The 140,561-nt window shown below is 45.5% G+C and overlaps 3 protein-coding genes and 3 pseudogenes across 19 annotated transcripts; 2 read left to right on the top strand and 4 right to left on the bottom strand.

The window, feature by feature from the left end:
* Positions 1-6,869: 6,869 nt before the first annotated feature.
* LOC148773248 (melanoma-associated antigen B3-like) lies at positions 6,870-7,911 on the bottom strand (annotated as a pseudogene).
* A 21,869-nt stretch (positions 7,912-29,780) lies between these two features.
* On the bottom strand, positions 29,781-73,701 carry LOC129564348 (melanoma-associated antigen B17-like). Of its 4 annotated transcripts, XM_088833553.1 has the most exons (5): positions 73,572-73,701; positions 59,289-59,624; positions 46,807-46,968; positions 32,118-32,174; positions 29,781-31,465 (listed from the first exon to the last, which is right to left on the bottom strand). In XM_088833553.1, exon 5 carries the CDS (start codon positions 31,403-31,405, stop codon positions 30,146-30,148), a length of 1,260 nt encoding a protein of 419 aa, XP_088689679.1. In that variant the 5' UTR covers positions 31,406-31,465; positions 32,118-32,174; positions 46,807-46,968; positions 59,289-59,624; positions 73,572-73,701; the 3' UTR covers positions 29,781-30,145. The 4 variants fall into 4 exon arrangements, with proteins under 4 accessions (XP_088689679.1, XP_088689680.1, XP_088689681.1 ...); XM_088833554.1 differs by lacking the exon at positions 46,807-46,968; XM_088833555.1 differs by lacking the exon at positions 59,289-59,624 and having other exon boundaries at positions 73,572-73,699.
* Positions 73,096-76,993, top strand: LOC129564347 (protein Jumonji pseudogene; annotated as a pseudogene).
* A 15,361-nt stretch (positions 76,994-92,354) lies between these two features.
* Positions 92,355-93,872, bottom strand: LOC129535198 (melanoma-associated antigen B4-like). 8 transcript variants are annotated; one of them, XM_088833861.1, is made up of 4 exons: positions 93,629-93,872; positions 92,879-93,598; positions 92,639-92,737; positions 92,355-92,401 (listed from the first exon to the last, which is right to left on the bottom strand). In XM_088833861.1, the coding sequence occupies exons 1-4, from the start codon at positions 93,870-93,872 to the stop codon at positions 92,355-92,357; spliced, it is 1,110 nt and encodes a 369-aa protein (XP_088689987.1). The 8 variants fall into 8 exon arrangements, with proteins under 8 accessions (XP_088689987.1, XP_088689986.1, XP_088689988.1 ...); XM_088833860.1 differs by having other exon boundaries at positions 92,879-93,872; XM_088833862.1 differs by lacking the exon at positions 92,639-92,737 and having other exon boundaries at positions 92,355-92,428; positions 92,885-93,598.
* Positions 93,873-108,700: 14,828 nt separating this feature from the next.
* On the bottom strand, positions 108,701-109,738 carry LOC148773247 (melanoma-associated antigen B3-like; annotated as a pseudogene).
* A 20,498-nt stretch (positions 109,739-130,236) lies between these two features.
* Positions 130,237-132,720, top strand: LOC129535048 (melanoma-associated antigen B4-like). Of its 7 annotated transcripts, XM_088833900.1 has the most exons (4): positions 130,237-130,510; positions 130,541-131,333; positions 131,382-131,629; positions 132,662-132,720. In XM_088833900.1, exons 1-4 carry the CDS (start codon positions 130,237-130,239, stop codon positions 132,718-132,720), a joined length of 1,374 nt encoding a protein of 457 aa, XP_088690026.1. The 7 variants fall into 7 exon arrangements, with proteins under 7 accessions (XP_088690026.1, XP_088690032.1, XP_088690031.1 ...); XM_088833906.1 differs by lacking the exon at positions 131,382-131,629 and having other exon boundaries at positions 130,237-130,480; positions 130,541-131,249; positions 132,642-132,720; XM_088833905.1 differs by lacking the exon at positions 131,382-131,629 and having other exon boundaries at positions 130,237-130,480; positions 130,541-131,356; positions 132,674-132,720.
* The last annotated feature ends 7,841 nt before the right edge of the window (positions 132,721-140,561 follow it).

Raw genomic sequence — 140,561 nt, 5'->3', positions numbered from 1 at the left:
TCTGCTGACCTGGGCAGGCAGACCTGAAACCAAGGCCCTCATCTCCCTCGGACCCCACAGGCAGAAGTCAGGGGCACCACAGCCGGCCAGCTCTGCCCGGGATCCCCCGGGGCTGACAGCAGAGGCGGCATCAGATGTGGCTCTCTTTACCATGTATGGATCTTCCCCTCGACTCCGCATCCTTCCTGGGACTCTGCCTTCTGCCGACCTGAGCCCAAGACCCTGGGAAAAGGTCCTCACCTTTCCCGGACCCAAGCTGACAGAGTGAGCCATATCCTGCCAAAACTGATTTGGGGCTGTGCCGCTAACCACAAGGATGTGACTCTCGACTCCCCCATTTCTGGAGTCAGGGGCTCCCTCAGTCCTCACTCAGGGTTCTGGCCTCCAGTCTGGGTAGGTTTTGGGAGTCTTCCCTCTGCTGACCCGAGTCTACATGCACCAGAGCAAAGCTCTCACCTCCCTGAGTGGCTAGGTAGATGCTGGGGGCTCCATATCCAGCTACCTTGTGTGGGGATGCCCAGATCTGAGAGTGGGGCTGCTCCTTAGTGCAGCAATCTGCTTGGATGCCAGGTCTGCTGACTAGCACTGAAGGTCCTAGCTTGACTCCTTCTAAGGCTGAGACTCCTCCCTATGCCTATTGGGGCTATCTTATCTATCATTCTCTCTCTTTATTTACCTTTCCCACCCACTGCTTTTATTATGTAACTGGTAGTTTGTACACCTTAATCTTCCTCATCTATTTCTCTCCTCCCCCACACTCCCAAGCCTAACTCCCATCAATGACCACCTCTTTTTCCTCTCTGCGTCTACAACGGTTTCTGTTTTGCAGATTACTCATAGAAGTGAAATCACAGAGTTTCTTTTTCTCTAACTTATTTCACTTAGCATACATAATACTCTCTAGGTCCATACCCTTTTATATAAACGCCTTTCTCTACCTGAACGTCCCTTACGCCCAATGCCCGCCACCACCCCCACCACAAAAATGATGGGTTCTCTCAGCCTGAATTACTCTATGGTAATTTGGACCCCTAAGGTAGGAGTCCAATCCTTCCCGATCTAAAGCCTAATGATCTAAACTGGAGTTGATGCAATAAAAACGGAAATAAAGTAACAATGTAACGCGTGCTGTGATTCATGGGGTCGTGGGGAGTCGGACACGACTGAGCGACTGAACTGAATGCACTTGAAACATCCTGAAACCATCCCTTTACTCTAACCCATCCTACCCCCATGCCACCCCACCCTCCCTCGTCCACCCCATCGTACCCCATCCCACCAGTGCACCCCACGCCATGCAAAAACTGTCTTCCAAGAAACCGGTCCCCGGTGCCAAAAAGTTTGGGGGCCGCTACTCCAGGTCCCTGAAGCAGTGGTGGCAGGAGGGGCCTCTGTGCAGTCACCTCTTTGGAAGGAGATGCCCCTGTGAGCTCTGAAGGTCCCGTCTTTTCAACTTTTGAGAACAAGGCTACTCCCTTCACCTAAAGAGGCCGCCCTCTTTAAACAAAGCCGCCCGACCTGCTGCGGCCCTCCATGTGGCAACTACAAGATGGCTCCTCGGCCCTGCAATTCAGGACAGGGCCAGTGAAACTGCGGATTGCAGGGGTGGGATGCGGCTGGGTCACTTTTATTACTGGGAGAGGTTGGGAAATTCCCTTCAGCTACATTCAGGTCCTCACCTTGGCTCCGGACGAGTCCTGGACAATCAATCTCCGCACAACAGACGCCACAGCAGGCGGTGGAGCGCCTCGCTTCAGAAGCGGAAGTGGAGAGGCGGGGCATAAGGTCCTACGTGGGGTCTCCCAGGGATGACAGCAGGGGCAAGGACCTACGGAAACCCTGGTAGCTCAATATTCATCTGTACCCGCATCCTCTCTCACAGTCGACCCTGTGCAGCCTATCAGAACTCGGGACGCCTCCATCTATGAATTCAAGTCCTCTAGCCTCCAAACCCCACTCCAGTACACTTGCCTGGAAAATCCCATGGACGGAGGGGCCTGGTAGGCTGCAGTCCATGGGGTCGCTAAGAGTCGGACACGACTGAGCGACTTCACTTTCACTTTTCACTTTCATACATTGGAGCAGGAAATGGCAACCCACTCCAGTGTTCTTGCCTGGAGAATCCCAGGGTTGGGGGAGCCTGGTGGGCTGCCATCTATGGGGTTGCACAGAGTCGGACACGACTGAAGCGGCTTAGCAGCAGCAGCAGCCGCCTCCAAACAAAGCCCTTGCTTCCCGCATTCCCTAGTGGCGGGAGTCAGGGCACTGCTCTGAGCATCTCTGCTTGTCAGGAGGGGGCGCCACTCTGTGAGCCTCCCTCTTTTGGGGGAGGCCCTCTCACTAGTACCGAAGGTCCTCACTTTAAGTCCGGTTATGGTCAAGATGCCTCCTTCTGCATATCTGGGGTCCAATTCCGCTAGAGGAGGCCCTGCCCTCCCTGAGATCACACAGGTGGAATGAGGGGACCACTCAGAAAGAGCTCTTCTGGGTCTCTTAGGGCTAAGAATTTACAGAATTCTGTTTGGCACCCTCGCCAGAGGTCCCCTCTAACAGCATTATTACGTGATGTCCTCCTTGGATTCAGGTCCCTCCCTCTGCGAAAATGAGGCTGATCATATTAGACAGAGTTCTCACCTCGCTGAGCCTTTCCAGACTGAAATCAACCTGACATCTGTGCCCAGAGCTTCCTGGGGACCACAGCGTCAGAGGTTTTCCAGGGTCGCCTTTTATAGCGTGTGCCACTGTGAGTCCACTTTCAGGTCCTCACATCGACACGTGACGAATCCTGTAACTCCACTCTCTGCTTTATGAAGCTGCTTGTCTTACATCAAGGTCCTAGTCTCCTGAGAATTCCAAGTGGGAAGTCAGGGTGATCCTCGTTCCTTCATAGTCTACCGGAGCCTCGGAGAACAGAGAGTGAGGATGCAACTCGAGTCCTTCTGGACTCCTCTTACTCAGCATCATCCTCACTCTATCTACCACAGCCTGGGACTGCTCTTTCTACTGATCTGAGATTCCTTCTTAGTCTTTGGGTGACCCTTATATTCAGGGGTGACTGTCTCCTCAGTCCTCCTTCATGGAAGTTCCTATATTAGCTTCTGTCGCTTGATTAAAAGCCTTCCTCGGAAATACATGTTCCTAAAAACATTTGAGCAGCTACCCTCTAGCAAATCTTGGGGAAAATGGGTCTTGGACCCCAAAATAAAGGAAAATGCAGCACAAATCAAGGAATTCAAGATATACGTTTTGCTGTCAGAGAAAAAGAGTTGATATATTCCTTCTCTTCAGTCAGATTTAGGGTGTGTGTTTAGTCGCTCAGTCATGTCCAGCTCTTTACAACTCCATGTGCCAGGCTCCTCTGTCCGTGTGGGTTCTTCATGCAAGAATCCTGGAGTGGGTTGCCTCCTCCAGGAGATGTTCCCAACCCAGGGATCGAATCCAGGTCTCCTGCATTGCAGGTGCATTCTTTACCATCTGAGCCATCAGATTTAGGTTAGTTCTAAAATATTTATTTTGGGACCGCCCTGTTGATCCAGTGGTTAAGACTCTGTGCTCCCCGCCTGGGTTTGATCCCTGGTCAGGTACCTGGATCCCATATGCCACAACTATGTGTTCATGTGCTACAACTAAAAATCTCACCTGCCACAACTAAAGAGCCTGTCCATGGCAACAAAGACTCTGAGTGTCACAACTGAGACCCAGAGCAGTCAAAAAATAAGTAAAAATAAATATTTACTTTCTACAGAGAGGGATAGTGGCAGATAATCTTGTAAGCCTGGATAACTTGAGGGTGTTTAATTGTGCACAAGCAGATGATCATATTGTTACTGAGCATTATTTCTTTGTCTCCTTTATTTATCACTCTTAATTATTTTCGTTATGTGTTATGCGGCAGTATTGATGAGACAGGAGTTTGGGAGCGAATGGATACATATATATGGATGGCTGAGTCCCTTCACCGTTCACCTGAACCTGTCACAATATTGTTAATTTGCTATACCCCAACACAAAATAAAAAGTTAAAATTAAAGAAAAACGGTGCTTCCAGTGCAAGCAGTGTGAGTTCAAACCCTGGTTGGGGAACTAAGACCCCATGTGCCACACATGATTCAATGAATCAATAAAAGATCATCATAGAAAAAAGTGATGGGGATCCATGAAAGAAATAACTGGTAAGCCAGATTTCATTCCCTTTAAACTTCTGCTCTATAAAAATACACCAAGAGAACAAGAAGATGTGCCACAGTCTGGGAGAAAATATTTGCAGAAGACATATCTGATGAGGGCTCTAATCTAAAATATACAAAAAACTTTTAAAAATTAATAAGAAGAAAACTAACATCTAATAAAAGTAGACAAAACATATGATTAGATACCTCACCAAAAAGATATACACATGGCAAACAAGCATATGAAAAGATGCTCAGCTTCATATACCATTCAGTTCAGTCGCTCAGTCGTGTCCGACTCTCCGCGACCCCATGAATCACAGCACGCCAGGCCTCCCTGTCCATCACCAACTCCCGGAGTTCACTCAAACCCATGTCCATCAAGTCGGTGATGCCATCCAGCCATCTCATTCTCTGTCGTCCCCTTCTGCTCCTGCCCCCAACCTTTCCATTAGGGAACTGCAAAATAAAATAAACAAGCAGATACCACACATGCCTTTCAGAATGGCCAGCATCCAAAGGACTGACAACACCAAATGCCGGTAAGGATGTGAATCAACCGGAACGCTTATTCCTTGGTAGTTGTGATGCAAAATGGTAGAGCCACTTTGGAAGACAGTTTGCAATGTTCTTAGTAAACTATACATATTCAACACTGCTGGTAGGAATGTAAATTGGTACAGCCACTATGGAAAGCAGTATCCAGGTTCCTCAAAAAGGAAAAATAACACATAATATTCTCTGCAGTTCCACTACTATCCAAAGGAATTGAAAGCAGGACCTTGAAGAGAGTTCTGCACTCCCATGTTCATTGCAGCACTACTCACAATAGCCAAGAGAGGGAAGCAGCCTAGGTGTCCAGGGACAGATGAATGGATAAAGAAGATGCAAAATATACATACAATGGAAATCATTCAGCCTTAAAAAGAAGCTAACCTCTCCAGTTATGACAGCGTGGATAAAGCCAGAGAACCTTCTGCTACAGGGAAATAAGCCAGACACAGAAGGACAAATACTGCATGTCATTTATATGAGGAATTTAAAATGGTCAAAGTCAAAAACACAGAGAGTAGAGTGGTGGTTGCAGTGGTCTATGGGAGGGTGAATGAGAATGAACTGAAGACTTACAAAAATATTCAGAACCTAAAAGTTGACAGTTATGCCCAGAGAGCACAGAGTGCTCCAGTCTAGCGGCTTCTGGGCATCGTCCCAGGTCAGGGGAGTGCCACCCTGATTTCTCAGAAACTCTGTGGAGAGAAGGTAACGTGAATAAAACATCTAACCTGCACCGTGTTTACATGCACCCAAACAAGAGCACAGGACACATTCCATGCCAGCTTCACGTGATTTCTCTCTGATTTACTCACAATCCCAAAGCACAGACAGACTCAGAAAATACTGCAGGTTTGGGTCTCAACCCCCAGAGGAAAGTCCATATCACAATTCAGTCGCAAGAATTTTTTGGTTTCCCAGTGCTTCCATGAAATTTATGATTATACTATATTAGAGGCTATTAAATGAACAATAGCATTATGCCTCAGAACAATATAGATATCTTAATTAAAAACACCTCTTTGCTAAAACAAATGCTAACCATTATCTGAGCCTTCACTGAGTCCATCATTTTTGCTGCTGAGGGTGTGAACATTGCTAGAGTTATCAAAATGTGACACACAGACATGAAGTGAGCAAACGGTGTTGGAAATATGGAACCGAAAGACTTGGTGGGTGGAAGCAAGGTTGACCAGCACAAACTTTCAATTTATTAAAGGAAAAGAACAAAGAAAAGAAAAGCAGTACCTGTGAAATACAATAAAGCAAAGTGCAATAGAGTGACGTGTGCCTATACCTGTTAAGGGCAGTTTCCCATCCCAGGCTTTGTCTTTAAACTATGGGGCCCACCATGTGAGAACCTGGTCCCTGGTCAGGATTGCCACAGCCTCATCCAGCCCACCATGCACTCAACTTATAATTACTTCCCACTGAAGGACTTATATTTTCCCAAGGCCCACCACTACCCTGCATCAGGGAATTCACACTGGACTGCTGTCACGTCACCATTTTCTTTACATGACAGCTGCTTCTCGACTCTACAATTTTATGGTCAGTGGCTAGATCTTTTGCTCAGTTTTCTAACTACAAGGATGGAGCCTTCTGTGAGCAGAGGCTCAGTTCATGTTTGGGGAATAAATGAGCCTGCGAGCATGAGGTTGAAATTATTAGTATTTCAACATTTTGAATTAACCAGGCATACACTGTTGTTTATAATTCTGTAAAACACAAGAGTACAAGGGATGAGGAAACCAGATACAAACCATCTTCCTTTCCCTATGTTTCTTGATCCCACATATTTTACTGCTTAACTTTTTCATATTTTCTAGGAAATAACATATTGCAATGCCATGGTATCTTGAACCACCTTACTAATTAAGATGGAAGCTTCCCCATTTGCTTTACACAATATAAAAATCTCTTATCCTTAAGACTGATAAACAACAGTAAGTGTGACTGATGTATTCGTACACTTAGATCATATGCTAGATAAACTGTCATTTAGTAACAACATTTGAAAAGCAGCAAGAACATAAAAACACAGGTTTATCTCTCAATTCCCTACACAGAACAGGAACACCAAGGTATTTTACTGTGAACCCTCGGTAACATCCAGTCCTATACTACTTGGAACACTGAATACTCTCTTCAGCCACAAAGTGCAGAATTTGCCTCAGCTTCACTAGGTGTGGAAGGAATTGCTGGAGGAACACTGGGACATCCGCTGGCTTGGGCCCTCTCTTCCTCATCTTTCAAAGCCTCTTCATACCAAAAGTGGAAGGCACTGGGCTCCAAACGGTTAATCCTGGCCAGGAACTCCAGGACTCTCATCTTGCTCTTTTCAGCCTGTGCTCTCTGACCCCACAGGAACTCATAGCATGCTGGATCGCTGCCGGCCACTTGCCAATATTCCAAATACTTCAGCTGCACCAAATCTCGGGTGATGAGCTTCTTGGGCTCCCCAAATATGAAGTGCCTCTTCGCAGCATAGATATTCACCTTACTCAGGAAATCCCAGATGTCTTCCTCTGGGGCACGGTTGCCCTTCATGAAGATCACACCCAGGGGATTCATCAGGAGACCCGTCTTGGGAAAACCCCTGCCACGGTGCACGATCCCGTTGCGGGGGACATTCATCTTGCTGACAAGGACATAAGAATGCTGGGCAGTGTTGTCTTTCTTCACGTCAATACCAAATACCACCTCCATGCTGTCAGAAGCTCTTTCGAGGATCCTGAGGAATCGATTTTGGTACTTTGTGTCGATAATCTTCAGCATATGCACTTTCTTAACGGGCTTTTTCGTCTTATATACGCATTAACAGGAACTGCACCAACACACTCATCGGCCTGGTTAGTGAGTGTTTTCCAGACTGCACCTTGGAGAGAGGGGCCTGAGAGGAATTATGTCTTTTCCCAATTTTCCCAACGGCTCTTTTGGATGATCTTGTGGGAGAAACACCTGCAGGCACAGTGGTGGTGGCCAGGGCCCCCCGAGGATGCTTGAGATGATTACAAGACCTAGCACCGGGCTTTCCCTTAGCATCAACCCCAGGACTAGGATTGGAGGAAGAGGAGAGTGCTTCCATCGTGGTGGCAGTGACCTGAGCGCCCCTCAGATCCTGGGTGCCATGCTGAGCCTGGCGGCGTTTCTCACAGGTGTGGAGCTTACTCTTCTGACCCCGAGGCATGGTGACTGTGGTCAGCGACAACAGGCAGGAGTGCAGGTAGAACAGCGTGTGATCTGGGCAGAGAGGAGAGAGGTGAGAGGGTGTGAGTGCCTGCGGCAGGGAGGCACCACTCGGCCTTTAAGAAGGCCCACTCTGCAGGTTTCCATGTGGGCACTGCTCTAGGAACCCAGAGGACTCCTGATCTGATCACCCTGTCCTCTGAAAACTCTCGAAATAATTGAGACTCAGGCTTCAGCCTGCCAGCCCTGCCAGCTGCCTCCTGAGGCTGAGGAGCAATGGGCCAGTCCAGTCCTTGTGGACAACCCCCTCCATTCTGGAGGGTGGGGGTCCTCTCGGTTCATATTCAGACAATCATAGCAACTTTTGGCATGGCCTGATTCCTATCCTCTCTGCGGCTCTAAGCTTATACCCCAAAGCCCGGTCTTCATCTTCCTATGATACCTTGAGAAGCGAAGGGGCATTTCAGCCCAGTGTCCCTGGAAGGAGGCACCCACAGCAATCAGCTCCAGGGAACTCTGTCCTGGGCTCACTGGGGTTCTCAGTCCTCTTCCAGGGTCTTTCCTTGGCTCTACGTAGAGCCTGGGACACCTGTGTCTGCTGCCCTGGTGTACCTCCTCTCAGACAAAGGCTCTCACCAGTCCCATACCATCAGAAAGAACGGTTCACATACACCTGACTTCCATGCCTGGGCTTCTCAGTGCTGCGTGCCAGGTGGGGGTGGTGCGGAGCGTACTCTCTGTTGACTCCCCTGTGGGTGGGTGAGTGCAATCATCAGGGCTTTCAGGGTCCTCACCCTGAGTCCTCTGAAGCCCTGGGCCTCCTCCTTTGGAACAATTGAGGCCATTCACTTGATTCAACTGGAGTTATTTCTCCACTGATCTCTAGCAGCATACTGGGCACCTATCGACCTGGGGAATTCCTCATCAGTATCCTAACATTTTGCCTTTTGATACTGACAAGAGTGAACATAGACATTCTAGGAATCAGTGAACTAAAATGGACTGGAATGGGTGAATTTAACTCAGATGACCATTATATCTACTATTGTGGGCAGGAATCCCTTAGAAGAAATGGAGTAGCCATCATGGTCAACAAAAGAGTCCGAAATGCAGTACTTGGATGCAATCTTAAAAATGACAGAATGATTTCTGTTCATTTCCAAGGCAAACCATTCAACATTAGAGTAATCCAAGTCTATGCCCCAACGAGTAATGCTGAAGAAGCCGAAGTTGAACGGTTCTATGAAGACCTACAAGACCTTTTAGAATGAACACCCAAAAAAGATGTCCTTTTCATTATAGGGGACTGGAATGCAAAAGCAGGATGTCAAGAAACACCTGGAGTAACAGACAAATTTGGCCTTGGAGCACGAAATGAAGCAGGGCAAAGGCTAATAGAGTTTTGCCAAGAGAACGCACTGGTCATAGCAAACACCCTCTTCCAAGAGAAGACTCTACACATGGACATCACCAGATGGTCAACACCGAAATCAGATTGAGTATATTCTTTGCAGCCAAAGATGGAGAAGCTCTATACAGTTAGCAAAAACAAGACGAGGAGCTGATTATGGCTCAGATCATGAACTCCTTATCGCCAAATTCAGACTTAAACTGAAGAAAGTAGGGCAAACCACTAGACCATTCAGATATGACCTAAATCAAATCCCTTATGATTATACAGTGGAAGCGAGAAATAGATTTAAGGGACTAGAACTGATTGATAGAGTGCCTGATGAACTCTGGATGGAGGTTCGTGACATTGTACAGGAGACAGGGACCAAGATCATCCCCATGGAAAAGAAATGCAAAAAAGCAAAATGGTGTCTGAGGAGGCCTTACAAATGGCTGTGAAAAGAAGAGAAGTGAAAAGCAAGGGAGAAAAGGAAAGATATAAGCATCTGAATGCAGAGTTCCAAAGAATAGCAAGGAGAGATAAGAAAGCCTTCCTCAGCGATCAATGCAAAGAAATAGAGGAAAACAACAGAATAGGAAAAACAAGAGATCTTTTCAAGAAAATTAGAGATATCAAGGGAACATTTCGTGCAAAGATGGGCTCGATAAAGGACAGAAATGGTATGGACCTAACAGAAGCAGAAGATATTAAGAAGAGGTGGCAAGAATACACAGAAGAACTGTACAAAAAAGATCTTCACGACGAAGATAATCACGAAGGCGTGATCACTCACCTGGAACCAGTCATCTTGGAATGTGAAGTCAAGTGGGCCTTAGAGAGCATCACTACGAACAAAGCTAGTGGAGCTGATGGAATTCTAATTGAGCTATTTCAAATCCTGAAAGATGATGCTGTGAAAGTGCTGCACTCAATATGCCAGCAAATTTGGAAATCTCAGCAATGGCCACAGGAATGGAAAAGGTGAGTCTTCATTCCAATCCCAAAGAAAGGCAATGCCAAAGAATGCTCAAACTACCGCACAATTGCACTCATCTCACACGCTAGTAAAGTCATGCTCAAAATTCTCCAAGCCAGGCTTCAGCAATATGTGAACCGTCAACTTCCAGATGTTCAAGCAGGTTTTAGAAAAGGCAGAGGCACCAGAGATCAAATTGCCAACATCCGCTGGATCATGGAGAAAGCAAGAGAGTTCCAGAAGAGCATCTATTTCTGCTTCATTGACTATGCCAAAGCCTTTGACTGTGTGGATCACAATAAACTGTGGGACATTCTGAAAGAGATGGACATATCAGACCACCTGACCTGCCTCTTGAGAAACCTGTATGCAGGTCAGGAAACAACAGTTAGAACTGAACATGGAACAACAGACTGGTTCCAAATAGGGAAAGGAGAACGTCAAGGCTGTATATTGTCACCCTGCTTATTTAACTTATATGCAGAGTACATCATGAGGAATGCTGGGCTGGAAGAAGCACAAGCTGGAATCAAGATTGCTGGGAGAAATATCAACTTCAGATATGCAGATGACACCACCCTTATGGCAGAAAGTGAAGAGGAACTCACAGGCCTCTTGAAAGTGAAAGAGGAGAGTGAAAAGGTTGGCTTGAAGCTCAACATTCAGAAAACAAAGATCACGGCATCTGGTCCCATCACTTCATGGGAAATAGATAGGGAAACAGTGGAAACAGTGTCAGACTTTATTCTTTTTGGGCTCCAAAATCACTGCAGATGCTGATTGTAGCCAGGAAATTAAAAGACGCTTACTCCTTGGAAGGAAAGTGATGACCAACCTAGATAGCATATTGAAAAGCAGAGACCTTACTTTGCCAACCAAGGTCCGTCTAGTCAAAGCTACGGTTTTTCCCGTGGTATTGTATGGATGTGAGAGTTGGACTGTGAAGAGAGCCGATCGCCGAAGAATTGATGCTTTTGAACTGTGGTGCTGGAGAAGACTCTTGAGAGTCCCTTGGACTGCAAGGATTTCCAACCAGTCCATTCTAAAGGAGATCAATCCTGGGTTTTCATTGGAAGGACTGATGCTAAAGCTGAAACTCCAATACTTTGGCCACCTCATGCAACGAGTTGACTCACTGGAAAAGAGTCTGATGCTGGGAAGAATTGGGGGCAGGAGGAGACGGGGACGACAGAGAATGAGATGGCTGGATGGCATCACCGACTCTGTGGACATGAGTGTGAGTGAACTCCGGGAGTTGGTGATGGACAGGGAGGCCTGGCGTGCTGTGATTCATGGGGTCGCAAAGAGTCGGACACGACTGAGCGACTGAACTGAACTGCACTTAATTCAACGCCCTCACTTCTCTGAACTGTCCACAGAGAAGTGAGAAGACTGCTCATCTTCACAGACACTCTACGTTTCTACATGGAAAAGGGATGGAATTTTGAGAACTTAAATTTAGAGTCAATGTTCGCCTTAATCCTTGCTCAGGTCTGGGTAGAACTCAGGACTCCTCCCACCAATAACCTGGGTAGTTCAGTCTTAGAGCAAAATCCTCAATTCCCCGAATCCCTGGAGGGTCATAGTCAGGGTACTACGTACGTGACTACCCCCTTGCCGGAGCCTCCCAGATACATAGGCGCTCTGCTTTGTTTTACCACCCCTAAATGGGGAGGGGACCCCAATCAGTATTTAGGGCGCTGAATTCACTGCAGTCAGGACCAAGGTATTCTCCATCTGCAAGCACAGGCTACTCCTGAGACCAAAGCCCTCCTATCCCTGAGACTTCCCGGGCCGAATGCATTTTGATGGCTCTGCCGGGGCTTCCCAGGGCGTATGGCAGCAGTGAGACTTGGTGTGGCCCCCTTCGTTATGGGCTGAGTGGCCCCTGCCTCAGGCCGAGCTCAGTCTTCACCTCGACTCTGGACCAGCACTGGGAATCCACCCTTCTCGGCCTGAAGTCTGTACTTCCTGAAAACTGTAGAACAGAAGTCAGGGTGACTCATTTCCAGTCATGATGCTCAGGGTCTCCGATAGTACAGAAGGGGTGGGGGAGGATGCGGGTGGGGGTGGTTGTTCTACGGTAATCATTCGGCATCCCCATCTTCCTGGAGAATAACACACCTCCCTTTACTGAACCGTGTCCACAAGTGTTCAAAGCTTCACCTCGCAGAGTTCGGCAGGGGAGAAGTCAGGGAATTGAGCGCATGGGTGCTGCTTTGTGTCGCCATTATACTGCCAGTGCTGCGCTACCACTCGGGGCTCTCCCTGTGACTGGAGTTAGGGGCTAGGTTTCCTTCATTTCCAGAATCAAGTAATCTCTTAGATCTTAAAGAATCTCTTTGATCAAGATTTACCGATAATTCAGCCTAACGGTGTTGTAGGAACCGTCCCCTGCCGACCATAGAGGCGAGACTTTGTGGGGTTCTCTCTGTTACAGGAGGGGCAGGGTCCCGTGAGTCCACACTCACGTCCTCACCTTGCCTTCAGGTCAGTCCTGGGAGTCCACTCTTAGCCCCACGAACGCACTGAACAGCAGTCCCAGCTCTCCGCCAGCGCCCGGAAGTTTTGCGGAGTCACTTCCGGCTGTGGCTTCCCTGCGCCCGATCTCTGAGGGATGACGGCAGGGGCAGGGCTCGGTGGGGACCCCGTCGTTCGGTGTTCAGCGGTCCCTGGGGCCTCCCTTAGGGTCCTCACCATGCCGGCTGTCAGAGCCCGGGACCCTTCGCCCTACGGACTTGAGTCCTCCTGCCCCCAAACCAAGCCCTTGCCTCCCCGAGTCCCTAGTGGGGGGTCAGGGCGCTTCTCTGAGCATCTCTCCTCGACAGGGGAGCGCCACTCTGTGAGCCCTCCTCCTTGGAGGGAGCGACCCTCTCATTAGCACTCGTGGTCCTCAGCTTCCCGGTGGTGATGGCCAAGACGCCCCCCTCCTAAGAACTGGGGTTCCATCCTGATAGGAAAAGCCCTTCCCTCGCTGAGGCCAGACAGAAATAAGAGGCTTCTCATCCCGGTATCTCTGCCTGGAGCCTCTGGAATAGGGCAGGGGTCTGTAAAGCCTCCTCATTTGTGGGTCTAGTGATACTTCGTTCTTCACTCAGGGACCTCACCATGGTCCTGTCCAGTCCTGGGACCTGACCCTCCAACCCGAGATTCTCCCTCTACTGAACTGAGGCCACTCTTAGACTGAGACCGTGACCTCACAGAGACTACAAGGCTTATAAGAGGGAATCTCCTGTCTGGGCGTTCTGGGCCTGAGAGCAAGCTTGGGCAGGTCTCTGAATGACCTGTATTTTAGGGTGGTTTTCTCTCCAGTCCTAAATCACGGGGGCCCAAATTTTGTCCATCTCTTGGATTAAAAGATTCCTGGGGAACACCACATCCCGGCAAACTCTTGAGCAGTGTCCCTAGTGCAAACCTTACAGTTTCTTGTCCCAGACTGGACCTGAGATGGGGAAAATAACACAGAAGCCTGGGGGCAGAATGGGGTGCGCTCCCAGAGAGAAATGCTGATCCATCCTTTTCAAAAGCCAGAGTCAGTCTCTTCATGACTTGTTTTCATTGATTTACAGGCATACTTTTAAAACATTGTGCTGCATGTAATCATGCTTCAGAAATACTGTTTCGTTACAAAGTGAAAGTTTATGGTAACCATGCACTGAACGTGTCTATGGCACCATTTTCCCAACATTATGTATTCACTTGGGGTCCCCGTTCCACATACTGTTAATTCTTTAAATATTTTAAACTCTTTCCTTATTTTATATCTTATGGTGCTCTGATCACTTGTCTTTGTAAGTGTCTTACATTTGTAAATTAAGTTTTGTGCATTGTTTAGACATCTTCTAGTAAGTGCACAATAGGATTAACAACTTTTATTAGCACTGGGAATCCCCCAAATTCCTAATGATTTACTTTATGGCAATTTTCACTTTATTGCAGTGACTTAGAACCCAAGTCACCATATCTGAGATATGAGTACAATTCGAAAGGAAAAAAAGCCATCTAAGATGGCTTTGTGCTATTCTGACTGAGGTTATCTGACACTGCATAAAGAGACGATCTTACTGTCCCTATCATCTTTTTCTCTTCCTTATTCCTGTCATTTATTGATGTAGCCTTCAGGGCTTTGTGTCTAAAGAAGTGTATTGGAATATATCCAGAGTCCTTACTTTTATCGCAAGATACATTTGAGTGTTAAGGAACACAAGATCTGCTTGAGGGCAAGAGGAGTCTAACAGCGTAGGATCTAGAGGAATTCAGAGAGGAATCTAATTCCAAGCCTATCAGTCACTAGTGTTCACCAGCAAGGGCTCACTGCCTGATGCACATAGAAGCCAATACTATGAAACGGGCTTTTGAGAGAAAAACTTTAATCCAAGGTGGAGTGGCAAGAAGACACGAGGCAGGGCTCTCAAACTGGTCTTCTCAATCCAGGGTATGAGGTAAAATTAAAGGGTTTAGGGGAACTGCAAACTTGGAAGCTAATTGGCTAGTCTTGAATTAGTTCATGTAAGCTATTCACGCTGCTAGAAGCCAGACTTTCCGTATTGAAGGACTTCACACAGTTCTCCCATGGCAACATTCCTACTCTGAGAGTTCCACAGAATGATCCCTCTTGGTTGTGTGGTCATCCTGGAAACATAGGCTCCTTTTTCGCACATGCATAGTGCTGCCTCTAAACAGACTCACACAGTTTGAAAACAGATTTATGGTTACCAAAGGTGAACTTTGTGGGGAGGGATACATTAGAAGCTTGAGACGAACATACACACACAACCAATATAGAAAATAGATAACCGAACAGGACCTCCTATATAACAAAGGGAATTCTACTCAATATTCTGTAATAGCCTCTATGAGAAAAGAATCTGGAAAAGATTGAATATATGTGTAACTGAATCACTTTGCTGTACACCTGAAACTAACACAAGATTTTAAATCAACAAATCTCCAATAGGTTTATTTTTAAAAAAAAAAAAAAAGGAAAATCCATCTCTAACAATACCTCTGTGCTGTCACCTTAGGCAAGGGGGAAAACCCCATCACACCCATAAAGCAAAGCTTCCAGTCCAGGAGCACGGTGTTTTATCTCCCGAGTCAGAGGACCCTCATTAATTACAGGTTTAATAAAGTTTCGCCACATTCATCCCATAGCCAACTCCTATTAGCCAATCCCAACACATAAAACAGTCAGACACAAATATAATCAATTAAATCCAAAGGCCTGGAACCTTAACCCAGTGTTCAGAGCTCTAACCCAATCATTTGAGCACCTCAGTAGCTCTAACCTCTGGCATTGTCCTCTTAGGGTGGGTCTCTCACCTACGACTGTAGCCTTAGGATTCTAATCAGACAGAAGAAACTCTCCTAGGTGGGACTCTAACCCACAGTGTTGTGGTTCTTCAATCCATCTGCCATGTCTGACCCTGTGCAACCCAATGGACTGCAGATACCAGGCGTCCCTGTCCTTCACTTTCTCCTCGGGTTTGCTCAAACTCGTATCCATTGAGTCAGTGATGCCATCCAACCGTCTCATCCTCTCTAACACACAGTCCTGATGAGATTTTTAGACTACAGGCACATTCTAACTTGATAGAGCACATTTAGTTACAGGCATATTTTAAGGAGTTTACTCACGCCAAAGATGTCTGATCCAGGAGCTGTTACCGTCCTTAAAAAAGAAAGGCGCCCGAGAAGCCATAGGAGCCCAGAGTGCCATGGCTAGGAAACAGGAAGCCGAGAGCCAACTCTCTATACAAACTCAGTATAGGTAGCCACTCAGGGTTGGTGTTGAGGGCCCACCAGGGGCTACAGTGCATCAAGCAGATGGTCACAAGTCCTAAATCTCAACTATGCTACCTAAACTCACTGAACATGGGCTCACTGCCTGATGCTCAGAGAAGTCAATACTTATGGCAAGAGCTTTAGAGAAAACAGCTTTACTGCAAGAGCAACCAATGCAGGAGGCAAGATACCAAATCTCTCTTCAATCCAGTAGCCTGGGTGCTAAGGGGTCACGGGAATTTCTAACTTGGAAGCTAATGGGCTGGTCTTAAATTAGTCCCTCTCAGCTACTCAGGTTACTGGAAGCCAGGTTTTCCTTATTGAAGGACTTCTCACTTTGTAAATGGCCCTCGGGGCAACATTTCTCTTCTCTGAGTTTCTCAGACTGAAGAGCTTGGCTCTGGGGTCATCCTGAGGTCATGTATTCCTTCTTGGACACATGCTGTTCTTTCTTTGTAAAATGGCTCAAGGTGTGATTAATCAACAGTCTATTTGAGAAGGTAGAACCAGTTTAAGCTGGTCAATTGTGTCACATGCTGTTTCACTAGGCCCCTGAACTCCAGCACATTACCCAAACTCCAAGACAAAGAAAATCACAGTGAACTAAAATGTTGCCTAGCAAGGACAATCATGTAACATTCACACCAGAGGATGTAACATAGAATGTGCTTGAGGTAGAATCTTTCCCAGCTGGAAACAACTCAAAGTTCTTAGAATTTGACCAGTGTCTTCCCTCCCAGCTACCCTTTCATCTAAAAAACCAATATTTCCACATATTTAAGTACCAACAAAAAATCTAGAACTTGCCTAGAATTTGCCCAAATACACAACATAAGATAATCAAGTACCTCCTTAAGGAGAGGCCTCTTGCTCCCTCAAGCTAGGGTAAAATTCACCAGTCCAGGAGACTGGATTCTCTGAGGCCCTCCATCTAAGAATCTGCCCGTGCTCACCACTCCCACTGTCTCTCTAGCCCATCAGGTAACTTCACTTGAAATGACCTCTCACTGAAGGCTCTGCGTTTTCCTAAGGCTCCAAACCTAGACAATGTATTAAAAAACGGAGACATCAGTTTGCTGACAAAGGTCCCTGTAGTCAAAGCTTCGGTTTTTCTAGCAGTCATGTATGGATATGATAGTTGGACCATAAAGAAGACTGAGTGCTGAAGAACTGATGCTTTCCAACTGTGGTCTTGGTGAAGACTCTTGAGAGTCTCTTGGACAGCAAGGAGATCAAGCCAGTCCATCCTAAAGGAAATCAACCATGCATGTTTATTGGAAGGACTGATGATGAATCTGACTCAAATACTTTGGCCACCTGATGTGAAGAGCCGACTCACTGGAAAAGACCCTGGTGCTAGGAATGAAAGATTGAGGGCAGGTGGAGAAGGGGGTGGCAAAGGACGAAATGGTTGGATGGCATCACTGACTCAATGGACATGAGTTTGAGAAAACTCTAGGAGAGAGTGAAGGGCAGGGAGGCCTGGTAAGCTGCAGTCACGGGGTCTCAAAGAGTCAGACACAACTGAGTGACTGAGGATACACACACACACGACACTCCGTGATATGTATATATCATATATTTATCCATTGATACAACAAAGGACGTTTAGGCTGCTTCCCTGTTTTGGTTATTGTGAATGATGCTACAACAAATATGGGAATGAAAATATCTCTTGGAGAGTGTAATTTTAACACCTTTGGATTAAAACCCAGAAGTGGGCTTGCTGAATCATATGGTAATTCATTTTTTAATTTTTTGAGACACCTCAATACTGTTTTCCACAATGGTTGCACCCATTGACATTCTTGCTAACATTATAAAAGACTTCTCTAAATGCTTGCACTTAATCATCTTAATCTGTCCTGGAGAGGGAGCAAGACAATCAACTTTTCAAATTATTGTGTGGTAAAAACACTTAACATCAGATCTACTCACTTAAATATTTAGGCACACAGTACAGTAATGTTAAATATAGGCACAATGTTGCACAGCAGATCTCTGGAATTTATCCATCTTAAACAACTGAAATATTATACCAAGAGAAAAGCAACTGCCCTTTCTCCTTGTCCTGGGCCCTCTGTGTTTCTATGTTTATAAAGACTTTCGATACCTCATATGAGTGGAACCATGCAGCATTTGTCCTTCTGAGACTGGCTTATTTCACTTAGAATAATGTCCCTGTGGTTTCTCCATGTTGTCCCATATAACAAGATTTCTTTCATTTTTAAGGTGAAATGATATCCCATTGTCTGTGTCTCCCATATTTTCTTTATACATTTATCTGTTGGTAGACACTTAGGTTCTGGAGAAGGCAATGGCAAGCCACTCCAGTACTCTTGCCTAGAAAATCCCATGGATGGAGGAGCCTGGTAGGCTGTAGTCCGTGGGTCGCTAAGGGTCAGACACGACTGAGCGACTTCACTTTCACTTTTCACTTTTCACTTTCACATATTGGAGAAGGAAATGGCAACCCACTCCAGTGTTCTTGCCTGGAGAGTCCCAGGGACGGGGGAGCCTGGTGGGCTTCCGTCTATGGGGTCACACAGAGTCGGACACGACTGAAGTGACTTAGCAGTAGCAGCAGACACTTAGGTTGCTACCATATCTTGGCTATTGTAAATAATGGTGCACAGGAGTGAAGATGTCTCTTCGAGATCCTGATTTCACTTCAATTGACCCTTGAACCATGTGGAGGTTAGAGGCACCAACCCCACACCCCTCATGGAGTCATAAATCCCTGTATACTTTTGACTCTGCCCAATCTTAACTAATAATAACCTACTGTTAACTGGAAGCCTTACTGATAAACAGTCAATGCATATTTTGTAGAAGTACTTAGTTCGGTCACTCAGTTGTGTCCAACCGTTTGCGACCCCAAGACTGCAGCACACCAGGCTTCCCTGTCCATCACCAACTCCTGACCTTGCTCAAATTCCAGTCCATCGAGTCAGTGATGCCATCCACCATCTCATCCTTTGTAGTCCCCTTCTCCTCCCGCCTTCAGTCTTTCTCGGCAGCAGGGGCTTTTCCAGTGAGTCAGTGCTTCGCATCAGGTGGCCAAAGTATTGGAGCTTCAACTTCAGCATCAGTCCTTCCGATGAATATACAGGACTGATTTCCTTGAGGATGGGCTGGTTGGATCTCCTTGCAGTCCAGTGGACTCTCAAGATTCTTCTCCAATACCACAGTTCAAAAGCATCAGTTCTTCAGTGCTCAGCTTTCTTTATGGTCCAACACTCATCTCCATACATGACTTTTGGAAAAACCATAACTTTGACTAGACAGACCTTTGTCAGCAAAGTAACGTCTCTTCCTTTTAATATGCTGTATGGGTAGGTCAAAGCTTCTATTCCAATGAGCAAGCGTCTTTTAGTTTCATGACTGCAGTCACCATGTGCAGTGATTTTGGAGCCCCTGAAAATAAAAGTCTCTCACCGTTTCCAATGTTTTTCCATCTATTTGCCATGAAGTGATGGGACCGGATGCCATGATCTTTGTTTTTTGAATGTTGAGTTTTAAGCCAACTTTTTCTCTCCTCTTTCACTTTCATCAAGAGGCTCTTTAGTTCTCACTTGCTTTCTGCCATAAGGATGGTATCATCTGCGAATCTGAGGTTATTGATATTTCTCCCTGCAGTCTTGGTTCCAGCTTGTGCTTCATCCAGCCCAGCATTTTGCAAGATGTACTCTGCATATAAGTTAAATAAGCAGGGTGACAATATACAACCTTGATGTATTCCTTTCTTTCTAGTTGACGTAGCTATAAGTATTAGCTACTATATTCTTACAATAATGTAAGCTAGAGAAAACTAAATGTTATTAAGAAAATCTTAAAATATATTCACAGTACTGTATTTATCAATATTGTAAGTTAACAGCATTCATTTGCAAGAATTGTCTGTCAGTACATACATCTATATTGCCTTATATGACACAAAAGACTATAGATACAAAACACTAAATATCAAAAATGAAAAAATAATGTGAAAAGCAATTCATATTTAGTTACAGGTATAATGATTCAAGTATCGATAATGAAGAAGCAGCAACATGATTGCTTTACAGTAGCCTAGTGTAATTGATAGGATTGCTTCATGGTAGCCAAGCATATATAGTAATGAATGGATCATTAAAAAGTTTTATATCCCAAACTATTTCAGTCATATTTATAATGAAGTACTGAAAACATTGTTACTTTAAGAGAAAACACTTACCTGTGATGACAGGCTGATGTGCAGTTTATCCATTCACAAGAGATTGATGGGACCGTGTATAGTAATATAATTCTTTGAAAGCAAAATTATAAAACAGAGAGTATAAACATTATTAATTTTATATTAAATGTCACTCACCTTCTGCCTATGTAATGGAAGGCTATCCACTTCAATACAAGTCTTGCACGCTATTTTCTACAGGAGGATTACTTAGCTGGTGGTGAGGATGACACAGAAACATCTCATACAGTCCTTGCCTACAGTTATTAGCACTTAGCACAAAGACACTCACACACATACTCAACAGATAAGATTATTACCTGTATGGCACAATGATTATTTACTACTCGTTGAGTGGAAGTGGATCATCAGGAAGGTCACCATTCCCATCACCTTCATGCTGAGTAGGCTGAGGAGGAGGAGGAAGAGGAGGGCCTGACCTTGATGAGTGGCAGAGATGGAAGAACAGAGGAGGTGGAAGGGGAGGCAGGGGAAGCAGGCACACTCAGTGTACCGTATGGAAATACATTGTCATTTCTTTCTGAAGATTTTGCTTTTACATTTCTCTAAAAATGTTTGTGTGTTATCAGTCAGTCCTCCTTCCACCACTTGCTTTTGTTTCAGTGCCCTTATCACAGAAGGGTCCATGACATACAAGAGTCAAAGCAGTCTTGAGGACTCAGAAAGCTTCTGCCAGATTGTCTAAGGTCAACTTCCGGCACTGCTTCTTTTATGTCTTCTTCCTCATCATCCAGCTCTGGTTCAGACCACTCATCTCCATCAAGTCGTATTCTGTTAATTCCTCTGCTGTAGGGTCTGCTAGCTCTTGGATATTTCCAAGATCCATATTTTGGGACTCTTCACCTGCTCCCACCTTTTCATGCTCGATCCACAGTCTCTTTAATGATTTTCTTAACTGACACTGTCACAAATCCTCTGAAGGCATGCACAACACCTAGACAGTTTTCTTTAGCAGGAATTTATTGTTTGGGACATTCATAGGTTTTCTTTTTTTTTTTTAACAACAATTGCATCTTCAGTCGGTAATCCTTCCAGACTTCATGGTGTTCTATCAGGGGTCTCTTGCACAGCATTGACAATCATTTCCATAGAGTACCATGTGTAATCAGCTTTAAATGTCCTTTTGAATCTCTGATCTATACGCTGACTTGGAGATGTTGTGTTTAGGGGAAAGGAAGCACTTTGACGCCTTCATTGTTGAACTCACGGGGTTCTGGGTGGCCAAGGCACTGTCCAGTATCAAAAGAATTTTAAGGGCAGTCCCTTACTGGCAAGGTACTTTCTGCATCCAGGGTCGAAGCACTGATGAAACCAATCCGCCCAAAGGGTTCCTGCTGCCCAGCGTTCTTGCTGTACAACTGAAACACTGACAGATGGTGTTTATCGTTTCCCTTAAAGGCTCAGGGTTAGCAGCTCTATAGGTAAGGGGAGTCCTGATCATTTGCACAAAAACCTGACGACATTTGCTCAAAATCATAGAATCAGCCTCTCTCTTTCTGTCTCAAATCCTGGAGCTCATTTCCCTTCCTTACCAATGCATGTACTTTGTGGCATTTCGTCCAGAATAGGGCGCGTTCATCTGTCCAGACAGATCTCCTTTCTTCTCAGTGATTTTCTTTTTTAAATTTTATTGTAGTATATTTGATTTACAGTGTTGTGTTAGTTTCAGGTGTACTGCAGTGATTCAGTTATTCATATACATATATGCATCCTTTTAGAGAATCTTTCCTCATATAAGTTATCACAGAACATTGACTTTCCTGTTCTATACAATAGATCCTTCTGGCTATCTATCTTAAATACAGTACTGTTTCTGTGTTCATCCCAAGCTCCTGATTTAACCCTCCCTGCCATGTTTACTTGTTGGTAACCATAGGTTCATTTCTGATATCTGTTCATTCTTTTTCTATTTTGTAAATAAGTTTATTTCTATCACTTTTTAAAATTATATGTCCACATTTGAGTGATGTGATATTTGTCTTTGTCTGACTTCACTTAATATGAAAATTTCAAAGATGTCCACTGTCTCCACTTTTACTCAACATGATTTCAGAAGTCCTAGCCGTGGCAATCAGAGAACAGAAGAAATAAAAGGAATCCAAGTTGGAAAAGAAGTAAAACTGGCACTGTTCGCAGATGACATGATACTAGACATAGAAAAGCCTAAAGCTGCTTCAAGAAAACTACTAGAGCTCATCGATGAATTGGTAAAGTTGCAGGATACAAAATTAATACCCCGTGAGTTTCTTAATGACATATGGGAAACCACCTGTTGCCTCTTGTTTGCTAAAGATGCTTCCCCGATTATTTTGATATTTTTAAGTCAAACCTCTTTCTGAAATTATCAGATCATCCTTTGCTGGCATTAAATTTTCCAATTTTAGGTCCTTCACCCACTTTTGCTTTCAGTTCAGTTCAGTTCAGTCGCTCAGTTGTGTCCGACTCTTTGCGACCCCATGAATCACAGCACGCCCGGCCTCCCTGTCCATCACCAACTCCCGGAGTTCACTCAAACTCATGTCCATCGAGTCAGTGATGCCATCCAGCCATCTCATTCTCTGTCGTCCCCGTCTCCTCCCACCCCCAATCCTTCCTTCAATCATATTAGAGTCTATAGATATGCCTTGCTTATAGCAACCATGCACCCACACACAAACTGTATTTTTAATACAAGATAAGAACGCATTTCACAAAAAGCACAAGATTTTCACACCTGCTGGTGTAGCTGCAGTGATGGCTTCATAAATTTCCTTTTCTTCTTCTTACAGTAGTCCTTATGGTGGATTCATTCATCTTGAAATGGTGGCAACCACGACTGCACATCCAAAGTGGTATACAACAAGCAATGCAACTGTTTTGTATAATGTCATGACTTCTCTCAGCTTCTTGAGAGCACTTCCAGCACCACTAGCGGCACTTCATATGAGTCCTATTGTGTTACTCAAAGTTCACGGTATCGTACTAAACAGAGGAAGAAATAGCTGTGAACCATTGGTGATCACATTTTTTGAGATAACTTTTTAGTATAGAAAGTGTTCCTCAGAGATGAATAGTGCTATTCATGGTCCATAAGTGTGTGTGTGTGTGTGTGTGTGTGTGTGTGCGCGTTGTGCTTACCCATTTCAAGTGCAGCTGATCTAAGTTTTATGCTTTCCTGTGGTACTGCAATTTCTTAATTGGATTCTGGACTTTCTATAAAGGTTATTTGGCTACTTATATAATTTTAAAATCTGGGTTGCTGAGGGGAAACAGGGGCTGGGAATTCCTGTTCCACCGTATTGCAGATGCCACACAGACAAGACCCTTTTTTAAATTTCCTGATATGAACAATTTCACTCACTGTCCCTTATCATTGGCAAGAAACTCCCAATTCTCTTGACCTGTCATCTTGTTCTGAACCACAAAAGGAGATTCAAGGATTTCTGACTCATTATAAAATGGCAAGCCACTCCAGTACTCTTGCCTAGAAAATCCCATGGACGGAGGAGCCTGGTAGGCTGCAGTCCATGGGGTCGCTACGAGTCAGACATGACTGAGCGACTTCACTTTCACTTTTCACTTTCACACATTGGAGAAGGAAATGGCAACCCACTCCAGTGTTCTTGCCTGGAGAATCCCAGGGATGGGGGAGCCTGGTGGGCTGCCGTCTATGGGGTCACACAGAGTTGGACACAACTGAAGTGACTTAGCAGCAGCAGTAGCAGCATACAAAATATAAAAACCTTTGTACTTATACTGAAATACAGCAATAAATGGGATATACTTCGTTCATAAACACAAATACGGAAGTTGAATTAACCTTCAATTACAAGTAGAGTATTTCAACAGTGCCACAAAGAAAGCCCTAAACAGGAAAAGATACATCTCCCAGTTACTGAGGTCAAGCAAGAACAAAAAAAGACATAAAATGTGTTCCCTTCAGTTCCAACTTGGCACTCAATCACTTGGAATACTTACTTCTCTTTTCAACCACAAGATGAAGGATCTGCCCTGGTTGTCACTATGTGGGAGGAGCTGGCAGGCTCGGTACTGGAACGTGCCCTGCCCATGGCAGTAGCGCTCTGTCTTTCTCCGGTCTCAAAGCCTCTCTCTGCCTCATCTTATGATGGAATTCAGGACCTCCGAGGGCTGACAGCGGCAATTGGATGCTACACAATCCCAGTGGTTCTGGGTGGCTATTTCTTTCACTTCTTTTTAAGGGGCTTCACATATATATCTGACAATTCCTACTCTGACCTGAGATTGCCCTCCTTAGACAAAAGGTTTCAAGTCCCTGACAACTGTACTCAGACAACAGAAAAGAGCTGTTCAGCTTGAGAGCTCTGCCTGGAGCCTTCTTACACCTAATATTCTTGGGTGTGCTTTCCTCAGTCGAGATGTATGGTTGTCCTCCTATAGGCCCTTGCCCCTTTGATTAAAGGCTTCTTCGGGCTTCCCTGGTGGCTCAGAGGTTAAAGCGTCTGCCTCCAATGCGGGAGACCCAGGTTCAATCCCTGGGTTGGGAAGATCCCTGGAGAAGGAAATGGCAACCCACTCCAGTACTCTTGCCTGGAGAATCCCACGGATGGAGGAGCCTGGTAGGCAACAGTCCACAGGGTCGCAAAGAGTCGGACACGACTGAGCGACTTCACTTCACTTCACTTCGAAATGCCACATCCCTGAAAAGCCGCGATCAGTTTCCCTACTCCAAACCTTGCAGAGAAGGAATCCCTGTCCTAGGAGTGATAAGAGATGGGAAATCGACGGCATAAATAAGCGGGCCCAGGTGGAGACCTGTGAGAGAAACAAAACGTGGTAACCTGTCCCTTCTCTCCTTCACCCAGACTTCTCAGGCAACTTCTGCTCTAATAAGGAAACTTTATATTTTAGATCTAATAGATATTTCTTTGTACAAAGAAATGGCTGTGAGATGATTTTTTTGAGTCCCTTACTGATCTTATAAGCTTATCTGAAACTTAAAACTTTCAGATCTTTTAAGAAGTTTGAAACCTCATATGTATGCATAGATGATCCTATTGTCAGCAAATACTATCTCTTTTTTCCTTTCTTCATATGTCACATTTATTTTGGCATTATTATTATTATTGCTCTGGCTATGTATTACAATACAATAGTTCGACCTGAGAGTCCCTCTTCTTAATGCTTCATACATTTCACAGTAAGGAGAATAAAAAGGGAATTAAGGGAACAAGGTCAGATCAGGCTTGCAGGAGTGAGAGGGTGAGCTTTAGTCTAACTCAGATCAAGGACCTACGACCATCCCTCTCACTTACCAGCCATGGAAAAGGTTGTCACGTCATGAAACCTTCTGAGAGAGCCTTGGGCTCTTTACCTGTGAAGGGAGTCTGACAAGCCCTGTCTGGAAGGACTGGTTGCATGTGGTGGTAACTGGGCAGCATCTGCCACCCTGACCTGCAGGCACCATAACCCTCCCTTCTCATGACTGGTGGCTGCACTTTCCAACAAAGATCTGACCTCCCTTAGGCCTGATATAGGGCTTCACTGGTGGCTCAGCACTAAAGGATCCGCCTGTGAAACAGGAGCTGCAGGAGACTCAGACTCAGTCTCTGGGTCAGGAAGATCCCCTGGAGGAGGAAATGGCAACCCACCCTAGAATTCTTCCTTGGAATATCCCATGGACAAAGGAGCCTGGTGGGCTACAGTCCATGGAGTCACAAAAGAGTCAGACATGACTTAGCGATTCAACAAGAAGCAGCAGCCCTGGTGTAAGAAGTGAGGGAGAGCCTTGCCTGACAGTCTTCCCCTGAGCTTTCTAGAACTGACATCAAAGAGTAAGGCATGACTCTCTTTTCTCCCCTCTATTCAGGGATGAGTAGACCCCTCAGTCTTCACTCGGGCTTCACAATTTGACTTCTGGTGGGACCTGGGGAATCCCCTCCTTCTTGACCTGAGGCCTATCTCCTCAGAGTAAGACGCATACCTCCCTGTGAGTTGAGATAAGGCAGTCTTATCTAGCCACCCCTGCCCATGGTCTCACAAGAATGAAAGCTGTGGCAAGCTCCTTGAGGATGACAGATGGTTCTTCTCAGGGTCCCAAGTCAGGGTCCCAAATTTGACTCTTAGCCAAGCCCAACATTCTCCCCTCTGTTGACATGAAACCACCACCATCAGAACAAAACCCTAACTTTCCTGCTACTCCTCGGTCAGAACTGAAGGGCCCCTTGGACTGACAACTCTCACTGTGGCCTTCTAGCCTGACAGTAGGGACGATTCTGCGTGGCCATCCTGGTATGTGTATTAAAACAGTTTTACCGTCCTCACCCTGACTGGGAAATAACCTGGAAATATTCCCTGACTTGGCCTAAACCTTCTCCCCTCAGGCCCCCAATTCCCCAAGGCCCCCAAGGAAGAAGTGGAGTTTGCCTCATCGGGCCACAACAGTCTGTGGTCTTCCGAGGCTAACAGTAGTGGAAGGACTATGTTCTGCCCCAACTGTTTTGAGACGGATGGTCTTTTCGGTCATCAGGGTCCTTACCTTCTGGTACAATCTGGAAATCGTCCTTCTGCTGACCTGTGGTCGCTCCCTTCGATCAGGATGAGGTTCATCACTGCCATGTGATCCTCTGGGAGGAAGAGAGTGGGACTCACCATGTCACCAGGCCTAAGTGGCACAGTCTCAGGCCTAACAGGGACAGTGCCCTCCGCGGCCCCCTTCTTTCTGGGAGGGAGCCTTCATTGTCAGTCATTGCCATCAGTTGACTACTATTAGGAACTGGGGACCCTTCCTCAGCTAAATGAGGCCTCCTCCATTAGCCCAAGGACTTTAAGGCCCTGAAGCCATTCGCCTTCAGAAAATAAGGGATAAACCTAGTCTGAAAGTTCTGCCTGTTCCCTCCCAGGGCCCATTACATTTGCAGGACTTTCTAAGAATTTCTCTGTAATGGGGTAGCTGCCTGCCGCACTCCTCAGACAAGAGTGTGCCACTGTCATGCCTGGGATTTCCACTCTCTGATGAAGAGCCAGCCTATATACCCAGGTCATCTCCTTGAAACCCTCCAGGCAGAAGTCAGGGGGCCCTTGAGCTGGCCAGCACTTACCAATGCCTCCCAGGGCTAACTGGAGCAGAGGGACTAAGTGAAGCCCCGTTGACTGGGGTTGAGCGGCTTCATGCGCACACCCTGGGTCCTCACTTTGACTCTGTACCTTCCTGGGGCTCTATTCTCTGCTGAGTCCCAAAGTCCCCACCTTCCCGGGACCTGAGCTGAAAGTGTTAACCACAGCAGCCCGGATTGTTCTGGACTTCATGGGCTTGCCACTGAGGACAAGTATATTGCTTCCTACTATGTGGCTGCATCTTTCCATTACCCTCATTCAGGTTAATCACCGTCATTTCTGAGCGATTGATCCTCTCTCCTCTACCAACCTCAGAACTCTGCACCGAGAACAAGTTTCTTAGGTCTCTGAGATGCCTGAAGAATAAGCGAGGCTGTTACTGCTGCTGCTGCTAAGTCACTTCAGTCGTGTCCGACTCTGTGTGACCCCACAGACGGAAGCCCACCAGGCTCCCCCGTCCCTGGGATTCTCCAGGCAAGAACACTGGAGTGGGTTGCCATTTCCTTCTCCAATGTGTGAAAGTGAAAAGTGAAAGTGAAGTCGCTCAGTCGAGTCCAATCCTTAGCGACCCCACGGACTGCAGCCTACCAGGCTCCTCCATCCATGGGACTTTCTAGGCAAGAGAACCGGAGTGGCTTGCCATTGCCTTCTCCCTAAAAGAGGCTACGCTTAGCCTAACAGTTCTGAGATCCCCTGTGCCTGAGAGCAGTTGGGAGCGCTGTCCCAGTGACCAACCCCCATATTCTGGGGTGTTGCTCTCCTCAATCCTCCTACATGGGGTCCTCATCTTGCTTTCTGTGTCTTGGATTAAAGGCTTCTGGGGATATCCCACATCTCTGCAAACTCTTGAACTTTGTTTGCTCTGCAGTGCTACAGAGAATGAATGGGCCCTTGTCCCAGGAGATGGAGATAGGAGATGGAGAAGCTACAGCCCAAGGCAGGAGTCCCAGGACAGGTGGTCATCCATCAGAGAAAAAAAGTGCATGAATCTATCTCATCAGCCAGGTGAAGGTTCTCATGTCATTTCTGTTCTGGTAGATTTACTTTCTACAGACAAGAGACTGTAAGCATCATACGGAGAGCCCTTGGTCTTCAGAGGTTATCTAACATGGCCAATATACATGCTTATACTGTCCCCGAATACTGTCTCTTTCATTTATCTATGAGGAATGAATAAGGGATTGATCTCCTTTAGAATGACTGGTTGGATCTCCTTGCAGAGGAGACGGGGACGACAGAGAACGAGATGGCTGGATGGCATCACCGACTCGATGGACATGAGTTTGAGTGAACTCCGGGAGTTGGTGATGGACAGGGAGGCCTGGCGTGCTGTGATTCATGGGGTCGCAAAGAGTCGGACACGACTGAGCAACTGAACTGAACTAAATGAATAATGGATACGTATTTCTAGTTAAATATATTTAGTAGTTTGAACACAAGGGCGTTCTTTTTTATCACCTAGGTCAAATTTTGAAGTACTGAGAAAAACACTGAAGTAAAAATACAGGGTGAGGACTCTCCTCGTGGTCCAGTGGCTAGTACGCCAGGCTCCCAATGCAGGGGGCCCAGGTTCCATCCCTGGTCGGGGAAGCAGACCCCATGTGCTACAACTAAGATCTAGCACAGCCAAATAAATAAATAAGGAAAAGGAAATGAAATATCAAATGTTAAAAGTACATGTTTAAAAGCAAAGACAAGGGTGTGTCTCAGGGTGGGGGGAGAAGAACAGTATGTATGCTACAGTAGTTTAGAGCAGGAGTCTAGTCCCAGCTCGGTCATTTACCAGCCTTAAGTATTGTGGCACAAAACCAAACTCTTAACTCGATGAGCCGCGGGCTCTCCAGTGTGAAGTGAGTTTGATAGACCCCGCCTTGTCAGACTGGTGGAATATATGTATTTATGGAAAGCATCTGTCACAGCACCTGTCTCTACTGAGAAATTCGGGGCAATCGCAGTTATTACGATTATCGTGACCTCAGATGTTACATCAGCTGGGTTTTTCTTTTTCTTTTTTTTTTTTTTTGCATCTATCAGATGTCAGAAACTAAGCAGCGTTCTAACTGAAAGAAAAAAAAAATGACCCAACCTCCACAATCAGCCAAAATTCTGCTTAGCAATGAAACCAAAGTAATATATTCTCTCCACCCGCTCTTTACCCTGCTTCTTTCTTGTTCTTCTTGAGGTAGAGAGTATCTCAGCCTCTTCCACAGAATGACAGCTTCCCTGGAAACTATAATTGAATGCGCAGAGACTGGGAGTTTCTTTGACTAAACATCGCCAGTATAGGCATGAAAGACTTCCTAACAGCGGATGCTCAATTAGTGTCTGTGTAAAAGAAGAGCCACAAATAAATCATTTGCTATCATTTTTATTCTCCAACAGTCTTGAAAACCATAAGCAGATCCAACTGTACAGCTTTTGTATTTATAAAATGGGAGACTAAACAGAGAGTAAAGCAAACCAAAAATTGAAGACCTTTCAGCTATCTCTCTATGTATCTATGATCTGAGCTTCTATTATTGTGGTGTCTTTCACATTTCTAAGAATATTCTTATCCTAAAGTGATGTTTTTCTCATCTGGGTTCACAAAATTTGACAAACAGCAAACTGTGTGTGACCCATGTTATTCAAATACTTATATCATGAACCTAAAGAAACTTTCTGTGGAAAAAAGAAAGAACAGAAAACTGGGGGGGGTGGGGTGGAGTCTACAGGAACACAGGTTGACGGGTTTTTCTGACCACAGAGGGAAGAACGGGCTTCAGACCACACTAGGGGCGAGATGAGCGGCTGGATGTGGCCCTGGCATGGGCACTGGCTGAGGCAGAAGGGCCAGCGCTGGCTGCAGCAGAAAGGCCAGCCCTGGCTGAGGCAGGATACTCAGCCTGGGCTGCAGCAGAAGGGCCATCCCAGACCGAGGCAGACGTGCCTGCACTAGCCCAGGCAGACGTGCCTGCAGTAGCCCAGGCAAACGTGCCAGCCATGCCCGAGGCAGAAGTGCCAATCCTGGCTGCAGCTCTGGCCCCGGTGCTCTCTACTTCCTGTCGGAAAGACTCCCCGTAATGCGGCAGGAAGGCAGCAGGGACCGTATCATTGACTTTGGCCAGAAACTCCAGGACTTTCATCTTGCTGGTATCCGTGAGCGCTTTAGGACCCCACAGGAACTCATAGCGAGGGGGATCGCTGCCGGGCACCTGGCGGTACTCCAGGTACTCTTCCCGCACCAGATCTTCTGTGATGAGCTTCCTGATGTCTCCAAAGATGAAGTGACTTCTTCCATCATAGATGCCCAGAATATTCAGGAACATCCAGATCCGCTCCTCAGAGGCGCGGTGGCCACTCAGGTAGATGACACACAGCAGAGGCATCAAGAGACCATTCTTCGGCAGCCCCAAGTCACCTCTCAAGGATTCACTGTCGCTGAGATCTAGGTTGCTCACCAGGGTATATAAGTGACTGTTGGGCCTGACTTCCTTCAGCACCAGGCCAAACACCATCTCCACGTGCTCAGAGGCCCTGCGGAGGATCTCAGGGAATTGCTTCCTGCACTTTCTATTGATTACCTTCAGCATTTCAGACCTCTTAATGAGCTGCCTAATCTTATACTTATACAGCAGGAACTTCACCAATATCTGTGTCTTCTCATTCAGAGGATCTGTGTGAGAGCTCTCAGCAGCAGCGGAAGCCTGGGAGGAATTTTCACCTTCCTGAACTTGGCCCTCGGCACCTACACCAGATCTCGAGCGCGCTGCAGCACCTACACCAGATCTCGAGCGCACTGCGCCAACGACAGCAGATCTTTTGCGTATAACACCTGCAGCAGCACTGGTGGTGCCCTGGGCTCTCCGAGGCCCCTTGGGGGAGTCAGCAGCAGACGAGCTTGAGGGAGCGCTTTCTGAATCAGGAGGGGAGGGGGAGGTGGTCTCTTCTCCCACAGATGCGGTGGCCTGATCATGAAGAACCTGGGTCTCAGCCTGGGCCTGGCGACGTTTCTCACGAGCACGGTGCTTACTCTTTTGCCCATGGGGCATGACGGCGGTGGATGGGACCGCGGGCAGGAGTCTGGGCCAAAGGTCAGGAGATTGGGGCACCTGGAGGGTGGAGAATGAGGTGACATGAGCACCTTAAAAGAGGGAGATTCCACCTTGACTTTATCAAAGGCCGCCTCTGCAGGTGTCCTGAGGACACTGCCCTAGGAACCCACAAGACTCCTGTTTTCTTGCTCAGCCTGTCCCCACATCATCCCACAGAGGAAGAACAGAGGTCTTACGTTTCCTCTGTGTCCTCTCAGCCCTGCTTTGGATTTACTGAGGTGACAGCAGGTCCCAGCAGTGGGGTCCTCTCAGCTCATCTTTAGTATTACCACGTCAAGACCTGGCGGAGCCTGGGCACTCTTCCCTCTACTACTCTGATGCAGACACTCAAGACCTCCACATGATCCAGAATCAAGTGAAGGCATGTCTCAGTCCACCTCCCTCCCAGGGGATGCCCAGTGCTGAGAGCTCAGTAGGGTGTTGCTCCATCCTGAGTTCACTGGGATCATCATTCAAGGTCCTTACCTTGGCTCCTTAAAACACTGGGCACCATTCTCCATTTGCTGACCGGTGGCTGCACCTTCAGACTAGACATTTCCCCTCCCCTCGACTTGATATACAGCAGTGATGTAGATGCTCAACCTGACAGTCCTTCCCTGAGATTTCCAGCTGAAATCCAAGGGTTGGGGTAAATGCACTGAATACTCACGCAGGTTCCTCAGTTGGGTTCCAGGCAGAGAAGCTCCACTTTCTCCTGAACTGATGCCTGTGTGATAGGAAAAGCCAATCACCCTGTGTCCCAACAGGAGGAAGTAAAATGACCTTACAGTCTTCTAAGAACAGGTGCTGTTACAGGCAGGTTGATGTCCCTGTGGTCCCACACAAGATCCCAGTTCAAGGTCTATAATATTGATATTGTTTTGCTTCTCTTTTCTTCTCTATGTCTTTTTAAAATTACATTTATGTACTATTAATTGGAGGATAATCACTTTACAGTATTGTGTTTGTTTCAGCCACACCTCAGTATGAATGAACCATAGATATAGCTTATGTCCCCTCCCTCTTGAAACTCCCTCCCACCTCCCACCCCATCCCACTCCTCTAAGCTATCACTGAGCACTGGGTTACAGCTCTCTGTGTCATACGACTAATTCCCACCGGCTATCTATTTTACATAAGGTAATGGGTATGCTTTCAATGTTACTCTCTCAGTCTGTCCCTCCCTCTCTTTCCCCCAGCGTCCCCGACTCTGTTCTCTATGTCTGCAACTCCACTGCTGCCCTGCAAGTCGGTTCAGCAATACCATCTTTCCGAAATCCCTGTATATGCGTTAATATGCAATGCTGGCTTAATTCACTCTGCATAAAAATTAGGACTAAAGTTACCACATGAGCCAACAATCCCATTACTGGGCATATACCCTGAGGAAACAGTAACTTAAAAAACACTTGTACTCCAATGTTCGTTGCAGCACTCTTTACTATAGCCAGGACATAGACGCAACCAAGGCCCACATTTGATTTATGACAGGGTCTAAGATTTCTCAATCTGCTGACCACGCCCCTCGGACCAGGGAGGACTGGTCTGAGGGCAGTTGCTTCCCCTTTAGCCCGCAGTGGGAACCGCCACGTATCCTTGAGCTCTCAAAGGGATGATGACAGGCAGGATGTGGTCTGAATGATGTGGTGTGGAACATCCCCACAGCCCCCGAAGTTCTCACCATCCCACCAGGGAACCGGAAACTCTCCCTTCCCAACCTGACGCTCCCCGCTTTGACCTGGTCTCTCACTTCCCGGAGATGATCTTGGAAGTGTCATGTCCAAATGCCCGATTGAGACTCCGTTTCGTATGGGAGGAGCCCCCATCCTCACTCAGCGTCACAACCATGAATCGTGTTGGGGACTAGGTCCCTCTGTTGAACTGGGTGGATTCCTTTAGAGCAAGGTTCTCACCTCCCTGATACCACCTCCAGCAAACGACAGGGGGCACCACGGTCTGCCAGCTCCACGTGGGGCCTCCCACAGCTGGGCTCAGGGGAGCCGCCCAGTGTGGCCCCAATGCGGTGTCCAAGTCTGCTCATCAGCCCTCAGGGCCCTCATCTAGGACATCCGGGCCTACCCCCTCAGACCAATGCCTTCACCCGAGACGTGCTAGACCGCATTCAGCCGATAGCTCTGAGGGACTCGAAAGGGCCAGATCACAGTGGTGGGATGCGGCTGGGTCACTTTTCTTAACAGTGGGTTCGCACAGACCCTTCAGTTACCTTCCGGTCCTCACCTCGGTTCCGGACAAGTCCTGGACACTGAATCTCCACCGAAGAGACACCACGACTCCCGGTCAAGCTCCTCGCCTTTGACGCGGAAATGGAAGGGAGCTGCGTACGGTCCTACGTGGGGTCTCCCGGCGATGACGGCAGGGCAAGGCGCTACGGGAACCCCGCTAGCTCAATCTTCATCCGTCCCTGGGTCCTCCTTGCACAGTGTCTCAGAGCCCGGGACGTCTGCATCTAGGAATCCAAGTCCTCCAGCCCCCAAACAAAGCCCGCACCTCCCTGAGTCCCTAGTCGGGGGAGTCAGGGCACTGCTCTTAGCATCTCTGCCTGTCAGGAGGGGCGCCACTCTGTGAGCCGCCCTCTTTTCGGGGAGGCCACCACACTAGCCCTGATGGTCCTCACTTCAATCCTGGGTGTTCATTGGAAGGACTGATGCTAAAGCTGAAACTGCAATACTTTGGCCACCTCATGCGACGAGTTGACTCACTGGAAAAGACTCTGATGCTGGGAAAGGTTGGGGGCGGGAGGAGAAGGGGACGACAGAGAATGAGATGGCTGGATGGCATCACCGACTCTGTGGACATGAGGTTGAGTGAACTCCGGGAGTTGCTGATGGACAGGGAGGCCTGGCGTGCTGTGATTCATGGGGTCGCGGAGAGTCGGACACGACTGAGCGACTGAACTGAACTGAACTGACTGATGGTCAAGACGTCCCCCTCTGCAGATCTGGGGCCTAATCCTGCTAGGGGAGGCCCTGCCCTCCCTGAGATCACACAGGTGCAATGAGGGGACCACTCAGAAGTAGCTCTTCTGGGTCTCTCGGGGCTAAGAATTTACAGAATTCTGTTTGACTCCCTCTCTAGCGTTCCCCTCTAACAGTCAGCATTGTCATCTGAGGTCCTGCTTGGGCTCAGGCCCATTCCTCTGTGAAAAGGAGGCTGATCCTATTAGACAGAGTTCTCACCTCACTGAGCCTTTCCAGACTGAAATCAACCTGACATCTGTCCCCCGCGCTTCCCGGGGAGCACAGCATCAGATATCATCCAGGGCCGCCTTTTATAGTGTGTGCCACCATGAGTCCACGTTCAGGTCCTCACATTGACACATATGTGTACACATATCCTGGAACTCCACTCTCTGCTTTATGAAGCTGCTTGTCTTATGTCAAGGTCCTAGTCTCCTGAGAATTCCAAGTATGAAGTCAGGGTGATCCTCGTGTGATCGTAGTCCATCGGGGCCTCTGACAACAGACAGTAGGGATGCAACTCGAGTCCTTCCGATTCCTCTTGCGCAGCATCCTCACTCCATCTACCACAGCCTGGGACTGCTCCTTCTACTGATCTAATTCCTCTTCTTAGTCTCTGGGTGAGCACTATATCAGGGGTGATTGTCTCCTCAGTCCTCCTTCATGGAGGTTCCCATAACAGCTTCTGTGCCTTGATTAAAGGTTTCCTGGGGAATGCAATTTCCTACACACATTGAGAAGATACCCTCTAGAAAATCTTGGAGAAAAGGGGACTCGGTCCCAAAATAGGAAAATGGAGCAGAAATCAAGGAACTCAGCACAGATGTTATGCTGTCAGAGAAAAAGAGCTGATACATTCCTTCTCTTCAGCCAGATCTAGGGTGTGGGCTTAGTCGCACAGTCACGTCTGACTCTTTGGGACCCCAAACTGTTGCCCACCAGGCTCTTCTGTCCATGAGGATTCTCCAGGCAAGAATACTGAAGTGTGTGGCCATACCCTCCTCCAGGGGATGTACCAAATTCAGGAATCGAACCCAGGACTCCCACATTGCACGTGGATTCTTTACTTTCTGAGCCACTAGGTTTAGGGTAGTTCTAAAATATTTACTCCTGGCACCTCCCTGTTTGTCCATTGGTTAAGACTCTGCACTCCCAATGCACAGGGCCTGGCTGGGTTCAATCCCTGGACAGGTAACTAGATTACACGTGCCAGAACTAAGAGTTCACGTGCCACAACAAAAAACATCACATGCCGCAGCTAAAGAGCCTGCATGTGGCGTCAAAGATTCCGAGTGTCCCAACTAAGATGCAGCGCAGCCAAGAAATAAATAAATATTTTTAATTAAAAAATAGAGTGTTTACTTTCTACATAGAAGGATAGCGTCAGAGAATCTTGTAAGGCCTCGATCGCTTGAGGGTGTCTGAATTTGCACAGGCAGATGATCATGTGGTTACTGAGCATTATCTCCTTCTTTCCTTTATTCATACCTCTTAATTATTTTGGTGTTTGTATTGCCGTGGCTATGTATTCCATCCCAGTGTTTTGGTCACAGAGTCCTTCTTTCTGTCACTCAAGATACATTTTGGAGCGCTAGAAGATAGTGAATTAACTGACTCATGAGCACCTCAGGCCGGGACAAGTGGAAGGGTTCGCGTGTGGACAAATTCAGAGCAGCACTCTAGTCCCAGCTCTGTCTCTAATCAGTTGTCTGGACTTGGGTCCGTCCCCAAACTCTGGGAGCCTCAGGTGAAGTGGCTTTTGGAGGGCCAGTGGCATGTAGCTAAAGCACCTGGGACAGTGCCTGGACCACACTGAGACTTTACACCATATCTGTTTCTACCCTGATAATGATTATTTTCATCCTGGAGGATACCACCGAACCTGACGAATGTTTTAAATCCAGCAGATGTCAGAGAATCTGTATCATTCTTGGACATAGAACACCAAATCAGTCCAAAATTCTGTTTCGAAAGAATCTTTTATTTCCTCTACTAAATCATATTTTGAGTGTGGTGGTAATTTAACTGAACGAAATTCAGATAATCTAGAATTTGGTTCTGAGACTAACTCTTTCTTCCTTCCAAGCTGCTCTTTCATTTAAACAACTCCTAGAGACTTTCCTCTAGAAGGCAATGGCACCCCACTCCAGTACTCTTGCCTAGAAAATCCCATGGATGGAGGAGCCTGGTAGGCTGCAGTCCGTGGGATCGCTAAGGGTCAGACACGACTGAGTGACTTCAGTTTCACACATTGGAGAAGGAAATGGCAACCCACTCCAGTGTTCTTGCCTAGAGAATCCCAGGGACGGGGGAGCCTGGTGGGCTTCCGTCTAAGGAGTCACACAGAGTCGAACACGACTGAAGTGACTCAGCAGCAGCAGCAGCAGAAACTTCCTCTAGAAGGCAATGGCACCCCACTCCAGTACTCTTGCCTGGGAAATTCCATGGATGGAGAAGCCTGGAAGGCTACAGTCCACGGGGTTGCTAAGAGTTGGATACTGCTGGGCAACTTCACTTTCACTTTTCACTTAAATTTATTGGAGAAGAAAGTGGCAACCCACTCCAATGTTCTTGGCTGGAGAAACCCAGTGATGGGGAGCGTGGTGGGCTGCCGTCTATGGGGTCGCACAGAGTCGGACATGACTGACGTGAATTAGCAGCAGCAGCAGAGACTTGCCTAGTGACCCTGTAGCTAAGTGGGTAAGAATCTGTGCTCCAAATGCAGTGTGCCTGGGTTCCATCCCTGATCAGGGAACTAGACCCATACACCACAAGTAATAGTTCCCATGCCACAACTAAAGATCCTATATGACACAACTGAAAGATTCCTCATGCCGCAACTAAAAACTTTCAGGCTGGAAGCAAGATCGGGGACCCTGTGTGCCAAAGATAAGAGCAAGCATAGCCAAATAAACAAGTAACTAAATAAAATAAGCCCCTATCTTCATCAATTTCACCATCACCTAAAATACACTCATCTCACAGACTTTGTGGAATTATCAACATAGCCAAAAACACTGAATGGAAGTCCCTTTCAATAAAATGAGCTCTGTCTCCACAACCCACAGCAGAGTGTCAGCCCACTGGCCTCTGAGTTTCCAGGTTCATTCTGCTATTACTTTTATTTCACAGTCTCCTTGGAGATGACGTGCATGGACATCTAGGTTGTGCACTGTGTTTGCGTGCACTGGGACAGGAGCACAGGGCACATTCCATCCCCACCCCAGGGGGGATTTCTCTCTGGTCTACTCATGTTGCTGTTTAGTCACTCAGTCGTGTCTGACCCTTTTCTCCCCCAGGGACTGAACAGATTGCTCTGTCCATGGGATTCTCCAGGCAAAAATACTGGATTTGGCAGCCATTTCCTCCGCCAGGGGGTCTTCCTGACCCAGGGATTGAACCCATGTCTCCTGCATTGGCAGGCAGGTTCTTTACCACTGAGCCACCTGGGTAGCCCCATAATTCCAAAGTGATTGTTCAGGGTAGTTTTCCATTCCAGGCTTAAGTCTCTCAATTTTGAGACCCGCCATCTGAGGGTCTGATCCCCTATTCAGGGTTTCCCCAGCCTCCCTGGTGGGCTCGCCATGGAGCCTACCTTAAATCTACCTTCCACAGCCAGACTTTTATTGTCCTTAAGTCTCCAAGTGCGTTGCTTCAGTGTATTTACACTAGACTCCTCATGAGGAAGCCTTCAGTCCCCTCACCTCCTTACTCCTCATTTTTATTGGGCCCCTAGGTCTTTGTTCACGAGCTACTTCATATGAATTGTTCTCTTAGACTCTAGAATTCTATAGGAAATGGTTGGGTTTATTTTCCTTAGCCTCCCCAAAACCACCCAGAAGCCTTCAAAAGAACAGATGCTAAATTGATATTTGAACAATTATAGTGCAAGTGTTGGAGAAGGCAATGGCACCCCACTCCAGTACTCTTGCCTGGAAAATCCCATGGATGGAGGAGCCTTGTAGGCTGCAGTCCATGAGGTCGCTAAGTGTTGGACACGACTGAGCGACATCACTTTCACTGTTCACTCTCATGCATCGGAGAAGGAAATGGCACCCCCCTCCAGTGTTCTTGCCTGGAGAATCCCAGGGACGGGGGAGCCTGGTAGGAGGCCGTCTATGGGGTCACACAGAGTCGGACAAGACTGAAGTGACTTAGCATCAGCAACAGCAGTGCAAGTGTGCAAGAAATCAATTTTACTAGGATTTCACTTCTCCCACATGCTTAAATAAGCTAAGCCAATCCAGGTAAATAAACGTCAATTTTACAAAGAAAGACTAAAACAAACATACCTCTTAAGATTTTTTTTTTTCTGTATCTGATAATCACACAGATTTCACTGTGGAAATTTTTCCATTATCACAATAAATCCATATTTCAATATCATGTTGTCTTGTTCCAAATGACTAGAAATGATTCAAGGATTTAAGTCTGTGCTATATAATAGGAAAATTATTTTCTTTCAACTTGATAATCCACAGTACATGTGGGAGCTGTGCCATTAGTGTACTTAGACTCTGAAGCTAAACACATCTTTAATTAAAAGGAACAACTTTTAAAAACAGAAAAAAAGAAAAATCTGCAATTTGTGTATATTGTATAGGAACACAAATATCTTACATGCTGAATTTCCATGAGCCCCACCTTGGCCCTCCGCTCGTTGGAAGATTGCCTGCTTTCTTGAAATGCAATGTGAAGTATCTGCTCAGACTTCAATAGGGGTAGGAGGAGCTTTGGACATGCCCCGGAAAGTGCACTGGCCCTGGCACCGTAGGAACCCTGGCTTCAGCTCTGGCTCTCCTTTCTTCAGCTCTCAAAGCCTCTTCATACCAGATTGGGAAGGCACTGGACTTTGTATCACTGACATTAGCCCCAAATTCCCACATTCTTTTACATATCTGTATCTATCATGGAAGCATCCTTATTAGTTTACAAAATTGTACTCATTCCTTTTTATAGCTTCATAGTACTGCACTCTGTGGATATATTATGTTCCCTCAATTAACAAGTGCATGGACATTTACGTATTTTCATATGGTTGTGGATATCTCTTCAGAGTTAATTTCTGAAAACAACGAAGTAGTGGCTCAAATGTAAAAGCACATTTCATTTTCTGACATTACCAAATTGCATTTATGCTCTAATCTCATTCTTTGACATGTAGCTCTCAAAGAATGTGATCAGTATATTCTCCAAAACTATATACAAAAGTAAACTGAAAATGGATTAAAGACCTAGATATAAGAGTGGAAACCATAAAACACTTAGAAGATAATATGAGCAGAACACTCTTTGACATAAATCATAACAATATTTTTTTGGATCTGTCTCCTAAAGCTAGGGAAATAAAAACAAAAACAAATAAATTGGTTGTAATTGAAGTTAAAAGCGTTTGCACAGCAAAGGAAACCATCAACTAAATGAAAAGCCAACCTACTATATGGGAGAAACTATTTGCCAATGATATAACCAATAAGGGCTTAATATCCGAAATATATAAACAGTTTAAAAAACAATCAAGAAAAAGATGGGCAGAAGACTTAAATAGACATTTTTCCAAAGACGACATATAAATGGCCGAGAGGCACATGAAAAGATGTTCAACATTGTTAATCATCATATGAATGCAAATTAAAACCACAATGAGGTATTATCTTATACCTATCAGAAGGACTATCATCCAAAAGGAAGAGAAGTAACACATGTCCGTGAACATGGGGACAAGACCTGTACACTGTTGGTAGGAATGTCAATTGGTGGAGCCACCATGGATAACAGTAAGGAGGTTCCTCAAAACCTAAAAAGAGAACTACCAAATGACCCAGCAATCCCACTCCTGGGTGAATATCTGGGAAAAAAAAAATAACTCACTAGTTTGGATGGTCTCCTTCAGGTACTCGATGCTTGTCTGAGTCTAAGGGTTTCCACTGCTCGTCTCCCCTTCCCCTCCAGCCTCACCTACTCTCTGCCAGTGACGCCACCCCAGTCCAAGCTCCCTGTTTATTAAGAAGGCACCTGTGTCTGGCAGGGCCCGTGTGAGATGAAGAGATAGTCCTTCCCAGCCACCAGATAATCAGGAGTTTGGCTGGACCTTTGAGCACACACTGAGAGAGTGAGGAGTCAGACAAAAAGCACAGACTGTGGTGCTGAAATGGATTAATAAGGAACTTAGTGATGTGGCCAGTGACCCTCCAGCACAATATTCTGCAGGTCCAGTTGGGGATGATACACTCATTGCAAACCACAATTATGAAAATGAACGGCAACCCATACCGAGGCAGTGTATTCTCTGTGACAGTTCATTTCCCTAAAGACTATCCATCCACACTACCTAAGGTTGCATTTACAACAGAATTTATCATCCAGACTTGAACACTAATGGCAGCACTCGGTTCGCTATTCTAAGATCACTGTGGTCTCTCGCTTTCATGATTTCTAAAGTTCCGGTATCCATTTGTTCGCTGCTATGTGATCTGAACCCAGATGATAGCCTCCCCAGTGCCAAAGGCTGCATAGATCTATAAAACAGAAGTAAGTACAAAAGAATTTTTCAGGAATATACTCGGAAGGCCAAGAGTCTCGTGAGCTCCCTCAAGATCTCACTTTAAGGGGCCCTTCTAAACTCATGAAAGGCTTTGTATCTATTTTGCTTGTGAAATGTTTAGGCCTATGGTTAGCAGACTTAGTTTTATGCCGGGGGTGTTTTGTGCAGTCCTGAGCATTCCAAATTCTAAATTGACAGTTATAACCCCAACAGGGCCAGAAGAATCAGGATGTTCTGTGTAAAAATATTTTCTTCATTCCTGGCCTGTTTCTAGGGCCCATACACCCTCATGGACTGTACTGCTGCCATGCAAAGGCTTCAGGGGGGATATTTGAGCATGAGTCAGAAGAATTCTTAGAACGCACAGAGGACTACCAAGCATCAGAAGAAGAAAAGACGGAGGCCTGGGAGTAGATGATAGGGCGGCCCCGAGAAATCCCCGGACGTCAGGACGGCCTTGTGTGCCAGCTCCTCAAGCCAAGACCTTGTCATGGGCGGGGTCTCTCTTGCCAGCTCCCGACAGTTTCCCCAACTATTTGCCATGAAGTGATGGGACCAGATGCCATGATCTTCGTTTTCTGAATGTTGAGCTTCAAGCCAACTTTTTCACTCTCCTCTTTCACTTTCGTCAAGAGGCTTTTTAGTTCCTCTTCACTTTCTGCCCTAAGGGTGGTATCATCTGCATATCTGAGGTTATTGATATTTCTCCCGGCAATCTTGATTCCAGCTTATGCTTCTTCCAGCCCAGCATTCCTCATGATGTACTCTGCGTATAAGTTAAATAAGCAGGGTGACAATATACAGCGTTGACGTACTCCTTTTCTTATTTGGAACCAGTCCGTTGCTCCATGTCCAGTTCTAACTGTTGCTTCCTGACCTGCATAGAGGTTTCTCAAGAGGCAGGTCAGGTGGTCTGGTATTCCCATCTCTTTCAGAATGTTCCAGTTTATTGTGATTCACACAGTCAAAGGCTTTGGCATAGTCAATGAAGCAGAATTAGATGTTTTTCTGGAACTCTCTTGCTTTCTCCATGATCCAGCGGATGTTGGCAATTTGATCTCTGCTTCCTCTGCCTTTTCTAAAACCTGCTTGAACATCTGGAAGTTCACAGTTCACGTATTGCTGAAGCCTGGCTTGGAGAATTTTGAGCATGACTTTACCAGCGTGTGAGATGAGTGCAATTGTGTGGTATTTTGAGCATTCTTTGGCATTCCCTTTCTTTGGGATTGGAATGAAGACTGACCTTTTCCAGTCCTGTGGCCACAGATGACATTTCCAAATTTGCTGGCATATTGAGTGCAGCACTTTCACAGCATCATCTTTCAGGATTTGAAATAGCTCAACTGCAATTCCATCATCTCCACTAGTTTTGTTCGTAGTGATGCTTTCTAATGCCCACTTGACTTCACATTCCAGGATGTCTGGCTCTCGGTGAGTGATCTCACCATCGTGATTATCTTGGTCGTGAAGACCTTTTTTGTATAGTTCTGTGTATTCTTGCCACCTCTTCTTAATATCTCCTGCTTCTGTTAGGTCCATACCATTTCTGTCCTTTATCGAGCCCATCTTTGCATGAAATGTTCCCTTGGTATCTCTGATTTTCTTTTTTTTTTCTTTTTTTCATTGTAGGCTAATTAATTTACAATATTATATTGGTTGGTTTTGCCATACATTGACATGAATCTGCCCTGGGTGTACATGTGTTCCCCATTGAACCCCCTCTCCCACCTCCCTCCTCCTCTTATCCTCCCTCTGGGTCATCCCCGTGCACCAGCCCTAAGCATCCTGTATCATGTGTCGAACCTGGACTGGTGATTCGTTTCACATATGATAATATACATGTTTCAATGCCATTCTCCCAAATCATTCCACCCTCACCCTCTCCCACAGAGTCCCAAAGACTATACTATACACCTGTGTCTCTTTTGCTGTCTCGTATACAGGGTTATCATTACTATCTTTCTAAATTCCATATATATGCGTTAGTATACTGTATTGGTGTTTTTCTTTCTGGGTTTCTTCACTCTGTATAATAGGCTCCAGTTTCATCCACCTCATTAGAACTGATTCAAATGTATTCTTTTTAATGGCTGAGTAATACTCCATTGTGTATATATACCAAAGCTTTCTTACCCATTCGTCTGCAGATGGACATCTAGGTTGCTTCCATGTCCTCACTGTTATAAACAGTGCTGCAATGAACATTGGAGTACATGTGTCTCTTTCAATTCTGGTGTCCTTGGTGAGTATGCCTAGGAGTGTGATTGCTGGATCATATGGCAGTTCTATTTCCAGTTTTTAAAGGAATCTCCACACTGTTCTCCATAGTGGCTGTACTGGTTTGCATTCCACCAATAGTGTAAGAGGGTTCCATTTTCTCCACACCCTCTCCAGCAATTATTGCATGTAGACTTTTGGATAGCAGCCATTCTGACTGGTGTGAAATGGTATCTCATTGTGGTTTTGATTTGCATTTCTCCGATTATGAGTGATGTTGAGCATCTTTTCATGTGTTTGTTAGCGATCTGTATGTCTTCTTTGGAGAAAGTCTGTTTAGTTCTTTGGCCCATTTTTTGATTGGGTCGTTTATTTTTCTGGAATTGAGCTGCAGGAGCTGCTTGTATATTTTGGAGATTAATTCTTTGTCAGTTGTTTCATTTGCTATTATTTTCTCCCATTTGGAAGGCTGTCTTTTCACCTTGCTTATAGTTTCCTTTGCTGTGCAGAAGCTTTTAATTTTAATGAGGTCCCATTTATTTATTTTTGCTTTTATTTCCAATATTCTGGGAGGTGGGTCATGGAGGATCCTGCTGTGATATATGTCCGAGAGTGTTTTGCCTATCTTCTCCTCTGGGAGTTTTATAGTTTCTGCTCTTACATTTAGATCTTTAATCCATTTTGAGTTTATTTTTGTGTATGGTGTTAGGAAGTGTTCTAGTTTCATTCTTTTACAAGTGGCTGACCAGTTTTCACAGCACCACTTGTTAAAGAGACTGTCTTTTCTCCATTGTATATTCTTGCCTCCTTTGTCAAAGATAAGGTGTCCATAGGTGCGTGGATTTATCTCTGGGCTTTCTATTTTGTTCCACTGATCTATATTTTTGTCTTTATGCCAGTACCATACTGTCTTGATGACTGTGGCTTTGTAGTAGAGCCTGAAGTCCGGCAGGTTGATTCCCCCAGTTCCATTCTTCTTCCTCAAGATTGCTTTGGCTATTCGAGGTTTTTTGTATTTCCATACAAATTGTGAGATTATTTGTTCTAGCTCTGTGAAAAATATCGTTGGTAGCTTGATTGGGATTGCACTGAATGTATAAATTACTTTGGTAGTATACTCATTTTCACAATATTTATTCTTCCAATCCACGAACATGGACCATAGCAAAAATCAACAGAGCCAAAAGCTGGTTCTTTGAGACGGTAAATAAAATTGACAAACCACTAGCCAGACTCATCAAGAAACAAAGGGAGAAGAACCAAATCAATAAAATTAGAAATGAAAATGGAGAGATCACAACCGACAACACAGAAATACAACGGATCATTAGAGAATACTATCAGCAATTATATGGCAATAAAGTGGACAACTTGGAAGAAATGGACCAATTCTTAGAAAAGTACAACTTTCCAAAACTGAAACAGGAAGAAATAGAAAATCTTAACAGACTCATCACAAGCATGGAAATAGAGGCTGTAATCAGAATTATTCCAGCAAACAAAAGCCCAGATCCAGATGGCTTCACAGCTGAATTCTACCAAAAATTTAGAGAAGCGCTAATAGCTATTCTACTCAAACTCTTCCAGAAAATTGCTGAGGAAGGGAAACTTCCTAACTCATTCTATGAGGCCACCATCACCCTAATCCCAAAACCTGGTAAAGGTCCCACAAAAAAAGAAAACTACAGGCCAATATCACTGATGAACATAGATGCAAAAATTCTTAACAAAATTCTAGCAGTCAGAATCCAACAACACATTAAGAAGATCATACATCATGGCCAAGTGGGCTTTATCTCAGGAATGCAAGGATTCTTCAATATCCGCAAATCAATCAATGTAAGACACCACATTAACAAACTAAAAAATAGAAATCATATGATTATCTCAGTAGATGTAGAGAAAGCCTTCAACAAAATCCAACATCCATTTATGATAAAAACCCTCCTGAAGGTGGGAATAGAAGGAACATACCTCAACATAATAAAAGCTATATATGACAAACCCACGGCAAACATTATCCTCATTGGTGCAAAACTGAAAGCATTTCCCCTAAAGTCAAGAACAAGACAAGGGTGCCCACTCTCACCACTCTTATTCAACATAGTTCTGGAAGTTTTGGCTACAGCAATCAGAGCAGAAAAATAAATAAAAGGAATCCAAACTGGAAAAGAAGAAATAAAACTTTCACTGTTTGCCGATGACATGATCCTCTACACAGAAAACCCTAAAGACTCTACCAGAAAACTACTAGAACTAATCAATGAATACAGTAAAGTTGCAGGATATAAAATCAATACACAGAAATCCCTTACATTCCTATACACTAATAATGAGAAAATAGAAATTAAGGAAAGTATTCCATTCACTGTTGCAACGAAAAAAATAAAATACTTAGGAGTATATCTACCTAAAGCAACAAAAGACCTGTACATAGAAAACTATAAAACACTGGTGATGGTATCTCTAATTTTCTTGAAGAGATCTCTAGTCTTTCCTATTCTGTTGTTTTCCTCTATTTTTTTGCATTGATCGCTGAGGAAGGCTTTCCTCTCTCTCCTTGCTATTCTTTGGAACTCTACATTCAGATGCTTATATCTTTCCTTTTCTCCTTTGCTTTTCACTTCTCTTCTTTTCACAGCTATTTGTAAGGCCTCACAGACAGCCATTTTGCTTTTTTGCATTTCTTATCCATGGGGATGGTCTTGATCCCTGTCTCCTGTACAATGTCACGAACCTCCATCCACAGCTCATCAGGCACTCTATCTATCACATCTAGTCCCTTAAATCTACTTCTCACTTACACGGTATAATCCTAAGGGATTTGACTTAGGTCATATCTGAATGGTCTAGTGGTTTTCCCTACTGTCTTCAATTTAAGTCTGAATTTGGCAATGGAATATTACTCAGTCATAAAAAGAATGAACTTTTGCCATTTTTAAGAACATGGATTGATTGGAAGGTATTATGCTAACTGAAATATGGGAGATAGAGGAAGACAAATGCTGTATAACACCATTTACATGGAGAATTAAAAAATAAAACAGACTAGGGAGATGAAGCAGACTCACAGATATAGAGAACAAGCTAGTAGTGGTTACCAGGGGAGATCAGCTGGGGGAGGGCAAGGGCAGGGACAGAAGATTAAGAGGTGCAAACTAATATGTATAAGATAGAAGAGCTAAAAGGACATATTGCAAAACGAAGGGAATATAGCCAATATTTATAATAGCTATAAGTGGAACACAAGATTTAAAAACTGTGACTCACTTTGTTTAGTACCTGAAACATAAAATATTGCACATCAACTATGAAAATGAAGTGAAAATGTCAGTTGCTCAGTCTTGTCAACTCTTTTTGACCCTAAGGACAGTAGCCCGCCAGGCTCCTCTATCGATGGAATTCTCCAAGTAAGAATTACCCACTGGAGTGGGTAACATTCCCTTCTCCAGGGGATCTTCCTGACCAAGTGATCAAACCCACGCCTTCTACATTGCAGGCAGACTCTTTGCCATCTAAGTCACCAGGAAGCCCACAACAACTATACCTCACTTTTAAAACATATATTCTCTCAGGAACTTTCAACATATATAATACAGTATTATTAAATATGTGCTTACCTGGTGGCTCAGTGGTAAGGAATCTGCCTGTTGATGCAGGAGATGCGGGTTCAATTCCTGGATCGGGAGGATCCCCTGGAGGAGGACATGGCGACCAAATCCAGTATTCTTGCATGGAAAATTCCAAAGACAGAGGAGGCTGGCAAGCTACAATCCATGGGGCTGCAAAGAGTAGGAAACCACTTGGCGACTTCACAACAACAGTTGTTAACTACAGTCACCATGCTGTACATGATATCCCTAGGACTTCTTGATTTGGTAAGTGAGTTGTGAATGTTTATGCCATTTGGTCACTTACAGCCATTTCATCCATCCTCCAAACCCCTCTTGTGGCAACCACCAATCTGCAACATGATGGACTTAGAGAGTATCTTACTGATTGAAGTGATTCAGACAGAGAAGGAGACATATTATATGACATATCTTATCTGCATAATTTAAAAAGAAATGATACAAATGAATTGAATTACAAAATAGAAAGACTTACAGTCTCAGAGAAGAAATTTATGGTTGCCACTGGGGAAGGATGTGGGACAAGGAGAGTTGGGGGATTTGGGATGGACATGTACACACTGCTATATTTAAAATGGATAAGAAACAAGGATGTACCGTATAACACAGGGAACTCTGCTTAGTGTTATGTGGCAGTATGGATGGAAGTTTGGAGGAGAGTGGATACGTCTATATGTATGGCTCAGTCCCCTCACTGGTCACCTGAAACTGTCACATTATTGTTAATTTGCTATACCCCATCACAAAATACAAAAGCTAAAATTGTAACATAACTGTGCCTCCAGTGCAAGGGGCGTGATTTCAAACCCTGATTGGGGAATTAAAATCCCATGTGCCACATAGCACATCAATCTACAAAATATCATCACAGAAAAAAGTGATGGGGATCCATGAAAGAAATAACTGATAAGCTAGATTTCATTCCCTTTAAACTTCTGCTCTATAAAATACACCAAGAGAACAAGACGATGAGCCATAGTCTGGGAGAAAATATTTGCAGAAGACATAACTGAGGAGGGTTCTAATCTAAACTATACAAAGAACTCTTACTATTAATAAGAAGAAAATTAATATGTAATGAAAAATGGACAAAAGATATGAATAGATACCTCTCCAAGGAAGATATACAGATGGCAACAAGCATATGAAAAGATGCTCCACATCATATACCATTAGCGAACTGCAAATTAAAAAAACAAGCAGATACCATGACATGCCTTTCAGAGGGCCAGCATTCAAAGGACTGAAAACACCAAATGCTGGTAAGGATGTGAATCAACAGGAACTCTCATTCCTGGGTGGTGGTGATGCAAAATGGTATAGCCACTTTGGAAGACAGTTTGCAAGTTTCTTAGTAAACTATACACATTCAACATTGCTGGTAGGAATGCAAATTGCTACAGCCAATTTACAGGGAAAACAGTGCTGCAATTCTCAAAAAATAAAAAATGACACATAATACTTTCCGGAATTCCACTACTATGCAAAGGAATTGAAATCAGGAACTCAAAGAGAGCTCTGCACTCCCATGTTCATTGTAGCATTACTCACAAAAGCCAAGAGAGGGAAGCAGCCTAGGTGTCCAGGGACAGATTAATGGATAAAGAAGATGCAAAATATACATATAATGGAATATCATTCAGCCTTAAAAAGACGCTAACCTCTCCAGTTATGACAGCGTGGACAAACCTAGAGGACCTTCTGCTACAGTGAAATAAGCCAGACACAGAAGGACAAATACTGCATGTCATTTCTATGAGGAATCTAAAATGGTTGAGGTCAAAGAAGCAGAGAGTAGAGTGGTGGTTGCCATGGTCTATGGGAGGATGAGTGAGAAGGAACTGTAGACTTAAAAAACATTCACAACCTATGCATGAGACAGGGTGCTCAGGGCTGGTGCACTGGGATGACCCAGAGGGATGGGATGGGGTTCAGGATGGGGAACACATGTACACCCGTGGCCGATTCATGTCAATGTATGGCAAAAGCCACTACAGTAAAGTAATTAGCCTCCAATGAAAATAAATAAATTAAAAGAACAAAAAAAAAAATCCACAACCTAAAAGTTGACAGGTATGTTCTATTTGGTACCAACCTTTAGGACTTCAACCCAGGAGGCAGCATCTGAATAACCCTGAGTGAACTGCTCCAGGGAAGGGAGGGGAGGAGCCACATTACACAGAAGCTTTGCAACAAAGGGCAGGGAGTCTGAATATCAAAAGATTGTGATAAAACCCAGATAACCCGGGGTAAGGAATTCAGTGCTTTTCCTTGTATGGGAAGATGCCAGAATCGGGGCTCAGTGAAATCATTCCTTCGATATGCACTTTCCATATCTGGGGCCCATATCCTGTATTTTTACATCCTGTGTTCCCTCAGGGTTCACCATCCCTGGGGGCTGCAACTGTTGATAACTGACAGTGTTTATTCACTGACACAGCAGGCAGTATTACAATTCTCAGTATTAATCAAAAGTTACAAAGTTTAATTATACAAAATGAATAAATTCTAGGCATCTACTATATAATACAGAGCTTATAGTTAATATACCATATTGTACACTCTCTAAGAGGGCAAACCTTATGGGAAGTGTTCTTATCACAGATACAAAACATAAAGGGTGAGCAGGCATCTGTCAAAATGGCCATCATCAGAAAATCTATAAACAATAAATGCTGGAGAGGGTGTGGAGAGAAGGGAACTCTCTTGCATTGTTGGTGGGAATGTAAATTGTTATAGCCTCTATGTAGAAGAGTATGAAGTTTCCTTAAAAATTAGGAATAAAACTACCACATGACCCAACAATCCCACTCCTGGGCATAAACCCTTAGGAGACCATAATTGAATAAGACACATGTACTCCAATGTTCATTGCAGCACTATTTACAATAGATAGGCCACAGAAGCAACCTAGGCATCCACAGACGAATGGATAAAGCAGCTTTGGCACATATATACAATGAAATACTACTCAGCCATAAAAATCATGTTTGAGTGAGATCTAATGCAGTGGGTGACCCTAGGGCCTATTATACAGAGTGAAGTCAGTCAGAAAGAGAATTATAAATATTGTATACCGACACATACATATGGAATCTAGGAGATAGTACTGAGGAATGTATCGGCAGGGTAGGATGGAGATGCAGACAGAGAACAGACTTGTGGACACAGGGCTGTAGGAGAGGGTGGGACAAATTGAGAGTAATATTGAAATGTATACATTACCATATGGAAAACAGATAGCCAATAGGAATTTGCTGTGTGATGCTGGGAGCTCAAACTGGTGCTCTGTGAGAACCTAGAGGGGTGGGAAGGGGTGGGAGATGTTCAAGTGGGAGGGGACATATGTATACCTATGGCCGATTCATGGTGATGTATGGCAGAAACCTTGTAAAGCAACTATACTCCGATTAAAAATAAACTTAAAAAAGGATGAGAGGGAAATTTTGGAGGTAATGGATATGTTTATGGCATAAACTGTGGTGATCATTTCACAGGAGTAGAATTATCTCCAAACTCATCAATAAATTAAATATGTATAGGTTTTGGTATGTCAATCATGTCTCAATAAATTGTCTTTTTTTAAAACCAACTAAATACATGAGGAAGCAATGGAGACAGTGACAGACTTTCTTTTTGGGGGCTCCAAAATCACTGCAGATGGTGACTGCAGCCATGAAATTAAAAGACACTTGCTCCTTGGAAGAAAAGTTATGACCAACCTAGACAGCATATTAAAAAGCAGAGACATTACTGTGTCAACAAAGGTCTGCTAGTCAAGTCTATGGTTTTTCCAGTAGTCATGTATGCATGTGGGAGTTGGACTATAAAGAAAGCTGAGTGCCAAAGAACAGATGCTTTTGAACTGTCATGTCAGAGAAGACTCTTGAGAACCCCTTGGACTGCAAGGAGATCCAACCAGTCCATCCTCAAGGAATAGTCCTGAATATTCAATGGAAGGACTGATGTTGAAGCGGAAACTCCAATACTTTGGCCACCTGATGCAAAGAACTGACTCATTGGAAAAGAAGCTGATGCTGGGAAAGATTGAAGGTGGGAGGAGAAGGGGACGACAGAGGAAGAGATGGTTGGATGGCATCTCCGAGTCTGTGGACATGAGCTTGAGTAAACTCCAGGAGTTGGGGATGGACAGGAAGGCCTGGCATTCTACAGTCCATGGTGTTGCAAAGAGTCGGACCCAACTGAGCAACTGAACTGAACTGAAATGAAACATACTCTTGGGCTAGTGGTAAAGAATCCAACTACAATGCAGGAGACTCATGGGTTTGATCCCTGAGTTGGGAAGACTCCTTGGAAGAGGAAATGGTAACCCACTCCAGTATTTTGCCTGGGAAATCCCATGGACAGAGGAGCCTGGTGGGCTATAGTCCATGAGGTGGCAAAGAGTTGGACACAACTGAGTGACTAAACAGTAAATATACTCTTACCCTATGATCTAGTGGTCATTTGGTCATGCTCCTTGGTGTTTAGCCAGACGAGCTAGAAATTTACATCCACACAAAAACCTGCATGCAGTTGTTTATAGCAGCTTAACTCATATTTTTTTCCGAAACTTAAAAACCAACATCGGTGTCATTCACCAGGTAATGGGATAAGTAACAGAATACTGTTCAGTGAAAAAAATGAATAAGTTTTCAAACCGTGAAAAGACACGGAGGAACCTTAGATGTGTATTACTAAAGAAAAATTAATCTCAAAAAGCTACACACTGCCTGATTCCAACTGCATGACTCCTGGAAAAAAGCGGAACTATACAAACAGTAAAAAGACCAATGGATGCCAGGGGTTGGGGAGCAGGGAGAGAGGGATGAACAGAGCACAGAGAGCTTCTACTGCTGTGAAACCGCTCTGTATGACCCTACAGGGGTGGGTGCTGTTGTTCTTTAGTCACTCAGTCATGCCCGACTCTTTGCGACCTCATGGACTGTACCCCGCCAGACTCTTCTGTTTACAGGATTTCTCAGGCAAGAATACTCGGTGAGTTGCCTTTGTCTTCTCCAGGGGATCGTCCAATCCAGGGACTGAATCCATGTCTCCTGCATTGGCACATGGATTCTTTACCACTGACCCACCAGGGAAGCCCATAAGGCTGGACACAAGTCATCATCCATTTGTCTATACTCACTGAGGGTACAATACCAAGAATGAAGGTAACGCAAGTAAGCAAGTAAGTGTGCCAGGTCAGGACTTTGTTTGCTAAAGTAGCTTCCTAGATTGTAGCAAACAGCCCGCTCTGCTGGGGGACACTGACAGTGGGGGAGGCTGTTCACGTGTCCAGGAAGAACACATATTTGAACTCTGTATTTTCTGCTCCATTTTGCTGTGAATATAAAACTGCTTTAAAAAAGTAAATTTTAAAAAACTTTTGGGCCTGGGGCGGTGGCTCAGTCCCACACTCTTCCCTGGGGATTGCAGTCTTGAGTGCAGGGGGCAGGCCCTCTTACTCCTCTATCCAAAAGTGCGAGTCCCCCAATCCTCAGTTAGCTTGATTTGGATGCGGGCAGGACCCGAGGCTCCCCTCTTTGTGGATCTGAGAACATTTCTTCAGAGAAAGGCTCTCACTTCCTGAGATCCAAAAGGATGTGAGGGGGGCATCGCTAGACCACACCTGCCATGCCATGACTGACAACTGCCTCAGGCAGGTTGAGAACGCATATGATGGTGATCCCACTGGGGGTGCTCACTCCATACCCCAAATCTGACTCAGGTGAAGGCCTAAGAGCTCCCCCTCTGCTGTCCTGAGACCTCCGCCTCAAATCAAGCTCATCACTTTTCTCTTACCGCCGAGAAGGATATGAGGCCATCTGACATTTACAAGGATCTGCCATGGCAACAGGGAAGAATCCATGAGGTGTCTGCTGCTGTGGGCTTGGCAGGGCTGCCCTCCTTCCTCCTGGCACACCTTAGAAATATTTCTCTCTACTGACCTGAGCCGGCCAACCTCACATAAAGGTCTGCTGACCTGGGCACCCTCCTAGGTGGGAGTCACTAGTCCCTGAGAACCCTGAAAGTTAAGTGAGCCATTGCTCAGGCTGAGAACTTTGCCTGGGGCATATTGCCCTCCCCAGCCCACCTGTAAGGGCCTCTCTTCCTCCTGGCTCCTGTTTCTTTATTAAAAGTCTTCCCGGGCAAGGCCACAATCTTGCAACCTCTTGACCCGTTTCCATATTGAAAACCCTTCAGAGACCGAGTTCCCGTCCCAGGAGTGATGTGAAAGAGGGAAGTTGTAAGCAAGGCAGGATGGATGTGTTCAGAAAGGATAAAACACCTTCAGCTACCCCTTCTCTTTACTAGCCACACTTCACCTTTTATGGAACTTCTCTTTGAACAGTTTTAACTTCCAAATGCAAGGGGCTGTCCAGCATGATTTTCTGGGCCCCTGATCATTTGGGTTCTCTGATTTTGGATATGTACATGATTATATTGTCACTAAATATTACCTTTCTCTGCTGTATTCAGACTTGTCAATTATTTTGATATGCTTATTGCTGTGGTTACATATTTCCATCCACTGTTTTGGGCACAGAGTTCTCCTTTTTATCACCTGACATACATGTTGGACCAGTCGATAAGAAGTAAGGCAAATGAAGGAACACAACATTTGCCTCAGGCTAGGAGGAATAGCAAAGTGTGGGCATCAGACTTATTTAGGCCAGGAGTCTCCTTCCAACCCTGTCATTTAAGAACTGTGTGAAACTGAAAACATTACCAAACTCTGCGAGCCTCAATTACTTCACCTGTGAAATGGGTTTCAGAAGTTCTGTCTTGGGGACTGAGAATAATGCTGATAAAATGCCTGGCCCTATGCCTGTCCTGTCCTGAGGCTGTCAAGGATGACAGTCCTTACTGTGATCAACTTTCCCCCGGAGAGTCAACACACTACACTGTGATTCAATTTTCAACCCAGGAGATATCAAAGAATAAGTGGGGGTCTAGGGCAAGAACCCTCTATCAGAAAAATCCTGGTTAGCAAGGAAAACTAGTATATCCCAGTTAAGACTATGCCACTGAAGGTCACCATGAGGCAGACATCCTCAGTGGATGGAACACAAAGCTCCAAAATGTTTCCAGGGCACCAAACTTACCTATCTCTCGTGTGCCCTTTTTTATAAACCACTCCAACTTTCATTCATTTAACCACACACAAGGATCTATTCCTTCCCTATTGTTTGCCAAATCACAGTCACGATAACTTGAAGTATTAATATTATTTTTTTTTTAGTGGCGTGGGCTCTGGCTCCACCACCAAAGGCAGAGTGCACCAGTCCATCAGCTTCAAGGCATCATCCCAACACAGGGGAGTGCCACTCTGATTTCTGGGAAACTCCATAGAGAGAAGTCAACATGAATAAAACATCTAATCTGCACAATGTTTACCTGTACTGGAAATTAAGAGCACAGGACACATTCCATGCCAGCCTCACATGATTTCTCTCTGATTTACTCACAATCCCAAAGCACAGGCAGACTCAGAAAATACTGCAGGTTTGGGTCTCAACCCCCAAAGGAAAGTCCATATCACAATTGAGTTTTATGTTTTTCCAGTGCTTCCGTAGAATTTATGTTTACACTATACTGTAGGCTATTAAGTGGGCAATAGCATTGTGCCTCAGAACAATATAAATATCTTACATAAAATCACCTCTTTGCTAAAAGAAAAAAGATACTAACCATTATCTGAGCTTTCGCCGAGTCCATCATTTTTGCTGTTGAGGGTGTGAACATTGCAAGAGTTATCAAAATGGGACACAGTCATGAAGGGAGCATATGGTGTTGGAAACATGGTGCCGAAAGACTTGCTGGAAGCAAGGCTGACTAACACAAACGTTCAATTTGTTAAAGAAAAAGAACAACGAAAAAAAAAGCAGTGCCTGTGAAATTCAATAAAGAAAGGGCAACAGAGTGAAGTGTGCCTATAACTGTTAGGGGAGTTTCCCATCCCAGGCTTTGTCTTTAAACTATGGGGCCCACCATGTGAGAACCTGGTCCCTGGTCAGGACTACCACAGCCTCTTCCAGCCCACCATGCACTCAACTTATAATTACTTCCCATTGAAGGACAAAGGTCCATCTAGTCAAGGCTATGATTTTTCCAGTGGTCAGGTATGCATGTGAGAGTTGGACTGTGAAGAAAGCTGAGCACTGAAGAATTGATGCTTTTGAACTGTGGTGTTGGAGAAGACTCTTGAGAGTCCCTTGGACTGCAAGGAGATCCAACCAGTCCATTCTAAAGGAGATCAATCCTGGGTGTTCATTGGAAGGAATGATGCTAAATCTGAAACTGCAATACTTTGGTCACCTCATGCGAAGAGTTGACTCACTGGAAAAGACTCTGATGCTGGGAAGGATTGGGGGCGGGAGGAGACAGGGACGACAGAGAATGAGAAGGCTGGATGGCATCACCGACTCGATGGACATGAGGTTGAGTGAACTCCGGGAGTTGGTGATAGACAGGGAGGCCTGGCGTGCTGTGATTCATGAGGTCGCACAGAATTGGAAACGACTGAGAGACTGAACTGAATTGAACTGAAGGACTTATATTTTCCCAAGGCCCACCACTAACTTGCATCAGGGATTTCACATTTGACTGTTGTCATATCACCATTTTCTTTACATGACAGCTGCTTCTTGACTCTATAATTGTATGGTCCGTGGATAGATATTTTGCCCAGCTCTCCAAGTACTACTAGCATGGAGTATTCTATGAGCAGAGGCTCAAGTAATGTTTAGGGAATAAAGGAGCCTGTGAGCATGAGGATGAATTTCTTGGAATTTAATTCTACATTTCTGAATTAACGAAGCATACACTGTCATTTATAATTTTGTAAAACACACACTACAAAAGATGAGGAAACCAAATACCATCCATCTTACTTTCCCTCTAGTTCTAGATCCCATATATTTCACTGCTTAATTTTTCCATATTTTGAAGGAAATAACATATTCTGATGCCATGGTATCTGGCACCAGCTTACTAAATAAAATGGAAGCTTTCCCACTTGTTTTACATAACAGAAAAACTCTTATCCTTAAGACCGACAAACAACAAGTGTGACTGATGTCATTCGTACACTTAGATTATAAGCTTTCATTAAGGAGCAACCTTTGAAAAGCAGCAAGAACATAAAAACACAGATTTATCTCTAAATTCCTCATACAGAACACAAACCCCAAGGAAGGATACACTGTGCACCCTCTGGGATGCCCAGTTCTCTCCTACTTATAGAACACTGAGTGCTATCTTCAGCCACAAAGTGCAGAAGTTGGCTCAGCTTCTTTAGGTGTGGGAAGAGTTGCTGGAGGAACACTGGGGCATCCACTGGCTTGGGCCCGCTCGTCCTCCCCTTTCAAAGCTGTGATGCCCAGGATCTCCGATAGCTGAGAGAAGGGGTGGGGCTGGGGGGAACAACCTGGCGGGCTGTTCTACAGTCCTCATTCAGAGTCCCCATCTTCGTCCCTATCAGAGTCTGCCCCTCCTCCCTTTACTGAACCGTGTCCACAAGCCTCCAAACAAAGCTTCACCTCGCAGAGTTCGGCAGGGGAGAAGCCCGGGGATTGAGCGCACGGGCGCCGCCTTGTGCTGCCATCTTCACTGCCCCATGCCTCGTGAGCATCGGCCTCTCCCGGAGACTGGAGTTAGGGGCTAGGTTTCCTTCACTACAGAATCAAGTAATCGCTCACCTCACAGAATGTCTTACATCAAGGTATACCGAAGAGGTCAGCCCAGAGAGTTGTAGGAACCGTCCCCTGCCGACCATAGAGGCGAGACTTTGTGGGGTTCTCTCTGTTACAGGAGGGGCAGGGTTCCGTGAGTCCACACTCACGTCCTCACCTTGCCTTCAGGTCAGTCCTGGGAGTCCACCCTTAGCCCCACGAACGCACTGAACAGCAGTCCCAGCTCTCCGCCAGCGCCCGGAAGTTTTGCCGAGTCACTTCCGGCTGTGGCTGCCCTGCGCCCGATCTCTGAGGGATGACGGCAGGGGCAGGGCTCGGTGGGGACCCCGTCGTTCGGTGTTCAGCGGTCCCTGGGGCCTCCCTTAGGGTCCTCACCATGCCGGCTGTCAGAGCCCGGGACCCTTCGCCCTACGGACTTGAGTCCTCCTGCCTCCAAACCAAGCCCTCGCCTCCCCGAGTCCCTAGTGGGGGGTCAGGGCGCTTCTCTGAGCATCTCTCCTCGACAGGGGAGCGCCACTCTGTGAGCCCTCCTCCTTGGAGGGAGCGACCCTCTCATTAGCACTCGTGGTCCTCAGCTTCCCGGTGGTGATGGCCAAGACGCCCCCCTCCTAAGAACTGGGGTTGCATCCTGATAGGAAAAGCCCTTCCCTCGCTGAGGCCAGACAGAAATAAGAGGCTTCTCATCCCTGTACCTCTGCCTGGAGCCTCTGGAATAGGGCAGGGGTCTGTAAAGCCTCCTCATTTGTGGGTCTAGTGATACTTCGTTCTTCACTCAGGGACCTCACCTTGGTCCTGCCCAGTCCTGGGACCTGACCCTCCAACCCGAGATTCTCCCTCTACTGAACTGAGGCCACTCTTAGACTGACCGTGACCTCAGAGAGACTACAAGGCTTATAAGAGGGAGTGTCGTGTCTGGGCGTTCTGGGCCTGAGAGCAAGCTTGGCCACGTCTCTGAATGACCTGTATTTTAGCGTGGTTGTCTCTCCAGTCCTCAATTATGGGGGCCCAAATTTTGTCCATCTCTTGGATTAAAAGATTCCTGGAGAACAGCACATGCCTGTAAGATCTTGAGAAGTGTCCCTAATGCAAACCTTACAGTTTCATGACCCAGACTGGAGGTGAGGTGGGGAATTGCCAAAGAAGGCAGGGGACACGATGGGGTGTGCTGAGAGAAAAATGCTGAATCGTCCTTTTGGGGAGGTGGGAGGAGGATTCAGGATGGGGGGGCATATTTACACCTGTGGCTGATTCATATCGATGTATGGCAAAAACCACCAAAATATTGTAAAGTAATAAGCCTCTAATTAAAACAAACTAATATTTTAAAAAAAGGGATAGTCAGACTCCTATGTGAATTGTTTTAATTGACTGATAGGCATACCTTTAAAAATTGCACTTCACTTAATCATACTTCACAAATACTGTGTTTCGTTACTAAATGAAAGTTTACGATGACCCTGCACTGAACATGTCTACCTAACTATTTGCCCAAAACCGTACATTCACTTGGGGTCACTGTGCCACATTTTGTTACTTCTTTAAATATTTTAAACTCTTTCCTTTTTTTATTTCTTATGGTGCTCTGATCAGTTCTCTTTGTTACACTGTAACTGTATAATTTAAAATTAAGGTATGTATATTTTTTAGACATTTTCCAGCAGGTGTACAATAGGGTTAACAACTTTTATAAGCACTGGGAATCCCTCAAATTCCTGTGATTTACTTTATGGCAATATTCACTTTATTGCAGTGATCTAGAACCCGAGTCTTTTGCAAGGAGATCCAACCAGTCCATTCTAAAGGAGATCAATCCTGGGTGTTCATTGGAAGGACTGATGCTAAAGCTGAAACTCCAATACTTTGGCCACCTCATGCGACGAGTTGACTCACTGGAAAAGAGTCTGATGCTGCGAAGGATTGAGGGCGGGAGGAGAAGGGGACGACAGAGAATGAGATGGCTGGATGGCATCACCGATTCGAGGGACATGAGTTTGGGTGAACTCCGGGAGTTGGTGATGGACAGGGAGGCCTGGCGTGCTGTGATTCATGGGGTCGCAGAGTCGGACACGACTGAGCGACTGAACTGAACTGAGAACCCCAATCACCATATCTGAGATATGCGCACACTTCTAAAGGAAAGGAGCAGTCCAAGATGGTTTTGTGCTATTCTGATTGAGGTTATCTGACACTGCACAGAGAGAGGATCTTACTGTCCTTATCATCTGTTTCTCCTCATTATTGCTGTCATTTACTGAGGTAGCCTTCAAGGCTTTGTGCCTAAAGAACTGCATTGGAATATATCCAGATTCCTTACTTTTATCCCAAGAGACATTCTGCTTAGGGTCAAGAGGAGTCTAACAGCGTAGGATCTAGAGGAATTCGGAGAGGAATCTAATTCCAAGCCTATCAGTCACTAGTGTTCCCCAGCAAGGGCTCACTGCCTGGTGCACATAGAAGCCAATACTATGAAACGGGCTTTTGAGAGAAAAACTTTATTCCAAGGTGGAATGGCAAGATGACACGAGGCAGGGCTCTCAAATCTGTCTCCTCAATCCAGAGTTTGGGGTAAAATTAAACGGTTTACTTTCTGCCTGCCGGAGAAGGCAATGGCACCCTACTCCAGTACTCTTGCCTGGAAAATCCCATGGATGGAGGAGCCTGGCGGGCTGCAGTCCATGGGGTCACTAAGAGTTGGACATGACTGAGCGACTTCACTTTCACTTTGCACTTTCATGCATTGGAGAAGGAAATGGCAACCCACTCCAGTGTTCTTACCTGGAGAATCCCAGGGATGGGGGAGCCTGGTGGATGCCATCTATGGGGTCACACAGACTCGGACACGACTGAAGCGACTTAGCAGCAGCAGCAGCAGCAGGGAACTCTACACTTGGAAGGTAGTCTTGAATTAGTTCATGTAAGCTATTCATGCTGCTAGAAGCCAGAATTTCCGTATTGAAGGACTTCATACAGTTCTCCCATGGCAACATTCCTACTCTGAGTTCCACAGACTGAAGCCTCTTGGTTCGGGGGTCATCCTGGAGACAGGGGCTCCTTTTTGCACATGCCCGGTGCTGTCCCTAAAAATAACTCACGGTCTCATTAACCAACAACCTGTTTTAAGGAAGCAAAACAAGTTTTAATTGGTCAATATTTTATGTTTCAATCCCCCCCCATCTCTCTTTGTACATTCTTCAATCTTGAGGGAAATCATCCTCAATTCTGTACAAAATGATAACCCCAGGTCTCAAATCTTTGTACCAACGAGACTAGAGTATTATCTAAGCTTTGACAAGGTTGGATTAATTGGTATTTAAGAAAGGTAATTATCAGAGATTTAATTTCCTTCACCTGTCTCTTTACAGGCTATTGCTTTAAATTTGGGGTTTTGGTGCCTGGATGGAATTTATTACTAATTGGTCAGCTGTCTTGGCTCTTCCTGGCCACTCATCAGCCCAAACTGAGCTCTGCAGTTGACTGACCGATTTTTTCCACTGTGGTGCTCAAAATAGTTTACATTTTGGCCAGCAGAGAGCCTAAACCAACTGCCTTTAACCAATCCTTGCTGCCTAGTCCCAGTCTTCATGGATTGCAGCCGACATCAACCAGCACTCTTATCAGGAACTTGAGGTCTCTGGATGAGGCAGAAATTTTGCCTTCCCCTGGAAAACCCTTGCATTCATGGGAGCTGTAGGAAAGCCTTCAGGGCTTGTCTATCTGTGGCTCAGAGCACTTTGTTCCTTTCTAGGAAACAAAAGTAAACTAGAGGCATCTCCCTTAATTTAGGACCAAATTCCATCTCCTAGTTTGGTTTCTGGGAAGCCGTGGCTGTATGAATTCTCTGGCGAAGCCACTAAAAGGAATAGACAGTCTCAGGTGACCAGCTTGGATCTGAGGGTTCACTTAAGGAACCCTGAAAAGTTTTCCATTATTTGTGGCTGTCAAACTGTAGCTTGAGAGGCATGCGTGCTACCCAGCTTCCAAAGAATCTGTTCCACCAGTTCCAAGACTGGAGCCCATTTGGTCAGAGGCTCCTAATATTTCTGCCCCGCCATGTGCTGAGGGCATGCTTGTCTGCTAAAAAGGTCCTATGGAATTTCAGGCTCTGTCTCACTCTCCACCTTGAAAAACATATGCCATGAGGAGGATGGTGGAAGATGCATTGCATCACATCGAAGAAAGTGAAAGAGGAAGCTGTTTTAAACTCAGTCAGAGCTTAGTTTCAGAGAGCAATTCAGGCACACACACATTTAACACCAATTTCCTCACCTCGTTTCTGAGCATGTTGTGGTTTAATCTTTCTTGTAGATGACCAAAACATTTTATCCCTCCAGCAGAGATCACAGACAAGCAAATCTAGATGTCTGAGCAAGGCTCTATGTAGCCCATGGCCTTAACATCACAACCAGTGGCTGTTTCTCCTGGTAAAATTTTATTTTAACATCACACACACACACACACACAAACATAAAAGCAATTCAAGCTAACTCTCTGCTATTCTGGTTGATACAGAAGAGGACTAGACTTTTTAGTGAGGAAACACCAGAATGTGTCCAATTGTATAAAATTCCTTTAACCCAGGCTCAAGGTACGTTCTTCTGGGGGTGGGGAAGAATTTTCCTGCTTTACACTCCCTCATTCTCCCTTTTTGCCCTCACCACAACAAGGTGATCAGGGCTGGTTTCATTAAGAATACACTCATGTGAAATTCAAAGGATCATAAGTGACTACTACAGACAACTATATGCAAATAAAATGGACAAACTAGAAGAAATGGACAGATTCTTAGAGGTACAACCTTCCAAGCCTGAACAAGGAAGAAATAGAGAATGTGAACAGACCGATCATAAGTATTAAAATTGAAACAGTGATTTAAAAATTTCCAATAAAAAGTCCAGGACCAGATGCTTTCACAGGTGAATCCTATCAAATAGTTAGAGAAGAGTTAGTACCGACCCATGTCAAACTCTTCCAAAATATTGCAGAGGAAGGATTACTCCCAAGCTCATTCCATGAGGCCAGCATCACCCTGATAGAAAAACGAGAGAACTGCCAAAAAAAAAAAAAGGAAACAAAGAAAGAAAATTACAGGCCAATATCACTGAGGAAGATAGATGCAAAAATCCTCAACAAAATACCAACAAACCGAAAAAGACAGTCTCTTCAATAAGTGGTGCCATGAAAACTGGACAGCTGCATGGAAAAGAATGAAATTAGAACATTCTCTATCACCATACACAAAAATAAACTCAAAATGGATCAAAGACTGAAATGTAAAGCCAGACACTATAAAACTCTCAGAGGAAAACCTAGGAAGAACAGTCTTTGACATAAATTGCAGCAGTATTTCTTTTTCTTTTAGCAATGATTTTTGATCTACCTCGTAATCAAAATAAAAAGAAAAAAAATAGGGGCATCTAATTAAAATTAAAAGCTTCCACAAAGCAAAAGAAACCATAAACAAAAAGAAAGCTCATAGAATGAGAGAAAATATTTGCAAATAAACCAAACAACAATGGATTAATCTGCAAAATATATAAAAGGTTCATACACTCTGTCAAATAAACAATCCAGTCATTAACGGGCAGTGGATATAAACACCCCTTCAAATAAGAAATACAGATGACCAAACGGCACATGAAAAGATGCTCAACATCACTAATTATCAGAAAAATGAAAATCAAAACTACAATGAGGTATCACCTCACACCAGGCAGAATGGTCATCAGCCCCAAATCTACAAATAATAAATGATGGAGAGTATGGAAAAAAGTGAACTCTCTTGCACTCTCAGTGGGAATGCACACGGACACAGCCACTATGGAGAACATTATGGAAGTTTCTTGAAAAACTAAAAATCGAGTTACCATATGATCCAGTAATCCCACTCCTGGTATGTATCTAGAAAAAACTATGATTCATAAATATACATGCACCCAATCTTCATTACAGCACTATTTACATTAGCTAAGACACGGAAGTAAGTTAAATGTCCACCTACAGAGGAGTGAATAAAGCAGATGTGGTACATATATACAATGGAATATTACTCAGCCATAAAAAAGAATTAAATAATGCCATTTGCAGCAACATGGCTGGACCTAGGGAATGTCACACTAAGTAAAGTAAGACAGAGAAAGACATATCATATGATATCACTCATACGTGGAATCTAATTTTTTTTAAATGACATAAATGAACTTGTTTACAAAACAGAGACAGACTTCTGGATATCGAAAACAAGTTTGTGGTTACCGCTGGAAAAATGTTGGGGGAGGGATACTTTAGGAGCTTGAGAGAGACATACATAACTCTCGTGTCTGACTCCTCATGACTCCATAGATTGTAGCCCACCAGACTCCTCTGTCCATGGAATTTTCCAGGCCAAAATACTGGAGTGAATTGACATTTCCTGCTCTAGGGGATCTTTCCGATCCAGGGACTGCACACACTTCTCTTGTGTCTCCTCCATCGATAGGTTGATTCTTTACCACTATGCTACCTGGGAAGCCCACATACACAACTACTATGTATAATGCTGCTGCTGCTAAGTCGCTTCAGAATAACCAAAAAGTACCTACTGTATAGCATAGGGAATTCTACTCAATATTCTGTAATAACCTGTATGAGAGAAGAATCTGAAAATGAATGAATATATGTGTAGGTGTAACTAAATCACTTTGTTATATGCCTGAAACTAACACATTATAAATCAACTGTATTACAATAAAATAAAACAGAAAAATAATTTTACCATAACATCCAGCAATCTGAATCCCAGGCATACATCCAGCTACTGCTGCTGCTAAGTCACTTCAGTCGTGTCCAACTCTGTGTGACCCCATAGACGGAAGCCCACCAGGCTCCTCCATCCCTGGGATTCTCCAGGCAAGAACACTGGAGTGGGTTGCCATATCCTTCTCCAATGTGTGAAAGTGAAAAGTCAAAGTGAAGTCGCTCAGTCGTGTCCGACCCTTAGCGATCCCACGGACTGCAGCCTACCAGGCTCCTCCATCCATGGGATTTTCCAGGCAAGAGTACTGGAGTGGCTTGCCATTGCCTTCTCCACATATATCCAGAGAAAACCATAATTCCAAAAAGGTACAAGCACCCCAATGTTCACTGCAGCCTTATTTACAATAGCCAAGATGTGGAAGCAACCTAAATGTCCACCAACAGAGGAGTAGATAAATATGTAGTCCATAAACACAAAGGAACATTACGCAGCCATAACAAAGAATGAAAGAATGCCATATTGCAGCAACATGGATGGACCTAGGGATTGTCATACTAAGTGAAGTAAGTCAGACGAAGACAATATACCCCTCATATGTGGAATCTAATTTATAAAAGTGATAAAATGTACTTATTTACAAAACAGAAAGAAATATGGATATTGAAAACAAAATTTTGGTTACGAAAGGGGAAAGCCACCCCAGTACTCTTGCCTGGAAAATCCCATGGATGGAGGAGCCTGGTAGGCTGCAGTCTGTGGGGTCGCTAAGGGTCGGACATGACTGAGCGACTTCACTTTCACTTTTCACTTTCACACATTGGAGAAGGAAATGGCAACCCACTCCCGTGTTCTTGCCTGGAGAATCCCAGGGACGGGGGAGCCTGGTGGGCTGCCATCTATGGGGTCGCACAGAGTCGGACACGACCAAAGCGACTTAGCAGCAGCAGCAGCAAAGGGGAAACACAGTGAGGTAACGATAAAACAGGAGCTTGGGGTAAACTTACACCACTATATATAAGGATGTTCTGCATAGCACAGGGAACTCTAATCAATTTTCTTTGATAACCTACATGAGAAAAGAAACTGAAAATGAATTAATATATGTACATTTATAACTGAATCACGTTGCTATACACCTGAAACTAAAACAACATTGTAAATCAACTTTACTCCAATAAAATTTTAAAAAATAGACTATATCTGAAGAAAACCATAAATTGAAAAGGAACAAGCACCCCCATGTTCATTGCAGCACTGTTTACAATAGCCAAGACATGGAAACCTCCTAAAGGTCCATCAACATATGAATAAGATGCTATACATAAATACAATGAAAGAATACTCAGCTGTAAAAAAGAATGAAATAGTGCCATTTTCGGCAACATGGATGGACCTAGAGATTGTCATACTGAGTGAACTAAGTCAGACAAAGACCACAGTATATTGCTCATAGGTGCAATCTAATTTTTTTAAGGACACAAATGTAATTATTTACAAAACAGAAATACACTCACACAATTTGAAAACAGACTTATGATCACCAAAGGGGAAACTTTGGTGGGAGGGTTACATTAGAAGCTTGAGATGAACATACACACACAACCAATATAGAAAACAGATAACTGAACAGGACCTCCTATATAGCATTGGCAACTCTACTCAATATTCTGTAATAACCTATATGGGAAATGAATCTGGAAAAGACTGAATATATGTGTAACTGAATCACTTTACTGTACACCTGAAACCAACACAAGACTATAAATCAACAAATCTCCATTTTTTTTTAAATAGAATATCCACCTGTAACAACACCTCTGGGCCATCACCTTAGGCATGTGGGAAAAACTGCATCACCTCCATAAAGCAAGGTTTCCAGTCCAGGAGCAAGGTGTTTTATCTCCTGATTCAGAGGACCCTCATTAATATCAGGTTTAATAAAGTTTTGTCACAGTCAACCAAAAGCCAACTCCTATTACTCAATCCCAACCCATAAAACAGTCAGACACAGACAAACAGGCAAGTAAATCCAAGGGCCTGGGAACTTAACCCAGTATTCGGAGCTCTAACCCAATCCTTTGAGTACCTCAGCAGCTCTGACCTCTTGCACTGTCCTCTTGGGGTGGGTCTCTAACCCATGGTGGTAGCCTTAGGATTCTAACCCAATGGAATAAACTCCCCTGGGTGGGACTCTATCCCACAGTATTGCTGTCATTCTTCAGTCGCCCTGTCATGTCCGACTCTTTGTGACCCTTTGGACTGCAGCACACCAGGCTTCCCAGTCCTTCACTGTCTTCTGGGGTTTGCTCAAATTCAAGTCCATGGAATTGGTGATGCCATCCAACCATCTCATCCATTCTAACCCACAGTCCTGACAAGATTACTAGACTACGGGCACATTTTAACTACATTTAGTACATTTAGCTACAGGGACATTTTAATGAGTTTACTCACCCCAAAGACGTCTTATCCAAGAGCTGTTTCTTTTTTAAAAAGTGAAAGCGGCCTGAGGATCCTGGAGTGCCATAGCGAGGAAGCAAGAACCCGAGAGATGACTCTCCAGACAGACTCAGTTGAGGTGGCCACTCAGGGTGGGTGCTGAGAACCCACACTCTGCCAGGGGTTACAGTGCCTCAGGCAGAGGGTCACAAGTCCTAAATCTCAACTGGGCTGCCCAAACTCACTGAACATGGGCTCACCGACAGATGCGCACAGAAGCCAATCCTTATGGCAAGAGCTTTTGAGGAAAGAGATTTACTGCAAGGCTGACCAGTGCAGGAGGCAAGCTTCCAAATCTCTCTTCAATCCAGCAGCCTGGGTGCAATCTAAGTGAAGTGAAAGTTTCTCAGTCATGTCCAACTCTTTGCGACCCCACGGGCTATACAGTCCATGGAATTCTCCAGGCGAGAATGCTAGAGTGGGTGGCCTTCCCCTTCCCCGGGGGATTTTCCAAACCCAGGGATTGAACCAGGTCTCCTGAATGGCAGGCAAATTGTTTACCAGCTGAGCCACAAGGGCAGCTACTGAAATCTAAGGGGTCAGGGGAATTTCTAACTTGGAAGCTAACTGGTTAGTCTTCAATTAGTCCATTTCAGCTACTCAGGTTACTCGAAGCCAGGTTTTCCTTACTGAAGGACTTCTCACTTTGTAAATGGCCCTCGGGGCAATATTTCTCTCCTCTGAGTTTTGCAGACTAAAGATCTTGGCTCCGGGTTCATCCTGAGGTCATGTGTTCCTTCTTGGACACATGCAGTTCTTTGTAAAATGACTCAAGGTGTGATTAATCAACAAATTATTTGAGGAGGCAAGAGCAGTTGCAGCTGGTCAGTTGTCTCACATGCTATTTCACTAGCCCCCTGAACACCAGCACACTACCCAAACTCCAAGATAAAGGAAATCACAGTGAAATAAAATGTTGCCCAGCAAGGACAATCACGTAACATTCACACCAGAGGATATAAAATAGAAGGTGCTTGAGGTAGAATCTTTCACAGTTGGAAGTAACTCAAAGTTTTTAGAATTTTTATCATTGAACAGTATCTTCCCTCCCAGCTACACTTTCATCTAAATAGCCAGTATTTCCACGTATTTCAGTTCAGTCGCTCAGTCGTGTCCGACTCTTTCCAACCCCATGAATCACAGCACGCCAGGCCTCGCTATCCATCACCAACTGCCGGAGTTCACTCAAACTCATGTCCATCGAGTGGGTGATACCATCCAACCATCTCATCCTCTGTCGTCCCCTTCTCCTCCTGACCCCAATCCCTCCCAGCATCAGGGTCTTTTCCAATGAGTCAACTCTTCGCATGAGGTGGCCAAAGTATTGGAGTTTCAGCCTCAGCATCAGTCCTTCCAGTGAACACCCACGACTGGTCTCCTTTAGGATGGACTGGTTGGATCTCCTTGCAGTCCAAGGGACTCTCAAGAGTCTTCTCCAACACCACAGTGCAAAAGCATCAATTCTTCGGTGATCAGCTTTCTTCACAGCCTAATTCTCCCATCCATACATGACTACTGGAAAAAACATAGCCTTGACCAGATGGACCTTTGTTGGCAAAGTAATGTTTCTGCTTTCTAATATGCTATCTAGGTTGGTCATAACTTTCCTTCCAAGGAGTAAGCGTCTTTTAATTTCATGGCTGCAATCACCATCTGCAGTGATTTTGGAGCCCCACAAAATAAAGTCTGACACTGTTTCCTCTGTTTCCCCATCTATTTCCCATGAAGTGATGGGACCAGTCCAGAGTTCATCAGGCACTCTATCTATCAGATCTAGTCCCTTAAATCTATTTCTCACTTCCACTCTATAATCATAAGGGATTTGATTTAGGTCACATCTTAATGGTCTAATGGTTTTCCCTACTTTCTTCACTTTAAGTCTGAATTTGGCAATAAGGAGTTCATGATCTGAGCCACAGTCAGCTCCTGGTCTTGTTTTTGCTAACTGTATAGAGCTTCTCCATCTTTGGCTGCAAAGAATATAATCAATCTGATTTCGGTGTTGACCATCTGGTGATGTCCATGTGTAGAGTCTTCTCTTGTGTTGCTGGAAGAGGGTGTTTGCTATGACCAGTGCATTCTCTTGGCAAAACTCTATTAGCCTTTGCCCTGCTTCATTTCGTGCTCCAAGGCAAAATTTGCCTGTTACTCCAGGTGTTTCTTGACTTCCTACTTTTGCATTCCAGTCCCCTATAATGAAAAGGACACCTTTTTTGGGTGTTAGTTCTAAAAGGTCTTGTAGGTCTTCATAGAACCATTCAACTTCGGCTTCTTCAGCATTACTGGTTGGGGCATAGGCTTGGATTACTGTAATATTGAATGGTTTGCCTTGGAAACGAACAGAGATCATTCTGTCGTTTTTAAGATTGCATCCAAGTACTGCATTTCGGACTCTTTTGTTGACCATGATGCTACTCCATTTCTTCTAAGGGATTCCTGCCCACAGTAGTAGATATAATGGTCATCTGAGTTAAATTCACCCATTCCAGTCCATTTTAGTTCACTGATTCCTAGAATGTCGACGTTCACTCTTGCCATCTCCTGTTTGACCACTTCCAATTTGCCTTGATTCATGGACCTAACATTCCAGGTTCCTATGCAATATTGTTCTTTACAGCATCAGACCTTGCTTCTATCATCAGTCACATCCACAACTGGGTATTTGTTACGCTTTGGCTCCATCCCCTCATTCTTTCTGGAGTTATTTCTCCACTGATCTCCAGTAGCATACTGGGCACCTACCGACCTAGGGAATTCCTCATTCAGTATCCTATCATTTTGCCTTTTGATACTGTTCATGGGGTTCTCAAGGCAAGTATACTGAAGTGGTTTGCCATTCCCTTCTCCAGCGGACCACACTGTGTCAGACCTCTCCACTATAGAGCATCACGACGAACAAAGCTAGTGGAGGTGATGGAATTCCAATTGAGCTATTTCAAATCCTGAAAGATGATGCTATGAAAGTGCTACACTCAATATGCTAGCAAATTTGGAAAACTCAGCAATGGCCACAGGACTGGAAAAGGTCAGCCTTCATTCCAATCCCAAAGAAAGGCAATGCCAAAGAATGCTCAAACTACCGCACAATTGCACTCATCTCACATGCTAGTAAAGTGACGCTCAAAATTCTCCAAGCTAGGCTTCAGCAATATGTGAATCGTGAACTTCCGGATGTTCAAGCAGGTTTTAGAAAAGGCAGAGGCACCAGAGATCAAATTGCCAACATCTGCTGGATCATGGAGAAAGCAAGAGAGTTCCAGAAAAACATCTATTTCTGCTTCATTGACTACGCCAAAGCCTTTGACTGTGTGGATCACAATAAACCGTGGAACATTCTGAAAGAGATGGGAATCCCAGACCACCTGACCTGCCTCTTGAGAAACCTGTATGCAGGTCAGGAAGCAACAGTTAGAACTGGACACGGAACCACAGACTGGTTCCAAATAGGAAAAGGAGTACATCATGGTTGTATATTGTCACCCTGCTTATTTAACTTATATGCAGAGTACATCATGAGGAACGCTGGGCTGGAAGAAGCACAAGCTGGAATCAAAATTGCTGGGAGAAATATCAATGAGCTCAGATATGCAGATGACACCACCCTTATGGCAGAAAGTGAAGAGGAACTCAAAGGCCTCTTGAGGAAAGTGAAAGAGAAGAGTGAAAAGGTTAGCTTGAAGCTCAACATTCAGAAAACAAAGATCATGGCATCTGGTCCCATCACTTCATGGGAAATAGATGGGGAAACAGTGGAAACAGTGTCAGACTTTATTTTTTTGGGCTCCAAAATCACTGCGGATGCTGATTGCAGCCATGAAATTAAAAGACGCTTACTCCTTGGAAGGAAAGTTATGACCAGCCTAGATAGCATATTAAAAAGCAGAGACACTACTTTGCCAACCAAGGTCCGTCTAGTCAAGGCTATGGTTTTTCCGTGGTCATGTATGGATGTGAGAGTTGGACTGTGAAGAAAGCTGATCGCCGAAGAATTGATGCTTTTTAACTGTGGTGCTGGAGAAGACTCTTGAGAGTCCCTTGGACTGCAAGGAGATCCAACCAGTCCATTCTAAAGGAGATCGATCCTGGGTGTTCATCGGGAGGACTGATGCTGAGGCTGAAACTCCAATACTTTGGCCACCTCATGCGACGAGTTGACTCATTGGAAAAGAGTCTGATGCTAGGAGGGATTGGGGGTAGGAGGAGACGGGGACGACAGAGAATGAGATGGCTTGATGGCATCACCGACTCGATGGACATGAGTTTGAGTGAACTCTGGGAGTTGGTGATGGACAGGGAGGCCTGGCGTGCTGTGGTTCATGGGGTCACAAAGAGTTGGACACGACTAAGCGACTGAACTGAACTAACTGAACTGATGGGACCAGATGCCATGATCTTCGTTTTCTGAATGTTGAGCTCTAAGCCAACTTTTTCACTCTCCTCTTTCACTTTCATCAAGAGGCTTTTTAGTTCCTCTTCCCTTTCTGCCATAAGGGTGGTGTCATCTGCATATCTGAGGTTATTGATACTTCTCCCAGCAATCTTGATTCCAGCTTGTGCTTCCTCCAGCTCAGCGTTTATCATGACGTACTCTGCATATAAGTTAAATAAGCAGGGTGACAATAAACATCCTTGACGTACTCCTTTTCCTTTTTGGAACCAGTCTGTTGTTCCATGTCCAGTTCTAACTGTTGCTTCCTGATCTGCATATAGGTCTCAAGAAGGCGGTTTCTCAGAAGCACAGTGGCTGCAAAGGTCTGTGTAGATGCGCGGCCCAGAGGAGTTACCCCATGCCAAGGTCATGGCCGGTGACCAAGAGCGCCAGGCTGCGACGGCACAGGAGCGGCCTAGAGGACCTATCCCACGCCCGAGGTCAGGGGCTGCAGCAGAGACGAGCCACCCCACACCTGAGGTCAGGGTTGGAGGCAGAGAGGAGCAACCCTACGTCCAAGGAGCAGTGGCTGTGCGGGCGCAGGAGGGCCGAGAGGAATTACTACAAGTTCAAGGTCAGGAGGGACAACCTCATCCAAAGGAAGGAGCAGGGGCTGCACTTTGCTGGAGCAGCCGTGAAGAGATACCCCATGTCCAAGGTAAGAGAAACCCAAGTAAGATGGTAGGTGTTGCAAGAGGGCATCAGAGGGCAGACAGACTGAAACTATAATCAGAGAAAACTAGCTAAGCTGATCACACGGACCACAGCCTTGTCTAACTCAATGAAACTAAGCCATGCCGTGTGGGGCCACCCAAGACAGGCAGGTCATGGTGGAGAGGTCTGACAGAATGTGGTCCACTGGAGAAGGGAATGGCAAACCACTTCAGTGTACTTGCCTTGAGAACCCCATGAACAGTATTAAAAGGCAAAATGATAGGATACTGAAAGAGGAACTCCCCAGGTCGGTAGGTGCCCAATATGCTACAGGAGATCAGGAGAAATAAATCCAGAAAAATGAAGGGATGGAGCAAAAGCAAAAACAATACCCAGTTGTGGATGTGACTGGTGATAGAAGCAAGGTCCAATGCTGTAAAGAGCAATATTGCATAGAAACCTGGAATGTTAGGTCCATGAATCAAGGCGAATTGGAAGTGGTCAAACAGGAGATGGCAAGAGTGAACGTTGACATTCTAGGAGTCAGCAAACTAAAATGGACTGGAATGGGTGAATTTAACTCAGATGACCATTATATCTACTACTGTGGGCAGGAATCCCTTAGAAGAAATGGAGTAGCCATCATGGTCAACAAAAGAGTCCGAAATGCAGTACTTGGATGCAATCTCACAAACGACAGAATGATCTCTGTTCATTTCCAAGGCAAACCATTCAATATCATGGTGATCCAAACCTATGCCCTGACTAGCAACGCTGAAGAAGCTGAAGTTGAACGGTTCTGTGAAGACCTACAAGACCTTTTAGAACTAACACCCCCAAAAAAGATGTGCGCATATTTAAGTACCAACAAAAAAACCTAGAACTTGCCTAGATTTTGCCCAATTACACACAAGATAAAATAATTGAGTACCTTCTTAATGGAGAGGTCTCTGGCTCCCTCAACCCAGGGTAAAGGTCACTAGTCCGGGAGACTTTGAACTCTCTGAGGCCCTCCATCTGAGGATCTGGCCATGCCCACCACTCCCACTGTCTCTCTAGCCCACGGCTACTTCACTTAAAATGACCTCTCACTGATGGCTTTGCGTTTTCCTAAGGCTCCAAACCTAGACAGCGTATTAAAAAACAGAGACATCACTTTGCCAACAAAGGTCACTATAGTCAAAGGTATGATTTTTCCAGTAGTCATGTACGGATTTGAGAGTTGGACCATAAAGAAGGCTGAGTGCCAAATAGAAGAAGGCTGGTGCTTTCTAACTGTGGTCTTGGAGAAGACTTGAGAGTCCCTTGGACAGCAAGGAGATCAAGCCAGTCCATCCTAAAGGAAATCAACCCTGAATATTCACTGGAAGGACTGACGCTGAAGCTGAAGCTCCAATACTTTGACCACTTGATGCAAAGAGCCGACTCGTTGGAAAACACCCTGATGCTAGGAAGGAAAGATTGAGGGCAGGAGAAGAAGGGGGAGTAAAGGATGAGAAGAATGGATGGCGTCACTGACTCCGTGCACATGAGTCTGAGAGAACTCTGGGAGATAGTGAAGGGCAGCGGGGCCTGGTGAGCTGCAGTCCATGGGGTCACAAAGAGTGGGACATGACAATGACTGAACAACAAGGCTCCAAACTGCCTCACCACAGGCCATTTACACTGCCTTCACCTCCACCTGCCTGCCCTCCTCACCCCTGCTTTGACTTCTTTCAGCAGTCCCCAACCTTTTTGGCACCAGGGACTGCTTTTGTAGAAGACAATTTTTCCACAGACTGGGAGTGGGGGATAGTTTGGGGACAATTCAAGCACATTACATATATTATGAACTGTATTTCTAATCTAAATGCCCCTACTGCTCTTACAGGAGGTGCTAGTCCAAGGCCTGGTTGGTGGGTACTCCTGCTTGTGATCCATATTTACAATATATGCCTACAACATGTCCATTATTACCTCCAAAGTGTTTCCTCCTACCCTCATTATTTATTTACTCATTTAATTTTTTGGAGGTGGGGAGGAACAAGAACAATTAATGTAACATCCACCCTTTCAGAAAATCTTTAAGTATCCAACATAGAATTGTTGGTGCATTGTGGAGGCCGAGGGGCGAATTGGGCTTTGGGGAAAGAGGAAGAAAAGTCGGATTACAAGATCAGCTACCACCAACAGTAAAAACCACCAGGATATTTTTTTTTTCAAATTTCTGACAGCTTTAAATTCATGAAGCAATTGTCCCCTTTTGTAATCAGCATGTGGATCTCAGAATGAGCAAGGAAAGACCCAAGAGGAACATCATCCAGAAGAAATACGATGACAGTGATGGGATTCCATGGTCAGAAGAAAGGGTGGTACGTGAAGTCCTTTATTTGTCTCTGAAGGAGTTCAAGAATGCCCAGAAGAGGCAGCAGGGGGAAGGCATTCCAGGGAACCTGAAGGCCGGGACAGGCTCCTTGGTAATGGCCAGTCTAAGGGATTAGGACCAGCATCAGAGCAGTCAGAGAATGAGAAGGACGATGCATCCCAAAGTCCTCGACTAGCAACGACGTTAGTTCTTGATTTTGAAGAAGGGCCGTGGAGGAAAAACAAGGCCCAGGCTGCAAGCACAAGGGAAGTTTGCTCAATCCGAGCCGAATAGTCCCAGCACAACTCCAGTCAAGATAGTGGAGCCATGGCTACCCCCTCCAGCTACTCAAACTTCTGACCTCTCTAAAAGGAATCCTAAGACAGAAGATTTTCTTACCTTTCTCTGCCTTCGAGGTTCTCCTGCGCTGCCCAACAGCATAGTGTATTTCTCTCAGGACATGGAGGAGGAAGATGATGAGACAGAAGACGTCAAAGCAGCCACGAATAGTGCTTCATCTTCATGCCAGTCAACCCCCAGGAAAGGAAAAACCAACCAGCATGTTCAAAATGGACATGTTTTCAATGGTTCCAGCAGGTCGTCCCCACAGAAGGACCCTGTTCAGAAACACAAAAGCGAAGAGGCCACTCTGGTGAAGGAGAAGCACAGCGATGCACGGGCCGACACCCGGAGGGAGCAGGCGTCCGAGAGCCACCCCCCGCCGCCCCGTCCAAGGCTCCTTGGCCAAGGGGCTCGCCACTCACCACCACCACACGCCTCTGCGTCCGTCGGCTCAGGACTTACGAAAACAGGTTTCTAAGGTCAACGGAGTCACCCGAATGTCATCTCTGGGTACAAGTGCAACCAGTGCCAAAAAGATGGGCGAAGTCAGCCCTTCACCGTCCAAAACTGTGAAGTACACCGCAACGTTGACGAAGGGAACTGTCACATACACCAAGGTCAAGAGAGAACTGGTCAAGGAAACCAAACCCCATCATCACAAGCCCAGTTCCGCTGTCAACCACACAATCTCAGGGAACACTGAAAGTAGCAATGCAAAAGCCCACAAACAGGTGCTATCCCTCGGGGGAGGGGGGCGTCCAAGTCCACCGGGCCCGCCGTCAATGGCCTCAAGGTCAGCGGCAGGTTGAACCCAAAGTCGCGCACTAAGGAGGTGGGGGAGCGGCAGCTGCGGGAGGGGCTCCGGAGCTCCAAGCGGAGGCTGCAGGAGGCGCCCCGGGCCGACAAGCCGCCGAGAAGATGAAGGGGGCCGCGGGCAGCGCCGCCGAGGGCCCCGGCAGGAAAGCGGCCGGGGGCCCCGCCGAGAAGGCGCCGCTCGGGGGCCCCGGGAAGAAAGAAGGAGGCGCCCGAGCGGAGCCTGCAGAGGAACCGGCCCAAGCGGGCCGCAGCCGGCAAGGGCCCGCCGGGCAGACAAGCACACAGCAAGCCGGACGGCGGCGCCCCGTGTGAACATCGTTCTACCTGGCAATCGGAGCCCCTGCCCCGGCTGCACGAGGGCACAGCCAAGGCAGAGGAGGAGGCCGGCAGGGCCGGGTGGGCGGCCATGGACGAGATCCCCGTGCTGCGGCCGTCGGCCAAGGAGTTGCACGACCCGCTCGTCTACATCGAGTCGGTGCGCCCGCAGGTGGAGAAGTTCGGCATGTGCAGGGTCATCCCGCCCCCGGGCTGGCGGCCCGAGTGCAAGCTCAAGGAAGAGATGCGCTTCGTCATGCAGATCCAGCATATCCACAAGCTCGGCGGGCGCTGGGGCCCCAACGCACAGCGGCTGGGCTGCATCAAGAAGCACCTCAGATCTCAGGGCATCACCATGGACGAGTTCTCGCTCATAGGAGGCTGTGAGCTCGACCTGGCCTGCTTTTTCCGGCTGATTAACGAGATGGGCGGCACGCAGCAGGTGACAGACCTTAAAAAATGGAACAAACTCGCAGACATGTTGCTCATCCCCAGAGCCGCCCAGGACCAGCTGGCCAAGCTCCAGGAGGCCTACTGCCAGTACCTGCCCTCCTACGACTCCCTGTGCCCCGAGGAGCGCCGGCGCCTGGAGAAGGAGGTGCTGATGGAGAAGGAGAGCCTGGAGCGGCACAAGGGGCCCCTGGAGGGCCACACGGAGCGGGACTACCACCGCTTCCGCCCACTGCCCCGCTTCGAGCCCCAGAACGGGCTCATCAATGGCGTGGCCCACAGAAACGGCTTCCGCAGCAAGCTGGAAGAGGTGGGCCCCGTGCAGCTCAAGACAGGCCGGCGGCGACTCTTTGCTCAGGAAAAGGAGGTGGTGAAGAAGGAGGAGGAGAAGGACAAGGGCATCCTCAGCGACTTCCACAAGCGTATATACAAGGGAAGGTCTGTTTCTTTCACGACTTTTTACCGAACAGCAAGAACTACCATGAACATGTGCTTCAGCAAGGAGCCCGCACGAGCTTGAAATCGAGCAAGAGTACTGGAGGCTCGTGGAGGAGGACTACCACGTGGGCCTGCACTGCGGCAAGATGGACGCCAACACCCACGGCAGCGGCTTCCCGGTGGGGAAGTGGAACCATTTTCAAGTCACGGATGGAACCTCACTGTCCTCCCCAATAACACAAGCTCCATCCTGCGTCAGCTCGGTGCCGTACCTGGAGTGACACTTCCCTGGCTGAATATTGGCATGGTCTTTTCTACCTCATGCTGGTCTCGAGACCAAAACCACCTCCCTTACACTGACCACTTACACACGGGTGCTGACTACATTTGGTATTGCATTCCTGCTGAGGAGGAGAACAGGCTGGAGGACGTGGTGCACACTCTGCTGCAAGCCAATGGAACCCCCGGTCTGCAGATGCTCAAGAGCAACGTCCTGATCTCCCCGGAGGTGCTGTGCAGGGAGGGAATCAAGGTGCACAGGACGGTGCAGCAGAGCGGCCAGTTCGTCGTCCGCTTCCCGGGATCCTTCGTGTCCAAAGTCTGCTGCAGCTATAGCGTCTCTGAGACCGTGCACTTCGCCACCACCCAGTGGACGAGCATGGGCTTCGAGACGGCCAAGGAGATGAAGCATCGCCATATAGCTAAGCCATTCTCGACGGAGACATTACTCTACCAGATCACACAAGCGGAAGCAAAAAAGGAAAACGGCCCCACTCTCAGTACCATCTCAGCCCTTCTGGATGAGCTCAGGGAAATGGAGCTGTGGCAGCGGCGGCAGCTCTTCGAGGCCGGCCTCCACTTCTCCGCCCACTACGGCAGCCACGACAGCAGCAGCACCGCGCCCGACGGCAAGAAGCAGCCTCAGAAGTGGCTGCAGCTGGAGACCTCGGAGAGGAGGTGCCAGGTGTGCCAGCACCTGTGTTACCTGTCCATGGTCGTGCAGAACGAGAACGTGGTTTTCTGCCTCGAGTGTGCGCTGTGCCAAATGGAGAAGCAGAAGTCCTGCCGCGGCCTGAAGCTCATGTACCGCTACGACGAGGAACAGATTATCAGCCTGGTCAATCAGATCTGTGGCAAGGTATCTGGTAAAAATGGCAGCATTGAGAACTGTCTCAGAAAACCCACACCAAAAAGAGGGCCCCGCACGATAGCCACGGTGGACGTGCCGCCCTCCAGGCCCGCATCCTCCTGAAGACGCCAGCGCCATGGGCGAGGGATAGACGTTACTTTGTAATTATTGTATTCTAGTTTAGAGTACCTGCTGTAGGATACAAGCTGTCTTTGCACTAGCTCTAAAGAAGATTTTCTTCTGGTTTTAGAGAACTAATTTTGTTTTAGCATTAAACTGTTGAACTTTTCTTTGTACTTAGAATACCTAGATACAGCAGCCAGATTTTTGAAACTGCCGTATATTCACTGTTTTAAAACCTTTGAGGGGCTGTATTAATTTATATCGCCCCTTGTGGCTGACAAAAGCCTTTTTGATTTTTTTTTGGTTTGTTTGTGTTTGTTTTTTTGTAATTGTTGGGGGGAAAGGCTTTTTAACTCATGTTTGAAGAGGCTGAGGTTTGGAGAACAAATTTTAAAACCATCAGTCATGTGAGCAGATTTTTTTCTAGAGACGAAAAGGGATAGAAGACACATACACACACACATACCAAAAAAAAAAAAAAAAAGAAACCACGTGAAAGAAATGGCTTTACTTTGGCTGTCTTTTCTTCTGTCATGTGCAGGATGAGTTTGTCAGTGTTAAAAACCGGAGAATCCCCATTTTGTTTCTTTGGGCGGTTATGGCAGCTGAAGGCGGACATTGTTTCCTAACCATAGGCAAAATGAGGAGGTCAGAGCCACCACCAGCGCTTAACTATGCATCTGTTTAAAGAGAAAGAGGAAGAGAAGAAAAAGACTGCCTGCCTTGGAGGGGTCACGTGAGAGAAACCTGTGCCTGATTTCATTAGGAAATCTATTCTGTTCTTTTTGGTGCTGTTGGCTACTTTATCAAAAAACCCTTCAATAGCATCCTTAAAAAAAAAAAAAAGGAAAAAAAAAGTGATTGAAGCCGGAAGTGCTTCTTTGTCATGGATGTGGAGTCTTTCTAACATTCCATCTTCATCTCACCTCTTTGTTGTTTTCCACCTTCACAGGTCAGCATTAATTTTTCTTTTTAAATTTGTTTCATTGGTGATCACATCTAGAGCCACTCAGAAGTCTGCGGTTCTTTTTGAATGTGAAAATACATCTGCGCTCATCTGGTCTATTTTTTCTCTTCATGTTGTAACAAAAAGAAAGAAAAAAAGAAAAAACAAACCCGTTCCTTTTGTACATACGCCTGTAAATTGTTTCAAATACTTGAGCCTTTTTCTGGGTGGGGGAGGGGAGGGTGCTAGGACAGATGAAGAAAAGCCTAGCACTTCTGTTTCTTCATTGGGTGGACTGGATGCTTACAGGGTTTTTCTTGTAACATTTATAATAAGTGCTGCTTACATTACTGAACAACAACAACAAAAATAATAATGGAGTAGCTGTTGCCCTTCTCGGGTTGTGTGTACAGTATGTGTGCAATAAAAAAGGGAAACTGTTTTCACAAGCTGTTCTTTGTTTCATAATTGGATTCACCGATCCCGCAGTTGCCCGTGTTGCACTGAGCTGGCTGGTGGGGCTGTCCGCAGCATCCTGTGGTATACTCTGTTGGTTGTCGTTGCCAAAGACTGAACTGTGTTGGCCTATTTAACAGTGACATGAGCAGAGTCGTGTTTTCCAGTGTGCTTGTCCGGTTTCTATGGCCTTGCTGTGTATTGGCCCTCTTTTGGACGGTGAACTTCTGACTATGGCTTATACGGTCTGACGTTTTAATTTATTAGCGCTGCTCTGCACCCCTCCCTCGGGAGGGAAGACTCTTCATGTTGTTTATTGCCAGTTTTTCGTTTACTTTTCAGGTTTGTACTACAAGGTTTAGTAATAAAACAAAGTTTTTTGGGAAAAAAAGAATTGTTAACTATAAGCTCTATGCTATACAGTACATTTCTAGAAATTATTCATCTTGTATAACTGAAAATCTGTGTCCTTTGGCGATCACTTCCTCATTATGCCTCTTCCCAGGCCCTGGCAATCACCATCCTACTCTGCTTCTATCAGTTTGCCTGTTTTAGTTTCCTCATTTAAGTGGTATCATGTATTTGTCATTCTGTGTCTGGCTTATTTCACTTAGCACAATGTCTCCTACGTCATCTCTATTATTGCAAATGACAAAGTTTCCTTCTTTTTAAGGCTGAATAATACTCCATTATGGGCTTCCCAGGTAGCTCAGTGGTAAATAATCCACCTGCCAATGCAGGACACACAGGAGACTTGGGTTCAATCCCTGGATTGGAAAGATCCCCTGGAGCAGGAAGTGGCAATCCACTTGTAGGAGGTAACCCATTGGAGAAGGAAATGGCATCCTCCCCTGGAGGAGGAAACAGCAACCCCCTCTAGTATTCTTGCCTGGAAAATCCCACGGACAGAGGAGCTTGGATTCCATGGGGTCGGAAAAGAGTCGGACACAACTGAGCAACTGAGGACGCACACACACAACACTCCATGATATGTATATAGCATATAGTTATCCCTTCATCCATCAGAGGACATTTAGGCTGTTTCTCTGTCTTGGTTATTGTGAATAATGCTGCAACAAATATGGGAATGCTGATGTCTCTTGGAGAGTCTAATTTTCACTCCTTTGGATAGATACCCAGAAGTGGTTTGCTGAATCATATGCTAATTCAATTTTTAATTTTTTGAGGAACCTCAATACTGTTTTCCACAGTGGCTTCAACCATTGACATTCTCACTCTCTAACAGTATAAAAGAGTTTTCTAAATGCTTTCACTTACTCTCTACTGGAGAGAGAGCAAGACAATCAACTTTTCAAATTATTGTGTGGTAAAAACACTTAACATCAGATCTACACACTTAAATATTTAGGCACACAATACAGTGATGTTAAATATAGGCGCAATGTTGCACAGCAGATCCCTGCAATTTATTCATCTTGCATAACTGAAACATTATACCAAGTGAAAAGCAACTGCCCATTTCTCACTGCCCCGGGCCTTCTGTGTTTCTATGTGTATAAAGATTTTAGATATAAGTGGAACCATGCAGCATTTGTCCTTCTGGCTTATTTCATTTAGAATAATGTCTCTGTGGTTTCTCCATGTTGTCCCATATAACAAGATTTCTTTCATTTTTAAGGTGAAATGATATCCCATTGTCTGTGTCTACCACATGTTCTTTATCCATTTATCTGTTGGTGGAGATTTGGGTTGTTACCATATCTTGGCTATTGTAAATAATGGTGCAATGAACACGGGAGTGAAGATGTCTCTTCAACATACCGATTTCACTTCCTTGGGATATACAATTGACCCTTGAATCATGTGGAGGTTAGAGGCACCAATCCCCCATGCAGTCAAAAATAACTGTATACTTTTCACTCTGCCCAAACTTAACTACTAATAACCTACTGCTGACTGGAAGCTGTACTGATAAACAGTGATTGCATATTTTGTATGCTATAAGTATTTTCTACTGTATTCTTACAATAAAGTAAGGTATAGAAACTAAAATTTTATTAAGAAAATCATAAGAGAAAATATATTCACAGTACTGTATTTAGTAATACCGTAAGTTTACAGCATCCATTTATAAGAATTGTCTGTCAGTACCAACATCTATATTATCTTACATGACACAAAAGACTATAGATACAAAACACTAAGTATCAAAAATGAAAACATAATGTGAAAAGAAGTCCATATTTAGTTAAAGGTATAATGAATGATTCAAGCTTTGATAATGAAGCAGCAGCAATATGACTGCTTTATAGTAGTCTAATGTAATCGATAGGATTTCTTCATGGTTGCCAAGCATATACAGTAATGAACGAATTGCTAAAAATTTTTATAGCATACACTATTATGGTAATACTTATAATACAGTACTGAAAACATTGTTACTTTAACAGAAAACACTTACCTGTGATGACAGGCTGATTTGCAGTTTATCCATTGAGAAGAGAGAGGTGGGACACTTTGCAGTAATATAATTCTTTGAAAGTTAAGTTATAAAACAGTAAGAAAATGAATACATTATTAGTTTTATATTAAATATCTTCACATTTTGCCTATGTAATGGTAGACTATCCACTTCCATACAAGTCTTGTGCGTGATGTTCTATATGACGAATACTTAGCTGGTGGTGATGATGAAGGTGATGATGACACAGAAGCATCTCATACAGTCCTTGCCATACAGTTATTAGCTCTTAGCACAAAGACACTCACACATATACTCAACAGATAAGATTATTACCTGTATGGCATGACGATTATTTACTGCTCGTTGAGTGGAAGAGGATCATCATGAAGTTCATCATTCCCACCACCTTCCTGCTGAGTAGGCTGAGGAGGAGGAGGAGGAAGAGGAGGGCCTGACCTTGATGAGTGGCAGAGATGGAAGAACGGAGGAGGTGGAAGGGGAGGCAGGGGAAACAGGCACACTCAGTATACCTTTATGGAAATACATTGTAATTTCTCTCCAAAGATTTTGCTTTTTCATTTCTCTAAAAATGTTTCTGTGTGTTATCAGTCCTCCTTCCACCATTTGCTTTTGTTTCAGTGCCCTTATCATAGAAGGGTCCATGACATACAAGAGTCAAAGCAGTCTTGAGGACTCAGAACGCTTCTGCCAGATTGTCTAATGTCAACTTGTTTTCTGGCACTGCTTCTTCTATGTCTTATTCTTCATCATCCAGCTCTGGTTTGGAACCAATCATGTCCATCAAGTTGTATTCTGTTAATTTCTCAGGTGTAATGTCTATTAGCCCTTGGATTGTTCCAAGAGCATATTTTGGGACTCTTCACCCCCTCCCACCTTTTCATGTCATATCCACAGTCTCTTTCATGATTTCCTTGACTGACTCTGTTATAAATCCTATGAAGGCATGCACAACACCTGGACAGTTTTCTTTAGCAGGAATTTATTGTTTGGGCTTTCATGGGCTTTTGCGTGTGTGTGTGTGTGTGTGTGTGTGTGTGTGTGTGTGTGACAAGAATCACATCTTCAGTCGTTTAATCCTTTCAGACTTCATGATGTTCTATCAGGGTTCTCTTCTATTGCACTGACCATCATTTTCATAGAGTACCCTATGTAATGAGCCTGAAAGGTCCCTTTGACCCTGTGATCTATAGGCTGACATAGAGATGTTGTGTTTAGGGGAAAGGAGACACTTTGACACCTTCAGTGTTGAACTCCCGGGGTTCCGGGTGGCCAGCGCATTGGCCAATATCAAAAGAATCTGAAAAGGCAGTCAATAACTGGCAAGGTACTTCCTGAATTCAGGGATGAAGCACTGATGAAACCAATCCCCCCAAAGGTTCCTGCTGTCCGGCCTTCTCGTTGTCCAACCAAAAGACTGACAGATGGTGTTTATCGTTTCTCTTGAAAGTCAGGGTTAGCAGCTCTATAGGTAAGGGGAGTCCTGATAATTTGAACAGAAATCTGACGGCATTTGCACAAAATCATAAAATTAGCCTATCTCATTCTGTCTCAAATCCTGGAGTTCACTTCCCTTCCTTACCAATGCATGTACTTTGTGGCATTTCCCCCAGCATAGGGCACTTTCCTCTGCATTAAAACCTGTCCAGACAGATGTTTCTCCTCAGTGATTTTCTTTTTTAAAGTTTTCTTGGAGTAGAGTTGGTTTATAATGTTGTGTTAGTTGCAGGTGTTCTGCAAAGTGATTCAGTGATATATATACATATATCCATTCTTTTAAAGAATATTTTGTCATATAAGTTATCAGAGAATATTGAGTTTCCTCCTCTGTACTCTATCCTTGCTGGTTATCTACCTTATATACAGTATGTGTATAAGTTCATCCAAAGCTCATGATTTATCCCTCCCTACCATGTTTCCTATTTGGCAACGATAAGTTAATTTTTGAGATCTGTTCAGTCTGTTTCTATTTTGTAAATAAGTTCCTTTGAATCAATTTTTTAAAATTATATTTCTACATATGAGTGATGCGATATTTGTCTTTGTCTGACTCCACTTAATAAGAAAATCTCAAGGATGTGCATTGTCTCCACGTTTGTTCAACATGATTTCAGAAGTCCTAGCTGTGGTAATCAGAGAAGAGAAGAAATAAAAGGAATCCAAGTTGGAAAACCACTAAAACTGGCACTGTTTGCAGACGGCACGATACTAGACATAGAAAAGCCTAAAGATGCTACCAGAAAACTACTAGAGCTTATCAATGAATTAGTAAAGTTGCAGGATACAAGATTAACACCCAGTGATTTTCTTAATGGCATCTGGGAATGCATCTGTTGCCTCTTGATTTCTCAAAAGCTGCTTCTCCTATCATTTTGATATTTTAAGTCAAACCTCTTTCTAAAATTAACAGACCATCCTTTCAGTTCAGTTCAGTTCAGTTCAGTCGCTCAGTCGTGTCCGACTCTCCGCGACCCCATGAATCACAGCACGCCAGGCCTCCCTGTCCATCACCAACTCCCGGAGTTCACTCAAACTCATGTCCACAGAGTCGGTGATGCCATCCAGCCATCTCATTCTCCGTCGTCCCCTTCTCCTCCCGCCCCCAACCTTTCCCAGCATCAGAGTCTTTTCCAGTGAGTCAACATGTCGCATGAGGTGGCCAAAGTATTGCAGTTTCAGCTTTAGCATCAGTCCCTCCAATGAACATCCAGGATTGATCTCCTCTAGAATGGACTGGTTGGATCTCCTTGCAGTATAAGGGACTCTCAAGAGTCTTCTCCAACACCACAGTTCAAAAGCATCGATTCTTCGGCGGTCAGCCTGCTTCACAGTCCAACTCTCACATCCATACATGACCACGGGAAAAACCATTGCCTTGACTAGACGGACCTTGGTTGGCAAAGTAATGTCTCTGCTTTTTAATATTTTATCAAGGTTGGTCATAACTTTCCTTCCAAGGAGCAAGCGTCTTTTAATTTCATGGCTGCAATCAGCATCTGCAGTGATTTTGGAGCCCAAAAAAACAAAGTCTGACACTGTTTCCACTGTTTTTCCATCTATTTCCCATGAAGTGATGGGACCAGATGCCATGATCTTTGTTTTCTGAATGTTGAGCTTCAAGCCAACCTTTTCACTCTCCTCTTTCACTTTCATCAAGAGGCTTTTGAGTTCCTCTTCACTTTCTGCCATAAGGGTAGTGTCCTTTACTGGCATAAAATTCTCCAGCTTTAGATCCTTTACCACCATTTTGCTTTAGGTTGTCATAATGACTTTGATTTTTCTTCAATCATATTAAAGTCTACAGATATGCCTTGCTTATAGCAATCCTGCACCCACCTACAAACTATATTTTCAATACAAGATAAAAAGGTATTTCACAAAAGCACAAGGTTGTCACACCTGCTGGTGTAGCTGCAGTGATGGCTTCATACATTTCCTGTTCTTTTTCTTACAGTGATCCTTATGCTGAATTCATTCATCTTGAAATGGTGGCAACCACGACTGCAGACCCAAACTGTGGTACATAACAAGCAATTCAACCTTTGTATAAGGTCATGACTTCTTTCTGTTTCTTGTGAGCACTTCCAGCACCACTAGGGGCACTTCATTTGAGTCCTATGGTGTTATTCAGGGCTTACAGTATTGTACTAAATACAGTGAGAAATACCCATGGACTATCAGTGAGCACTTTGAGATCACAGTTTACTATAAAAATCGCTCATCAGGGATGAATAGTGTTATTCATGGTCCATAAGTGTGTGTGTGTGTGTGTGTGCATAACTTTAAGCTGATCACCGAAGAATTGATGCTTTTGAACTGTGGTGCTGGAGAAGACTCTTGAGAGTCCCTTGGACTCCAAGGAGATCCAACCAGTCCATTCTGAAGGAGATCAATTCTGGGTGTCCATTGGAAGGACTGATGCTAAAGCTGAAACTCCAATACTTTGGCCACCTCATGCGATGAGTTGACTCATTGGAAAAGACTCTGATCCTGGGAGGGATTGGGGGCAGGAGGAGAAGGGGACGACAGAGAATGAGATGGCAGGATGGCATCACTGACTCGATGGACATGAGTTTGAATGAACCCCGGGAGTTGGTGATGGACAGGGAGGCCTGGCGTGCTGTGATTTATGGGGTCGCAAAGAGTCAGACACAACTGAGTGACTGAACTGAACTGAACCTTTTCATATTTGTGTATATTTTATGGCAGTAAGTGATAAAAAAAGACTAGTATCTATATAAATTTTATGCATTCATGACACCTTTAAAATTTTTTTTTATATTTCTAAGCTATGCAAATCACCTGTGAATTTTTTCAGGTTATTTCAAAACTCGGAATAGTTTTCCAATGTATTTATTAAAAAAACTCATCTATAAGTGGACCTGCACAGTTCAATCTTGTGTTGTTCAAGGGTCAACTGCATACTCAGAAGTGGAAATGCTGAGTCGTACAATAGTTGTAATTTTCTGAGGAACATCCACACAATTTTCCATTGTGGCTGTGCCAATTTATATATTCAACAACTGTGTGCAAAGGTTCCCTTTGCTCAACACCCTTGCCAACACTTCTTATCACTTGGCTTTTTAATAATAGCTCTCCCAACAGGTATGAGATGATCTCTTATTGTGGTGTGGATCATCATCTCCCTGATGATTAGTGATGCTGAGCCCTTTATCACACAGCTGTTAGCCATTTGTATGTCTTCCTTGGAAAATATTTAGGTTCTTTGCTCATTTTTAAAGTTATTTTTAATTAATTATTGTGTTATTGAGCTGTAGGACTTCCTTTTATGATTTAGATATTAATTTATCAGATATGTGGCTTGAAAATATTTTCTCCTATTTCACCTTTTCATTTTGTTGATCGTATCCATTGCTATACAGAATCTTTTACTTTGCTGTAATCCAACTTATTTTTGTTTTTCTTGCTTGGGTTTCTGCTGTCAAATTAGAAACAAATAAACAAAATTCAAAAAACAAAAACAAAACACCCAGAACATTGCAAGACCAATGACAAGGAGCTTTCCCCCATGTTTTCTTCTAAGAGTTTTATGGTTTCGGGTCTCATTTTTAAGTCTTGAATCCATTTTGCATTTTTTTTTTTCATATGATGTAAGCTAAGACTCCAGTTTTACTCTTTTCATGCAGATATCCAATTTTCTCAACACTATTTGTTGATTGAGGATGTATGTTTTTTCCGTTGTGTATTCTTAGTGCCTTTGTCAAAGATTACATGCCTATATATGCGTGTGTTTATTTCTAGGCTCTATTCTGTTCTGTTGGTCTGTGTGTGTATGTTTATGCTGGTATCACACTGTCTTGTACTATAGTTCAAGTCAAGAAGTCCCATGCTTCCACCTTTGCTCCTCTTTGTCAAGATTACTTTGTCTATTCCAGGTCTTCTGTGGTTTCATATGAATTTCAGCATTTCTATTTCTCTGGAAAATTCCACTGGAATTATGACACACATTACATTAAATCTGTAGATCACTTTGGGTAGTATGAATATTTTAATAGTGTGAATTCTTCCAGTAAATATACTTGGGACATCTTTTTATTTGTGTCTTTTCCACCTTCTTCCATCAATGTCTTGTTGCTTTTAGTGTATAGCACTTTCACTTCCTTCGTTACATTTATTCTTAAGTATTTTACTCTTTTTGACGTTTTTGAAATAGAACTGTTTTCTTAATTTCTTCTTCAGATAGTTTGTTGTTAGTGTTTACAAACACAACTCATTTTTGTGTGCTATCTTGTGTCCTGCAGCTTTCTTGAATTCATTTCTTAGTTCTAACATTTTCCTGGACACTCGGAACATTTACCCCACTCTCACTTTCCTCCACCAAGAAAGCTCACAATCTCTCTTGGTACTGAACTGTGCCAGCCTGAGACAAGGGCTGATGCCAATAAAGTCAAGTTGCTGTGCTTACCCATGTCATGGGCAGCTGATCTAAGCTATATGCTTACCTGTGGCACTGCAATTTCTTAATTGCATTCTGGACCTTCTATAAAGGTATTTTGTTACTTATACAACTTTGAAATCTGGGTTGCTGTAGGGAAAGGGGCTGGGAATTCCTGTTCCACTGTATTGCAGATGCCACTCAGTCAGGACCCTTTTATTTTCTGATACCAACAATTTTACTCAGTGCTCTTTCACATTGGCAAGCAAATCCCAACTCTCTTGACATGTCTTGTTCTGAACCACTAAAGGAGATCCAAGGATTTCTGATTCATTATACAAAATACCAAAACCTTTATACCTATACTGAAATACAGCAATAAATGGGATATACTTTGTTCATAAACACAGATATGGATGTCAAATAAACCTTCAATTATAAGGAATAGTATTTTAGGAGTATCAGAAAGAAAGCCCTAAACAGAAAAAGATACATCTCCCAGTTACTGAGGTCAAGCAAGAACAAAAAAAGACATGAAATGTGTTCCCTTCAGCTCCACCTTGGCACTCAGCTACTTGGAATACTTACTTCTCTTTTCAATCACAAGATGAAGGGTCTGCCCTCGATGTCACTATGTGGGAGGAACTGGTGGACTTGGATCCGGAATGTGTCCTGCTCATGGCAGTAGCTCTCTCTCTTTCTCAGCTCTCAAAGCCTCTCTGTTCCTCATCCTATGATGGAATTCTGGACCTCCCAGGGCTGATATCAGGAACTGGATGCTACAGAACCCCAGTGGTTCTGGGTGGCTATTTCTTTCACTTCATTTCACATTGAAATGAAGGGGCTTCACATTTATATCTGACAATTCCTTCTGTGACCTGAGTTTGCCCTCCTTAGGTCTAAGGTCTCAAACCCTGACAACTATACTGTGACAACACAGCAAGGAGATGTTCAGCTTGAGAGCCCTGCCTGGAACCTTCTTACACCTAGTATTCTGGGGTGTTTCTTTCCTCAGACCAGATGCACGGTGTCCTCCTATAGGCTTTTCCCCTTAGATGAGAGGCTTCTTGGGAAATGCCTCATCCCTGAAAAGCCCCGATCAGTTTCCCTACTCCAAACCTTGCAGAGAAGGAGTCCCTGTCCTAGGAGTGATGAGAGATGGGAAAATCCATGGCATAAGGAAGGGGGTCCAGGTAGAGCCCTGTGAGGGAAACAAAACATGGTAACCTGTCCCTTCTCTCTTGCAGCCAGACTTCTCAGGGAGCCTCTGTTCTAATAAATAAACTTTATATTTTAGATCTAATAGATATGTCTTTATACAAAGAAATGGCTGAGATGATTTTTTTTTAATCCTGCTCTTTTGAGCTTATCTGAATCTCTAAAGCTTTCAGATCTTTTACGTTTATCTGAGACCTAATATGTATGGATGGATGATCCTATTGTCAGCGAATAATATCTCTTTTTTCCTCTCTTCATATGTCACATATATTTTGCTATCATTATTATTGCTCTGGCTATGTCTTACAATATAATAGTTGGACATGAGAGTCCCTCTTCTTATTTCTTCATATGCATTCCGCAGTAATGAGAATAGAAAGGAAATTAAGGGCATAAGTTCAGCTCAGGCTTGTAGCAGAGAGTGGGTGAGCTTTAGACTAACTCAAATCAAGGGCCTACGACCATCCCTGTCACTTACCAGCCATGGGAAATTTGTCACGTTTTTAAACTGACAGTGCCTCAGCTCTTCTAACTGTGAATGGAGTGTGCTAAGCCCGGTCTGGAAGGACTGGTGGCCTTGGCGCTAACTGTAAAGTATCTGCCGCAGTGCCTAGCAGGCACCATATCCTTCCCTTTTCATGACTTGTGGCTGCACTTTCCAACCAAGATCTCACCTTCCTTATGCCTGATACAGGGCTTCCCTGGTGGCTCAACGGTAGAGTATCCGCCTGTGGTACAGGAACTGCAGGAGACATACATTTGATCCCTGGGTCGGGAAGATCCCCTGGGGGAGAAATGGCAACCCACTTCAGAATTCTCCACTGGAATATCTCATGGACAGAGGGGCCTCGTGAGCTACAGTCCATGGTGTCACCAAAGTGTCAAACATGACTTAGCAATTCAATAATAACAAAAAGGCGTGCGATAAAGAAGTTCGGGAGAGTGCTGACAGCCATGCCCTGATCTTCTAGAACTGACATCAAAGGGTAAGGCATGACTCTCTTTTGTCCCCTCTGTTCAGGGATGGGTAGACCCCTCAGTCTCCACTCAGGCTCCACAATTTGAATTCGGGTGGGGCCTGGGGAATCCCCTCCATCTTGATCTCGGGCCTATCTCCTCAGAGTAAGACCCATACCTCCCTGTGAGCCTGGAGGAAGAAATAAGGGTGGCCTTAACTAGCCTTATTAGCCATGCCTGCCAATAGTCTCACAAGATGAAAACTCTGGAAGCTGGTTGAGGACGACAGATGGTTCCTCTCAGGGCCCCAAGTCAGGGTCCCAAATTTGACTCTCAGCCAAGCCCAAGACTCCCCCTTGTTAACATGGGACCACCACCATCAGAACAAAACCCTAACTTTCCTGCTACTCCTTGGTCAGAACTGAAGGGCCCCTTGGCCTGACAACTCTGCCTGGGGCCTTCTAGCCTGACAGTAGGGAGGATTCTGTGTGGACATCCTGGTATGTCTGTTCCCACATTCTTTACCATCCTCAGTCTGACTTGGAAATAAGCTGGACATATTCCCTTAATTGCCTTAATGCTTCTCCAATCAGGCCTCCAATTCCCTGAGACTCTCAAGGTAGAAGTGGAATTTGCCTCATGGGGCACCCAGCCCGTGGTCTTCCAAGGCTAACGGTAGTGGAAGGAATATGTTCTGCCCCCACTGTTTTGAGGCAGGTGGTCTTTTCAGTCTTCAGGGTCCTTACCTTGACTTCTGGCACAACCTGGAAATCCTCCTTCTGCTGAGCTTAGGCTGCTCCCTTTGATCAGGATGAGGTTTGTTACCGCCATGTGATCCTCTGGGAGGAAGTGAGTAGGACTCACCATGTCACCAGGCCTAAGTGGCACAGTCTCAGGCCTGACAACAGGGACAGTGCCCTCTGTAGCCCCCTTCTTTCTGGGAGGGATCCTTTGTTATTGGTCAGTATCATCTGTTGACTCCTGTTAGGTACTGGGTACCCTTCCTCAGCTGATAGAGGCTCCCTCCATTAGTCCAAGGACTTTAAGGCCCTGAAGCCATCCGCCTTCAGAAAACAAGGGATAAACCTAGTCTGAAAGCCCTGACTGCTCCCTCCCAGGGCCCAATACATTTGCAGGACTTTCTAAGAATTTATCTGTAATGGGGTAGTTGGCTGCCACACTCCTCATACAGGACTGTGCAAACGTCATGCCTGGGATCTCCACTCTCTGATGAAGAGCCAGCCTATAAACCAAGGTCCACACCTCCTTGACACCAACCAGGCAGAAGTCAAGGGGCCCTTGAGCTGGCCAGAACTTACCTATGCTTCCCAGGGCTGACTGGAGCAGAGGGACTATGTGAAGCCCCGTCGGCTGGGGTTGAGGGGCTTCATGCGCACAGCCTGGGTCCTCACTTTGACTCTGCACCTTCCTGGGGCTCTATTCTCTGCTGATTCCCAAAGTCCCCACCTACCGGGACCTGAGCTGAGAGTGTTAACCACAGCAGCCTGGATTGGTCTGGACTTTATGGGCCTGCCAATGAGGACTGGTCTTTACAGGTTGCTACTGTTGTGGCTGGGTCTTTCTATCACCCCCATTCAGGTTAACCACCGTCACTTCTGAGAGATTGATCCTCACTCCTATCCAACCTCAGAACTCTGCACCGAGACCAAGTTTCTTAGGTCTCTGAGAAGCCTGAAGAATAAGCGAGGCTACGCTTAGCCTAACAGTTCTGAGATCCTCTGTGTCTGAGAGCAGTTGGGAGTGCTGTCCCAGTGACCAACCCCTATATTCTGGGGTGTTGCTCTCCTCAATCCTCCTACATGGGGACCTCATCTGGCTTTCGGTGTCTTGGATTAAAGGCTTCTGGAGAAATTATACATCTCTGCAAACTCTTGAGCCGTGTCTGCTCTGCACTGCTACAGAGAATGGGTCCCTGTCCTAGGAGTGATGGGAGATGGAGAAGCTAGAGCCCAAGGAGTCCCAGGAAAGGTGGTCACCCATCAGGGAAAAAAATAGATCAATCTATCTCCTCATCCGCCAGGTGAAGATTCTCATGTTATTTCTCTTCTGATATACTTTCTACCGGCAAGAGACTGTAAGCATGATGTGCAGAGGTTATCTAATATGGCCAACATACATGCTTACACTGGCACTGAATACTGTCTCATTTATCTGTGAGTAATGAATAAGGGATATGTACTTTTTGTTATATATAGTTGGTGTTCTTACTGCTCTGGCAGCACATTCTGATCCAGTAGCTTGAGCACAAGGGCATTCTTTTTTATCACCTAGGACAAATTTTGAAGTACTGAGAAAAACCATGAGATAAAAGATACAGGGTGGGGACTTTCCTGGTGGTCCAGGGGCTAGGACCCCAGGCTTCCAATGCAGGGGGCCCAGGTTCGATCCCTGGTCAGGGAAGTAGACCCGACGTGCCACAACTAAGAGCCAGCACAGCCAAATAAATAAATAAGGAAAAGGAAATTAAATATCAAATGTTAAAAGCACTTGTTAAAAAAAAAAAAGAGAAGGGTATGTATGTCTTGGGGTGGGGGGTGAAAATAGTGTGAGTGCTATAGTAGTTTATAGAGCAGGAGTCTAGTTCCAGCTCTGTCATTTAGCAGCCTGAAATATTTCAGCAAAAATCAAACACTATCTCTATGAGCCTCGGGCTCTCCATGGTGAACTGTGTTTGATAAGCCCTGTCTTGTTGGACTGGTGGAATAGATGTATTTACAGAAAGCATCTGCCACGGTGCTTGACTCTACTGAGGCATTAGGGGCAATGGCAGTTATTACTATGATTATCTTGACCTCAGATAAACAGCTCGGATTACATCAACTGGTATTATTATTTTTTTTGCATCTAAGAGATATCAGGTACTCTGCAGCATTCTAACTGAAGGAAAAGAAAATACCCAACCTCCTGGATCTAGCAAAAATCTTGCCTGCCAATGAAAACGAAGTAATTTCCAACCCCACTTTACCCTTTATTCTTTTCTTCTAGAGTTGGAGAGCATCTCGGCCTCTTCCATAGAATGATAGCTTCTCTGAGAGACTATAATTGAATGGGAAGAGGCTGGGACATTTTTGACTAAATATCACCAGTATAAGCATGAAGACTTCTTAAGGGCAGCTGCTCAATTAATGTTTGTGTAAAAAAAGCACCACGAATAAATCATTTGCGATAATTTATATTCTCAAACATTCTTGAAAAACATAAGCAGATCCAGGTATGTAACTTTTACCTTTACAAAAAGGGAGACTAAACAGAGAGGAAAGCAAACCAAAAACTGACTAGCTTTCAGCTATCTCTCTATTTATGTATCAATGTTCTCAGCCCTTAGTGTGGTGTCTTTCACATTTCTAAGCATATTCTTATCCTAAAGTGATGTTATTCTCATCCTGGATCACACGTGATTTAAGGATTTACAATATGTATTTCATCAAACAAAACTCTTACTCCTAAATTTGACAAACAGCAAACAGTGTGTACCCATGTAAATAATATACTTTTATCACTAACTAAATATTCTGCTGAAAAACGTAATACTGAAAATTTGGGGGGGAAGTCAACAAGTTATTGATGCATATTAGGAACACAGGTTGACAGGCTTTTGCAACCACAAAGTGAAGAGCAGGCTTCAGACCATACTAGGGGCGAGATGAGCGGCTGGATGTGGCCCTGGAGTGGGCACTGGCTGAGGTAGAAGTGCTAGCACTGGCCGAGGCAGTAGGACCAGGCCTGGATGAGGCAGAAAGGCCATCACTGGCCGAGGCAGAAGGGCCAGGCCTGGGCACAGCAGAAAGGCCAGGCCTGCCTGAGGCAGAATTGCCAGGTCTGGCCATGGCAGACGTGTCAGCCCTGGCCGAGGCCGAAGCGCCAGCCCTGGCTGCAGCAGAAGTGCTGGGTCTGGCCGCGGCAGAAGGGCCAGCACTGGCTGAGGCAGAAGGGCCAGGCCTGGCCCTGGCAGACATGTCAGCCCTGGCCAAGGCCGAAGTGCCAGGTCTGGCCGAGGCAGAAGGGCCAGCACTGGCTGAGGCAGAAGGGCCAGCCCTGGCCGAGGCCAAAGTGCCAGCCCTGGCTGCAGCAGAAGTGCCGGGTCTGGCCGAGGCAGAAGTGCCGGGTCTGGCCGAGGCAGAAGGGCCAGCACTGGCCGAGGCAGAAGGGCCAGCACTATCTGCAGCTCTGGCCCCAGTGCTCTCTAACTCCTCTCTAAAAGCCTCCTCATAATGTGGCAGTAAGGCGTCGGGGACCGCATCATTGACCTTGGTCAAAAACTGCAGGACTTTCGTCTTGCTGCTTTCTGTGAGTGCTTTAGGACCCCACAGGAACTCATAGCGAGGGGGATCGCTGCCGGGCACCGGGCGGTACTCCAGGTACTCTTCCCGCACCAGATCTTCTGTGATGAGCTTCCTGGTGTCTCCAAAGATGAAGTGTCTTCTTCCATCATAGATGCCCAGCATATTCAGGAACTTCCAGATCTCCTCCTCAGAGGCGCGGTGGCCATTCAGGTAGATGACACCCAGCAGCGGCATCAGGAGACCATTCTTCGGCAGCCCCCAGTCACCTCTCATGGACTCACTGTCTCGGAGATCTAGGTTGCTCACCAGGGTATAGCAGTGACTGTTGGGCCTGACTTCCTTCAGCACCATGCCAAACACAAACTCCATGTGCTCAGAGGCCCTGCTAAGGATCTCAGGGTATTGCTCCCTGTACCTTCGGTGGATAACCTTCAGCATTTCTGACCTCTTAATGAGCTCCCTCACCTTATACTTAAACAGCATGTACTGCACCAACATTTCTGACTTCTTGGTCAGAAGATCTGTGTGAGTGCTCTCAGCAGCAGCGGAAGCCTGGGAGGAATTTTCACCTTCCTGGACTTGGCCCTCGGCACCTACACCAGATCTCGAGCGTGCTGCGCCACCGACACCAGATCTTTTGCGTACAGCACCTGCAGCAGTACTGGTGGTGCCTTTGGCTCCCTGAGGCCCCTTGGGGGAGCCAGCAGCAGACGAGCTTGAGGGAGCGCTCTCTGAATCAGGAGGGGAGGAGGACGTGGTCTCTTCTCCCCCAGATGTGGTGGCCTGATCATGAAGACCCTGGGTCTCAGCCCGGGCCTGGCGACGTTTCTCACGAGCACGGTGCTTACTCTTCTGACCACGGGGCATGACGGCTGTGGTCAGGGACCGCGGGTAGGAGTCTGGGCCAATAGACAGGTGATTGGGGCACCTGGAGGATGGAGAATGAGGTGACATCAGCACCTTAAAACAGGGAGATTCTACCTTCGTTTAATCAAAGGTGTCCTTCAGGACACTGCCCTAGGAACCCGTAAGACTTCTGTTTTCCTGCTCAGCCTGTCCCCTGAGAATCCCACAGAGGAAGAACAGAGGCCTTACGTTTCCTCTGTTGTCTCGCAGACCTGCTTTGGATTCACTGAGGTGACAACAGGTCCCGGTAGTGGGGTCCTCTCAGTTCATCTCCAGTATTACCACATCAAGTCCTGGCGGAGCCCGGGCAACTTTCCCTCTGCTACTCTGATGCAGACACTTTAGATCTCCACATGATCCAGAAGCAAGCGAAGGGATGCCTCAGTCTACCTCCCTTCCAGGGGATACCCAGTGCTCAGAGCCCAGTAGGGTCTTTTCTACCCTGAGTTCACTGGGATCATCATTCATGGTCCTTACCTTGGCTCCTTAAAACGTTGGGCCCTATTCTCTATTTGCTAACTGGTGGCTGCACCTTCAGACTAGACATTTCCCCTCCCCTAGACTTAGTATCAAACAGTAAAGCAGGTGTTCAACCTCACAGCCCATCCCTGAGATTTCCTGGGCTGAAACCCAAGGGTTGGGACGGACGCTCTGAGTCCTCACTCAGGTTCCTCAACTGAGCTCCTGGTAGAGAACCTCCTCTTTCTCCTGAACTGAGGCCTGCGTGATAGTAAAAGCCAAACACTCTGTGTCCCAACAGGAGGAAGTGAAGATGACCTCATGTTACCAAACATGGTGTGCTAAGAATGGAGGCTGTTGCAGGCAGGTTGATGTCCCTGTGGTTCCATCCAAGATCCCAATTCAAAGGTAAACTGTTTTTTGCTTCTCTTTTCTTCTATATGTCTTTTTAACAACAAATTTATTTATTTTTAATGGAAGGATAATATCTTTACAATATTGTGTTATTTTCTGCCCCACATCAATATGAATCAGCCATAGGTATACTGTATGTCCCCTCCCTCTTGAAAGTCTTTCCCCCCTCCTACCCCATCCCACCCCTCTTAAGCTGTCAGAGCACTGGCTTTGAGCTCCCTGAGTCATAAAATGAATTCCCACTGGTTATCTATTTTACACATGGTAATGTGTACGTTTCCAATGTTACTCTCTCAGTCTGCCCCTCCCTCTCCTTCCCCCACTGTGTCCACGAGTGTGTTCTCTTTGTCTCAAACTCCAGGCTGCCCTGCAAACAGGTTCATCAGTGTCACCTTTCTGGATTCCATATATCTGCACTAATATATGACACTGGCTTTCCTCTTTCTGACTTAATTCACTTTGAATAAAAAACTAGGAATAAAACTACCACATGAGCCAACAGTACCACTACTGGGCATATATCCTGAGGAATCTAACCGAAAAAGACACTTGTACTCAAATGTTCACTGCAGCACTATTTACAATAGCCATGACATAGACGCAACCAAGGTCTACATTTGACTCATGACAGGGTCTGAGATTTCTCCCTCTGTTGACCACTCCCTTAGCTGACCACTCCTTAGCCCACAGTGTGGACTGACATGTATTCTGCAGGTCTGCCAGGGATGACGACAGGGAGGATTTGGTCTGAATGACGTGGTGTGGAACATCCCCACAGCCCCCGACGTTCTCACCATGACCCCTCACAAATCTGAAACCCTCCCCTGCCAACCTGAGGCTGCCCGCTTTGACCTGGTCGCTCACTTCCCTGAGATGTCCCGGGAAGCATCATGTCAAGATGCCCGATTCTCCCAGGCCTGAAAACAGGGCTGGCGCTTTCTGTGGCCCCGTTTCTTAAGGAAGTGGCCCCCATCCTCACTCAGCGTCACAGCCACGAATCTCGTTGGAGACTAGGTCCCTTTGTTGAACTGGTTTTATTCCGTTAGAGCAAGGCTCTCACTGCCCCAGGACCACCTCCAGAGGACACCAGGGGGCACCACAATCGGTCAGCTCCACCTGGGGCCTCCTAGAGCCCCGTCTTGGGGAGCCGCTCAGTGTGGCCCCCTTGCGATGTTGAAGTCTGCTTATCAGTCCTCAGGGCCGTTATCCAGGTCCCAGACCTCCTCCGGGGGTAGCGTCCGGGCCACCCCCACAGACCTACGCCTTCGCCTGACACACTAGACCACGTTCAGCCGGTAGCTCTGAGGGGCCCACTAGAGCCATATCACTGGGGTGGGAAGTGCATGGGTCACTTTTATTACTGGGAGGGTTGGGAAAGTCCCTTCAGCTACATTCAGGCCCTCACCTTGGCTCCGGACGAGTCCTGGACACTAACTTTCCGCCAAACGGTCGCCGCGACTATCGGTCGAGCCTCTCGCTTTCAAAGCGGAAGTGGAGGGGAGCTGCGTACGGTCCTACGTGGGGTCTCCCAGGGACGACGGCAGGGGCGGCGTGCTACGGGAACCCCGGTAGCTCAATCTTCATCCGTCCCTGGATTCTCTCTCAGGGTCCTCCGTGTGCGGTGTTATCAGAGCCCTGAACGCCTCCATCTATGAACCCAAGTCCTCCAGCCCCCCAAACAGAGCCCTCGCCTTCCCAAGTCCCTAGCGGAGGGAATCAGGGCAGTGCTCTGAGCACCTCTGCTTGTCAGGAGGGGCACCACTCTGTAAGCCTCCCTCTTTGGGGGAGAGATCCTCTCATTAGCACTGGTCGTCCTCACCTTAAGTCTGGTTATGGTCAAGATGACACCCCTCTGCAGATCTGGGGCCCTATCCTGCTAAAGAAGGCCTTGCCCTCCCTGAGATCACACAGGTGGAATGAGGGGACCACTCAGAAGTAGCTCTTCCGGGTCTCTCGGAGCTAAGAATTTACAGAATGCTGTTTGGCTCCCTCTCCAGCGTTCCCCTCTAACACTCAGCATTGTCATCTGAGGTCCTGCTTGGGCTCAGGTTTCTCCACCCACGAAACTAGGCTGATCCTTTTAGACAGAGGCCTCACCTCGCTGAGAATTTCCAGACTGAAATCAACCTGATATCTGTGACCTGAGCATCCAGGGGAGCTCAGCGACAGAGATTTTCCAGGGCCTCCTTTGATACAGTGTGTGCTACTGTGAGTCCACTTTCACGTCCTCACATTGACACGTGACGAATCCTGTAACTCCACTCTCTGCTTTATGAAGCTGCTTGTCTTATATCAAGGTCCTAGTCTCCTTGAGAATTCCAAGTTGGAAGTCTGGGTGACCCTCATATGATAGTAGTCCATGAGGGCCTCCAAAACCAGGCAGTGAGGATGCAACTCGAATATTTATGGAGTCCTCTTGCTCAGCATCCTCACTGCACCTACCACAGCCTGGGAATGTTCCTTCTACTGATGTAAGATACCTCTTTGGGTCACCACTATAATCAGGAGTTACTGTCTCCACAGTCCTCTTTCATGGAGTTCTGATATCAGTTTCTGTCGCTTGATTAAAGGCTTCCTGGGAAATGCATATTCCTATGAGCACTTGAACAGTTACCCTCTAGCAAATCTTGGAGAAAATGGGTCTAAGTCCCAAAAGTGATGTAAGATTAGGAAAATGCAGCAGACGTCAAGGAACTCAGGACAGATGTTATGCTGTCAGAGAAAAAAGAGCTGATATATTCCTTCTCTTCAGCCAGATTTTGGGTGTGTGCTTAGTTGCTCAGTCATGGTCTACTCTTTGTAACCCCATGGAATGTAGCCTTCCAGGCTCCTCTGTCCATTGGGATTCTCCAGGCAAGAATCCTGGAGTGGGTTGCTCTCCTTCAGGGGATGTACGAAACCCACGAATCAAACCCAGGACTCCCACATTACAGGTGGATTCTTTACTTTCTGAGCCACCAGATTTAGGATAGTTCTAAAATCTTTGGTCCAGTGGTTAAGACTCCGTACTCCCAATGCAGAGGGCCCGGGTTCGATCCCTGGTCAGGTAACTGGATCCCACATACCAGAACTAAGAGTTCACGTGCCACAACTGAAACTTTCACATGCCACAACTAAAGAGCCTGCATGTGGCAACAAAGACCCTGAGTGTCACAGCTAAGACCCAGAGCAGCCAAAAATAAATAAAAATAAATATTTTAATTAAAAAAATAAAGAATTTGCTTTCTACATAGAAGGATAGCACCTGATAATCTTGTAAGCCTTTGATGACTTGAGGGTGTCTGAATCTGCACATGCAGATGATCATATGGTTACTGAGCATTATCTTATCTCTTTCTCTCCTTTATCTCTCTTAATTATTTTGGTTATGTGTTATGTGGCAATATTGATGGTAGGAGAGTTTGGGGGAGACTGGATAGATGTATATGTATGGGTGAGTCCCTTCACTGTTCATCTGAAACTGTCACAATATTGTTCACCGGCTATCCCCAAGCAAAAAAATAAAAGTTCACATTATGAAAAACAAAACTGTGCTTCCAGTGCAAGGGGTGTGAGTCCAAACCCTGGTTGTGGAATTAAGATCCCATATTTCAAGGGGCGGTCCTAAGATGGCGAAGGAATAGGATGGGGAGACCACTTTCTCCCCCACAAATTCATGGAAAGAACATTTGAATGCTGAGCAAATTCCACAAAACAACTTCTGAATGCCGGCAGAGGACATCAAGCACCTAGAAAGGCAGCCTATTGTCTTCAGAAGGAGGTAGGACAAAATATAAAAGATAAAAAGTGAGACAGAAGAGGTAAGGACAGAGGTCCATCCCGGGAAGTGAGGTTTAAAAAAGGGAGAAGTTTCCAAACAGCAGGAAACACTCTCACTGGTGGGTCTGTGGCGAGCCTTGGAATCTCAGAGGACAACATAACAGGGAGGAAAAATAAAGAAATAAAACCCACAGATTACGTGCCTAATGGCAACTCCCAGCGGAGAAGCAGCCCAGACGCTGGCATCTGCCACTAGCAAGTGGGGGCTGGACAGGGAGGCGTGGGCTGCATTGCTTAGAGTAAGGACCAGGCCTGAATGCCCCGAGGGCAATCTGCGGGAACTGACTTGAGATAGCAACCCAGACTGTGGGATAGCTATCCCGCGAAGAGCCCTAACCTAAGACCCTGCCAGGCCCACTCACAGAGCAAAGGACTGAGCAGAGCTAGCCGGCTGCGGACCGGCCCATCCCCTGCTGCAGGCAGGCAGGCAGGCGAGGGCAGTCAGAGCCAAAAGTGGGCAATCACAGCTCCAGAGAGGCATCCTCTACCAAACTGCAAGCAGGCTTCATTGCTAACCAAGACTTCTTGGGATTCTGGGTGGTTGACATCTGCCGGGAGGGCCGTAGCCAGAGATGAGCTCCCCAGAAGAGACACATGGCACACCTGAGAAGACGCACCCATTGTACACCCAGAAAACCGAGCGGCTGGGACGGGGGAGGCGATAAGATGCAGCCTACAACCGGGGGCGGCTGCGCTTGCCAAGCACCTGGTCACCTGAGTTGCTCGGACCTGGGATGGGCACAAAACGAAGGCCTAACTAAGTCTGCGCCTTTGTGGGGTACCCTAGAACCTGAACCTGAGAGGCTTGGACCTGGGAAGTGCACGCAACCCAGGGCCCGCCTCAGAGAGTTCCCGGCAGTGCAACCTAGAGCCTGAGCAGTGTAGACTGGGAAAGCACACACACCGTGAGTGGGGGCAAACCCAGTGTGGCCGAGACACCGCGAGCACTCCCCACACACATCAGTGATATTTGTTTGCAGTGTTCCTCCCTCCCCACAGCACGACTGAACAAGTGAGCCTAAAAAAAGTGACCACCACCGCCCCCTTGTGTCAGGGTGGAAATTAGACACTGAAGAGACCAGCAAACAGAAGCTAATATAAACAGAGGGAACCGCTTTGGAGGTGGCAGGTGCAGTAGGTTAAAAACCCGTAGTTAAGTGACTTAGCAGCAGCAGTAGCAGCAGCACCGACTACATAGGAAGGGGCCTATAGATCTTGAGAAGTATAAGCCAGATCAAGGAACTGTTTGAAAATGAACTGACGCACACTGTCCACAACAGCTCCAGAGAAAGTCCTAGATATATTTTTACTATTATAATATTTTAATTAAAATTAAAAAAAAATTTAAGTCCTCTATTACTCCTTTAATTTTCATTTTTATAACCTACTATTACCTTGCAATAAAAGACCCTATTTTTAAAGCAAACATCATATATATATATTTTTTGTAATTTTTGTGACTTTGTTTTGTTTTTTAATATTGTATTTTTGACCTAGATAGCATATTAAAAAGATACTTTGGCCACCTCATGCGAAGAGTTGACTCACTGGAAAAGACTCTGATGCTGGAAGGGATTGGGGGCAGGAGGAGAAGGGGACGACAGAGAATGAGATGGCTGGATGGCATCACCGACTCGATGGACATGAGTTTGAGTGAACTCCGGGAGTTGGTGATGGACAGGGAGGCCTGGCGTGCTGTGATTCATGGGGTCGCAAAGAGTCGGACATGACTGAGTGACTGAACTGAACTGAACTGGACTTCTACTCTAGATTTTTAATCTTTGCTTTTTGGTATTTGTTATCAATTGTGTAGCTTTAAGAACCCAATCTTCAGTACCCATTTTTACTTGGGAGTGAGATTAATGGCTTGATTGCTCTCTTCCCCTTTTGACTCTCCTTTTTCTCCACCAGGTCGCCTCTATCTCCTCCCTCCCCCTTCTCTTCTCTACCCAACTCTGTGAATCTCTTTGTGTGTTCCGGACTGTGGAGAACACTTAGGGAACTGATTACTGGCTGCATCTGTCTTTCTCCATTTGATTCCCCCTTTTATCCTCCTGGACACCTCTGTCTCCTTCCTCCCTCTTCCCTTCTCTGTGTAATTCCGTGAACATCTCTGAGTGTTGCAGACTGTGGAGAGCACACAGGAAATTGGTTACTGGCTAGCTTGCTCTCTCCCCTTTTGAGTCCCCCTTTTCTCCACCTGGTCACCTCTATCTCCCTACTCCCTCTTCTCCATGTAACTCTGTGTATCTCTCTGGGTGTCCCTTACTGTGGAGAAACTTTTCATCATTAGCCTAGATGTTTTATCATCAGTGCTGTATAGATGGGGAAGTCTTGAGGCTACTGTAAGAATAAGACTGAAAACCAGAGGCAGGAGGCTTAAGTCCCAATCCTGAGAACACCAGAGAACTCCTGACTCCAGGGAACATTAATCGATAGGAGCTCATCAATTACAATATTGTAATTAGCCTCCAATTAAAATAAATTTATATTAAAAAATCCCATGTTTCACATAGCAGTCCATCAATCAACAAAATGCCATCATAGGAAAAAGTGATGGGGATCCATGAAAGAAATAATTGACAAGCTAGATTTCATTCCCTTTAAACTTCTGCTCTGTAAAAATATACCATCAAGAGAACAAGATGATGAGCCATAGTCTGGGAGAAAATATCAGCAAAAGATGTATCCGATGAAGACTCTAACCTAAAATATAGAAAGAACTCTTAAAACTAGTAAGAAGAAAACTAACATCTAATAAAATAAATGGACAAAAGATATGAGCAGATACCTCCCCAAGGAAGATACACAGAGGGCAGCAAGCATATGAAAAGATGCTCCACATCATATACCATTGCTGCTGCTGCTGCTGCTAAGTTGCGTCAGTCGTGTCTGACTCTGTGCGACCCCATAGACGGCAGCCTACCACTCTCCCCCGTCCCTAGGATTCTCCAGGGATTCTCCAGGCAAGAACACCGAAGTGGGTTGCCATTTCCTTCTCCAATGCATGAAAGTGAAAAGTGAAAGTGAAGTTGCTCAGTCGTGTCCGACTTGTAACGACCCCATGGACTGCAGCCTACCAGGCTCCTCCATCCATGGGATTTTCCAGGCAAGAGGACTGGAGTGGGGTTCCATTGCCCTCTCCATCATATACCAGTAGGGAACTGCAAATTTAAAAAAAACAAACAAACAAGCAGATACGACGGCATGCCTTTTAGAATGGCCAGCATCCAAAGGACTGACAACACCAAATGCTGGTAAGGATGTGAATCAGGAAGAACTCATTCCTCGGTGGTGGTGATGCAAAATGGTAGAGCCACTTTGGAAGACAGTTTGCAAGTTTATTAGTAAACTATATATATTCAACACTGCTGGTAGGAATGTAAATTGGTACACCCACTATGGAAAACAGTATTGAGGTTCCTCAGAAAATAAAAAGTATCACATAATATTCTCCGTGATTCCACTACTTTCCAAAGAAATTGAAATCAGGACCTTGAAGAGAATTCTGTGCTCCCATGTTCATTGCAGCACTACTCACAATAACTAAGTGTCCAGGGACAGATGAATGGATGAAGAAGATGCAAAATATACATACAATGGAATATCATTCAGCCTTAAAAAGAAGCTAACCTCTCCAGTTATGACAGCATGGATAAAACTAGAAGACTTTATGCTACAGTGAAATAAGCCAGACAAGGACAAATAAGACAAATAAGAAGGTCAAATACTACATGTCATTTTATATGAGGAATCTAAAATGGTCAAAGTCAAAGAAGCAGAGAATAGAGTGGTGGTTGCTTGAGGCTATGGGAGGGTGGATGGGTAGGAACTGTAGACTTAAAAACATCCACAACCTAAAAGTTGACAGGTATGTTCTCTTTGGTACAAACGTTTAGGACTTCAACCCAGGAGGCAGCATCTCGACTAACCCTAAGAGAACTGCTCCAGGGAAGGGAGGGGAGGAGCCAGGTTACACAGAAGTTTTGCAACAAAGGGCAGGGAGTCTGAATATCAAAAGATTGTGATAAATGATAAAAGCCAGATAACCCATGTTAAGGAATTTAGCGCTTTTCCTTGTATGGGAAGATGCAAGAATCTGGGCTCATTGAAATCATTCCTTTGATATGCACCTCACCTATCTGTATCCTGTAGTTGTACATCTTGTGTTCCCTCAAGGCTCACCATCTGCAGGGGCTGCAACTGTTGATAACTGACAATGTTTATTCACTGATATGGCAGGCAGTATTCCAATTCTCAGTATTAATCAAAAGTTACAAAGTTTAATTATACAAAATGAATAAATTCTAGGAAACTACTACATAATATAGAGCTTATAGTTAAGAATACTATATTGTACACTCTCTAAGAGGGCAAATACTATGGTAAGTGTCCTTATCACACACAGAAAACATAAAGGGTGAGAAGGCAACTGTTACAATGTCCATGATCAAAAAATCTACAAACAATAAATGCTGGACAGGATGTACAGAAAAGGGAACATTCTTGCATTGTTGGTGGGAATGTAAATTGATACAGCCATTATGGAGAACAGTACAGAGATTTCACATGATCCAACAATCCCACTATTGGGCATATACCCTTAAGAAGCCATAACTGAATAAGACAAGTGTACTCCGATGTTCATTGTAGCACTATTTACAATAGCTAGGACATGGAAGCAACTTAGATGTCCATTGACAGATGAATGGATAAAGAAGCTGTGGTACATATATATACAACAGAATAATGCTAAGCAATAAAAAGGAACACATTTGAGTCAGTTCCAATGTGCTGGATGAACCTAGAGCCTATTATTATACAGAGTGAAGTAAGTCAGAAGGAGACATATAAATATCGTATACTGACGCATACATATGGAATATTAAGAGATGGTACTGATGAATGTATTTGCAGGTCAGGAATGGAGATGTAGACGTAGAGCTCAAACCACTGCTCTGTGATAACCAAGAGGGGTGGGAAGGAGTGGGAGGTGGGAGGGAGGTTCAAGCGGAAGGGGAAATATGTATACCTATGGCTGATTCATGTTGATGTATGGCAGAAACCAACACAACATTGTAAAGCAACTATACTCCAATTAAAAATAAACTTAAAAAAGGGTGAGAGGGAAATTTTGGAGGTAATGGATATGTTTATGGCATAAACTGCAGTGGTAGTTTCACAGTAGACTTAACTTCAAACTCATCAATTTGTATAATTCAAACATGTCAATCATACCTTAATAAATTGCTTTTTTTAAAAAACAAACTAAACATATTCTTGGGCTTCCAAGGTGGCTCAGTGGTAAACAATCCATCTGCATTGCAGAAGACATGGGTTCTATCCCTGAGTTGGGAAGATTCCATGGAAAAGGAAATGGTAACCAACTCCAGTATTCGTGCCTGGGAAATCCCATGGATAGAGGAGCCTGGTGGGCTATAGTCCATGAGGTCGCGAAGAGTCGGATATCCCTGAGTGACTGAACAACAAACATACTCTTACCCTATGATCTAGTGGTCATGCTCCTTGGTGTTTAGCCAGATGAGCTGGAAACTTACAGCCACACAAAAACCTGCATACAGTTGTTTATAGCAGCTTAATTCATATTTTCAAAAACTTAAAAAGCTACAGTGGTGTCCTTTAGCAGGTAACAGGATAAGTAATAGAATACTGTTCAGTGCTAAAAATGAAAAAGTTTCCAAACCTTGAAGAGACATGGAGGAACCTTAGATGTGTATTACTAAGTGAAAGAAACTAATGTGAAAAGGCCACACACTGCATGATTCCAACTACATGACTCCTGGAAAAAAGCAGAACTATGGAACCAGTAAAAAGACCAATGGTTTCCTGGGACTTTTTGGGGGTGTGGGGGTGGGCAGAGGGAGAAATGAACAGAGCACAGAGAGGTTTTACTGTTGTGAAACTGCTTTGTATGACACTATAGGGGTGGATGCTGTTGTTTAGTCACTCAGTCATGTCCGATTCTTTGTGACCCCACAGACTGTAGCCTGCCAGGCTCCTCTGTTTATGGGATTTCTCAGGCAAGAACACTGGGGTGAGTTGCCTCTGTCTTCTCCAGGGGATCTTCCCATCCAGGAATTGAACCCGTGTCTCCAGCATGGGCAGGTGGATTCTTTACCACTGACCCATAAGGCTGGACACGAGTCATCATCCATTTGTCTATACTCACTGAGGGTACAATACCAAGAATGAAGGTAACGCAAGTAAGCAAGTAAGTGTGCCAGGTCAGGACTTTGTTTGCTAAAGTAGCTTCCTAGATTGTAGCAAACAGCTCGCTCTGCTGGGGGACATTGACAGTGGGGGAGACTGTTCACGTGTCCAGGAAGAACACATATGGGAACTCTCTGTATTTTCTGCTCCATTTTGCTGTGAATCTAAAACTGCTTTAAAAAAGTAAACTTAAAAAAGCTTTTGGGCCTGGGGTGGTGGCTCAGTCCCACACTCTTCCCTGGGGATTGCAGTCTTGAGTGCAGGGCCAGGCCCTCTTTCCCCTCTATCCAAAAGTGGGCGGGCCCCTCAATCCTCAGTTTGCTTGATTTGGATGTGGGCAGGACCCAAGGCTCCCCTCTTTGTGGATCTGAGAACATTTCTTCAGAGAAAGGCTCTCACTTCCTGAGATCCAAAAGGATGTGAGGGGGGCATCGCTTGACCACACTTGCCATGCCATGACTGACAACTGCCTCAGGCAGGTTGAGAACACATATGATGGTGATCCCACTGGGGGTGCTGACTCCATACCCTGAATCGGACTCAGGTGAAGGCCTAAGAGTTCCCCCTCTGCTGACCTGAGACCTCCGCCTCAAATCAAGCTCATCACTTTTCTGTTACCCCTGAGAAAGATATGAGGCCATCTCTTTCTGACATTTACAAGGATCTGCCATGGCAACAGGGAGGATTCCATGCGGTCTCTGCTGACATGGGCTTGGCAGGGCTGCCCTGCAGGCACACCTTAGAAATATTTCTCTCTGCTGACCTGAGCCGGCCAACCTCAGATAAAGGTCTGCTGACCTGGGCACCCTCCTAGGCGGGAGTCACTAGTCCCTGAGAACCCTGAAACAAGTGAGCGATTGCTCAGGCTGAGAACTTTGCCTGGGGCATGTTGCCCTCCCCAGCCCACCTGTAAGGGCCGCTTCCTCCTGGCTCCTGTTTCTTTATTAAAAGTCTTCCTGGGCAAGGCCACATCCTGGCAACCTCTTGACCCGTTTCCCTATTGAAAACCCTTCAGAGACCGAGTTCCCATCTCAGGAGTGATGTGAAAGAGGGAAGTTGTAAGCAAGGCAGGATGGATGTGTTCAGAAAGGATAAAACACCTTCAGCTACCCCTTCTCTTTACTAGCCACACTTCACCTTTTATGGAACTTCTCTTTGAACAGTTTAACTTCCAAATGCAAGGGGCTGTCCAGCATGATTTTCTGGGCCCCTGATCATTTGGGTTCTCTGATTTTGGATATGTACATGATTATATTGTCACTAAATATTACCTTTCTCTGCTGTATTCAGACTTCTCAATTATTTTGATTATCAATTCTTTGTATATCAATTATTTATTTCTCTGGTTACATATTTCCATCCAGTGTTTTAGGCACAGAGTTCTCCTTTTTATCACCTGACATACATGTTGGACCAGTCGATAAGAAGTAAGGCAAATGAAGGAACACAACGTTGGCCTCAGGCTAGGAGGAATGGCAAAGTGTGGGCATCAGACTCATTTAGGCCAGGAGTCTCCTTCCAACCCTGTCATTTAAGAACTATGTGAAACTGAAAACATTACCAAACTCTGCGAGCCTCAATTCCTTCACCTGTGAAATGGGTTTCAGAAGTTCTGTCTTGGGGACTGAGAATAATGCCTGTAAAATGCCTGGCCCATTGCCTGGCCTGTCCTGAGGCTGTCAAGGATGGCAGTCCTTACTGTGATCAATTTGTCCCCCGGTGATTCAACCCACTACACTGTAATTCAATTTTCAACCCAGAAGATATCAAAGAATAAGCAGGGGTCTAGGGCAAGAACCCCGTATTAGAAAAATCCTGGTTAGCAAGGAAAACTAGTATATCCCAGTTAAGAGTATGCCACTGAAGGTCACCATGAGGAAGACATTTTCAGTGGATGGAACACAAAGCTCCAAAATGTTTCAAGGGCCCCAAACTTACCTCTCACTCACTTGCCCTTTTTCATAAACCACTCCCACTTCCATTCATTTAACTACACACAAGTATCTATTCCTTCCCTATCGTTTGCCAAATCACAGTCAAGATAACTTGATTTGAAATATTATTATTATTATTATTTTTAGTGGCATGGGCTCTGGCTCCTCCAGTGAGGGCTTCAAGGCATCATCCCACCTCAGGGGAGTGCCACTCTGATCTCTCAGAAACTCTGTGGAGAGAAGGCAATGTGAATAAAGCATCTAATCTGCACAGTGTTTACCTGTACTGGAACAGGAGCACAGGGTACATTCCATGCCAGACTCACATGATTTCTCCGATTTACTCACAATCCCAAAGCACAGGCAGACAGAAAATACTGCAAGTTTGGTTTCCAGCCCACAAAGGAAAGTCAATATCACAACTGAGTCACAAGAAACTTTTGGTTTCCCAGTGTTTTCATAAAATTTATGTTTACACTATACTGTAGGCTATTAAGTGGGTAATAGCATTATGCCTCGGAACAATATCACTATCTTAAATAAAAACACCTCTTTGCTAAAAAAAAATGCCAATCATTATATAGGCCTTCAGTGAATCCATCTTTTTTGCTGCTGAGGGTGTGAATATTGCAAGAGTTATCAAAACATGACACAGACATGAAGTGACCAAATGGTGTTGGAAACACAGAGCCAAAAGACTTGTTGGAAGCACAGTTGACACAAACTTTGTTTGTTAAAGAAAAAGAACAAAGAACAGGAAAACAGTATCTGCGAAATACAATAAAGCAAAGTGCAACAGAGTGACGTGTGCCTATACCTGTTAAGGGCAGTTTCCCATCCCAGGCTTTGTCTTTAAACTATGGGGCCCACCATGTGAGAACCTGGTCCCTGGTCAGGACTGCCACAGCCTCATCCAGCCCACCATGCACTCAACTTATAATTACTTCCCACTGAAGGACTTATATTTTCCCAAGGCCCACCACTACTTTGCATCAGGGAATTCACATTGGACTGCTCTCATGTCACCATTTCCTTTACATGACAGCTGCTTCTCGACTCTACAATTTTAGGGTCAGTGGCTAGATCTTTTGCTCAGCTCTCCAAGTACTAGCATGGAGCCTTCTATGAGCAGAGGCAGATTTGGGGAATAAATGAGTCTGCGAGCATGAGGTTGAAATTATTAGAATTTATTTCAACATTTTGAATTAACCAGGAGATCCAACTAGTCCATTCTAAAGGAGATCAGTCCTGGGTGTTCATTGGAAGGACTGATGCTAAAGCTGAAACTCCAATATTTTGGCCACCTCATGCGAAGAGTTGATTCACTGAAAAGACTCTGATGCTGGGAGGGATTGGGAGCAGGAGGAGAAGGGGACGACAGAGAATGAGATGGCTGGATGGCATCACCGACTTGATGGACATGAGTTTGAGTGAACTCCGGGAGTTGGTGATGGACAGGGAGGCCTGGCATGCTGTGATTCATGGGGTCGCAAAGAGTTGGACACGACTGAGTGACTGAACCGACCTGAACACTGTTGTTTAAAATTTTGTAAAACACAGAGTACAAGGGATGAGGAACCCAAACACTAACCATCTTCCTTTTCCTATGTTTCTTGATCGCACATATTTTACTGCTTAACTTTTTTGTATTTTCAAGGAAATAACATATTGCAATGCCATGTTATCTTTCACTGGCTTACTAAATAAGATGGAAGGTTCCCCATTTGCTTTACACAACAGAAAAACTCTTATCCTTAAGACTAACAAAAAATGGTTAAGTGTGACTGATGAGCAACATTTGAAAAGCAGCAAAAACATAAAAACACAGGTTTATCTCTCAATTCCCCATATAGAACAGGAAAACCAAGGTATTTTACTGTGAACCCTCGGTAACATCCAGTCCTATACTACTTGGAACACTGAATACTCTCTTCAGCCACAAAGTGCAGAATTTGCCTCAGCTTCACTAGGTGTGGAAGGAATTGCTGGAGGAACACTGGGACATCCGCTGGCTTGGGCCCTCTCTTCCTCATCTCTCAAAGCCTCTTCATACCAAAAGTGGAAGGCACTGGGCTCCAAACAGTTAATCCTGGCCAGGAACTCCAGGACTCTCATCTTGCTCTTTTCAGCCTGTGCTCTCTGACCCCACAGGAACTCATAGCATGCTGGATCGCTGCCGGCCACTTGCCAATATTCCAAATACTTCAGCTGCACAAAATCTAGGGTGATGAGCTTTTTGGGCTCCCCAAATATGAAGTGCCCCTTCCCAGCATAGATATTCATCTTACTCAGGAAATTCCAGATGTCTTCCTCTGGGGCACGGTTGCCCTTCATGAAGATCACACCCAGGGGATTCATCAGGAGACCCGTCTTGGGAAAACCCCTGCCACGGTGCACGATCCCGTTGCGGGGGACATTCATCTTGCTGACAAGGACATAAGAATGCTGGGCAGTGTTGTCTTTCCTCAGGTCAATACCAAATACAACTTCCATGAAGTCAGAAGCTCTTTCGAGGATCCTGAGGAATCGATTTTGGTACTTTTTGTCGATAATCTTCAGCATATGAACTTTCTTAACGGGCTTTTTCATCTTATATATGCATTAACAGGAACTGCACCAACAGATTTGTCAGTCTGGTTAGTGTTTTTCAGACCGCACCTTGGAGAGAGGGGCCTGAGAGGAATTATGTGCTTTCCCAATTTTCCCAAAGGCTCTTTTGGATGATCTTGAGGGAGAAACACCTGCAAGCACAGTGGTGGTGGCCAGGGCCCCCTGAGGATGCTTGAGATGGTTACAAAACCTAGCACCGGGCTTTCCCTTAGCATCAACCCCAGGACCAGGATTGGAGGAAGAGGAGAGTGCTTCCATCGTGGTGGCAGTGACCTGAGCGCCCCTCAGATCCTGGGTGCCATGCTGAGCCTGGCGGCGTTTCTCACAGGTGTGGAGCTTACTCTTCTGACCCCGAGGCATGGTGACCGTGGTCAGCGACAACAGGCAGAAGTGCAGGTAGAACAGCGTGTGATCTGGGCAGAGAGGAGAGAGGTGAGAGGGTGTGAGTGCCTGCGGCAGGGAGGCACCACTCGGCCTTTAAGAAGGCCCACTCTGCAGGTTTCCACGTGGGCACTGCTCTACGAACCCAGAGGACTCCTGATCTGATCACCCTGTCCTCTGAAAACTGTCGAAATAATTGAGACTCAGGCTTCAGCCTGCCAGCCCTGCCAGCTGCCTCCTGAGGCTGAGGAGCAATGGGCCAGTCTAGTCCTTCTGGACACCCCCCTCCATTCTGGAGGGTGGGGGTCCTCTCGGTTCATATTCAGACAATCATATCAACTTTTGGCATGGCGTGATTCCTATCCTCTCTGCGGCTCTAAGCTTATACCCCAAAGCCCGGTCTTCATCTTCCTATGATACCTTGAGAAGCGAAGGGGCATTTCAGCCCAGTGTCCCTGGAAGGGGGCACCCACAGCAGTCAGCTCCAGGGAACTCTGTCCTGGGCTCACTGGGGTTCTGCGTCCTCTTCCAGGGTCTTTCCTTGGCTCTACGTAGAGCCTGGGACACCTGTGTCTGCTGCCCTGGTGTACCTCCTCTCAGACAAAGTCTCTCACTAGTCCCATACCATCAGAAAGAACGGTTCACATACACCTGACTTCCATGCCTGGGCTTCTCAGTGCTGCGTGCCAGGTGGGGGTGGTGCGGAGCGTACTCTCTGTTGACTCCCCTGTGGGTGGGTGAGTGCAATCATCAGGTCTTTCAGGGTCCTCACCCTGACTCCTCTGAAGCCCTGGGCCTCCTCCTTTGGAACAATTGAGGTCATTCCCTTAATTCAACACCCTCACTTCTCTGAACTCTCCAGACAGAAGTGAGAAGACTGCTCATCTTCATAGACACTCTAGGTTTCTACATGGAAAAGGGATGGAATTTATGAGAACTTAAGTTTAGAGTCAGTGTTCGCCTTAGGCCTTGCTCAGGTCTGTGTAGAACTCCAGGACTCCTCCCACCAATAACCTGGGTAGTTCAGCCTCAGAGCAAAGTCCTCAATTCCCCGAGTCCCTGGAGGGGCAAAGTAGGGGACTATGTATGTGACTACTCCCTCGCTGGAGCCTCCCAGATACATAGGCGCTCTGCTTTGTGATACCACCCCTAAATGGGCAGGGGCCCCAATCAGTTCTTAGGGCGCTCACTTCACTGCAGTCAGGACTGAGGTATTCTCCATCTGTAAGCACGGGCTACTCTGGAGACCAAAGCCCTCCCATCCCTCAGACTTCCTGGGCCAAATTGAGTTTGATGGCCCTGCCGGGGCTTCCCAGGGTTTATGGCAGCAGTGAGACTTGGTGCGGCTCTCTTTGTTATGGGCTGAGTGGCCCCTGCCTCAGTCCGAGCTCAGGCTTCAGCTTGACTCTGGACCAGCGCTGGGAATCCACCATCCGCTGGAGAGGCCAGGCTCTCAATCTTAAGTCCTTACTTGTGGAATCTGTAGATTGGAAGTGAGGATGACTCATATCTGGCCATGATGCTCAAGAGTCTCAGATGGCTGATAGCAGGGGAGGTGTGTAAAGGCCAAGGGGTGGGAGTGGGAGGGTATGTTTCTACGGTCCTCATTCAGAGTCCCCTATTTCATCTGTCAGACCCAACACTCCGCCTTTACCTAAACTGTGTCCACAAGCCTCCAAACAAAGCTTCACCTCCTAGAGTTCGGCAGGGGAGAAGTCCAGGAATTGAGCACATCAGTACCGCTTTGTGTCACCATCTTAACTACCCAGTGCCCCGTTAGCACTTGCGGCTCTCCTAGAGACTGGAGTTAGGGCCTAGGTTTCCTTCATTAACAGAATCAAGTAATCTCTTCGATCTTAAAGAATCTCTTAGATCAAGATTTACCAAAGAAGTAAGGCCAACCTAGATGTCCATCAGCAGATGAATGGATAAGAAAGCCGTGGTACATATACACAATGGACTATTACTCAGCCATCAAAAAGAATACATTTGAATCAGTTCTAATCAGGTGGATGAATCTGGAGCCTATTACACAAAGTGAAGTAATCCAGAAATAAAAACACCAATACAGTATACTAACACATACATATGGAATTTAGAAAGATGGTAATGATAACCCTGTACGCGAGACAGCAAAAGAGATACAGATGTATAGAATAGTCTTTTGGACTCTGTGGGAGAGGGCAAGGGTGGGATGATTTGGGAGAATGGCATTGACACACGTATATTATCATATGTGAAACAAATCGCCAGACCAGGTTCAATGCATGATACAGGATGCTCGGGGCTGGTTCACTGGGATGACCCAGGGGGATGGGATGGGGACGGAGGTGGGAGGGGGTTTCAGGATGGGGAAAACACATAGACCCATGGCAGATTCATATCAATGTATGGCAAAACCAATACAATATTGGAAAGTAAAAAAATAAATATTGAATGGTTTGCCTTGGAAATGAACAGAGATCATTCTGTTGTTTATGAGATTGCATCCAAGTACTGCATTTCGGACTCTTTTGTTGACCATGACGGCTACTCCATTTCTTCTAAGGGATTCCTGCCCACAGTAGTAGACATAATGGTCATCTGAGTTAAATTCACCCATTCCAGTCCATTTTAGTTCACTGATTCCTAGAATGTCGACATTCACTCTTGCCATCTCTTGTTTGACCACTTCCAATTTGCCTTGATTCATGGACCTAACATTCCAGGTTCCTAGGCAATATTGCTCATTACAGCATTGGACCTTGCTTCTCTCACCAGTCACATCCACAACTGGGTATTGTTTTTGCTTTGGCTCTATCCATTCGTTCTTTCTGGATTTATTTCTCCACTGATCTCCAGTAGCGTACTGGGCACCTACCGACCTGGGGAGTTCCTCATTCAGTATCCTATCATTTTGCCTTTTCATACTGTTCATGGGGTTCTCAAGGCAAGAAAACTGAAGTGGTTTGCCATTCCCTTCTCAAAAACGACAGAACGATCTCTGTTCATTTCCAAGGCAAACAATTCAATATTACAGTAATCCAAGCCTACGCCCCAACTAGTATCGCTGAAGAAGCCAAAGTTGAACAGTTCCATGAAGACCTACAAGACCTTTTAGAACTAATACCCCCAAAAGTTGTACTTTTCATTATAGGGGACTGGAATGCAAAAGTAGGAAGCCACTAAACACCTGGAGTAAGAGGCAAATTTGGCCACTAAGTACAGAATGGAGCAGGGCAAAGGCTAACAGAGTTTTGCCAAGAGAACGCACTGGTCACAGCAAACAACCTCTTCCAACAACATCAGAGAAGACTCTACACATGGACATCGCCAGATGGTCAACACTGAAATCAGATTGATATATTCTTTGCAGCCAAAGATGGAGAAGCTCTATACAGTTAGCAAAAACAAGACCAGGAGCTGACTGTGGCTCAGATCATGAACTCCTTATTGCCAAATTCAGACTTAATTGGAAAAAGTAGGGAAAACCACTAGACCACTCAGATATGACCTAATTAAATCCCTTATGCTCATACAGTGGAAGTGAGAAATAGATTTAAGGGACTAGATCTGATTGATAGAGTGCCTGATGAACTCTGGACGGAGGTTCGTGACATTGTACAGGAGACAGGGATTAAGACCATCCCCGTGGAAAAGAAATGCAAAAAAGCAAAATGGCTGTTTGGGGAGGCCTTACAAATAGCTGTGTGAAGAAGAGAAGCGAAAAGCAAAGGAGAAAAGGAAAGTTATAAGCATCTGAATGCAGAGCTCCAAAGAATAGCAAGGAGAGATAGAAAGCCTTCCTCAGTGATCAATGCAAAGCCTTCCTCAGTGATCAATGCAAAGAAACAGAGGAAAACAACAGAATAGGCAAGACTAGAGATCTCGTCAAGAAAATTAGAGATTCCAAGGGAACATTTCATGAAAAGATGGGCTCGATAAAGGACAGAAATGGTATGGACCTAACAGAAGCAGAAGATATTAAGAAGAGGTGGCAAGAATACACAGAAGAATTGTATAAAAAAATCTTCATGACCAAGATAATTGCGATGGTATGATCACTCACCTAGAGCCAGACATCGTGGAATGTGAAGTCAAGTGGGCCCTAGAAAGCATCACTACGAACAAAGTTAGTGGAGGTGATGGAATTCCCGTTGGGCTATTACAAACCCTGAAAAATGATGCTGTGAAAGTGCTGCACTCAAGATGCCAGCAAATTTGGAAAACTCAGCAGGGGCCACAGGACTGGAAAAGGTCAGTTTTCATTCCAATCCCAAAGAAAGACAATGCCAAAGAATGCTCAAACTACAGCAGAATTGCACTCATCTCACACGCTAGTAAAGTCATGCTCAAAATTCTCCAAGCCAGGCTTCAGCAATACGTGAATCCTGAACTTCCAGATGTTCTAGCTGGTTTTAGATAAGGCAGAGGAACCAGAGATCAAATTGCCAACATCCGCTGGATCATGGAAAAAGCAAGAGAGTTCCTGAAAAACATCTATTTCTGCTTCATCGACTATGCCAAAGCCTTTGACTGTGTGGATCACAATAAACTGTAGAACATTCTGAAAGAGATGGGAATACCAGACCACCTGACCTGCCTCTTGAGAAACATGTAAGCAGGTCAGGAAGCAACAGTTAGAACTCGACATGGAACAGACTAGTTCCAAATAGGAAAACGAGTACGCCAAGGCTGTATATTGTCACCCTGCTTATTTAACTTATATGCAGAGTACATCACGAGGAATGCTGGGCTGGAAGAAACACAAGCTGGAATCAAGATTGCCAGGAGAAATATCAATAACCTCGGATATGCAGATGACACCACCCTTAGGGCAGAAAGTGAAGAGGAACTAAAAAGCCTCTTGACGAAAGTGAAAGAGGAGAGTGAAAAGGTTGGCTTGAAGCTCAACATTCAGAGAACAAAGATTATGGCATCTGGTCCCATCACTTCATGGGAAATAGATGTGGAAATAGTGGCAGACTTTAATTTTGGGGGCTCCAAGGTCACTGCGGGTGGTGACTGCAGCCATGAAATTAGAAGATGCTTACTCCTTGGACTGAAAGTTATGACCAACCTAGATAGCATATTAAAACAAAAGAGACATTACTTTGCCATCAAGTTCTGTCTAGTCAAGGCTATGGTTTTTCCCGGGGTCATGTATAGATGTGAGAGTTGGACTGTGAAGAAAGCTGATTGCCGAAGAATTGATGCTTTTGAACTGTGGTGTTAGAGAAGACTCTTGAGAGTCCCTTGGACTGCAAGGAGATCCAACCAGTCCATTCTAAAGGAGATCAGTCCTGGGTGTACATTGGAAGGACTGATGCTAAAGCTGAAACTCCAAATCTTTAGCCACCTCATGTGAAGAGTTGACTCACTGGAAAAGACTCTGATGCTGGGAGGGATTGAGGGCGGGAGGAGAAGGGGACGACAGAGAATGAGATGGCATCACAGACTCGATAGAGGTGAGTTTGAGTGAACTCCAGGAGTTGGTGATGAACAGGGAGGCCTGGCGTGCTGCGATTCATGGAGTCGCAGACAGTCGGACACGATTAAGCGAATGAACTGAACTGAAAAAAATAAATAAAACTAAAAAAAAAAAAGAAAACCTAAAAAAAATTGCATTTGTAAATGAAAAAAAAAAAAAAAAAAAAGGAACCGTCCCCTGCCAACCACAGAGGCGAGACTTTGTGGGGTTATCTTTGTTACAGGACGCTGAATGGTCCCTTGAGTCCACATTCAGGTCCTCACCTTGCCTTCAGGTCAGTCCTGGTAATCCTTTCTCGTCCAAACGAACACCCTGAACAGCAGTCCGAGCTCCCCGCCACCAGCACGTATTGTGGGGGGAGCCACTTCCGTCTAAGGATGCCCTGTGCGGGATCTCTGAGGGATGATGGCAAGGGCAGGGCTCTGTGGGGACCGCATCGTTCAGCAGTCCGTGGGTCCTCCCTTAGGGTCCTGCCTGTACCATCTATCAGAGACCGGGAACACTTGCTCTATGGACTTGAGTCCTCCTGTCCCTAAAGCCCTCGCCTCCCCGAGTCCCTGGTGGGGGGTCAGGGCGCTTCTCTGAGCATCTCTCCTCAACAGGGGAGCGCCACTCTGTGAGCCTTCCTCCTTGGTGGGAGCGACCCTCTCATTAGCACTCGTGGTCCTCAGCTTCCCGGTGGTGATGGCCAAGATACCACCCACCTAAGAACTGCGGTTTCATCCTGATAGAAAAAGCCCTTCTCTCGCTGAGGCCAGACAGAAATAAGAGGCTTCTCTTCCCTGTATCTCTGCCTGGAGCCTCTGGAATAGGGCAGGGGTCTGTAAAGCCTCCTCATTTGTGGGTCTAGTGATACTTCTTTCTTCACTCAGGGACTTCACCATGGTCCTGCCCAGAGAGGATAGGAATCACGCCATGCCAAAAGTTGATATGATTGTCTGAATATGAACCGAGAGGACCCCCACCCTCCAGAATGGAGGGGGGTGTCCAGAAGGACTAGACTGGCCCATTGCTCCTCAGCCTCAGGAGGCAGCTGGCAGGGCTGGCAGGCTGAAGCCTGAGTCTCAATTATTTCGACAGTTTTCAGAGGACAGGGCGATCAGACCAGGAATCCTCTGGGTTCCTATAGCAGTGCCCACGTGGAAACCTGCAGAGTGGGCCTTCTTAAAGGCCGAGTGGTGCCTCCCTGCCGCAGGCACTCACACCCTCTCACCTCTCTCCTCTCTGCCCAGATCACACGCTGTTCTACCTGCACTCCTGCCTGTTGTCGCTGACCACAGTCACCATGCCTCGGGGTCAGAAGAGTAAGCTCCACACCTGTGAGAAACGCCGCCAGGCTCACATGGCACCCAGGATCTGAGGGGCGCTCAGGTCACTGCCACCACGATGGAAGCACTCTCCTCTTCCTCCAATCCTAGTCCTGGGGTTGATGCTAAGGGAAAGCCTGGTACTAGGTCTTGTAATCATCTCAAGCATCCTCGGGGGGCCCTGGCCACCACCACTGTGCCTGCAGGTGTTTCTCCCACAAGATCATCCAAAAGAGCCGTTGGGAAAATTGGGAAAGCACATAATTCCTCTCAGGCCCCTCTCTCCAAGGTGCGGTCTGAAAAACACTAACCAGACCGACAAATCTGTTGGTGCAGTTCCTGTTAATGCGTATATAAGACGAAAAACCCCGTTAAGAAAGTGCATATGCTGAAGATTATCGACACAAAGTACCAAAATCGATTCCTCAGGATCTGTTCATATCTGTTGTCCATTTATTTTATTAGATGTTAGTTTACTTCTTACTAATTTTAAGAGTACTTTGTATATTTTAGGTTAGAGTCTTCATCAGATACATCTTTTGCTGATATTTTCTCCCAGACTATGGCTCATCATCTTGTTCTCCTGATGGTATAATTCTACAGAGCAGAAGTTTAAAGGGAATGAAATCTAGCTTATCAATTATTTCTTTCATGGATCCCCATCACTTTTTCCTATGATGGCATTTTGTTGATTGATTGACTGCTATGTGAAACATGGGAATTTTTAATAAAAATTTATTTTATTTGGAGGCTAATTGCTTTACAATATTGTAGGGGTTTTGCCATACATTGACATGAATCAGCCATGGGTGTACATGTGTTCCCCATCCTGAACCCCCCTCCCTCCTTCCTCCCCATCCCATCTCTCTGGGTCCTCCCATTGCACCAGCCCCGAGCGCCCTGTCTCATGCATTGAACCTGGACCGGCGATCTGTTTCACATATGATAATATACATCTTTCAATGCCATTCTCCCAAATCATCCCACCCTCGCCCTCTCCCACAGAGTCCAAATGATTATTCTGTATATCTGTGTCTCTTTTGCTATCTCACGTACAGGGTTATCGTTACCATCTTTCTAAATTCCATATATATGCGTTAGTATACTTATTGGTATATTTCTTTCTGGCTTCCTTCACTCTGTATAATAGGCTCCAGTTTCATCCACCTCATTAGAACTGATTCAAATGTATTCTTTTTAATAGCTGAGTAACATTCCATTGTGTATATGTATCACAGCTTTCTTATCCATTCGTCTGCTGATGGACATCTAGGTTGCTTCCATGTCCTAGCTATTGTAAACAATGCTGCAATGAACATTGGGGTACACGTGTCTCTTTCAATTCTGGTTTCCTCGGTGTATATGCCCAGCAGTGGGATTGCTGGGTCGTATGGCAGTTCTATTTCCAGTTTTTTAAGGAATCTCCACACTGTTCTCCATAGTGGCTGTACTAGTTTGCATTCCCACTAACAGTGTAAGAGGGTTCCCTTTTCTCCACACTCTCTCCAGCATTTATTGCATGTAGACTTTTGGATAGCAGCCATTCTGACTGGCGTGAAATGGTTCATCATTGTGGTGATGATTTGCATTTCTCTGATAATGAGTGATGTTGAGCATCTTTTCATGTGTTTGTTAGCCATCTGTATGTCTTCTTTGGAGAAATGTCTGTTTAGTTCTTTGGCCCATTTTGTGATTGGGTCGTTTATTTTTCTGGAATTGAGCTGCAGGAGTTGCTTGTATATTTTTTAGATTAATTCTTTGTCAGTTCCTTTGTTTGCTATTATTTTCTCCCATTCTGAAGGCTGTTTTTTCACCTTGCTTATAGTTTCCTTTGTTGTGCAAAAGCTTTTAAGTTTAATTAGGTCCCATTTGTTTATTTTTGCTTTTATTTCCAATACTCTAGGAGGTGGGTCATAGAGGATCCTGCTGTGATTTGTGTCGGAGAGTGTTTTGCCTATTGTTCTCCTCTAGGAGTTTTATAGTTTCTGGTCTTACATTTAGTTCTTTATTTATTTATTTTTGGTAATTAATTTATTTTTTATTGGAGGCAAATTATTTCACAATATTATATTGGTTGGTTTTGCCATACATTGACATGAATTCGCCCCGGGTTTACATAAGTTCCCCCTCCTGAAAGTTTATTTTTGTGTATGGTGTTCAAAAGTGTTCTAGTTTCATTCTTTTACAAGTGGTTGACCAGTTTTCCCAGCACCACTTGTTGAAGAGATTGTCTTTTCTCCATTGTATATTCTTGTCTCCTTTGTCAAAGGCAAGGTGTCCATAGGTGCGTGGATTTATCTCTGGGCTTTCTATTTTGTTCCATTGATCTATACTTCTGTCTTTGTGCCAGTACCGTACTGTCTTGATGACTGTAGCTTTGTAGTAGATCCTGAAGTCAGGCAAGTTGATTCCTCCAGTTCCATTCTTCTTTCTCAAGGTTGCTTTGGCTATTCGAGGTTTTCATTATTTCCATACAAATTATGAAATTATTTGTTCTAGTTCTGTGAAAAATAGCTTGATAGGGATTGCATTGAATCTATAGATTGCTTTGAGTAGTGTAATCATTTTCACTGTATTGATTCTTCCAATCCATGAACATCTGTGTCGTCTTTGATTTCCTTCACCAGTGTTTTATAGTTTTCTATATATGTAGGGCTTTTGTTTGTTTAGGCAGATATATTCCTATGTATTTTATTCTTTTCGTTTCAATGGTGAATGAAATTGTTTCCTTAATTTCTCTTTCTGTTTTCCTATTGTTAGTGTATAGGAATGCAAGGGATTTCTGTGTGTTAATTTGACATCCTGCAACTTTATTCATTGATTAGCTCTAGTAATTTTCTGGTGGAGGCTTCAGAGTTATCTATGTAGAGGATCATGTCATCTGCAAACAGTGAGAGTTTTACTTCTTCTTTTCCAGTCTGGATTCCTTTTATTTCTTTTTCTGCTCTGATTGCTGTGACCAAAACTTCCAAAACTGTGTTGAATAGTAGCAGTGTGAGTGGGCACCCTTGTCTTGTTCCTGACTTTAGAGGCAATGCTTTCAATTTTTCACCACTGAGGATAATGTTTGCTGTGGGTTTGTCACGTATAACTTTTATTATGTTGAGGTATGTTCCTTCTATTCCTGCTTTCTGGAGGGTTTTTCTCATAAATGGATGTTGAATTTTGTCAAAGGCTTTTTCTGCATCTATTGAGATAATCATATAGGTTTTATCTTTCAATTTGAAAATGTGGTGTATTACGTTGATTGATTTGAGGATATTGAAGAATCCTTGCGTCCCTGGGATAAAGCCCACTTGGTCATGATGTATGATCTTTTTAATATGTTGTTGGATTCTGTTTGCTAGAATTTTGTTAAGGATTTTTGCATCTATGTTCATCAGTGATAATGGCCTGTAGTTTACTTTTTTGTGGCATCTTTGTCAGGTTTTGGTATTAGGGTGATGGTGGCTTCATAGAATGAGTTTGGAAGTTTACCTTCCTCTGCAATTTTCTGGAAGAGTTTGAGTAGGATAGGTGTTAGCTCTTCTCTAAATTTTTGGTAGAATTCAGCTGCAAAACCATTGTCCTGGGCTTTTGTTTGCTGGAAGATTTCTGACTACAGTTTCAATTTCCATGCTTGTGACGGGACTGTTAAGATTTTCTATTTCTTCCTGGTTCAGTTTTGGAAAGTTGTATTTTTCTAAGAATTTGTCCATTTCTTCCAAGTTGTCCATTTTATTGGCATATAATTGCTGATAGTAGTCTCTTATGATCCTTTGTATTTCTGTGTTGTCTGTTGTGATTTCTCCATTTTCATTTCTAATTTTGTTGATTTGATTCTTCTCCCTTTTTTTCTTGATGAGTCTGGCTAACGGTCTGTCAATTTTATTTATCTTCTCAAAGAAGCAGCTTTTGGCTCTGTTGATTTTTGCTATGGTCTCTTTTGTTTCTTTTGCATTTATTTCTGCCCTAATTTTTAAGATTTCTTTCCTTCTTCTAACCTTGGGGTTCTTCATTTCTTCCTCTTCTAGTTGCTTTAGGTGTAGAGTTAGGTCATTTATTTGACTTTTTTCTTGTTTCTTGAGGTAAGCCTGTATTGCTATGAACCTTCCCCTTAACACTGCTTTTACAGTGTCCCATAGGTTTGGGGTTGTTGTGTTTTCATTTTCATTCATTTCTATGTATATTTTGATTTCTTCTATGACTTGGTGGTTATTCAGCAGCGTGTTGTTCAGCCTGCATATGTTGGAATTTTTAATAATTTTTCTCCTGTCATTGAGATGTAATCTTACTGCATTGTGGTCAGAAAAGATGCTTGGAATGATTTCAACTGTTTTGAATTTACTAAGGCTAGATTTCCCTGGTGGCTCAGATGGTAAAGCATCTGTCTGCAATGCGGGAGACCCAGGTTCGATCCCTGGGTTGGGAAGATCCCCCGGAGAAAGAAATGGCAACCCACTCCAGTACTATTGCCTAGAAAATTCCATGGATGTAGGAGCCTGGTGGGCTACAGTCCGTGGGGTCGCAAAGAGTCGGACACGACTGAGCAACTTCACTTCACTTCAAGGCTAGATTTATGGCCCAGGATGTGATCTATCCTGAAGAAGGTTCCATGTGCACTTGAGAAAAAGGTGGAATTCATTGTTTTGGGGTGAAATGTCCTATAGATATCAATTAGGTCTAACTGGTCCATTGTATCATTTAAAGTTTGTGTTTCCTTGTTAATTTTCTGTTTACTTGATCTATCCATAGGTGTGAGTGGGGTATTCAGGTCTCCCACTATTATTGTGTTATTGTTAATTTCCCCTTTCATACTTGTTAGCATTTGTCGTACATATTGTGGTGCTCCCATGTTGGGTGGATATATATTTATAATTGTTATATCTTCTTCTCGGATTGATCCTTTGATCATTATGTAGTGTCCTTCTTTGTCTCTTTTCACAGCCTTTATTTTAAAGTCTATTTTATCTGATATGAGTATTGCTACTCCTGCTTTCTTCTGGTCTCGATTTGCGTGGAATATCTCTCTCCAGTCCTTCACTTTCAGTCTGTATGTGTCCCTTGTTTCGAGGTGGGTCTCTTGTAGACAGCATATAGAGGGGTCTTGTTTTTGTATCCATTCAGCCAGTCTTTGTCTTTTGGTTGGGGCATTCAACCCATTTACATTTAAGGTAATTATTAATAAGTATGATCCCACTGCCATTTACTTTGTTGTTTTGGGTTTGAGTTTATACATTCTTTCTGTGTTTCCTGCCTAGAGAAGATCCTTTAGCATTTTTTGGAGAGCTGGTTTGGTGGTGCTGAATTCTCTCAGCTTTTGCTTGTCTGTAAAGCTTTTGATTTCTCCTTCATATTTGAATGAGATCCTTGCTGGGAATAGTAATCCGGGCTGTAGGTTTTTCACTTTCATCACTTTAAGTATGTCGTGCCATTCCCTTCTGGCCTGAAGAGTTTCTATTGAAAGATCAGCTGTTATCCTTAAGGGAATCCCCTTGTGCGTTATTTGTTGTTTTTCTCTTGCCGCTTTTAATATTTGTTCTTTGTGTTTGATCTTTGTTAATTTGATTAATATGTGTCTTGGGGTGTTTTGCCTTGGGTTTATCCTGTTTGGGACTCTCTGGGTTTCTTGGACTTAGGTGACTATTTCCTTCCCCATTTTAGGGAAGTTTTCAACTGTTATCTCCTCAAGTATTTTCCCATGGTCTTTCTTTTTGTCTTCTGCTGGGACTCCTATGATCGAATGTTGGGGCGTTTAACATTGTCTGCGAGGTCTCTGAGGTTGTCCTCATTTCTTTTCATTCTTTTTTCTTTTTTCCTCTCTGATTCATTGATTTCTACCACTCTATCTTCTACCTCACTTTTCCTATCTTCTGCCTCCGTTATTCTACTGGTGGTTCTCTCCAGAGTGTTTTTGATCTCATGTATTACATTATTCATTGTATAGTGACTCTTTTTTATTTCATCTAGGTCTTTGTTAAATATTTCTTGCATCTTCTCAATCCTTGTCTCCAGGCTATTTATCTGTAACTCCATCTTGTTTTCAAGATTTTGGATCATGTTCACTATCATTATTTGGAATTCTTCATCAGGTAGATTCCCTATCTCTTCCTCTTTGGTTTGGTTTGGTGGGCATTTATCCTGTTCCTTTACCTGCTGGGTATGTCTCTGCCTTTTCATCTTGCTTATATTGCTGTGTTTGGGGTAGCCTTTCTGTATTCTGGCAGTTTGTGGTTCCTCTATATTGTGGAGGTTCCTCTCTGTGGGTGTGGTTGGACGGATGGCTTGTCAAGATTTCCTGGTTAGGGAAGCTTGTGTCGGTGTTCTGGTGGGTGGAGCTGGATTTCTTCTGTCTGGAGTGCAATGAAGTGTCACCGTAGTGAGTTTTGAGATGTATATGGGTTTAGTGTGACTTTGGGCAGCCTGTATATTGAAGCTCAGGGCTATGTTCCTCTGTTGCTGGAGAATTTGCATGGGATGTCTTGCTCTGGAATTTGTTGGCCCTTGGGCGGTGCTTGGTTTCAGTGCAGGTATGGAGGCTTTTGATGAGCTCCTATCGATTAATGTTCCCTGGAGTCAGGAGTTCTCTGGTATTCTCAGGATTGGGACTTAAGCCTCCTGCCTCTGGTTTTCAGTCTTATTCTTACAGTAGCCTCAAGACTTCCCCATCTATACAGCACTGATGATAAAACATCTAGGCTAATGATGAAAAGTTTCTCCACAGTAAGGGACACCCAGAGAGATACACAGAGTTACATGGAGAAGAGGGAGTAGGGAGATAGAGGTGACCAGGAGGAGAAAAGGGGGAATCAAAAGGGGAGAGAGCAAGCTAGCCAGTAACCAATTCCCTGTGTGCTCTCCACCGTCTGCAACACTCAGAGATGTTCACGGAATTACACAGAGAAGGGAAGAAGGAGGAAGGAGACAGAGGTGTCCAGGAGGATAAAAGGGGGAATCAAATGGAGAAAGACAGATGCAGCCAGTAATCAGTTCCCTAAGTGTTCTCCACAGTCCGGAACACACAAAGAGATTCACAGAGTTGGGTAGAGAAGAGAAGGGGGAGGGAGGAGATAGAGGCGACCTGGTGGAGAAAAAGGAGAGTCAAAAGGGGAAGAGAGCAATCAAGCCATTAATCTCGCTCCCAAGTAAAAATGGGTACTGAAGATTGGGTTCTTAAAGCTACACAATTGATAACAAATACCAAAAAGCAAAGATTAAAAATCTAGAGTAGAAGTCCAGTTCAGTTCCGTTCAGTCACTCAGTCGTGTCCGACTCTTTGCGACCCCATGAATCACAGCACGCCAGGCCTCCCTGTCCATCACCAACTCCCGGAGTTCACTCAAACTCATGTCCATCGAGTCGGTGATGCCATCCAGCCATCTCATTCTCTGTCGTCCCCTTCTCCTCCTGCCCCCAATCCCTTCCAGCATCAGAGTCTTTTCCAGTGAGTCAACTCTTCGCATGAGGTGGCCAAAGTATCTTTTTAATATGCTATCTAGGTTAGATTCTCAAAAATACAATATTAAAAAACAAAACAAAGTCACAAAAATTACAAAATATATATATATATGATGTTTGCTTTAAAAATAGGGTCTTTTATTGCAAGGTAATAGTAGGTTATAAAAATGAAAATTAAAGGAGTAATAGAGGACTTAAATTTTTTTTTAATTTTAATTAAAATATTATAATAGTAAAAATATATCTAGGACTTTCTCTGGAGCTGTTGTGGACAGTGTGCGTCAGTTCATTTTCAAACAGTTCCTTGATCTGGCTTATACTTCTCAAGATCTATAGGCCCCTTCCTATGTAGTCGGTGCTGCTGCTACTGCTGCTGCTAAGTCACTTAACTACGGGTTTTTAACCTACTGCACCTGCCACCTCCAAAGCGGTTCCCTCTGTTTATATTAGCTTCTGTTTGCTGGTCTCTTCAGTGTCTAATTTCCACCCTGACACAAGGGGGCGGTGGTGGTCACTTTTTTTAGGCTCACTTGTTCAGTCGTGCTGTGGGGAGGGAGGAACACTGCAAACAAATATCACTGATGTGTGTGGGGAGTGCTCGCGGTGTCTCGGCCACACTGGGTTTGCCCCCACTCACGGTGTGTGTGCTTTCCCAGTCTACACTGCTCAGGCTCTAGGTTGCACTGCCGGGAACTCTCTGAGGCGGGCCCTGGGTTGCGTGCACTTCCCAGGTCCAAGCCTCTCAGGTTCAGGTTCTAGGGTACCCCACAAAGGCGCAGACTTAGTTAGGCCTTCGTTTTGTGCCCATCCCAGGTCCGAGCAACTCAGGTGACCAGGTGCTTGGCAAGCGCAGTCGCCCCCGGTTGTAGGCTGCATCTTATCGCCTCCCCCGTCCCAGCCGCTCGGTTTTCTGGGTGTACAATGGGTGCGTCTTCTCAGGTGTGCCATGTGTCTCTTCTGGGGAGCTCATCTCTGGCTACGGCCCTCCCGGCAGATGTCAACCACCCAGAATCCCAAGAAGTCTTGGTTAGCAACGAAGCCTGCTTGCAGTTTGGTAGAGGATGCCTCTCTGGAGCTGTGATTGCCCACTTTTGGCTCTGACTGCCCTCGCCTGCCTGCCTGCCTGCAGCAGGGGATGGGCCGGTCCGCAGCCGGCTAGCTCTGCTCAGTCCTTTGCTCTGTGAGTGGGCCCGGCCGGGTCTTAGGTTAGGGCTCTTCGCGGGATAGCTATCCCACAGTCTGGGTTGCTATCTCAAGTCAGTTCCCTCAGATTGCCCTCGGGGCATTCAGGCCTGGTCCTTACTCTAAGCAATGCAGCCCACGCCTCCCTGTCCAGCCCCCGCTTGCTAGTGGCAGATGCCAGCGTCTGGGCTGCTTCTCCGCTGGGAGTTGCCATTAGGCACGTAATCTGTGGGTTTTATTTCTTTATTTTTCCTCCCTGTTATGTTGTCCTCTGAGATTCCAAGGCTCGCCACAGACCCACCAGTGAGAGTGTTTCCTGGTGTTTGGAAACTTCTCCCTTTTTTAAACCTCCCTTCCCGGGATGGACCTCTGTCCTTACCTCTTCTGTCTCACTTTTTATCTTTTATATTTTGTCCTACCTCCTTCTGAAGACAATAGGCTGCCTTTCTAGGTGCTTGATGTCCTCTGCCGGCATTCAGAAGTTGTTTTGTGGAATTTGCTCAGCATTCAAATGTTCTTTCCATGAATTGGTGGGGGAGAAAGTGGTCTCCCCATCCTATTCCTTCGCCATCTAGGGACCGCCCCTTGAAATATGGGATCTTAATTCCACAACCAGGGTTTGGACTCACACCCCTTGCACTGGAAGCAGTTTTGTTTTTCATAATTTGAACTTTTATTTTTTTGCTTGGGGATAGCCGGTGAACAATATTGTGACAGTTTCAGATGAACAGTGAAGGGACTCACCCATACATATACATCTATCCAGTCTCCCCCAAACTCTCCTACCATCAATATTGCCACATAACACATAACCAAAATAATTAAGAGAGATAAAGGAGAGAAAGAGATAAGATAATGCTCAGTAACCATATGATCATCTGCATGTGCAGATTCAGACACCCTCAAGTCATCAAAGGCTTACAAGATTATCAGGTGCTATCCTTCTATGTAGAAAGCAAATTCTTTATTTTTTTAATTAAAATATTTATTTTTATTTATTTTTGGCTGCTCTGGGTCTTAGCTGTGACACTCAGGGTCTTTGTTTGCCACATGCAGGCTCTTTAGTTGTGGCATGTGAAAGTTTCAGTTGTGGCACGTGAACTCTTAGTTCTGGTATGTGGGATCCAGTTACCTGACCAGGGATCGAACCCGGGCCCTCTGCATTGGGAGTACGGAGTCTTAATCACTGGACCAATGATTTTAGAACTATCCTAAATCTGGTGGCTCAGAAAGTAAAGAATCCACCTGTAATGTGGGAGTCCTGGGTTTGATTCGTGGGTTTCGTACATCCCCTGAAGGAGAGCAACCCACTCCAGGATTCTTGCCTGGAGAATCCCAATGGACAGAGGAGCCTGGAAGGCTACATTCCATGGGGTTACAAAGAGTAGACCATGACTGAGCAACTAAGCACACACCCAAAATCTGGCTGAAGAGAAGGAATATATCAGCTCTTTTTTCTCTGACAGCATAACATCTGTCCTGAGTTCCTTGACGTCTGCTGCATTTTCCTAATCTTACATCACTTTTGGGACTTAGACCCATTTTCTCCAAGATTTGCTAGAGGGTAACTGTTCAAGTGCTCATAGGAATATGCATTTCCCAGGAAGCCTTTAATCAAGCGACAGAAACTGATATCAGAACTCCATGAAAGAGGACTGTGGAGACAGTAACTCCTGATTATAGTGGTGACCCAAAGAGGTATCTTACATCAGTAGAAGGAACATTCCCAGGCTGTGGTAGGTGCAGTGAGGATGCTGAGCAAGAGGACTCCATAAATATTCGAGTTGCATCCTCACTGCCTGGTTTTGGAGGCCCTTATGGACTACTATCATATGAGGGTCACCCAGACTTCCAACTTGGAATTCTCAAGGAGACTAGGACCTTGATATAAGACAAGCAGCTTCATAAAGCAGAGAGTGGAGTTACAGGATTCGTCACGTGTCAATGTGAGGACGTGAAAGTGGACTCACAGTAGCACACACTGTATCAAAGGAGGCCCTGGAAAATCTCTGTCGCTGAGCTCCCCTGGATGCTCAGGTCACAGATATCAGGTTGATTTCAGTCTGGAAATTCTCAGCGAGGTGAGGCCTCTGTCTAAAAGGATCAGCCTAGTTTCGTGGGTGGAGAAACCTGAGCCCAAGCAGGACCTCAGATGACAATGCTGAGTGTTAGAGGGGAACGCTGGAGAGGGAGCCAAACAGCATTCTGTAAATTCTTAGCTCCGAGAGACCCGGAAGAGCTACTTCTGAGTGGTCCCCTCATTCCACCTGTGTGATCTCAGGGAGGGCAAGGCCTTCTTTAGCAGGATAGGGCCCCAGATCTGCAGAGGGGTGTCATCTTGACCATAACCAGACTTAAGGTGAGGACGACCAGTGCTAATGAGAGGATCTCTCCCCCAAAGAGGGAGGCTTACAGAGTGGTGCCCCTCCTGACAAGCAGAGGTGCTCAGAGCACTGCCCTGATTCCCTCCGCTAGGGACTTGGGAAGGCGAGGGCTCTGTTTGGGGGGCTGGAGGACTTGGGTTCATAGATGGAGGCGTTCAGGGCTCTGATAACACCGCACACGGAGGACCCTGAGAGAGAATCCAGGGACGGATGAAGATTGAGCTACCGGGGTTCCCGTAGCACGCCGCCCCTGCCGTCGTCCCTGGGAGACCCCACGTAGGACCGTACGCAGCTCCCCTCCACTTCCGCTTTGAAAGCGAGAGGCTCGACCGATAGTCGCGGCGACCGTTTGGCGGAAAGTTAGTGTCCAGGACTCGTCCGGAGCCAAGGTGAGGGCCTGAATGTAGCTGAAGGGACTTTCCCAACCCTCCCAGTAATAAAAGTGACCCATGCACTTCCCACCCCAGTGATATGGCTCTAGTGGGCCCCTCAGAGCTACCGGCTGAACGTGGTCTAGTGTGTCAGGCGAAGGCGTAGGTCTGTGGGGGTGGCCCGGACGCTACCCCCGGAGGAGGTCTGGGACCTGGATAACGGCCCTGAGGACTGATAAGCAGACTTCAACATCGCAAGGGGGCCACACTGAGCGGCTCCCCAAGACGGGGCTCTAGGAGGCCCCAGGTGGAGCTGACCGATTGTGGTGCCCCCTGGTGTCCTCTGGAGGTGGTCCTGGGGCAGTGAGAGCCTTGCTCTAACGGAATAAAACCAGTTCAACAAAGGGACCTAGTCTCCAACGAGATTCGTGGCTGTGACGCTGAGTGAGGATGGGGGCCACTTCCTTAAGAAACGGGGCCACAGAAAGCGCCAGCCCTGTTTTCAGGCCTGGGAGAATCGGGCATCTTGACATGATGCTTCCCGGGACATCTCAGGGAAGTGAGCGACCAGGTCAAAGCGGGCAGCCTCAGGTTGGCAGGGGAGGGTTTCAGATTTGTGAGGGGTCATGGTGAGAACGTCGGGGGCTGTGGGGATGTTCCACACCACGTCATTCAGACCAAATCCTCCCTGTCGTCATCCCTGGCAGACCTGCAGAATACATGTCAGTCCACACTGTGGGCTAAGGAGTGGTCAGCTAAGGGAGTGGTCAACAGAGGGAGAAATCTCAGACCCTGTCATGAGTCAAATGTAGACCTTGGTTGCGTCTATGTCATGGCTATTGTAAACAGTGCTGCAGTGAACATTTGAGTACAAGTGTCTTTTTCGGTTAGATTCCTCAGGATATATGCCCAGTAGTGGTACTGTTGGCTCATGTGGTAGTTTTATTCCTAGTTTTTTATTCAAAGTGAATTAAGTCAGAAAGAGGAAAGCCAGTGTCATATATTAGTGCAGATATATGGAATCCAGAAAGGTGACACTGATGAACCTGTTTGCAGGGCAGCCTGGAGTTTGAGACAAAGAGAACACACTCGTGGACACAGTGGGGGAAGGAGAGGGAGGGGCAGACTGAGAGAGTAACATTGGAAACGTACACATTACCATGTGTAAAATAGATAACCAGTGGGAATTCGTTTTATGACTCAGGGAGCTCAAAGCCAGTGCTCTGACAGCTTAAGAGGGGTGGGATGGGGTGGGAGGGGGGAAAGACTTTCAAGAGGGAGGGGACATACAGTATACCTATGGCTGATTCATATTGATGTGGGGCAGAAAATAACACAATATTGTAAAGATATTATCCTTCCATTAAAAATAAATAAATTTGCTTTAAAAAAGACATATAGAAGAAAAGAGAAGCAAAAAACAGTTTACCTTTGAATTGGGATCTTGGATGGAACCACAGGGACATCAACCTGCCTGCAACAGCCTCCATTCTTAGCACACCATGTTTGGTAACATGAGGTCATCTTCACTTCCTCCTGTTGGGACACAGGGTGTTTGGCTTTTACTATCACGCAGGCCTCAGTTCAGGAGAAAGAGGAGGTTCTCTACCAGGAGCTCAGTTGAGGAACCTGAGTGAGGACTCAGAGCGTCCGTCCCAACCCTTGGGTTTCAGCCCAGGAAATCTCAGGGATGGGCTGTGAGGTTGAACACCTGCTTTACTGTTTGATACCAAGTCTAGGGGAGGGGAAATGTCTAGTCTGAAGGTGCAGCCACCAGTTAGCAAATAGAGAATAGGGCCCAACGTTTTAAGGAGCCAAGGTAAGGACCATGAATGATGATCCCAGTGAACTCAGGGTAGAAAAGACCCTACTGGGCTCTGAGCACTGGGTATCCCCTGGAAGGGAGGTAGACTGAGGCATCCCTTCGCTTGCTTCTGGATCATGTGGAGGTCTGCATCAGAGTAGCAGAGGGAAGGGTGCCCAGGCTCCGCCAGGACTTGATGTGGTAATACTGGAGATGAACTGAGAGGACCCCACTACCGGGACCTGTTGTCACCTCAGTGAATCCAAAGCAGGTCTGCGAGGACACAGAGGAAACGTAAGGCCTCTGTTCTTCCTCTGCGGGATTCTCAGGGGACAGGCTGAGCAGGAAAACAGAAGTCTTATGGGTTCTTAGGGCAGTGTCCTGAAGGACACCTTTGATTAAGCGAAGGTAGAATCTCCCTGTTTTAAGGTGCTGATGTCACCTCATTCTCCATCCTCCAGGTGCCCCAATCACCTGTCTATTGGCCCAGACTCCTGCCCGCGGTCCCTGACCACCGCCGTCATGCCCCGTGGTCAGAAGAGTAAGCACCGTGCTCGTGAGAAACGTCGCCAGGCCCGGGCTGAGACCCAGGGTCTTCATGATCAGGCCACCACATCTGGGGGAGAAGAGACCATGTCCTCCTCCCCTCCTGATTCAGAGAGCGCTCCCTCAAGCTCGTCTGCTGCTGGCTCCCCCAAGGGGCCTCAGGGAGCCCAAGGCACCACCAGTGCTGCTGCAGGTGCTGTTCGCAAAAGATCTGGTGTCGGTGGCGCAGCACGCTCAAGATCTGGTGTAGGTGCAGCAGCGCGCTCGAGATCTGGTGTAGGTGCCGAGGGCCAAGTTCAGGAAGGTGAAAATTCCTCCCAGGCTTCCGCTGCTGCTGAGAGCACTCACACAGATCTTCTGACCAAGAAGTCAGAAATGTTGGTGCAGTACATGCTGTTTAAGTATAAGGTGAGGGAGCTCATTAAGAGGTCAGAAATGCTGAAGGTTATCCACCGAAGGTACAGGGAGCAATACCCTGAGATCCTTAGCAGGGCCTCTGAGCACATGGAGTTTGTGTTTGGCATGGTGCTGAAGGAAGTCAGGCCCAACAGTCACTGCTATACCCTGGTGAGCAACCTAGATCTCCGAGACAGTGAGTCTATGAGAGGTGACTGGGGGCTGCCAAAGAATGGTCTCCTGATGCCGCTGCTGGGTGTCATCTACCTGAATGGCCACCGCGCCTCTGAGGAGGAGATCTGGAAGTTCCTGAATATGCTGGGCATCTATGATGGAAGAAGACACTTCATCTTTGGAGACACCAGGAAGCTCATCACAGAAGATCTGGTGCGGGAAGAGTACCTGGAGTACCGCCCGGTGCCCGGCAGCGATCCCCCTCGCTATGAGTTCCTGTGGGGTCCTAAAGCACTCACAGAAAGCAGCAAGACGAAAGTCCTGCAGTTTTTGACCAAGGTCAATGATGCGGTCCCCGACGCCTTACTGCCACATTATGAGGAGGCTTTTAGAGAGGAGTTAGAGAGCACTGGGGCCAGATCTGCAGCTAGTGCTGGCCCTTCTGCCTCGGCCAGACCGGGCACTTCTGCTGCAGCCAGGGCTGGCCCTTCTGCCTCAGCCAGGCCTAACCCTTCTGCCTCAGCCAGTGCTGGCCCTTCTGCCTCGGCCAGTGCTGGCCCTTCTGCCTCAGCCAGTGCTGGCCCTTCTGCTTCGGCCAGTGCTGGCCCTTCTGCCTCGGCAAGACCTGGCACGTCTGCTGCAGCCAGGGCTGGCACTTTGGCCTCGGCCAGGGCTGACGCTTCTGCCTCAGCCAGTGCTGGCTCTTCTGCCTCGGCCAGACCGAGCACTTCTGCTGCAGCCAGGGCTGGCACTTTGGCCTCGGCCAGGCCTGGCCCTTCTGCCTCAGCCAGTGCTGGCCCTTCTGTCTCGGCCAGACCCGGCACTTCTGCTGCAGCCAGGGCTGGCACTTTGGCCTCGGCCAGGGCTGACCCTTCTGCCTCAGCCAGTGCTGGCCCTTCTGCCTTGGCCAGTGCTGGCCCTTCTGCCTCGGCCAGACCTGGCACTTCGGCCTTGGCCAGGGCTGACATGTCTGCCAGGGCCAGGCCTGGCCCTTCTGCCTCAGCCAGTGCTGGCCCTTCTGCCTCGGCCAGACCCGGCACTTCTGCTGCAGCCAGGGCTGGCACTTTGGCCTCGGCCAGGGCTGACCCTTCTGCCTCAGCCAGTGCTGGCCCTTCTGCCTCGGCCAGACCTGGCACTTCGGCCTTGGCCAGGGCTGACATGTCTGCCAGGGCCAGGCCTGGCCCTTCTGCCTCAGCCAGTGCTGGCCCTTCTGCCTCGGCCAGACCCGGCACTTCTGCTGCAGCCAGGGCTGGCACTTTGGCCTCGGCCAGGCCTGGCCCTTCTGCCGCAGCCAGTGCTGGCCCTTCTGCCTCGGCCAGACCCGGCACTTCTGCTGCAGCCAGGGCTGGCACTTTGGCCTCGGCCAGGGCAGACCCTTCTGCCTCAGCCAGTGCTTGCCCTTCTGCCTCGGCCAGTGCTGGCCCTTCTGCCTCGGCCAGACCTGGCACTTCGGCCTTGGCCAGGGCTGACATGTCTGCCAGGGCCAGGCCTGGCCCTTCTGCCTCAGCCAGTGCTTGCCCTTCTGCCTCGGCCAGACCCGGCACTTCTGCTGCAGCCAGGGCTGGCACTTTGGCCTCGGCCAGGGCTGACCCTTCTGCCTCAGCCAGTGCTGGCCCTTCTGCCTTGGCCAGACCCAGCACTTCTGCTGCAGCCAGGGCTGGCACTTCGGCCTCGGCCAGGGCTGACACGTCTGCCATGGCCAGGCCTGGCAATTCTGCCTCAGGCAGGCCTGGCCTTTCTGCTGTGCCCAGGCCTGGCCCTTCTGCCTCGGCCAGTGCTGGCCTTTCTGCCTCATCCAGGCCTGGTCCTACTGCCTCGGCCAGTGCTAGCACTTCTGCCTCAGCCAGTGCCCACTCCAGGGCCACGTCCAGCCGCTCATCTCGCCCCTAGTATGGTCTGAAGCCTGCTCTTCACTTTGTGGTTGCAAAAGCCTGTCAACCTGTGTTCCTAATATGCATCAATAACTTGTTGACTTCCCCCCCCAAATTTTCAGTATTACGTTTTTCAACAGAATATTTAGTTAGTGATAAAAGTATATTAGTTACATGGGTACACACTGTTTGCTGTTTGTCAAATTTAGGAGTAAGAGTTTTGTTTGATGAAATACATATTGTAAATCCTTAAATCACATGTGATCCAGGATGAGAATAACATCACTTTAGGATAAGAATATGCTTAGAAATGTGAAAGACACCACACTAAGAGGCTGAGAACACTGATACATAAATAGAGATATAGCTGAAAGCTAGTCAGTTTTTGGTTTACTTTCCTCTCTGTTTAGTCTCCCTTTTTGTAAAGGTAAAAGTTATATACCTGGATCTGCTTATGTTTTTCAAGAATGTTTGAGAATATAAATTATCGCAAATGATTTATTCGTGGTGCTTTTTTTACACAAACATTAATTGAGCATCTGCCCTTAAGAAGTCTTCATGCTTATACTGGTGATATTTAGTCAACAATGTCCCAGCCTCTTCCCATTCAATTATAGTCTCTCAGAGAAGCTATCATTCTATGGAAGAGGCCGAGATGCTCTCCAACTCTAGAAGAAAAGAATAAAGGGTAAAGTGGGGTTGGAAATTACTTCGTTTTCATTGGCAGGCAAGATTTTTGCTAGATCCAGGAGGTTGGGTATTTTCTTTTCCTTCAGTTAGAATGCTGCAGAGTACCTGATATCTCTTAGATGCAAAAAAAAATAATAATACCAGTTGATGTAATCCGAGCTGTTTATCTGAGGTCAAGATAATCATAGTAATAACTGCCATTGCCCCTAATGCCTCAGTAGAGTCAAGCACCGTGGCAGATGCTTTCTGTAAATACATATATTCCACCAGTCCAACAAGACGGGGCTTATCAAACACAGTTCACCATGGAGAGCCCGAGGCTCATAGAGATAGTGTTTGATTTTTGCTGAAATATTTCAGGCTGCTAAATGACAGAGCTGGAACTAGACTCCTGCTCTATAAACTACTATAGCACTCACACTATTTTCACCCCCCACCCCAAGACATACATACCCTTCTCTTTTTTTTTTTTAACAAGTGCTTTTAACATTTGATATTTAATTTCCTTTTCCTTATTTATTTATTTGGCTGTGCTGGCTCTTAGTTGTGGCACGTTGGGTCTACTTCCCTGACCAGGGATCGAACCTGGGCCCCCTGCATTGGAAGCCTGGGGTCCTAGCCCCTGGACCACCAGGAAAGTCCCCACCCTGTATCTTTTATCTCATGGTTTTTCTCAGTACTTCAAAATTTGTCCTAGGTGATAAAAAAGAATGCCCTTGTGCTCAAGCTACTGGATCAGAATGTGCTGCCAGAGCAGTAAGAACACCAACTATATATAACAAAAAGTACATATCCCTTATTCATTACTCACAGATAAATGAGACAGTATTCAGTGCCAGTGTAAGCATGTACGTTGGCCATATTAGATAACCTCTGCACATCATGCTTACAGTCTCTTGCCGGTAGAAAGTATATCAGAAGAGAAATAACATGAGAGTCTTCACCTGGCTGATGAGGAGATAGATTGATCTACTTTTTTTCCCTGATGGGTGACCACCTTTCCTGGGACTCCTTGGGCTCTAGCTTCTCCATCTCCCATCACTCCTAGGACGGGGACCCATTCTCTGTAGCAGTGCAGAGCAGACACGGCTCAAGAGTTTGCAGAGATGTATAATTTCTCCAGAAGCCTTTAATCCAAGACACCGAAAGCCAGATGAGGTCCCCATGTAGGAGGATTGAGGAGAGCAACACCCCAGAATATAGGGGTTGGTCACTGGGACAGCACTCCCAACTGCTCTCAGACACAGAGGATCTCAGAACTGTTAGGCTAAGCGTAGCCTCGCTTATTCTTCAGGCTTCTCAGAGACCTAAGAAACTTGGTCTCGGTGCAGAGTTCTGAGGTTGGATAGGAGTGAGGATCAATCTCTCAGAAGTGACGGTGGTTAACCTGAATGAGGGTGATAGAAAGACCCAGCCACAACAGTAGCAACCTGTAAAGACCAGTCCTCATTGGCAGGCCCATAAAGTCCAGACCAATCCAGGCTGCTGTGGTTAACACTCTCAGCTCAGGTCCCGGTAGGTGGGGACTTTGGGAATCAGCAGAGAATAGAGCCCCAGGAAGGTGCAGAGTCAAAGTGAGGACCCAGGCTGTGCGCATGAAGCCCCTCAACCCCAGCCGACGGGGCTTCACATAGTCCCTCTGCTCCAGTCAGCCCTGGGAAGCATAGGTAAGTTCTGGCCAGCTCAAGGGCCCCTTGACTTCTGCCTGGTTGGTGTCAAGGAGGTGTGGACCTTGGTTTATAGGCTGGCTCTTCATCAGAGAGTGGAGATCCCAGGCATGACGTTTGCACAGTCCTGTATGAGGAGTGTGGCAGCCAACTACCCCATTACAGATAAATTCTTAGAAAGTCCTGCAAATGTATTGGGCCCTGGGAGGGAGCAGTCAGGGCTTTCAGACTAGGTTTATCCCTTGTTTTCTGAAGGCGGATGGCTTCAGGGCCTTAAAGTCCTTGGACTAATGGAGGGAGCCTCTATCAGCTGAGGAAGGGTACCCAGTACCTAACAGGAGTCAACAGATGATACTGACCAATAACAAAGGATCCCTCCCAGAAAGAAGGGGGCTACAGAGGGCACTGTCCCTGTTGTCAGGCCTGAGACTGTGCCACTTAGGCCTGGTGACATGGTGAGTCCTACTCACTTCCTCCCAGAGGATCACATGGCGGTAACAAACCTCATCCTGATCAAAGGGAGCAGCCTAAGCTCAGCAGAAGGAGGATTTCCAGGTTGTGCCAGAAGTCAAGGTAAGGACCCTGAAGACTGAAAAGACCACCTGCCTCAAAACAGTGGGGGCAGAACATATTCCTTCCACTACCGTTAGCCTTGGAAGACCACGGGCTGGGTGCCCCATGAGGCAAATTCCACTTCTACCTTGAGAGTCTCAGGGAATTGGAGGCCTGATTGGAGAAGCATTAAGGCAATTAAGGGAATATGTCCAGCTTATTTCCAAGTCAGACTGAGGATGGTAAAGAATGTGGGAACAGACATACCAGGATGTCCACACAGAATCCTCCCTACTGTCAGGCTAGAAGGCCCCAGGCAGAGTTGTCAGGCCAAGGGGGCCCTTCAGTTCTGACCAAGGAGTAGCAGGAAAGTTAGGGTTTTGTTCTGATGGTGGTGGTCCCATGTTAACAAGGGGGAGTCTTGGGCTTGGCTGAGAGTCAAATTTGGGACCCTGACTTGGGGCCCTGAGAGGAACCATCTGTCGTCCTCAACCAGCTTCCAGAGTTTTCATCTTGTGAGACTATTGGCAGGCATGGCTAATAAGGCTAGTTAAGGCCACCCTTATTTCTTCCTCCAGGCTCACAGGGAGGTATGGGTCTTACTCTGAGGAGATAGGCCCGAGATCAAGATGGAGGGGATTCCCCAGGCCCCACCCGAATTCAAATTGTGGAGCCTGAGTGGAGACTGAGGGGTCTACCCATCCCTGAACAGAGGGGACAAAAGAGAGTCATGCCTTACCCTTTGATGTCAGTTCTAGAAGATCAGGGCATGGCTGTCAGCACTCTCCCGAACTTCTTTATCGCACGCCTTTTTGTTATTATTGAATTGCTAAGTCATGTTTGACACTTTGGTGACACCATGGACTGTAGCTCACGAGGCCCCTCTGTCCATGAGATATTCCAGTGGAGAATTCTGAAGTGGGTTGCCATTTCTCCCCCAGGGGATCTTCCCGACCCAGGGATCAAATGTATGTCTCCTGCAGTTCCTGTACCACAGGCGGATACTCTACCGTTGAGCCACCAGGGAAGCCCTGTATCAGGCATAAGGAAGGTGAGATCTTGGTTGGAAAGTGCAGCCACAAGTCATGAAAAGGGAAGGATATGGTGCCTGCTAGGCACTGCGGCAGATACTTTACAGTTAGCGCCAAGGCCACCAGTCCTTCCAGACCGGGCTTAGCACACTCCATTCACAGTTAGAAGAGCTGAGGCACTGTCAGTTTAAAAACGTGACAAATTTCCCATGGCTGGTAAGTGACAGGGATGGTCGTAGGCCCTTGATTTGAGTTAGTCTAAAGCTCACCCACTCTCTGCTACAAGCCTGAGCTGAACTTATGCCCTTAATTTCCTTTCTATTCTCATTACTGCGGAATGCATATGAAGAAATAAGAAGAGGGACTCTCATGTCCAACTATTATATTGTAAGACATAGCCAGAGCAATAATAATGATAGCAAAATATATGTGACATATGAAGAGAGGAAAAAAGAGATATTATTCGCTGACAATAGGATCATCCATCCATACATATTAGGTCTCAGATAAACGTAAAAGATCTGAAAGCTTTAGAGATTCAGATAAGCTCAAAAGAGCAGGATTAAAAAAAAATCATCTCAGCCATTTCTTTGTATAAAGACATATCTATTAGATCTAAAATATAAAGTTTATTTATTAGAACAGAGGCTCCCTGAGAAGTCTGGCTGCAAGAGAGAAGGGACAGGTTACCATGTTTTGTTTCCCTCACAGGGCTCTACCTGGACCCCCTTCCTTATGCCATGGATTTTCCCATCTCTCATCACTCCTAGGACAGGGACTCCTTCTCTGCAAGGTTTGGAGTAGGGAAACTGATCGGGGCTTTTCAGGGATGAGGCATTTCCCAAGAAGCCTCTCATCTAAGGGGAAAAGCCTATAGGAGGACACCGTGCATCTGGTCTGAGGAAAGAAACACCCCAGAATACTAGGTGTAAGAAGGTTCCAGGCAGGGCTCTCAAGCTGAACATCTCCTTGCTGTGTTGTCACAGTATAGTTGTCAGGGTTTGAGACCTTAGACCTAAGGAGGGCAAACTCAGGTCACAGAAGGAATTGTCAGATATAAATGTGAAGCCCCTTCATTTCAATGTGAAATGAAGTGAAAGAAATAGCCACCCAGAACCACTGGGGTTCTGTAGCATCCAGTTCCTGATATCAGCCCTGGGAGGTCCAGAATTCCATCATAGGATGAGGAACAGAGAGGCTTTGAGAGCTGAGAAAGAGAGAGAGCTACTGCCATGAGCAGGACACATTCCGGATCCAAGTCCACCAGTTCCTCCCACATAGTGACATCGAGGGCAGACCCTTCATCTTGTGATTGAAAAGAGAAGTAAGTATTCCAAGTAGCTGAGTGCCAAGGTGGAGCTGAAGGGAACACATTTCATGTCTTTTTTTGTTCTTGCTTGACCTCAGTAACTGGGAGATGTATCTTTTTCTGTTTAGGGCTTTCTTTCTGATACTCCTAAAATACTATTCCTTATAATTGAAGGTTTATTTGACATCCATATCTGTGTTTATGAACAAAGTATATCCCATTTATTGCTGTATTTCAGTATAGGTATAAAGGTTTTGGTATTTTGTATAATGAATCAGAAATCCTTGGATCTCCTTTAGTGGTTCAGAACAAGACATGTCAAGAGAGTTGGGATTTGCTTGCCAATGTGAAAGAGCACTGAGTAAAATTGTTGGTATCAGAAAATAAAAGGGTCCTGACTGAGTGGCATCTGCAATACAGTGGAACAGGAATTCCCAGCCCCTTTCCCTACAGCAACCCAGATTTCAAAGTTGTATAAGTAACAAAATACCTTTATAGAAGGTCCAGAATGCAATTAAGAAATTGCAGTGCCACAGGTAAGCATATAGCTTAGATCAGCTGCCCATGACATGGGTAAGCACAGCAACTTGACTTTATTGGCATCAGCCCTTGTCTCAGGCTGGCACAGTTCAGTACCAAGAGAGATTGTGAGCTTTCTTGGTGGGGGAAAGTGAGAGTGGGGTAAATGTTCCGAGTGTCCAGGAAAATGTTAGAACTAAGAAATGAATTCAAGAAAGCTGCAGGACACAAGATAGCACACAAAAATGAGTTGTGTTTGTAAACACTAACAACAAACTATCTGGAAAAAGAAATTAACAGTTCTATTTCAAAAACGTCAAAAAGAGTAAAATACTTAAGAATAAACGTAACGAAGGAAGTGAAAGTGCTATACAGTAAAAGCAACAAGACATTGATGGAAGAAGGTGGAAAAGACACAAATAAAAAGATGTCCCAAGTATATTTACTGGAAGAATTCACACTATTAAAATATTCATACTACCCAAAGTGATCTACAGATTTAATGTAATGTGTGTCATAATTCCAGTGGAATTTTCCAGAGAAATAGAAATGCTGAAATTCATAGGAAACCACAGAAGACCTTGAGTAGACAAAGTAATCTTGACAAAGAGGAGCAAAGGTGGAAGCATGGGACTTCTTGACTTGAACTATAGTACAAGACAGTGTGATACCAGCATAAACATAGACACACAGACCAACGGAACAGAATAGACTCTAGAAATAAACACACTCATATATAGGCATGTAATCTTTGACAAAGGCACTAAGAATACACAACGGAAAAAACATACATCCTCAATCAACAAATAGTGTTGAGAAAATTGGATATCTGCATGAAAAGAGTAAAACTGGAGTCTTAGCTTACGTCATACAAAAAAAAAAAAACGCAAAATGGATTCAAGACTTAAAAATGAGACCAGAAACCATAAAACTCTTAGAAGAAAACATGGGGGAAAGCTCCTTGTCATTGGTCTTGGCAATGTTCTGGGTGTTTTGTTTTTGTTTTTGTTTGAATTTTGTTTATTCGTTTCTAATTTGACAGCAGAAACCCAAGCAAGAAAAACAAAAATAAGTTGGATTACTGCAAAGTAAAAGATTCTGTATAGCAATGGCTATGATCAACAAAATGAAAAGGTGAAATAGGAGAAAATATTTTCAAGCCATATATCTGATGAATTAATATCTAAAACATAAAAGGAAGTCCTGCAGCTCCATAACAGAATAATTAATTAAAAATAACTTTAAAAATGAGCAAAGAACCTAAATATTTTCCAAAGAAGACATACAAATGGCCAACAGCTCTGTGAAAAAGGGCTCAGTATCACTAATCATCAGGGAGATGATGATCCACACCACAATAAGTGATCACCTCGTACCTGTTGGGAGAGCTGTTATCAAAAAGCCAAGTGATAAGAAGTGTTGGCAAGGGTGTTGAGCAAAGGGAACCTTTGCACACGGTTGCTGAGGATATAAATTGGCACAGCCACTATGGAAAACAGTGTGGAGGTTCCTCAGAAAATTACAACTAACTATCGTATGACTCAGCATTTCTACTTCTGAGAATGCAGTTGACCCTTGAACAACACAAGATTGAACTGTGGAGGTCCACTTACAGATGAGTTTTTTTTCAGTAAATACATTGGAAAACTATTCCGAGTTTTGAGATAACCTGAAAAAATTCACAGGTGACATGCATAGCCTAGAAATGTAAAAAATTAAGGAAAAGGTGTCACGAATGCATACAATTTATATAGATACTAGTCTATTTTATCACTTACTACCATAAAAGATACACAAATATGAAAAGGTTAAATTTATCAAAAGTTATGCACACACATACACACGCACACACACAGTTACGGACCATGAATAGCACTATTCATCCCGGACGAGCGATTTCTATAGTAAACTGTGATCTCAAAGTGATCACTGATAGTCCATGGGTATTTTTCATTGTGTTTAGTACAATACCGTAAGCCTTGAATAACACCATAGGACTCAAATGAAGTGCCCCTAGTGGTGCTGGAAGTGCTCACAAGAAACAGAAAGAAGTCATGACTTTATACAAAAAGTTGAATTGCTTGTTATGTAC

The sequence above is a fragment of the Moschus berezovskii genome, chromosome X (genome assembly GCF_049115385.1).
Source record: "Moschus berezovskii isolate FMDL1 chromosome X, NW_MosBer_1.0, whole genome shotgun sequence".
Lineage (NCBI taxonomy): Eukaryota > Metazoa > Chordata > Mammalia > Artiodactyla > Moschidae > Moschus > Moschus berezovskii.
This window is presented reverse-complemented; position numbering and strand designations above follow the sequence as displayed.

Bases quoted from the DNA above. Each gene is read 5' to 3' on its own strand.
- LOC129564348 (XM_088833553.1), bottom strand. From the start codon at position 31,405: ATGCCCCATGGGCAAAAGAGTAAGCACCGTGCTCGTGAGAAACGTCGC.
- LOC129535198 (XM_088833856.1), bottom strand. From the start codon at position 93,872: ATGCCCCGTGGTCAGAAGAGTAAGCACCGTGCTCGTGAGAAACGTCGC. The intron at 92,518-92,661 runs GCCTGGCCCTTC...TGCCTCAGGCAG, and splicing joins GACATGTCTGCCAGGGCCAG to GCCTGGCCTTTCTGCTGTGC.
- LOC129535048 (XM_088833900.1), top strand. From the start codon at position 130,237: ATGCCCCGTGGTCAGAAGAGTAAGCACCGTGCTCGTGAGAAACGTCGC. The intron at 130,511-130,540 runs GTGCAGCAGCGC...GATCTGGTGTAG, and splicing joins ACGCTCAAGATCTGGTGTAG to GTGCCGAGGGCCAAGTTCAG. The intron at 131,334-131,381 runs GCCTAACCCTTC...TGCCTCGGCCAG, and splicing joins GGCCCTTCTGCCTCAGCCAG to TGCTGGCCCTTCTGCCTCAG.